At 51.1% G+C, this 141,845-nt stretch overlaps 2 protein-coding genes across 3 annotated transcripts; one reads left to right on the forward strand and one right to left on the reverse strand.

Annotated features, from left to right (window-relative positions):
* Window positions 1-6,604: 6,604 nt before the first annotated feature.
* LOC309817861 (adenylyltransferase and sulfurtransferase MOCS3-like) lies at window positions 6,605-7,963 on the reverse strand (the record flags this gene model as incomplete). Its single annotated transcript, XM_082647054.1, is given in 3 exon segments — window positions 6,605-6,887; window positions 6,889-7,558; window positions 7,561-7,963. Coding segments are annotated over 3 exon segments (1,356 nt in total).
* A 24,236-nt stretch (window positions 7,964-32,199) lies between these two features.
* Window positions 32,200-107,513, forward strand: SMAD6 (SMAD family member 6). 2 transcript variants are annotated; one of them, XM_082649152.1, is made up of 4 exons: window positions 32,200-33,975; window positions 41,644-41,700; window positions 45,578-45,655; window positions 106,386-107,513. In XM_082649152.1, the coding sequence occupies exons 1-4, from the start codon at window positions 33,168-33,170 to the stop codon at window positions 106,925-106,927; spliced, it is 1,485 nt and encodes a 494-aa protein (XP_082505278.1). In that variant the 5' UTR covers window positions 32,200-33,167; the 3' UTR covers window positions 106,928-107,513. The 2 variants fall into 2 exon arrangements, with proteins under 2 accessions (XP_082505278.1, XP_082505279.1); XM_082649153.1 differs by lacking the exon at window positions 45,578-45,655.
* The last annotated feature ends 34,332 nt before the right edge of the window (window positions 107,514-141,845 follow it).

The raw sequence follows: 141,845 nt of genomic DNA on the forward strand, positions 1-141,845 counted from the left end.
AGGTTAGAGAGAGCAGTACCTGGAGCTCTACAGGGCTCAGAATAGTGCCTGTTTCCAAAATCCAGAGTGTAAAGGATCATAAGATGCCCATAACCGGACATCAGTTAGAGTGCTGTGAAAGGTCTCATCTCAGTAGTGGGGACACTTAACCCTGGACTAAATGCTACTTTTGTCCTGCCTAATGAAGCTTAAAATCAAAACCTAGAAACTCTTCAAACTTTTACCAGGGACTTCCCTGGTGGTCCAGTGGTAAAGAATCCACCTTCCAATGCAGGGGACACGGGTTCGATCCTTGGCCAGGGAACTAAGATCCCACATGCCGTGGGGCAACTAAGCCCTCATGCCACAACTACTGAGATTGCACGCCTCAGTGAGAGAGCCCATGTGCTCTGGAGCCCGCTCTCCACAACTACAGAGCCCACGCGCCCTGGAGCCCATGCGCCACAACTAGAGAGAGAAAACTCACACACCACAACTAGAGAGAAGCCCGTGCACCACGATGAAAGATCCCACATTCCTCAATGAAAGATCCTGTGTGCTGCAACTAAGACCCGACGCAGCCAAAAAAAAAAAAATAGAGAAAAAAAAGGATCCAAGTCTTTCCAAGTAACTTAACCATGTCCCAGAACTAATCTCAAGAATAATTTTAGAAATACAAAAGGATTTTACCCCAAAAGGTAAAAGTCACAATGCTTAGCATCTCATCAAAATTACCAGGCATACAAAGAAGGAAAATCCAACACTCAACGAAGAGAGGGTCACGGGACTTCCCTGGAAGTCCAGTGGTTAAGACTGCACACTCCCAATGCAGGGGGCATGGGTTTGATCCCTGGTCGGGGAACTAAGATCCTGCATGCTGCACGGTGTGGCAAAAAAACCAACCAAACAAAGAAAAAAAAAACCCAAACAAAACAAAACCACAAAAGAACAAAGAGAGGGTCATTAATGCATAATGAAGAAAGTGTATAAAAACAGGTATTATACTGGTATACTGTAAGTTCAAGAAGCTAACAATTGAACATGTTAATTAGAGACATATAGGACAAAAAAATCCAAATCAAATTTCTAAAGATGAAAACTACAATGTGTGAGATGAGAAAAGTACTGTGTAAGATTAAGGATAGATTAGATGGATGTTATAGAAGAAAAGAATAGTGAATTTGAAGACATAGTTAAGGAAACTATCTGAAATGAAACACAGCAAGAAAAAGAATTAAGAACAATAAATGGAGCATCAGTGAACTGTGGGGGTGATTTCAAGAAGCCAAATATACATGCAACTGAAATTTCTGAAGGAGAACAGAGAAGGACACTGATAAATGATTTTAAAAAATAATGTCTGAAAATTTTCCAAATATGATGAAAACTCTAAACCTAGAGATCCAAGAAAGTCCAGCAAAAGAAACATAAAGAAAACTGAACCAAAGCACATCAGAATCAAGTTGCTTAAAACTAGTGATTAAGGGAAAAATTTATAAGCAGCCAGAGGAAAAAAAGACATATTACATACAGAGAAACAAAGCTAAGGATTACAGCAGATATTAAATTATGAACGATGCAAGGTAGAAAACAGGAACATCTTCAAAGTATCAAAAGAAAAAAGAAAAAAAACTCTACCCAGCAAAAACATCTTTCAAAAATAAAAATGAAGGAAAGACTTTTTATGACACATAAAAATAAAAAGAATTCATCACCAGTTATATCTGTCCTACAAGAATTTTTCAAGAGACGGAAAATGATGCCTGACGGATACCTAGATCTACACAAAGGATAAAGAGCACTGTAAATGGTAACTACAGTTATCACTGCTTAATATATTTAAATATAATTGAATATTAAGAGGAAAAATAATTACAACGTATTGTTGAATTTGTAACAAATTTAAACAAAATATCTGACAACAATAGCACAAAGGCTTGGACAAATGTAATTATACTATTATAAGATTTGTGTACTCTAAAGTGGTACAGTATTATTTGAAGGTAGACTGTGATAAATTAAAGAGGTACACCAAAGAAACCACTAAAACGTCACACAAAAAGAGTTACATCTAATAAGCTAGAAAAGGAGATAGAATAGAACCATAAAAAACTACACAGTTAATACAAAAAAAAAAAAAAAAAACCCAAACAGAAAAGGGGAAAAAGGGGAAGAAATAAGAGTTGGGACCATTAGAAAGCAAATAGCAAAATGATAGGTTTAAACCCAACCCTACCAATAGTCACATTGAATGTGACTAAATGTGAACACCCCAAATAAAGCCAGAGATTGTCAGATTGGATAAAAGAGAAAGACCCCCGCAAACTATGTTTGTTTCCCCAACTACTTTTATTATTTAATTTTAACATAAAATATCACTGTGTAAATTTTTAAAAAATAAGAAAAGAAAGAGCAACACCCAACCATCTGCTGCTTACAAGAAACCCACTTTAAATATAAAGAAAAAAATAGCTTAAAAGTAAAAGGGTAGGAACTTCCCTGGTGGTGCAGTGGTTAAGACTCTGCACTCCCAATGCAGGGGGCCTGGGTTCAATCCTGGATCAGGGAACTAGATCCCACATGCATGCTGCAACTAAGAGTTTGCATGCCACAACTAAGGAGCCGATAAACCACAACTAAGAAGCCTGCCTGTGGGCTGCAACCTAGGAGCCCGCCTGCTGCAACTAAGACAGCACAACCAAATAAATAAATAAATATTTTTTTAAAAAATGTAAAAGGATAGAAAAATATATACTGGGACTTCCCTGGTGGTGCAGTGGTTAAGACTCTGCACTCCCAATGCAGGGGGCCCGGGTTTGATCCCTGATCAGGGAACTAGATCTCACATGCATGCCACAACTAAGGAGCCTGCCTGCCACAACTAAGACTTGGTGCAACCAAAAAAAAACCAAAACGCGAGTTATTATTAGTATTATTTTTGTTCAGATGACTATGACATAGTTGCTGTCTTTAGGTGGTGAACAATCCAGTGGGAAGACACACTTGTGTGAGCTAACAAGTGCAAGGATGGGATGGGGAACACAAAGCAGGAGGGAAGGATCCTTTCTCTTGGGATCGGGGGTTCAGGAAAGGATAGAGGTCCACGGAGCCTTGAGCTGAGTTTCTCCATCTCACATCCACACTCCTGTTCCTTTAGTCATTCAACAAAACTTTAATGAATTCCTCTATGTTCCAGGCACTGTGCTGGGAGCGAGGGTTACAGCTGTGAATGAGACAAAGTCCTGCCTTCACACAGCAGACCTCACAATCTGATGGACAACTCAGATAACAGAGACCAAGAAAGAAATGCAGAATGTCAAGGGGACACAAATCCCATGATGAAAACCACAGAGGGTAAGCATTGGTGGGAGGTTTGCACAGAAAGCTTTTTTATACTGGATGGTGAAGGGACGGGCAAACCATTCGAATGGAATAAGAGTTGAATCCCAGAGTTTCATGTCCTAGCTCTGCCACTACCATGAGGCCTTGAACAAGCCACTTCTCTCTATGCCTCAGTTTGCTCACCTGCACAATAGGGATAAGAATAGTATCTACCTATAGGGTTGTGGAGAGGATTAAATGAGTTAATACATGTGAAGTGCCTAGAAAGTGCCTGGCACGTTAGTAAGGGCTGCAAGTGTTTGCTTCTTCTCCTTCTCCTTTTCCAGCAAAGGGAACAGCAAGGGTAAAGGCCGTGAGGTGGGAAAGGGTTTGTAATATTCCAAGAAGAGCAAGAAGGTCAGGAGAAAACAAGGGAAGTGTGGCAAGGGATGAGTTACGAAGGCAGGGGTATGGGTAGGCTGAGGCAGCTTCCTACCGCCCCTCCACGGTCGGTCATCGTCCAGGTTCAAGTTTGTCGACCCCCTTACTGCTCAGAAGCCTGCCATGGCTCCCCAGTTGGCCCTCCATTTCCATGGCACCCAGCGCTCTGCACCTAAAGGTTCCTTGGGTACCTCCTCCCGGTCCACCCGGCCTGGACCCTTGAAAGAGCACAGCCATTTGAGGTTGAAAGACAGGCTCCACATAATGGGGTCTCTTAGAGCGACCGAGTGACAGCTAGTCACTGCTGACAGAATAAGAAGACCGTGCTTTCCTGTCTGCTCAGGATTGTTCTGCCTCTGCCCGGCGTCGGCGCAGCCCTCCTAACCCCGCCCACCCAGGTCCTGCCCCCACGTAGCCCCGCCCACTGCTGGCCCCGCGGCCCCGCCTCCCCGCAGCCTCGTCATACGCGGCTGTCGCTCCGCTGGTCTGGCTGAGTCAGGCTTAGGCTGCCGCCGGTATACTGACCCAGGATGGCTGGGACTGGAGACTGCGAGGAGGAACAGGAGAGGCAGAAAGGGGTGCGGCCAGGTCGGGGAAGGAGCGCTGGACCGGAAGCCGGACAACCGGGCTCCCCATGGGGGCATAATCTTGAAGGGCACTGCTGTGTGGCCTAAGGGAACTTGCTGAACCTCTCTGGGCTGCATGCGTTCAACGAAAATTTACTACAGGCCAGGTGCCAGGTGCTGGGGATGTGGTAGTGAACAGGAGCCATGTGGTAATACAAGCCTTGGTGAAGAGTGTGATGAATCCCTGAATCGCTGCTTTCCATCCTACTGACTGGGTGACTTCGGGCAAGATACTCAGCTTCTCTATATTTCCCTATCCTCATCCGTAACTGGGGAGTAAAACACCCACCTCCTAGGGTTGTGAGGGTTAAATGACTGTATACTTAGAAAGTCCTGGAAATTGTGCCTATTAAGCAGTCTTACTAAGAGCATAACAAGCTTCATTATTAGCTGTTGTTATCTGCACCCTCTTGGAGCTTATTCACTGACTTTTTTAATTCACTTTTTTATTTAAAATTTCTTTTTCATTATGAACTATTTCAGACATATAAAAAAGAGTAGAAACAGTGTCCCCATCACCCTATTTAAGAAATAAAGCATTATAAATACATTTTCTCTTCTCGACTTTAATCATACCCTCATATCCCATGCCCTGGAAGCCTCCACCCCATCCTCTACACTGCTCACAGTTTGTGAGAGATCCAGATAATACACAAGTCAGATCCTGCCATAACCCTGCTTGAAAACCTCCACTTAAGAAAATAAAATCAAACACATCCGCTTGACATCCAGGCCCTTTGCTTCTGACCCGCCCCCACTGACCCTTCCTGTTTGAACTCTGCCGCCCAAAACCAGAATTCCCCTTAGCATTTCTTAAGTGTCCCTGCTCTTTGTATATGTCGGCCCCTCTGCTGGGGTTCCTGTGTATTCCTTCTTCTCTCTCCTTCACTCATTCCAGGAGAAGCAGCATCCTTTGGTCCCCCAAGGCTCCCTGAGTACTGTCCCACTGGGATGTATGTGCGTGTCTCCCCTAGGCTGTAAGCTCCTGGCAGCAGGTCCATGGCTGATGCATTTTCATCTGCTCCTAGTAAAGGCAAGGCATACACTGGACACCACAGTTGTAGTTGAGTGTGTTTGGGGCACTGTGCTAGGGTTCGGTTGGGGTGGTCATCCAGTGACTCCAGCCCCATGCTTTTCATGGGGAACTTACGGTCCATCAGCTTTGAAACCTCTGGGGAAGAATCCAGAGGTCCTTAAATGGGGGCCTAGTTTTGTTTTGTTTTGTTTTGTTTTAATACAGAAATTTATTTAATCTGATAGGAGGTATTTATCTACAGTAAAGCAATAACAAGTAATATTGGTCAAATATTCAAAGTTCTTCACCTGAAACTGCAAAGGAGAGAAGAATGTTCATTATTCCACTTTAATTCAATATTGTATTTGGCATTCTGGCCATACAGTAAAGACAAAAATAAAAATAACAGGTTGGACAGGGACAAAAGGACAGGGGAGGGCAGAAGGCTGGGACCTGGGACTTGAAGATTCCAAAGCAAGACAAACCATACAGTTTAGAAATTTCTGTACGTGTCCAACATAAGGTGGACCCTGAAGTTAAGTCTAAGAAAAGATCAGCAATTTATAAAAGAAACTGACATGCTACAAAGGTGGTTTCTATCTTGCTAGACTGTAAATATCTTACTTGGCTATTAATTGAAAATATTTAATAGAATGACCACTTCCCAGCTAATTTTCATTTTAATGTTTTAACAATTTACATTTTAAACACTGATTTCTCTAGGGCATGTTCCATCATTTGCATTAGAAATAACACCCAAAGAATGTCTTAGTAAACAATAAACTTATCTTAACTGTATCATCCGTGATCAATTCAGTAAGTGTATGACAGCTTTCCAAGCAATAAAATGGACAAATTTAAAGAGCTTTTTAATTGGGAGATTTAAAAAAAAAAAAAAGGCAGGACACGCAAATGACCTGCAGTTCAAAACACAAAGTCCTGTCACTTACATTCTATCCCACCTGTTCAACACACCATCCAAGTGCTGCAAACACAAGGCAGTTCAGAGGAACAGTGTTATAACCCCTTAACTGCTACATCACCCAGTAAGTTACAATTAAAAAGCTCCTTATAAAAAGAAGTCCACCTATCCGCAGATATTGGAGAATCCCAGGCTCTTCCGTACATTACTGAAAAAAATGCAAATACATTCATAAAGGCAAAAAAATTTTAGGTAACATGACAACCCACATCTTTCGCTGGTCAGACTCTACCGGCCATCTCAGTATTGCGGAAACGTTCCATCGATTTTGGCAGCCCAGGCCATGAGGCCTCCCACAACATCCCGAACTGTTAAAGAGTCTAAGTCTGTCCAGGACTGCAGGATCTTCACGGCTTTCTGGGAGTCATTGCCCAGTTTGCAGATCACATAAATGGGGAGAGATGCCCCTTCCTGTGTGCCCTGCTTCCCTTCCCGGATTGCTTCTCCCAAGAGTTTCAGGCTCTCCGCATTCCTCTGTTCCAAACGTTTCAAAGGGATGTGTAGGGAGTGAGGCAACCGACACCTCCACTAGAGGCCTGACGTCCAGCAACACGTGGGGTGACCCGGAATCCAGAAGTCGCTTATAGTCGACGACAGAAATTCGCTCCTCCGGACTCAGCAACTGTAGGGAGCGGCACTTATCGGTGGCTGAGGAGCCACAGAAGCTTTCGTAGTCCTGCAGATCAGGCACAGTGGGCCGCTCCCCGCAAGCTGCACAGTCGGGCCTGCGCCTCCGCAGCCGAATACAGCGGAAATGACCTCCGAGGGCATCAAAGAGCAACAGGCTGCCACTGTAAGAGGGGCCCAGACCTGCAGCGATCTTCAACACTTCCAGCGCCTGCAGGCAGCCCAGGACCCCGGTAACCACACCAAGCACCCCGCCATCCGCGCAGCTGGTCACCGTCTCCGCCAGACGTGATTGCGGAAACATGCAGCGATAGCAAGGCGCACCGCTGTAGTGGTAGACTGTGAGTTGGCTCTCGAAGCGCAGGCCGCTGGCCGACACGAGGGGCCGGCCGGTTAGCACACAGGCGTCGTTAACCAGGTAGCGAGTGGGCACGTTGTCGGAGCAATCAGCCACCACGTCATAGCGGCCGACCAGGTCTAGCGCCGTGGCTGACGTAAGCGCCTGGGCGTAGGGCACGCACTCCACCGCCGAATTGAGATGGCGCAGTGTAGCGGCGGCCGAAAAGACTTGGCCTGGTCGGCCAGTGCCTCGCCGTGCAGCACCTGGCGGACCAGGTTGCTCACTTCTACTACATCGTAGTCCACAAGGCCCAGGCGGCCGATGGCGGCCGCTGCCAGGTACCGCGCCAGTGGGCAGCCGAGTCCCCCGCAGCCCACGACCAGCACAGACGCGGTCGCCAGGCGCAGCTGTGCCTGCACGCCCAGCTCAGGCAGCGCGAGCTGCTGGCTGTAGCGCAGAATCTCATCTCGCGACAGGGCGGCCTTCGGCGGCAGGGGAGACACCGGAACCAACCACTCTGACTCCTGCTCGGCCAGAAGAGCCGCCGCCAGCCTCTGCTTCAGGGAACTCAGCTCCTCCTCACGCTGGGCAACTTCAGCCTCCAAAGTGAGCACCTCCTCCCTGGCCGCCATTGCAGCCTCTTTGGGAAGTTGTCCGGGGGCCTAGTTTTTTTTTTTTTTTTTTTTTTTTTTTTTTTTTTTTGCAGTACGCGGGCCTCTCACTGCTGTGGCCTCTTCCGTTGCGGAGCACAGGCTCCGGACACGCAGGCTCAGCGGCCATGGCTCACGGGCCCAGCCACTCTGCAGCATGTGGGATCTTCCCGGACCGGGGCACGAACCCGTGTCCCCTGCATCGGCAGGCGGACTCTCAACCACTGCGCCACTGCCTACTTTTAAAGAAACTGCAGCACAGTGTGATTTCCTGCAGTGCCCAACTTCCCCCTCCCAAGCCCCTTCCTACTCCTTCCCTCTTCTCCCTCAGTCCGTTTCCTCTCTCTGAGGACGAAGCGTTCCTCATGATGATTGGATCATCCCCAGGGACGAAGATGTGAACTATTCAGTGACCATGTCATGGATCCAAGAGGCTTGTGGGTTTGGGGAAACCAAGAGGATGCCAAGCCTGGCTCCAGACAACCTAGGTTCTAGGAGCAAAGAGGAGATGCTTCCAGAGTGGGGACTCCTGGCCTGTTTTCATAATGTCAGATGTATGTGCAGTGCAGATTCTCTTCACAGAGAGAGGAGAGCCGAAGTCTCCATTGGAAGTAAATTGATAAGTGCACTCTGACTCTATAGGGAGGAAGCTGTGTGCCGAGCGGGGGTGTGGGGATGGCGGGGAAAAGAGGGACACTTGCCTCTATGGACATTTTGAATTTTGTACTATGTTCACATCTGACCTATTTTTTAGTTTTTTGTTTTTTTAATGAAAACATATATTGGATGGAAATCAGAAGAGCTGGGTTCCAGTATTGCAAATACCAGTGACAAGCCCGTTCACCTTGGTCTCTCTGAGCCTCACTATTTTTTTTTTTTTTTTTTTTTTTTTTTTTTGCGGAATGCGGGCCTCTCACTGTTGTGGTCTCTCCCGTTGCAGAGCACAGGCTCCGGACGCGCAGGCTCAGCGGCCATGGCTCACCGGGCCAGCCGCTCCGCGGCATGTGGGATCCTCCCAGACCAGGGCACGAACCCGTGTCCCCTGCATCGGCAGGTGGACTCTCAACCATTGCGCCACCAGAGAAGCCCCAGAGCCTCACTATTTTTAACCACCCAGTTCTCAAGCTCAAAGAGTAGGCACAAGGGAGACCTTTGTAAACTAGATGGGGCTGAGTGTACTTAATTATGATTTCCTCTTCACTCAGTTCATCTCAATAGACAATCACTGAGGCCTTCTCTATTGGCATAGTGTGTGGATCTCTGTGTACAAGTTTGGGTGTGTATGTCTGGGCATGAGGGTCTGGGTCTGTGTCTGTGTGTCTGGACATGTCAGGGTGGGGTCTGAGGTGACTGTGAACTTGACCGTTACAGGGTCCCTGCCCCAAGGAGCTCCTGGTACAGCAGGACAGGTGGCCAAGTGAGCAACTTCCTCTGATGCTCCTGGACTCTGCTCAGGGCCAAATAAAGGGATGAAAAATGTGGGTGCACAGAAAAGGCAACATGGATTCAAACAGGGGCCTTCACCCTGGCTGTTCCCTTTGCTTGGAATGCTCTTCCTCGGAATCCTTAAGGTAGACCCCCTTACCTCCTTCAATTCTTTGAGCAAATGTCACCTTCTCAAGGGGGCCTACGTGACCACCCCATTTAAACAGCAACTCCACCCCACACTCCCCAAACCCATCCCTTTTTTTTTCTTTAACCAAAGCCCTTATTTTCAATGATAGTAAAGTTATCTATAATAAATCTTACTTAAAATGCCCTATAGTTTACTCATTTGTTTTGTTTAACTGTCTGTTTCCCTCGCTTCCTTCATTAGAGTGAAAGCTCCGTGAGGGAAGGGACCCTGTCTGTTTTGTTCACTGCTGTCCCCCCAGTGCCTGGAAGAGTACTTGGTGCAGAGAAGACACTCAGTAAGTATCCGTGGGTAAGATGGTGATAGGCTGGGTGTTCGGGGGAGGTGGCAGAGGGGCCATGACCTTGCCTGGGGCAGTAGCCGGAGGTCTGAGGCTACAGCAGTGGACTAAAGGGCCACCTTGTGATGTGGGATCTGGTGGACATGTGGGTGGTGGAGGCGGGACACTCCGGTGGGCACAGGGAGAAGACATGGCCTGGAGGAAACTTGAGACATCTGGGGAGCCATTCTGTATGTCCCAATTTCCAGCTCAGTGTCCATCCCTTTCCTCTGTCACCCTGAGAATCAGAGCCTGTTGATGTGTGGGAGGGGAGGTTCGAGGGCCCAGCTGGTTTGTGGGGAAGGTGATGGTGGACCCATTCATGAGAATCAAAGGCCACCTGGAGGTCCCTTGGCTAGGAGAGGGTACCTGTTGGGGTGCAGGGGGTGCCTTTAGAAGGGAGAAGGCAGCAGAAGTCCCTGTGATGGTGATGGTGATGGCTGGATTGTAGACTCAGTGAGAGCGGCCTTAGCCCCCAGCCCCCAGCCCCTGGGGCTCCCAGGATTCTATCCTGACTCCTTGGGCTGGGCTTGGGGCTGGTCCCAGCTGTGCCATGTCCTGACTGTGCAGCTTAGGCAAATCACTTCACCTCTCTGGGCCCTTCAGTTCCCTCCTCTGTCAAATGGGAATGATGTTCATTCCAGTATTCCCCACGTCCAGTCAGTGGAGAAACTGAGGACATAATGGGTACGACTGTCCCGGATAAAATTAGCTGTTATTATTTTAAGGGACCGGGGGTTGCCTGAACCACAAGAACGCTACTACACTGTGCCTATGCAAGGTGACTTTCTCTGAGCCCTTACCAAGCCCAGTGCTAAGTGCTTTATGTGTATTAATTCTTTGACTGGAGTGTGGATTGGAAAACATGGGGCTTGGTAACATCATCAATATGTATGGTCTGTAAAGATGACAATGATGAGGGAGGAGGAGGATAAAGCTATCTTGCAAAGCAATGTAATTAACAGAGTCAGCAGTCTTGGAGCTCCTGGGGGCTTTGCAGACTGTGTGCCCTGGCCCCTTGGCGGCTCTGGGCCTTTGCTTCCTTCCTCTGAGTGGCTAACATCCTCAGAGCACAGGCATCCAGCCCCCCAGCCCCGGGACGAGGTGTTTAGGCCCCGAGCCAGGACAGCCCCGAGATTCCTATTCTGGCACAGCTCGGCTGCAGCCCCAGGAGGGCAGCCAACAAGGGGCCCGGCGGCTTATCGCTGTGCAGTGACTCTCCAGCGGGCAGACTGTCTCCGCTGCCGCTGAGCCAGGCTGATAAAGAGGACAGACCCTTGTGTTTACAGTGGCTGGGAGAGTGGGGCCTCCTGGGGGCGGCCCCATCTCCTCTGGGAACAGACTGTCTGTTTGCTGAGATACCATCGCATTCCTACAGCCCCAGGATGGATGAGGGCGGGATGGGGTGTGGAGATGGGAGGGAGGAGGACATATGACAGCTGCCGGCCCTCTGTTCCCCTGGGGCCCACACTGAGAAGGCTGACACTGGGTCTTCCGGTGGGTCTATGGTTTCCTGGTCTGATTGTTAAGCACTTCATAAAGGTCAATGATAGCCAACTTGGGCATTTCTCTCTACAGTTTATAAAGTATTCTCAACATTTATCTTTTTTGGTCTTCCAGATAACCTTCCATTTAGGTAGTTTGGGGTCATAAAGTTTCACAGAAGAAAGATGCCTAACAAGACTGGAGCAGAGGACCAATGACGTGACCAGACATTGGAGCAGGGGCTCTGCATGACCCTCAGCTGACCAGGTCACCCCACAATAAAAGCCACCACTTACATAGCGCTTGCTGTGTGGCAGTGACTATCAAAAGCACTTGAGATATGTTAACTCTTCACAACAGCCCTTATGAGGTAGGTACTATCATTATACGTTTTACAGATGAGGAAATTGAGGCAGACACAGGTTAAGTGACTTGCATACGTCACACAGGCAGAAAGTGGGAGGGCTGGGAACCCCAGCAGGACGACTCCAGCATCTCCAATTTAACCACTGGACTACACTGCCACCTTAAAGCCAGCTAATGATATGTATATGTCTCTACCCGGCTTACAAAGGCAGCAGGCGTTTACAACTGCAAAGGTGGCCTGGCTGAGGCAGGAACTGGCTTTGGAATTAGGCCTGTGTTCAACTTCCAGAACTGCCATTAATGACTCCTGAGGCTGACCCTCGCTTCTCTGAGTCTCAGCTTCCTTCTGTGGAAAGTGGAAACAGGACCGGCCTTAGCAGTGGGTGTCAGAGATGTTGTATGTGAAGGGTCTGAGACATGGTAGATTTTCGTTAAATAACGACTCTTATTACTGTGACAGCTGAGGTGGGGAGGTGGCCTGCCGAAAGTGGAAACTTTAGCGGAGTATCATTTAAAAAGAGAGGCCCGACCACTCAGCTATGGGAACACAGAGGAGGGGATTGGGTGGCTTCATAGGACGCACAGATGGTTGGGACTCTGGCTTCAGAGTTGGACAGACTTGAGTTCAAATTCCAATATCCAGCCCTTACTTGCTGGGTAGGCTTGGGGAATTGCTTAACTTCTTTGAGTCTGTAAAATGAGACCACTAGATAGAACCTTCCTTATAGGGTTGTAAAGAGTGGATGAGATTGTTCAGATGGATGAGGGCGGGATGGGGTGTGGAGATGGCAGGGAGGGTGCACTGACAGGTACATGGTAAGTGCTCAATAAATACTGCTGCCATTATTGCTCCTGGGGGTGGGAGAGGGAGTGGTACACAGAATAATGCTCCCCTGGACCAAAGACGTCCATGTCCTAATCCCTGGAACCTGTGACTGTGTCAGGTTATGTGGCACAGGGGAATTCAGGTTGCTAATCAGCTGACCTTGAGATGGGGAGATTATCCTGGATTATCACAGTAGGGCCAATGCCATCGCAAGGGTCCTTTTTTTTTTTTTTTTTTTTTGGCGGTACACGGGCCTGTCACTGTTCTGGCCTCTCCCATTGCGAAGCACAGGCTCCAGACACGCAGGCTCAGTGGCCATGGCTCACGGGCCCAGCCACTCTGGCATGTGGGATCTTCCTGGACCGGGGCATGAACCCGTGTCCCCTGCATCGGCAGGCGGACTCTCAACCACTGCGCCACCAGGGAAGCCCAAGGGTCCTTATAAGTGGAGGAAGGAGGGAGAGAGAGTCATTGTCAGGGTGATATGAGTGACAAACTTCTTGGCTTTGAAGATGGATGAAGGGGCCATGAACCAAGGAATGTGGGCTGCCTCTAGAAGCTGGAAAAGGCAAGAAAATGGATTCTCCCTTAGAGCTTCCAGAAGGTATGCAGCCCTGCCAGTGCTCTGATTTTAGCCCAGTGACACCCGTGTGGTTCAGACATCCTGAACTATAAGGTAATAAAATTTGAGTTGTTTTAAGCCACTAAGTTTGTGGTAATTTGTTATAGCAGCAAAAGGAAACTGATACAGGATGTGAGTTGGTCCTTGAAGACTGGCAGGATATAATAGGCAGAGGTGGGGCTAGGACACACAGGAAGAGGAAACTGTACACCCAGCGGCCTTTAGGCTAGAAAGCACAAGGCATTTTTGTGTTCAGTGGGAAACCCTGTGTGGTTCTTTGCAAAAACAGACACAATTCTCCATCCTAGTCCATATCCCCTTGGAAGTGTAACTAGGCAGCTCTCCCCATCGAGAGATAGAGTCTACTTCCCCATCTCTTGAATCTGTGCTTGGCCTTATGACTTGCTTTGATCAAACATATGCAGGTTCCCAGCCTGGGCCTCAAGAAGCCTTGCACACTTCTGGACTCACCTTGCTGTCCTTGGAAGCCTGCCACCAGTTTATGACCAAGCCCAGGTGTGACAGGCAGCCCCTAAAATGGCTCCCAAGAATCTCCACCTCCTGGGATTAATGCCCTTTGTAACCCCACGGTGTTGGCTGGGCCTAGTGCCTCGCTTCTAATGAGTAGAATACAGCAAAAGAGACGGGTTGGCACTTCCTCTATTAGGTTATGAAAAGACCGTGTGACTTCCATCTTGCTCTCCTTTTCTTACTCTCCTGCTGCCTTGCTTTGAGGGAATCCAGCCACCGTGCTGTGAGTGCCCTGTGGAGGAGCCCACACGGCGTGGATATGATGTCTCTGGTCAAAAGCCAGCGAGGACCCGAGACCCGCCAAAGTCACGGGAGTGAGCTGAGAAGCAGATCCTCCCCTATTTGAGCCTTGAGATGACTGAAGTCCTAGTTGATACCTTGCCTGTAGCCTTGTGAGAGGCCCTGGGTCAAAGACACCCAGCTAAGTGGCACTTGGATTCCTGACCCACAGAAACTGAGAAAATAAAGGTTTGTTGGTTTTAGCTGTGTAATTTGTTATGCCGCAACAGATAACTAATATACCACTAGGCTTGTCTGCTGGATTGAGTGACATCAGGCCCAGTCACTTCCTTTCACCCAGCCGACAGCCATACAACCACCAGACATGTGAGCAAGGCTGTCCCAGATCAGCTAGGCCCCAGCCAACCTGTTTGCTGCTTGTAGACATGTGAGTGAGCCAAGCCAAGATCAGCCGACCCTGGCCCAGATCAGCAGAAGTTCTGCTGACCTTAGACTTGTTAGCAATAATAGACGTTGTTGTTTTAAGCTACTGAGTCTTGGGGTGATTTTTTTTTTTTTTTACCCAGCAATAGCTGACTGATGTAACCTGTATTGCCAGTGGGTTATGGATGTAGTAGGAGCTGAGGCTGAGAAGCTGGGTAGGGGCCTGAATGAGGAGGAATTTGATGTTAATTTGCAGGCAACAGGAGCAGGTTTTTGGGCAGAAGGTTAAGATGATCAGAGCTGTGGTTAAGGAAGTTTCCTGTGGCAGCAGGGAAAGGCATGAATCGGAGGCAGGGGGTCATTAGGAGGCTGCCGTCAGTGAGCAGATGAGCAGCGATAGGCCTGAAATTGGGTAGGGGTGAGGAATGGGAGACAGCAGAGGTAGAATCAATGGAACCTGCTCTGGATTAGGTTGGCGGCAGGGCAATGGGAAAGTGGGAGTCAACACCCAGGTGTTGATCCTGGGTGACTGAATGGTTGGTGGTGCTATTGACAGAGATGGGCAAGTCAGCATGGGGGGTAAAGAGATGCATGCTGTTTGGGATGAACAGAGGGTCAAGTGCTAAAAAGACCTTCTGGTAAGAGGCCCAGAGACAGTGATTCAATACTGCAAAGGGAGATTTATCCCCAGCCCAGTGAATCATCAGCTCTAGGGAAAGGTAGAGGATAGCACATTCAGACTGGGCAATCAAGAGAGATGGATAAAGGACTATTTACAAAGGCGCATGAAGGGTTTGGTATTGTGAGAGGAGTAGTGAAGTAGCCTGAGGCTAGCAATGGTGGGGAGCTGTTATCACCCCCTAGGACTGAGAAGACCCCAAGGGAGGGAGCAGGAGCCAGAACCAGGAGAGTGCCTGGTATGGAGAGGGCTGCATTGCAGGAGCTGTGGGCTTTGGTAGAAGATGCAGATGACTGAGAAAGGAGGACACAGGGGATTAAATACCCTGACTGCTCCCTCTTCCTGTTCTGGGAGCACTTTCTGGTGTCCATTATTGGCTGGGTCCAACCGGGAGTCAGAGAGCAAGGTTGCCCGTTGCTGCAGCCCAGACACATCAACCTCCCAGGACATAGAGAAGGTGGAGAAGGGGAAGGGTGAATGGAAGATATCCAGCCACCTATCAGTTGAAATTTTTTTCTTTTTAAAAAAAATTTGTTGAAGTATAGCAAATGAAATTTCTCTACTTTAAGTCAATCAGTGGCTCCGTTCTGGCAAATTAAATTTGAGGGGAATCTGCTAGGGAATTTCTGGAGAAAGGTTCTTTACTTTTAGGAAGGAGACAAGAAGAGAGCTGTTTCTCACTGTGTCTGATGTGATGCCTGGAACTGCAGCAGCTATCTTGCAACTGTGAGGGAAACCAGTCTAAGGTAAAACTGACCTACAGAGGGTAGAAGAGAAAAGAGATGGAAAGAACTGGGTCCTTGACAACATTGCAGAGCTGCTGTGAGAATCTGTTCTAGCTCTGTTTTTTTTTTAATGAAGTAAGATTCTTATCGTTTGAATCACTTTGAGTTGGCTTTCCAGTTACTTGCAGCCCAAGGCTTCCTAGTAGACACAGCTGCCATCTATCATCTCCAAGCCTGTGTGCAAGCATTCTTGGCTCCCACAGACTGCAGGCCAAACCCTCCTGTTTTCCTCTGCTGACCACAGGCTTATACTGTGTGCATCAGATTCAATAGAGTTTCAAATGCTTTTCTTTTTTTGTTAAATAAATCTTATTTATTTATTTTTGGCTGCATTGGGTCTTCATTGCTGCGTGCAGGCTTTCTCTAGTTGCAGCAAGCAGGGGCTACTCTTTGTTGTGGTGCACGGGCTTCTCATTGCGGTGTCTTCTTTTGTTGTGGAGCATGGGCTTTAGGCGTGGGCTTCAGTAGTTGTGGCACGCGGGCTCCGTAGTTGTGGCTTGCAGGCTCTAGAGTGCAGGCTCAGTAGTTGTGGTGCATGGGCTTAGTTGCTCTGTGGCATGTGGGATCTTCCCGGACCAGGGCTCAAACCTGTGTCCCCTACATTAGCAGGCGGATTCTTAACCACTGCGCCACTAGGGAAGCCCTCAAATGCTTTTCGGTCTGTGATGAAAGAAAGAGTCAGAAGTGGGGAATGGGCTGTTATCTGCTATGCTGCCCTGTAGCTACAGATGGCTCCTGGTGGTAGCAATGACCACAGTAGAGAGACTTCCATGGAGGCAGGTGGTATAGGGTAGCTGGACGGCATAGGCCTTGCAGGTTGTCAGAACTGGCTTCAGGTCTAGGTCTGCTGCTTTCTAACTGTGTGACTTTGGGCAAGTTAATTAACCTCTCTGAGACTTGGTTTTCTCACTGGATGTGTTAAGTTTGAATTAGATGAAAGGAAAACAGAAAACACTAATGCAAATCCTAGACCTGAGAGGCTGCCCTCGAAGGACTTCATCTCTCTCCCTTCCTATCCCTTTCCACCTCTGGATTGTGTGTGAGGGAGGTTGGGAAGGGTCCAAAGGGATATTGGCAAGAGAAGCAACCCAATCAAAAGAAGAATGTGAGCTCCCAGATAGCAGTGACTTGACTTGCCACATAGAGGGCATCTCCCTACCCCCCCCCCCAGTGTTTGATGTATAAATGTATGAATGAATGAAAGAGTAAATGAAAGAAAAAGAATGAGTAAGAGGGCTAAAAAAATGGGGAAATTTCAGCCACAGAGAAAAACGTTGAAGGAGGGCTTCATAAAATTCCACTGATCAATATCTATGGTGCAGATGGCAGATCAGTCAGGATAAGCTAAATAATGCTGTGCTAACAAACATCCCCCAAATTCCAGTGGCTTTACAACAGCCATGTTTAGGTACTGCATGGTGAGTTATCAGGGTGGTCTGTTCTTCAAAGTCACTCAACCATCCAGCTGTGTAGGAAGCTCCATGTTGATATGCTTCCATAATGACAGCAGCAGGGAAAAGAGAATATGGCAAACCACACACTGGCTCTTAAATCACCTGCCCAGAAGTGTTGGCCAAAGGAAGTCACATGGACACATTTGAGTTCAATTGGGTCGAGAAGTACAATCCTACTATGTTCTCAGAAATGAAAGAACTGACTGTTTATCAACAGTTTTAATACCTACCATCAATGGTATAGGCCAGAGCGGAGCTTGGGCTGAATGCAGCTCAGACATGATTTGTTTGGCCTGTTCAGTATCTTAAATAATTTTATAAGGTTTCCAACAGGTATGACATCAATCTATGCCATATACAAATCTGTATAATCTGGCTAAATTTGAAAAGTTGAACTATCTGGTGACAGTGAGCCCAGGTGTATTAATTAGGATTAAGTTGGGCAGATTATAACAGAAAATGTCAAAATAACAGTGGCTTACATAAGATACATGTTTCTTTCTCATATAGAAGGAGCCAGGAGATAAGTAGGCAGCCCAGGACTGGGTAGGTAGATTCAAAAAGCCATCAGGGGCTTTAGGCTTCTCTCTCCGCTCTGTTGTTTTCAGTGTATAGCTCCCATTTGCAAAGGTTGCTTCGTGGCCCATGGTGGCTTCCAGGGCTCCAGCCATCACATTCACACTCTAGGCCAGAGAAGGAAAAATTGAAGGCAAAAAGGGAGTCAGCTCTCTTTATACAGCCTTCCCAGAATTCCTGCACAAAGCTTCTACTTACAACTTATTGTCTAGATAGTCACATGGCTATACCAAGGGCAAGGGAGGATAGACATAGTCATGTGACTATGCTCAAGCCAAAGTAGTCTTTTTCCCCAGGATGAAATTTGCCCAGCTAAAATTAAATCATCTTTCTGCTATTAAAGAGAAAGGGGAAGAATCAAGGTTGCCATTGGCACTTAACAGCCTCTGCCAGGGGCCTGCAGTCCTGATTGTCTGGAGTGGAGTAGCAGATGCCTCACTCACACTGGGCCTGAGCTCATGTGTTTCCCACAGACCCCACCACTCCCTGATGCCTCTCCAGCACTCCATGTCAATTACTATTTATCACTGGGCTTGTGTTGACTTTTTTTTTTTTCTTAGTGGAATCAAGAGGAGAAAGAAATATTTCCTATACTATGTCTCTGTTAAAAATCAAAAGAGTAAAAACTATACCAAGAGAATCATGTGCTTCAAGAAAAATGAGAGTGGAAGCATATTTCTCTGGGGAAGAGAAAAATATTCTTAGCTGTGTATCGTGCAAACAAGGTATATTGAAAAAAATGCAACTTAATACACTCTTTTGAAACAGCTGACTTGCTTTACTCACCACTGTGGCCTGGCAGGCGTTCTACTGGTTGTATAGCTCCCTGGGAAGACAGTGGGCCTGAGATCTTTCTGGTTCTGTACAGCTCAGCCCTCTTTCTGGGAGGAGAACAGCCCCATTTTGTCCAATGTCTCTTACCCCTTATTTGGAATGATCTCGCCCTTCTTTGTATTCAGGACTTATTTTGAGCAAGTTCAAAACCGTCTTGCAAAGTTCAAGATCATTATGACAGGCAAAAATGCAGTGAAATAGCACACCACTGTCAGTTAATTACCAAAAATCCTTTAATAGCTGACATTATTATAAATTATATACCATTATGACAGGGACAGTTGGGCTCTCTGTTTTTCTTGCCCTCCATTGGAGCCCCAAACAATGCCGTCTTGTTGGGGAGAAAGACCTGGATGCACTTGGAGGCAAGTTGGGAGTTTACATGGGCTACCTACGCTGACCACAGCAGCCTGTGGGCCTCTAAGGACACCCTGTTGCTGGGTGGGGATGAGGCAGCTGCCTGAAAAGGCCTCAGAAACAACCCTTTTCCCATTCCTACCTGCCTGCCCCACTGCTGTGGCTACAAGAGTCTCTTCCCCAATGGACCTCCCAACTCCCTCTGCCCTGTTGCCTTCTCTTCTCCCTGTCTAGCCTACCTCAAAGAGGCCCTCTTCCAGGCAGCCTCCCCCGATTTTTCTTCCTAAAGCTCCAGGCACATGGTAGGTTAGTTCTCTTTTGTTTTTGTTCTTGAGTTGGGCACATAAAGTACACATCTTAAGTGTAAAACTTGGTGATTTTTGTTGTTGTTGTTGTACACGGGCCTCTCACTGTTGTGGCCTCTCCCGTTGCGGAGCACAGGCTCCGGACGCGCAGGCTCAGCGGCCATGGCTCACGGGCCCAGCTGCTCCGCGGCATGTGGGATCTTCCCGGACCGGGGCACAAACCCGTGTCCCCAGCATCGGCAGACAGACTCTCAACCACTGCGCCACCAGGGAAGCCCCCAAACTTGGTGATTTTTTACCTATGTGTGCACTGTGTAATCTTCTCCCAAATCAAGATATGGAATATAGGTCCTCTCTTAACTCAGAAACGTTCCTGTGCATGAGAATCCCCTCTGGAGAATGTGAAAAATGCAGCCTCTGGCCTAACCCAGAGATGCTGATTCAGTGGGTCTTGGGTGGCCCAGGACGGCAGATGAACAGTACTCAGGTCTTCAGGTGGAGGAGGTCTGCAGCCCACCCTTGGAGAAACGCACTCAGTGCTTGCTGGGGTAGGTCCCCTGTCTTCTTTGTTATCCCCCTGTCAGATGGGGGCATGCTCTGCTCCCTTCATCTCAGGACCCAACAAGGTTCTGGGCCGAGAGTGGCATCCACAGGGGTGGATCCAGGCTGGTGCAGCCTGAAGCTAGGCGATTTGGGAGGCTGTCCCAGAGAAAAAGAATACTCTGTTGGGTGAGGGGCCTCGGAAGTACCTCCTACAAGTGAATTTTACCCTACTTTCAATCCACCACTGGCAACCACTAAGAGTTCATGGTCTTAGATGTTGTCAGGGTGAGAAGTCTGTCTGCTGGACGGGACAGATCATTCCCCAGCTCACTCCTTCCACCCACAGAAATGGCCACGGGGATGCTCAGCCCTGCTCCGGATAAGAATCACCTGGGGATGCTTAAAAAAAAAAAAACCCAGCCCCACATCAGGTGTTCTGATTTAATTGATCTGGGGTAGGGATTGAGCTTTAGTATTTTTTAAGCTCCCAGGTGATTCTAATGCACAGTCAAGGCTGAGAATACCTGAGCAGAGGCCTGGCTCTGAATTTTAATCTTTCTTTATCTGCTCCAGACTTATACTAAGAGTACATATATACTAAGAGTATATATAAGGCCAGGTGGCTGCACCTCCTCCCACTGTCTTCCTTCTGCCTTTTCTTCTGAAGGGGCCAGGACTCCTGGCTGGGGTTGGTGGCATCCACTCCAGCCATGTCCTTGGTCCACCTCCACAGCACCCGCTCCATCCCGGGGACAAATCAGCTAATAATATTGGGCATTTATTAAGCATCTAATGTTATTTCTAATCCTCATGACAACACTGCATTTTAGCAGGAGGGAGGGAAACAGAACTCAGGAAGCCTTAGTGATTGCCTTCAGAGCCTCAGTGGGTAAGTGCTGGAGCTGGGATCACACCCAGGCCTTTAGGGCTCCAAAGCCCACGTGCATTTCCCTGGCCAGGCTGCTCCTGGAAGCAGTGCCTGTTTACTGAGCACCGGCCATGCCCAGGGCACAGGCCTGGGGCCCATTGATCCATTAGGCACAGCAGACACAGTGTCTAGGGCCCACGGTAATTTTAGGGGGCCTACAAAATGCTTTAATTTTCATTTTGTTTGAAATCAGAAGAAAAGAAATAATAATGATAAACATACAACGATGAATCCAGCCTGGATTACACTTGTCTTTATGCCAATATACTTGTAAAATATATTATTTAATATTTTTTCATGGAAGAAGGGACCCATGAAGACAAAAGTGTCTAGGGACTATGGAATTCGCAATGCAGCCCTGCACACAGTCCTGGGCCCTGGAAGGCACTGACCATTGTGTCCCCCAGCCCTCCCCAGAGCACAGCCAGTGCTAGTGGGGATTGAGGCAAGAAATGTTTATTACACACCTCTGCATGCTGAGAGCTCTGGGAAGTAAACAAGAGCAACAGGTGTGTCCTGGTCTGGCTGGGAAGAGACAATGTACACACAGGAAGCCAAGAGCAGGACAAGACAGCATGCTTTTTCCCAGTGTGGCCAGTTCTTCTATCTCTTCTTCTTATTCTTTTTGGCTGCGTTGGGTCTTGGTTGCTGCATGGCCAGTTCTTACTTCTCTCTCTTATTATTATTCTTTTTGGCTGCATTGGGTCTTCGTTGCTGTACGTGGGCTTTCTCTAGTTGTGGCGAGTGGGGGCTCCTCTTCATTGCAGTGCTCGGGCTTCTCATTGCAGTGGCTTCTCTTGTTGTGGAGCATGGGCTCTAGGCACATGGGCTTCTGTAGTTGCAGCACGTGGGCTCAGTAGTTGTGGCTCGCGGGCTCTAGAGCACAGGCTCAGTAGTTGTGGTGCACGGGCTCAGTTGCTCCGCAGCGTGTGGGATCTTCCCGTGTCCCCTGCATTGGCAGGTGGACTCCCAACCACTGCGCCACCAGGGAAGTCCCTTCTGTCTCTTCTTATTTTTGTCATTTTATTCGTCACTTAGTTATGTCCTGCTTTGCAGGTTATTGAACTGTTTCATCTATTTAATACTTCAATCAACTATTCTTTTGTGGATTTTTTCCCTTTCTTCAACAAAAAATTACTATTTTAATAATATATTTGTTATTTTAAAATATTGGATTTAATTGTCCATTTAATTGAATGGGTAATTCAGCCCATGGTGCAGAAATTCGGAAGGTACTGAAGAAGGCTGAAGGCAGGGGAGAGAGGGAGGTTTCTTTTGCTCTGAACCTTTGGTCCTGTTTAGTTTGTGCCATGTGCGAGCATTACCTATCTAATAGAACGGCTGAAAACAAACAAGCAAACAAAACCCCAAACAGGTATGTGTTGAAAAGTTAATCTCCCTCTTACCCAGTTTCCAGCTTCCCTGTCACTCCCACCACCCCAGAGACAACCAACTTTCCCAGGTTACCATGGATCCTTCCAAAGACATTTTATGCATATGCAAGCATATATGTTTTTTAAAACATTTACCCAAATTGTAGCACACTGTACACGTTGTTAGTCACTTAAGGTCGTTTTTTCCAGTTATATATATATATATATATATAAAACATATATATATGTTTTTGAGATTATTTCCCTTTATAGGTTATTATAAGATATTTAATATATTGATAGTTCTCTGTGCTATACAGTAAATCCTGTTGCTTATCTATTTTATGTACAGTAGTTTTGTATCTGTTAATCCCATACTCCTAATTTATCCCTCCCCCCTCCCTTTCCCCTTTGGTAACCATGTTTGTTTTCTATGTCTGTGAGTCTGTTTCTGTTTTGTATATAGATTCATTTGTGTTATTTTTTAGACTCCACATATAAGTGATATCATATAAAATTTGTCTTTCTCTGTCTGACCACACTTAGTATGATATTCTCTAGGTCTATCCATGTTGATATAAATGGCAATATTTCTTTCTTTTTTATGGCTGAGTAATATTCCATTGTGTGTGTTTGTGTGTGTGTGTGTGTGTGTGTGTGTGTATACATACATCACATCTTAAACCAGTCATCTGTTGATGGGCACTTGGGTTGTTCCCATGTCTTGGCTATTGTAAATAGTGTTGCTATGAACATTGGGGTGCATGTGTCTTTTTGAATTAGAGTTTTCATCTTTTCCAAATATATGCCCAGGAGTGGGATTGTTGGATCATATGGTAGTTCTATTTTTAGTTTTTTAAGGAACCTCCATACTGTCCTCCGTAGTGTCTGTACCAATTTACATTCCCACCAACAGTGCAGGAGGGCTCCCTTTTCTCCAGACCCTCTCCAGCATTTATTAGTTGTAGATTTTTTAATGAAAGTCATTTGATGATAGCCTCTTTGTGGTTTTGATTTGCATTTCTCTAATAATTTGCGACGTTGAGCATCTTTTCGTGTGCCTGTTGGCCATCTGGGTGTCTTCTTTGGAGAAATGTGTATTTAGGTCTTCTGCCCATTTTTTCACTGAGTTGTTTGTTTTTGGTCACTTAATATTTTGATCTTTTCATACTGAGGGCTGCCTCATTCTTTTTCAACAGCTGGATGATATACCATAATTGATTTAACTAGATCCTCTATTGATAAGTTTGTTTCCAATCTCTGTTATAAAGTAACCTTACGGAGCATAACTCCCCACTCTTCCAGTTGTGCGTTAAGTAACTGTATATATACTTTTTTCACTATGTGCAAGCACATCTGTATGTCTGTTTAGAATGGAATCACAGCGTCAAGAGATGTGGACATTGTGCAGGGAGGGGAAGTTGGTACAACCTCCATGGGGAGGCCAATGTGGCCATACTTATCTAAATTAAATCCCTCCTCCCCAAACAATTTCTGGACCACCTCCTGGGTGCTGGGCTAGGGGTACGGAGGTGAGGAGCACTCAGGCTTTGCTCTTCGGGGGCTCTCAGGTTGGGACAGATCACTTGCAGCCCTGGGAAGGAGGGCTGGACAGATGCCAGGGCAGTGCAAGGAAGACAGCCATGGGCCTGTCACTCGGGAGAGAGGAAGAAAATGTTTGCTGGGAGGAAAAGAAGGAAGGGCACTGCAGGTAGGTGAACCAGCATGTGCAAAGGCCAGGTGTCACAGGGGAACTTTGGGGTGTGCTGGGGAGCAGGCCTTCTCTTGTTCAGGGTCCATGTGGTGGGAGGGGAAATGAGATGGAAGCTGCACCTAACAGGGCTGGGAAGTGACTCTTTGATCTGTTGGTCATGGGGCTCCATTGAAGGGTTCTCAATGTGGTAGCCTCATGGTGAGAGAAATGCTAGAAGCCTCTCTCTGGCCGTGGTGTGGAGGAATGATTGAATGCCAATGTTTCTTCCAGTAAACTCCCAGTCTCTGAAGGACAGGCTCCCTGCACTAAAGGCCTTTAGCCCATAGCAAGTGTAAAAACAGGCAGTTGAATTATAGCCAAGAACCAAAGTGAGCCATATTCCCTGGCATTGTCTCTGAAATGAGGGCTCCTGAGGGTTGTGAGCTTCCTCCAGGAGGCCTGGGCTCAGGCCGGGGCTCATGATCTGATGCTGCTCACAATGACTGTGACATTCTTTAGAAGTCTCTCATCTCTGTTCAAAAAAACGCCTCCGGGCTTCCCCGGTGACGCAGTGGTTGAGAGTCCGCCTGCCCATGCAGGGGACGCGGGTGCATGACCCGGTCCGGGAAGATCCCACATGCCGTGGAGCGGCTGGGCCCGTGAGCCGTGACCGCTGAGCCTGCGCGTCCGGAGCCTGTGCTCCGCAACGGGAGAGGCCACAGCAGTGAGAAGCCCGCGTACCGCAAAAATAAAAAAAAAAGCCTCCATTTTGCATACTATTCCCTGATATATCTAGGTTAGCTTTAACATTAAAATGGGATGTATTACAAATATAATATAAAGTAAGTTTCTCGGGACTTCCCTGGTGGCGCAGTGGTTAAGAATCCGCTGGCCAATGCAGGGGACACGGGAAGATCCCACACGCTGCGGAGCAACTGAGCCCGTGTGCCACAACTACTGAGCCTGTGCTCTAGAGCCTGTGAGCCACAACTGCTGAGCCTGCATGCCACAACTACTGAAGCCCATGTGCTCTAGGGCCTGTGCTCCGCAACAAAGAGAAGCCACTGCAATGAGAAGCCCGTGCACTGCAACAAGGAGTAGCCCCCACTCGCCACAACTAGAGAAAGCCCGCACACAGCAACGAAGACCCAACGCAGCCAAAAATAAATAAATTAATTATTTTTAAACAAGTAAGTTTTTCTAACAGCTTTGAGTCAAATTAGCCCTCCAGAAAAATCCTTTGATTTCGAGGGGTCCGCCCAGTTTGAGAAGGATGGATGCTGGCAATCCAGTTTCACTGCAGCAAAGCTACAATCCTCACCCTGGTCTCTGTGTAACTGCCTTCAGCCCTCTTAACCACCAGGAGACTTGCTGCACTTCACTCATCCACGCCTCTGTTCATTCATTCACCTGGTATTTCTGAAACCTGATAATGTGCAGGGCGTTGCCCTCTCCTATGACATCCACAAGGAGCAGAATAACAGTAGCGGCTCTAAATGCTTTGCATGTATGATCTCAATCAATACAATGACCCTTTGAGGTACGTACTATTGTTATTAAACCTATTTTACAGACGGGGAAACTGAAACTCAGAGAGGAGTTAAAGGTAAAGTGACAGAGGCCACCCTAGAAGCAGCAGAGCCAGGATTAAGACTAGGCAGTCTGACCCCAAGGCTGCCCTTTTACCTCCTCTACTGTGTACACTGTGCAGTTGGGATGAGAAGCCTTAAGCACTGGGATAAGAGGCAAAGAGCCCTGGGAGCTGGAAAACCTCAGATCAACTTCCGGCTCCCTCCAAGCGGCACTGTGATCTTGGGCAAATCACCCTCCTTTCCTGGTTCTAGAATCTGCCCTGGCCCCCCTCCCTGCCCTATTCTGCTTTGAGCTATTTAGGCTATTTAGACAGTGGAGGGTTAAGTGCAGCCCGAGGGGTGTGACCAATAGCATTGAGAAGGGAAGTTTCTCTCGATTCTCTGGAGCTGCTGAGTCCTACAGTGTGCCAGGACCTTATTTAACTCCTACCACAGTCGAGCAGGTCCTTTTTTTTTTTTAATTTTTAAATTATTTATTTATTTATTTTTAAAATTTTGGCCGTGCAGCATGTGGGACCTTAGTTCCCAAACCAGGGATTGAACTCACACCCCCTGCACTGGAAGCGCGGAGTCTTAACCACCAGACTGCCAGGCAAGTCCCCAAGCAGGTCCATTTTATTGATGAGGAAACTGAGTCTCCCTGAGGTTAGTTGGTTGTTAGTTGAATGGCTTAACCTGGTAACAACTAACTCCTTGCTTATTTCAATAATAATAGCTCCCATTTACTGAGCATTTATTAGGTGCCAGACACTGGGCTAAGCATTTGAATCTTCAAAACAATCTCCCAATATTATTATTACCAGTTAAGTCTCAGGCTCCCCATAACCTGGGAATAATAATAGGCCCCTATTGGGGGTTGTTGTAGGAAATTAAGGAAGTTGCCCAAGGTCACACAGCTAAGAGGTAGCTGAACAGGATTTGCACCAAGGTCTGTTTGGTTCAATAAAGTGATGGTTAAGAACCATTACTCTGTGCTACCCAAGCACAGGCTGCCTGGAGTGGCAATAGTAAAATCGGCATTTGATTCATAGGGGCTATGGTAATAGGTCCCATAATTATAGACAGGACCAGGAAAAATCCTTGTCTCTGAGAGAGTGTAGGAAAAAGCAAACAAACAAAAAAGCCTAAAAGTGGGTGAGGGTAGGTATTGGTTAAACTGGTGTTCCCAACATTGCATATATCCAGGTGGATATTAGGATAATTTCAGGTGATACACAGATAAACTTTCTATTTTATGTATTTATTTAAAAGTGATAAATATAACCAGCACATCTGTGACTCCATGGCTATTACTGCTTATAACAAGGCTAAATAAAAGTGGTGAACTGGGGCTTCCCTCGTGGCGCAGTGGTTGAGAGTCCACCTGCCGATGCAGGGGACACGGGTTCGTGCCCCAGTCCGGGAAGATCCCACATGCCGCGGAGCGGCTGGGCCCGTGAGCCGTGGCCGCTGAGCCTGCTCGTCCGGAGCCTGTGCTCTGCAATGGGAGAGGCCACGACAGTGAGAGGCCCGCGTACCGCAAAAAAAAAAAAAAAAAAAAGTGGTGAACTGATTTTAAAAATTAAGTAAATAAGTGTCAATAACATGTCTACACTGTTCAGATGTTCTTTCGCACTCTCAAATATGTAATGTAAGTCATGCTGGTTCTATCTTCAATATGTCCAGGATCTGACCTCTTCTCCCACGCCAGCATGGCTTCTCCTGGGCCACTGCAACAGTCTCCCACCAGGCCCCGCTCCCCGCCCTGGCCCTGCAGTCTGTTTTCCATATGGCAACTAGGGGGAGCCAGTTAAAACAGAAGGCAGATATGTCCCTCCCCCTCTCAGAACCTCCAGGGGCTCCCAGCTCAGAGGACAAGCCAAAGACCCACCAATGGCCTGTGCGACCCTATAATCTGCATGCCCCCTCCCGCTAGTATTTCTCCCATCTCATCACCTCTTTGATGGTCTGGGACATGCCAGGCATGCTACCACCTCAGGACCCTTGCACTTGCTGTTCTCTGAGCCTGGAACATTCTTCCCCCAGATAGTGTCAGAGAGGTTCCCTTCACCATCAAGACCTTGCTCAAATGTCACCTTCCCAGAGAAGCATTCCCTGACCACTTTTTCTGAACCACATCTACCCTCTCCTGGCATTTCTGTCTCCTCTTCTCTGTTCCATTTTTAACCTTGGCATCTTTATCTTCCAAGATGCTGGATACCTGATGATTTTGTTTATGGTCTGTCTGTCCTCCCACTAGACTCCTTGAGCTCGGGAATTTTTGTTTTTGCTTGCTGCAGGATCCCTAGCACCTAGAACATGGCTTGGCACCCAATAGGAGCTCGATGAGTACATGTCATGTGGGTGAATACAAAGTTCCATTCGTGCACATGTGCATTTTTCAAGAGAGAAGGGGTCCAAAGCACTCATCAAAGTCTCAGAAGGGTTGTCTGCCACCAAAGGGTACCCCAGCTCCCCCATTTGGGACCATGTTGGCCAATTAGATTTACTTTCTAAAGGGGCAGACAATACCACTTAGCCAGTTGGGCCTATAGTATTTCTCCTGAGAGTTAATAAGTGAAGCCTTGGTTTATCCATTCGTTTTCTGTGAAGTGGGCTGGATGAGTCAGTCTCCCTGCCAGTTCATCTCACCATAGTAAGAGGTGGCCCAGACTCCCTCTGTAATGCCTCTGTTCATAAGCAGTGGCCCCTAGAGCCTGCCTCTTCCCACCACCAAGAAGCAAGTTCTGCCTTGTATTATTTCTGCTGTTTCATACCTTGTGAATTCCCAGCTAATGTGGAAACATCCCAAGGGCAAAAGACCATGTTTTCTTTTCTAGGGTCAGATATTCAGAAGATGAACATTCAACTCAAGCAGCCTGGGGTTAAAGTCCCATCTCTGCCACTTGTTGGCTGTGTGACCAAAGACAAATTACTTAACCTCTCTGTTTCCTTCTCTAAAAAAATGGATTGTTTAAGAATAAGAACTTCCTCATTATGCTGTTGGGGGGATTTGATGAGATAGTGCATATAAGTGTTTGGTATGGGATGATGATGAGCATGGAGCTTGGTGAAGTGAGGGGTTTTAATCCAATCATGTCACAAATATTAAGTGCCTGCTATGTGACAGGTGTTATGCTAAGGACTGGGGAGAAGAAATAGGGCAGGTGCTGTCTTGTGTGAATTAGCTTCTTTGATGGTACAGACAGAGTGGCATCAAATGGCCTGTTTCTGACTCGCTCAGTGGGTCTGTGGGTGGCCTGTGCCTGACAGTTTCACCATCTCTAACCACGTGGGGCTTACATTCCAGAGGCAGAGGAGAATGGACACGGGGTTGCATGGGTTTATGAACTGTGAGAAAACACAGGGTACTTTGGGGGAATATTAGAATAATGGGGAGGGGGCAGATTTAAATCTCAGGGGTTAGAGTTATTTCTTTGTGAGTTACTTTGTGAATAACCTGGCTGCAGAGACCTGAGGAGCAGCAGCTGGGACCCTACCTTTCTCCTTTCCTGCACCCTCAGGGAATTTGAGCTTGTTCTCCAGAGGGGCAGTTTAGGAGGGTGCCCTAGGCTGAAGCTCTGAGGCCCTGCCCTCTGGGCACTGCCACACATACCCTCTAGTGGTCACAACACAGGCAGGCGCTAGGCTGGATGGGCCCTGGAATCCAAGGACAGTGGGACTGACTGTCACCATCCTTCTCTTCCAGATACTATCTCCATTGAGACTTGGTCTTCCTGGAATGAGGGATGACTCCGGGACCTCATGTCATTTAACTTTGGTAACCAACTGTAGCATGATTCCTATTCCCATTTTACAGATGAGAACCCCGAGGCTTATAGAGGCGAGGGAGGTTAAGTAGGGTCAGTACTGAACTCAGGCCTACTAGACTCTGGTTTTCATGCTCTTCAGGTGTCATCCAGCTGGCACCTAATGGCACCCCACCCTCAATGCCACATCTCTGGATGAGCAGGAGCAGAAGGCAAACTTTGTCCAAATTACTGCCCAGGGAAGAAGGCAGCCCTCCCCAGGAAGTTTCCTACTTCAGTCTCTCCTCGGCCTGAGGCCCCAAGCACAGGCCTGACATCCCTCAGGGTGCTCCACCAGGAACCCTGCAGAAAGGGATGCCCTGGTACCTTAGGGAGGTATGGGGGAATGGAGGGGGAAGGAGTCACAGTTCACAGATTTGCATCCAGGGGTGCTGAGCATTTGTGGAAGCCCTGAGAGGTAATCCATCCACCTACTATCCTTTTCCTTTTGCTTCCCCTCACACATACATACCTCTTCCCCTAGCCAATGGGTTCAAATCCAACCTCTGCCACTAACTACAAGCTTGTGCAAGTTACTTAAGGTCTTTGTGCCTCAGTGTCCTTTAATGTAAATTAGTGGTGAATAACCATGCCTACCCCTAAAGTGTTGTTATATGGAGTCTGGGGCCTCAGCCCACAACACTTTGATTCAGCAGGTCCAGTGGACCACATTTTGGAAAGCAGTGTCCTGAACGGTGTGCTCCGGCAACACAGACCCACACCACTTTCTAGCTGTTGGGGTAAGAGCACATACTGGTTTATGCCTCTCTGGTTTTAGTATCTTAGCAGTTTCAAGACTATCTTCATTTCAGTGGCAAATTAAATGAGTAAGTTCCTGTTTCTCAGTTTCCTCATCTGTGAAATGGAGATAATAGTACTAATAGGATTGTTGTGAGAATGACTAAAATCTTTGTAATGCTTGCTTGGAACATAGCCTTGCCCATAGTAAGCACAAGCTATTATTGTAATCCACAGCCAAACCAGCAGATACCCTGATGAAAGAAAACACTTTACATCACATTAAGTTTCTCCTTGCATTTTAAGACGCATTCATTTCCCCAGGGGTCAGAAGTGACTGAAAAGGGGCCACAAGATCCGTTGTCCTCTAGGTGTTGCTTACACAGGTGTTTTGTTCACTTGTGAAAATTCACCCTGTTTGCTTAGGACTTGTGCACTTAAAAGGCACTGTCTCCTAGGATCCTCATGGTTCTGTGAAGAAGGCAGGGCAGGCATCATCATCTCCGTTTTTCAAACGGAGGCCAAGACAGCTATTTTGATTGGGCCAAAGAAGAAGGGGATGAGGGTTGGGAAGCTTCTCAGTCCGGCCCTCCATTCGCGAGAGTAAACGCCTCTCCCAGAGGGAGCGGAGCGAACAGTACCTGGCGCCAGGTAAAGCTCAGCAAAGGGTTCTAAGTCCTTCCTGCAAACACCGGCCTTCCCCCAGCGCACACACAACTTGGGCCCGCCCGGGGACTAGCACCGCAGCACGCTCACAAGGCCAGTCCCACACGTGGGAACTCCCGAGGGAGACCCGCGCGCCTGCAAACCCTCGGCCCCGGCGGGGGGAATGGCGTCCAGCCGCGGGCCAATGAGAGTAGCGGAATTTCTTTCATTCAGTGCTGGTCTGGTTCTTGCCCGGAAAGGGGCGGGACACCATGCCGGGGGCGGGGCCGCCGCGCGCCGGGGAGAGGGCGGTGCCCGCTCAGTGGCCCGGCCAATCGGCGCCGCGCCCGGGGTGGGAGGGGGGACCAGGCCTTTTTTCCCTCCGCGCGGGGCCAATCCCGACTTTACAAGCTTGAACTTTTGCCACCCTCGGACTAGCAGGAGCGCCCGAGGAGGTACCCCGCCGCGCCGGCTCCAGGGGCAAGAGCGGCCTTAACCCTTACCTCGCCGGGCGGCTCGCTGCTGCCGCCGCGCTCCCACCAGCTCGCCCCGGATCAGGCGGGCCCCGGCCCCCCAACCCACCCCCATTGCCATGGTGAAACGTCGCTGGGGAAATCACGAGCCCTACCCACATCCCTCTTCGTGGTGCAGAGAATAAACTGGGGAAGGGAAGGGGGTGGAGGAGTCGCCCAGCCCCGGGACGGCTGGCGGCCCGCCTAGCTCCGAGGTAAAGAGACTTGGCGACCGAGAGGAGCCCGAGAGAAGACCTTCTCCGCCTCTACCCCACCCTCTGCAACTCCCCTACCTCGAGCAAGCCTAGAATCCCGCTGCGCGAGGCATTCCACGCCCCTCGGTTGGCCGGGCGGCCAACCCCTGACTTCGCGCAGGGGGTGTGGAAACCTCGTGCTATCACGCTAGCTCCCGCTACTCCAACAAATCAGCCGCCCCCTGCTCCCAAGAGACGCAAGCCAGGAAAGCATACACGCACACCCATTTTTATTAGCCTTCCCTGGGATGGGGGTTTGTACCAATTCTAAAGTGCAATGTGTGTTTGTAAGTTTGTGCACAAGCCAGGGAGAGGCAAAGCGCCCCGTTTGTGTCCGAGTCTTAGAGAGTCCGCCGAGCCCTCGAGCAGCCCGCCCGTGGTTTGTGTAACCGCGTGTGTGTGTGTGTGTGTGTGTGTGCGAGCGCGCGCTCGCATCCGTGCCCGCGGCGCACGCGAGCCAGAGAGCAGGCCGTGGGCGCTGTCAGGCCCGAGGCGGGGGGGCTGGGGCAAGCGTGGGGCGGGGGCCGGGGCTCGGCCCGCCCCGGGAGCCGGCCCCTCGGAGCCTCGGGCCCTGCAATGGGACGTGTTCTCCTTTAAGAGTTAAGAAACTTGAAACCTTGTTTGCGCAACAATCAGCGCCGCGGAGCCGCCAAAGTGTCTAGACTGGCATATGATGGGAGGCAGCCAATGACTCCGCGGCGCTCCTCCGGGGGCCCTCAGTGTGCGTTTGAGGAGAACAAAAAAGAGAGAGCCGAGCGGGGGAGCGAGCGAGGGAGACGAGCCGAGAGAAAGAGCCGCCGGGCGCTGCCTCGCCAGACCTCGCCGGGACCACGGGGCCACCGGGAGGCACTTTTTGTGGAGGGGGGAGGGGGGCGACCTCTGCAGCCGCAGCGTCCGGGGCGTCCGAGCGCAGCGTGGGGCGGGCTACGACCTCTGCCTCGGTGGATTGCATTTTTAATTAAGGATTCCCAGCAGCTCTTTGGGATTTTTACAGTTTCCACTCATGTGTTGACACCCGCGTTCTGGAGAAATTCGCTCCAAGTGCATCTAGCGCCTGGGACCTGAGACGGAGTTGGCTTTTCGTGCATGCAATTCCAGGGATTTTGGTTTTGTTTCGGGTTTCTTTTTCTTTCTTTCCTTTTTTTCTTTTTCTTTTTTTCTTTCTGCAGGGAGTAAGAAGGAAGTCGAGGGTATCAACAAGCCTGCCTTTCGGATCCTGCAGGAAAAGCCCATGTAGTGAAGTGCTTGGGTTTTAAAGGCAGGGCTTCCCAGACACATTTGGGGGGTTCGGCGCGAGCGCTTTGTGCTCATGGACCAGCCGCGTAACTTTTGAAGGCTCTCCGGCCCATGCGGGGTCTTGCTGGCGGCGCGCAGTCTGCAGTCCCTCTGAAGCGCCGGGGCTGGAGTTGCTGAGCTGCCCGGGCGCCGGGGTCCATGTAGTCGCGGGCCGAGCGCGGACTGCGGCTCGGCGTGCGCGCGTTCCCCGCCGTCCTGCCCTGGCGAGCTCCCTCATGTTGCAGCCCTGCGGCGCCCCTTCGACGACAGGCTGTGCGCGGTCTGCACGGCGCCCGGCGGCAGAGCTTCATGTGGGGCTGCGGCTCGCGCAGCCGGCGCCTCGCTGAGGAAACGGACCCCCGGTAACCGGAGACCGCCTCCCCCCCACCCCCGGCGCCAAAGGATATCGTATGTTCAGGTCCAAACGCTCGGGGCTGGTGCGGCGACTTTGGCGAAGTCGTGTGGTCCCCGACCGGGAGGAAGGCAGCGGCGGCGGCGGCGACGAGGATGGGAGCGTGGGCAGCCGAGCTGAGCCGGCCCCGCGGGCACGAGAAGGCGGAGGCTGCGGCCGCCCCGAAGTCCGCCCGGTAGCCCTGAGGCGGCCCCGGGACGCGGTGGGACAGCGAGGCGCCCAGGGCGCTGGGAGGCGCCGGCGCGCAGGGGGCCCCCCGAGGCCCATGTCGGAGCCGGGGGCCGGCTCTGGGGGCTCCCCGCTGGACGTGGCGGAGCCGGGAGGCCGGGGCTGGCTGCCCGAAAGTGATTGCGAGACGGTGACCTGCTGTCTTTTCTCGGAGCGGGACGCCGCCGGCGCGCCACGGGACGCCGGCGACCCCCTGGCCGGGGCGGCCCTGGAGCCGACGGGCGGCGGGCGGAGTCGTGAAGCCCGCTCGCGGCTGCTGCTGCTCGAGCAGGAGCTCAAGACGGTCACGTACTCGCTGCTGAAGCGGCTCAAGGAGCGCTCGCTGGACACGCTGCTGGAGGCGGTGGAGTCCCGCGGCGGCGTGCCGGGCGGCTGCGTGCTGGTGCCGCGCGCCGACCTCCGCCTGGGCGGCCAGCCCGCGCCGCCGCAGCTGCTGCTCGGCCGCCTCTTCCGCTGGCCCGACCTGCAGCACGCCGTGGAGCTCAAGCCCCTGTGCGGCTGCCACAGCTTCGCCGCCGCCGCCGACGGCCCCACCGTGTGCTGCAACCCCTACCACTTCAGCCGGCTCTGCGGGCCAGGTGAGCGCGCCGCGCCCGGCGGGCCCTCGGGGTTTCCCTTCCCGCCCCCTTCCGCGGCCTCCTGTCTCTCCTTGACACCTCTGGCGGGCGGGCGGGCGGAGCTGAGGGTGCTCCCCCGGGTGCCCCTGGAGCTTGGGAGCTCCCAGTGGAGGCGCCTGACGCTGGCAGGAAAGCCGGGGAGTGGGGATGTGGGCGCACACGGCAACTTCGTCTTAAGGCTCCGGCAAACTCAGAAGGGTGCGCGTTGGAGTTTTCTCTTCAGCTAAAGGGACCTGAGGCAGGCTCCGGCTTTCCAGACGGTGGAAGAGGAGGGCAGGTCTAGAAGAGGCCAAAGACTTGAGCGCCCCCCTCCTCCAAGCCCATTTACCCCCAGTCCGTGCCCGGGCCTGTAGCATTTGTGTGCATATGCCTATACCTACGGTATATTATGCTTTGTCGTATCCAGGTAGATATATGTCGTGAAATTGGGTGTAGGCAGTTCATGGCTAGAGTCCAAAGTGTTTGTAAACTGTCCTACTTGTTCCTGTCTATACTGAGGAGCAAAGCTTTTGCGGGGTAACCCTCCTCAGAGTGGAGACCACCCTCTTGCTCTCTTGCCTCTTGATTGTTGCCAGCATCCCTTGGGTGTCCAATGCCAGGACCTTCTGTCATCGTCATTCTCAATCCTGTGCCCAGCTTTTCTAGAGAGCTGAGGGTCCTGGAGGTGTCTAGGTAGGGAAGGAAGCTGGATATTTTAGTACTTTTGAGAACTGCCCCCCTTCTTTGTCCTCTTCTTGGGATTTTTCTGCACACACCATCTACCCAGTCCTGCTTACCTGAGCAGGCCCTGGGTGCTTTAGCAAAGGTGAGGACAGAAGGAGACTCCAGGCAGGCCGGAAGCTTGCATCCTCACACACACCCCCCAGCGCCCCCTTCCCTTGCACTGCAGGGATCACACATTTTTAGCCTGTAGCATCTTCTGGGTGTATGCATCTTAAGTGGCACTGGGGGTTCTGCAGGGATGGGACTCTCTGAGGGTTATAGACTGTTGGGCCTGGGCAGGCTCTGAGTTCCTCTGGCCTGGCTCCTCTGGAGAGAGGCAGCACCCAGCCTGGGGGCATTTAAGAGGGTCAGATCACACAGGTCTCCTGACTCCCAGCATGGAAGGGGAGGGTGGGGCTAGAAGCATGGATTGGTCCCAGGTGTCTTGTTGGTGTCTGGGGTGGTGCCTGGAGGGGAAGGACGGTGCCTCACTGGTGGTTCCTGAAGAGAGAGCACTGATGGGGGCTGGGGTGGGGAGAGGCAGCATTGATCTGGCTGCCCTGCGCCCCGCATGGTCGACTCCAGGCCTGATTCTCAGGGGCTTTGGGCAGTCGCTGGCCCGTGGCCCTCTGCGGGCTTTCTGTGTTCCTTGTTCTTCTTCTGACAGCTTTCCCTGGAAGTGGCTTTCTCTCCTCTTCCACCCTGGCTCCTCCCTGCCTCTGAGGAGGAGGGCCCTGTTTGTGGTTGCCCTGTCCCTGGTCCCGTTTTCAGGAGGAGAGAATTGGTGGGGGCCCCTCTGCTCTTCTAGAAGGCCCCGCTGGGCATTTTCTCTCTCACCACATCAGTCTGCTAGGGAATATTTGTTGAGCACTTACTCTGTGCCAGGCAGCATGCTGGGTGCTGTAGTGGGGAGAGTGGAAATATGAGTAGGATCCATGCCCTCAGGAAACAGAATCTTCGGGTTGTGGCGGGGGTGGGGGGGAGAGTTGGGACAGAGATGGGGGGAGCAGGGCCAGGCCAGAGGGTCTGAACTCTCAGAGCACTGTGGGGTGTGCATGTAACAGGAGCACCTCTAGGAGCCTCACAGCTCTAACCTGGAGCGGGGCCTTGGAGGATGGATGGGTAAGGGGAGGTGGGTGTCGAGGGGGAGGAGGAGAGGGCCTGCTGGGAGTCAGGGTACCAGGCAGGCTCAGGTGTGAGGGTGGGAAGGGGTGGGGTAAAGAAAACTGGAGACAGGCAGGACCCACCCTGCCCATACTCCTTGGATAAGTCAGCTTGGGTCTTGGTTTGAGTTTGGTGGCCTTGAGCAGTTTTAAGTTGATGGGCAAACTGCAGTGGAATGGTTCTGACCCATAGACCTGGTCCTAGGCTCTGCCCGGCCGGTATCGACAACTTGACCTTCGAGGAGTAACCTCTCCTCTTAGTCTCTCTGTGGGTCAGTGCAGGCGGCTCTAGAAACGTTCTCCACCTCAAATTCCAGACTAAGCATTGGCACGTGACTCCTCTCCTCCTCCCAGAAGGAGGCGCTGTTGCAGGGACTGTGCCTGTTCTCCTGCTACTTCGTTTGCCGAAGCCCCGCCCCCCCACACCCCGTTCAAGCCACCCCGGGGGCCGTTGGGAGCACTGGTGGTCTGGGAAGAGTTTCCGGTAGGCACCACGCTGACCCTCTTGCTCCATCCCATGCCTGATGGCTTGGGCCGCCTGGACTGAGGACTGGGGGAGCCCTTTGCTGTCCACCCCACCGCCGCCTCCTGGCCGCCAGCCTGGCTCCCGGAGCTGGGCGGGTGCATAGCTGGAGCTCAGCCGTGCGCGTCCTGATAAGGAGACTGCTCCTTCCCGGGCTCTGGGGGAGAGGGCTGGGGCACTGGGGCAGGTACACCCATAGAGAGTACGCTGGAACACCCAGCGGGCCAACTGAGGGACACCCACCGGCCCCCCAGGCCCCCACAGGGATCCCTAGTGAGACGGCCCCTTTCTGGGCAGTGCGGCCCCCTGCTGCTCAGGGCAAACCCTGCTCCATCTTTCAACTTGCTTTGGGGCATTGGGGCCAATTCCCCTCTTTGGGCCTCTTTTCTCATCTGTAAAGCGAGGGAGTGGTGAACAGAATCTCTGAGGGTCTGCTGGGAGGATTCCAGGTGACACAGGCCTGCCCTCTCCCCCATGCTTGTCTCAGAAAGTGGGGTCCTGTGTGCCCAGCTCTGCCCTGGGCTTCCCGCTCCCGTGGGAGTCAGGCCCTAGCTTTCCCTCCCTCTGGTGTATCTTTCTGTCCCTGGAAAAGCCAGTTCGCTGAGCTTGGTGCCTATGTGGACGGAAATGTGGAGAAATACTTTAATCACAGTTCTAACCTGTGTTTATAGAGATCCTTTCTCCTGAAAGTATCCATTAACTTTGGAATAAATCTCCTGCTCTTTGCTTCACCACTTTTTTTTTTTCTGTAATTATATTCAGTAAATTACTATTATCCAAATTGCGCCAGGGAAAGAGAGACGGAGCGAGAGAGAACTTCTAAACGACTGGAGGAGGCCGCCTAGGAAAACACAGGGTTCCCAGGCCAGGACTATAGGAATTAGAATGGGCTAGAAAGTTTTCCTTTTATTTGGCCTGGCATTATCCCTTTGAAATGAGATCAATTTCAAGTTGGGCTTCCAAGCCCCCGCCCCGCCCCTCTGGCGGCCCCTCTGGCGGCCCCTGGGCCCTGCCCGCCCTGCTCCTCCGAGCTCCTCCTTGGAGGTGAGGAAGGGGTGATAATGTGCAGTGTGCCTCTTGCCGGCGCCAGCCTGCCGCGCTGTTTATCTGGCTGCCGGGGGAATCTGGGCAATTAGGCTCTGCCGGCCTTAAAGCACCAGGAGCTTCTCTTCTGTGTTTCCCACCCTGGGCCTTGGGGTTGAGCCTTCAGGTCCTGGGGCTGGAGGGGAAAGGCACCCAGGAGGGCACCCCTTGGGAGGGTGAAAGCTGGGAGGTCCAGGGAGGCGCGTGGACCTTTCCTAAAAGCAAGATGCTAGGCTGCACAGATCGGGGTGGAAGGTAATGTCTTCAACTGAAAGGTTACCAGGCAGTGGGAGAGGCTGTGAACTCTTCTGGCTTTAGAATTAGGGTCTAGATCCCGAAAGGCTAAGTACCCCCCTGGGGGCTAACCAGAGCCTGAGCTGCATTGGGCTGAGCGCTAGCCTTCTGGTACACTCGGCCCCTGGCTGACTGCTCTCACTTCTGAAGGAAGTTGGAGGAGATTCCTGAAGTTGATGCCTGAGGCTGGCTGTCTGGGGGGACTGGAGTTTCTGATCTCTCTTTCTCCCTCCCTCCCTCCCTCCCTCCTTCCCTCCTGCCTATGATCATTTCTTTCTGAGAGGCCTGCAGGGCTCTAAGGGTTCTCCCCTTAAAGTTTAGAGAACGTAAGTTATTATTTAGAAATCAACACAACTTTTCTAAGTACTGAGATAGCTTCTAAGACGGGAGTGTGGACAGAGGGCCTGGAGGCAGCCTACACTTTCTCTTCGGACCTTTTGTCCCACCTGAGTTCATGTCCTGGGGCTCCATCCTCCCAGATCTGTGGAGGGAGGGTGGATGTGTTGGAGTGAGGCCGAGGTGCCAGTTAAAGCTTCCTCAGTGTTGTTCATAGCAGCGTTATTCCTGAGAGCCAAAAGGTGGAAACAGTCCGAGTGTCCATTAGCTGACAGATGGATAAACAAAATGTGTGCTATAGTCACCCAGTGGAATACCATTCAGCCATAAACAAGAATGAAGTACGATAAAAGTGACAGCATGGAAGAGCCTGGAAACCAGTATGCTAAGTGAAAGAAGCCAGACACAAAAGGCCTTCTGTTGTAGGAATCCATTTGTGTGAAACGTCCAGAATAGGCAAACCCGCGAGGAGAGTCAGTAGATTTGTGGTTGCCTGAGGTTTGGGAGTTGGGGGAATAGGGACCGACTGTGAATGGGGCAGGGTTCCTTTTGGGGTGATGAAAATGTTCTGTAATTAGTTGGTGGTATTGGTCTCACAACTCTGAATGTACTAAGAACCACTGAATTGTATATTTTAAAAGAGTAGATCTTAAGGTATGTGAATGATAACTCTGTTGTTTTTTTTTAAAAAGTAACTTGCTGTTGGTCCTGAACTGGCCTCCCCCTTTGTTCAGCTGAAGAAGGATAACATCTCCTGCCTCCCTGTGTGGTCTTGGGTGGGCCCTTTACCTCCCTCCACCCCACTTGCCCCATCAGTTAAAATAAGGAATTGAGTTGGGGGGGACCTCTGACATTCTAAATCCCCGTGTCTTGGGGTGCAGTCTCCTTTTTACTTGCCTAGGATGGAAGTTAGTGATGTGCTTCCAATCTCTGTGCAGATCGTTTTGCTGGAACGAAGGGGGGTGTGGGTGCTGGTAGAGTCCCTCCTGAAAGCTTTGCAGTTCCTCACTGGCGGGTGTGTCTGATGTACCAAGTCTGTAGATTGGCTTTCTGTCTCACTCATGCATTAGAGCCCCCAGCCCAGGTGTGGGCATGGGTGGTGGGTGTCACTCAAGGCCCAGACGGCTCCTGTGAGGGGGATCTTCATGAGCTTCCCGCCCCCGTCCCCCCCGCCCCCCCTTTACAGGTCCCAGGTAAGCAGCCCCAGGCAGAGATGCTGGGGTTGATTACAGTGGCTTGACTCCAGCTTCCACAGCCCATTGCTGCCAGGTTTCACTTTGGGGGGCAGATCTGGGGGCAGATGTCCAGAGCTCCCTACTATGTATGGCCTGGGCCTCAGCCAATTAGATGTTTGCAAGAGGAACCTGGACACAGGAGTTGCAGACCTTCTGATTAGTTAGTGGGGTAGTGGAAAGGACATGAGGCTGGGGGTCAGGATACCTGGCCTCTGGTTCTGCCTCTACACCAGCTCCCTGTCTGGCCCTCAAGGAGTCACTTCTACTCTTCAGGCCTCAGTCTTCTCCTCTGTACAGTGGGAGCATTGGCTTCAATTCTCTTTCCCTGTGGAGTGCTAGCCCTACCTGTATTTTGCCTCTTGTCCTGAGAGTCTGGTCTGTAGCCCCTCCAAGACTGGTGGATAAGGGGGCTCCTACTGAAGGCAAATAGCCCCCCTCTTTGAGTCTTGTTTGAGGTCTCCTTTGGGTCACCCTTTTGGCCCCATAGGTCCTCTTTCTCCACACTTTCGTCCACTGATGCCCCCAACTTTACCATTATCCTTGTCACCATTGTCTTTGTCCACATCTGTTTACTGAACGCTTTCTGTGCATATGATGTACCAGACCCAGCTGGGATGAAGGGGTAGAAGATAGGGTGCCTCTTGACTGCCTGTCTCATTGGGGTGTAGAGCAGAGTCAGGCCTGGGCTCAAATCCCAGCTCCACCATGATTGGCTGGGGAACAGTGGGCAAGTCAGTCTTCTCATCTGTGAAATGGGAATGATAATGGTCATCTTATTTATTTTTAAGAAAGGAGGAAATGAAAATAGGCACCCAATGAGCATGATTAACCACTCTGTACCTAAGGTCCAAAAGAATAAAATACAATGAATGAAATTGAAAGGTCCCAGCACAGAGAGAGACACAGGGTACACATTCAGCAAATGTTTGCTTCGCTCCCAGTGGCTAATCCATGATTCATTTTCCTTCTCCCTAACTCCAGTCCACAAAAGATTCCCTGTTTTTAGACTGCAGCGCCTTCACTTTGTTGAAGTCATTTCTAGCTGGAAAAGCCGGGGTGGGGAAGAGGTGAAGCTGCCTGCTCCTGCGACTAATTGTGCCTTATTATAATTGTGCAAAACACTTATTACCCCTTGTGTCATTCCTGATACCTGCCTAATAATAGTTATTACCACTTTACTACCACTGAGAGTTTGTTTTAGTTTGTGATTTGATGGCCTTTAGTTTCTTTTAAGGAAAATGAAGGGTCATTTCATTCGTGCAAATTGTTACTTAGTTAAGCAAATTGTTACTTCCCAGAAAGCAAGAGGCCTAAGGAATTCTTCTGAAGACAAAGTATATGTTTTTAAGGACAAGTATTTTAGGCAAATGAAAGGAAACCCAAAGAAAAATACCATAGACAATAAAGAATCGCAGAGGGTCTGATCTGGAAGGCCACGGAGATTGTGTGTACCACCCCTTCTCTTTACAGAGGGGGAGACTGAGGCCAAGAGCTGGCAGTGACTGGTTTAAGGTCTCCCATCGGGGGAGCTGGATTTGGCTTCCTGGGTTCCAACCAGTCATGTCCTCCTCCTTGCCCTGAAGGTCATTTGCTCTAATGTAATTTGTTTGAAAGGGAGCTCCTCTGTCTATGTGGGCCTCTGCAGTCAGTCAGTTCTGACTAGAGTTGCCAAACTTAGCAAAGAAAATTACAGAATTCCCTGTTAAGTTTGAATTTCAGGTAAACAGCACATAATATTTTAGTATAAGTATGTCCCAGATATTGCAAGGGACATACTTATGCTAAAAGTTTATGCCATGTATATCCAAAATTCAACTTTAACCAAGCATCCTGTATTTTAACAGGCCACCTTAGCTTTGACTTTCCCTGTACCCCTGTTTCTCTCATTATAATAACAATAGTTACTGTTTGTGGAGGTATTTTTCTTCAGTACCAAGAGCTGTATTGAGCATTTTACATACATTATTTCCTTTTGCCCTCCTGGCAAACCTGGGAGGTCTCTATGATTATTGTCCCCATTTTAGAGCTGAGGAAACAGGCTCAGAGAGGCGAGGTAACTTGCCTGAGGTCACACAGCCAAAGGTGACAGAGCAGGGATTGAGCCCAGGTCTGTACCCCAAGTTTGTGGCTTTCCCTGTTGGCCAGTGCTGTTCCAGGGGACTGGGGCAGCAGAGGTGCTGGGTTCCTGGGAGCTGGGTTTATTATTTGAGGAAACCAATAATCAAAAGCAGGTAGAACCCCCATGTGTGAACTCTCCCATCCCAGCAGTGACATGTTGTCTCCTGTCTTCCAGAATCACCACCACCCCCCTACTCTCGGCTGTCTCCTCGCGACGAGTACAAGCCACTGGGTAAGTGTGTCCTCCTTCTGACCTTTGGGGAGGTGCCTCCTTCCCAGGCTCCCACAGGGCCCTGCCTCAGTGCTGAAGGGCCAGAGAAGGAGGGGAGGGAGGGATCACCAGCCTGGTTGCCTTTGAAATGGGGTGGGTGAAGTTTTACAAACACAACCCCGGTTGGGCCAGAGCCGACCCAGCCTTTGCAGTGCCTTTGCAGCGAGCTATTTACGTCTTGAAATTCCTCGCTCATCATTAACCTCTCTGTGACCTTTAACCATGGGCCTGTGGGAGACGAATGGGTTTCAGCTTCAACATCTTGTTGATGCTGGTGGGTTGATGTTTCTGTCTCTTTTCCTCTCCTTCCCTCCCAGCCTTACGTGGTTCTCCTTTGGTGTGTATTAATTAGCACTATGACAGATAGGCTGAGCACGGTCACTGTTGAGACGAGCTATATGTTTCCCACCCCCCCTTTTAAGCCAAAAAGTTCACCTGGGCAGAAACAACAGCTGGAACGTTTAGAAAGCAAGTGTCTTGGTACACCAAGCCCCTGGCATGGAGGGTACCCCTCAGTGGTAGTGTCATTGTGGGCAGGGCCCATTCAGAGGTAGAACGTGTTTTCTGTAAAGCCTTGGGGCTAAATGAGCAGCCCGTACGCTGGGGTAGATGCATGTGGTTTTAAAAGTAGAAATGGCTCATTTCCTGGCCCTCCTGGTTCCTCCAGTGGAGAATCCCAGTGGTGGGGTGAGTATGGCCTGAATAGTACCGGGAGAGTGACTTTGTGACCGTTGGGACTACCGTGGGTAGCTGCCGTGGGCCTCGAGCTTTAAATGTCAGATGGCATGGCACTGATGCTGACACATTCCACCAGTGACCACAAAAAGTGGGTTTTGTTTTGTTTTTGGTAAAGGCCTCTTCCCGGTAGCGTGTGTCAGCATCATCTGGGAGGTCACTTCTAAGTGTCATAAACTCTGAGGCATCCAGTCCAGTTTTCCTTCCAGGCCCCCCTGTGGAGACAGGAGTGCCCACCGGGTCCCTTCAGGAGTTTGTCCTTCTCAGTCTAGGAGGACAGAGGCTGTCCCATGACGGTGTATGAGTCAGTGGCTTAACGATGGCAACTTCCTCATTGTTTTTCCTGAAGTACGGTCACACCGTGGATGGAGGAGCTTCATTTAGTTCTCCGGGGAACTGGAGTGATCATCTGGTGGGACCCTGTCACTTTGTAGACAAGGAATCAGGCCGAAGGTCAGGGAGAACCGCCCAGCTGATGCGTAGTGGGGCTGAGGCGGAAACCCAGAGCAGCCCCTGTTCAGCTCAGCGGTTCCCCATCCTTCCCTCCCAGGCCCGTCTCAGCATTTTTCTTTTTTTTTTTCTTTTTTGCGGTACGCGGGCCTCTCACTGCTGTGGCCTCTCCCGTTGCGGAGCACAGGCTCCGGACGCGCAGCCTCAGCGGCCATGGCTCACGGGCCCAACCGCTCCTCGGCATGTGGGATCCTCCCGGACCGGGGCACGAACCCGTGTCCCCTGCATCGGCAGGCGGACTCTCAACCACTGCGCCACCAGGGAAGCCCAGCATTTTTTAAGTTAACATAATTGCACTAGTCGCTTAGAAGATCCCTCATTCTCGTAGAGGAAAAGGAAAACCCTCAAACATTCGTAGTAAGTGTAGCACCTGAGCTTGAATGTCAAGGATCATTGCCCCAAGGAATCGTGGGTCAGCCGGTGATAAAGCCACAGAAATCAGGACTCCATCCAGCGGGGCAAAGTGACCATTTGGAAATCAGCAGGTGTCCCCGTTATTTTACAAATGGGACAACTGCGACGGAGAAAGAGGAAGTGACACTTGCTGGTGGTCATACAGTTCAAGGGTCCAGAAACGACAGGCCACCATTTGTTTTTGTGTGGCTCTTGAGCTAAGAGTGGTTTTTACTTTTTAAAACGGTTAAGAAAAAAAAAAAACCACCAAAAGCAGAAGCATGTCTTTTGTGACATGTGAAAACTATATGAAATTCAAATTTCAGAGTCCATAACAAAGTTCTGCTGGAACCCGGCTGTATTGTCTGTGGCCGCTTCCGCAGGACAGCAGCAGAGGTGGATAGTTGCGATGGAGATTGTAGAGCTCACACAGCTGAAAATAGTCACTACGGGGCCCTTTGCAGGCAAAGCTGGTGACCCCTGATTTTGCTGAGTAAGAGTGGAAGCGGGACTCGAACCTGGGGCTCCGGCTTCCAGATGAGGTTCTTCCTTGGGGCTCGAGCAGTGACCAAGGTTGGAGTGTTCTTTTTCTACAGCAGCCTCGTAGGGCCTCACTAGAAGCACTAGACGTGAACGTTTGGAGAGTGCGTGGCAGGGACTTATAGCTGCGAAGGATGGAAAACACCCATCACCCCCACTCCTGGAACGTTCATCAAGCTGTCTGTGTTGGCTCCACAGCGGTTCACTAAGAAACAGGGTTCAGCCTGGGGTGTTGCTACTTCGGACAATAAGTGGCAGCAAGACTTGGGGCCTGAACACTTGGGGAAGATTAGGTCTGAAAAGCAAAGAGGTTCCCACTTAAGCACGGAGGTTATTATCTTCTTTTAAAGAGATTTTCCATCTGTCCCTATTTTCCTCCAAACACATTTGACCAGCAGATAACTTTTTCAGGCCCCGATAAACAGCCCGAGTTATTTTTTGTATTATTTTCTTTTCCTTGCATTGTTAGTTTTTCATAAACAAAAAGTCATTTCACTTCTAAGCCACTGTGATCACATAAAACCAAAAAAACAAAATAAAACCCGGAACACCCAGTCAGCATCTGGCAAGTGGGAGACGAGAAAGAAAGAAAAAGAAAAAGGCCAAATTGTTTAAGGTTTCATCTTCCCGCTCCCCAGGCCACGTGGTAGAAGGAAAAAATTCCTACAGGATCGAATGGAATTCTAGCTAGCTAGGGCCTAGGCTAACGGTTTTTGTGCCAGGCTTCCCCAGCTTGGAGTGGCTCTCCTGAGCCAGGTGGGACCAGCCGAGCCACATCTGGGTTGTGCTGGGTGAGAAGATGAAAGATACTACAAGCCTCACAGAAAGAACATGCCTTCCATCTCCTGGACAGACCTGTCCCTTAACGGGGACAGCACCCCGTTACTGGTAGCAGAGGCAGAGGCCCAGGAAAAACTTTCCAAGTCGGCCTGCCCCCCAAGGCATCCGCTTGTCCCGCTAATAGCTCAGCGTTCAAGAGAAAACGTGCAAAAGAATTTCCCTTCCCCATCTAAGTGCACTGCAGACAGGGGAAAACAAATAGCGCACGCCATGTGAGGTACTTAAAACTATTTAAACAACAATGAACGCCTTGAAAAAAAAAAGAAAAGAAAAAAATAGTCTAGACATTGAAAGTTGCTCTGGGAGTGGGTTTGGATGTGAGGGTGGGGGAGGGGAGAGAGAGAAAAGTTAATCTGGGAGCAAATGCTTGAGCCCTTAATTAGAGGGGTGTAAGCGGGACAGAGTGAGGATGGCTGGTAACTTGTTAAAACAGAGTTTCCCCAGCTCCAGAGGGAGGAAGGAAGGAAGGAAGGAAGCAAGAAGGAACAACTTCAAGAATTTTAATGGTTGTAATTAAGTACAGCAGCTATGAATTGTTTAGGGGCTTAATTTAACCTTACCCAAGAAGGCTCCAAGTTACTACTTGCTCGGTCCCCTGAACTTGGGTTATTTCTGTGGCCAGAGCAATTGAAACTTTTTCAGGTGCCAGGGCTGCAGCAGCCAGCATTTTCCAGAAGGGTTCCAGGGTTGGCTGGCCTGGTCTCGTGCGATCTTGGGGCGGGGAGTGGCAGAAGAAAGTTGTGGGGGACATGCTGCCTTGAGAAAGAAGAGAGGAACACCCCACAGCCAACTTAAGTTCTCTTTCTCTTTCCTCCTGTAGATCTATCTGATTCCACATTGTCTTACACTGAAACGGAGGCCACCAACTCCCTCATCACGGCTCCGGGTGAATTCTCAGGTTGGCATTTCTTTTTTCCCTGCATGTTGCCATTGTGTTGAACTTTATAGGAGGGGGACAAGTGGCAGGGGCCTGACGGAGGTCTTGTTGATGTCCCCCCTCCTTTTCTTTTCCCTGGGCCTCCCACCCCTCGAGGAGAAGACTGCCAGGGTCTTCATCACAGGTGTTCTTGGGGTTAAGAACAATCTGTATGAATGAGGACTAAGGATGAGAACTTTTCAAGTGCCTGGCAATCCATGCTCTGACCAGTTTTCTCTTGTGGACATGATAAAAACCCAGCCCAGTTCTCCATCCCGATTTTGCGAGGAATCCTCTCCCCAAGCTGGCTGAGAGGCAGCAAAATGGACGTGTTTGTTTACGTTTGTCTTCTTGGGTTTCTTCTTCTGTCCCTGCTCTGGGGAAGGACCGATGCGCAGGGTCAGAAGAGGGGGAAATGGAGTGGGTAGAACGATCATGGGGGAGAGTCTAGCAAGCGAGGAGTTTTCCAGAGGCTGGTGGTGGTTTCCGTGTCTCTCCCTGAGCACTGGGTGCTGGGCTAGGAAGCAGAGAGAACCCTGATTTGGAGCCTCCCCTACTTCCCACATTTAAGACTTGGCAATAGGGACCCTCACGTTCTGGGGAACACCTGAATCAAGCTTTCCTTGAGAAATGACATGTTGGTGGTGACCCGGGGGCTTCGAGGGCCAGGAGGGGCTCAAGTGCTGAGATCTGTGGGGTCTTTTGGGAGCATGGCGGGTAGGGTGCGCTGTGAGGACAGCTGGGGCTTGTGGCCTGGCTCTGTGCTGCGTTGGGTGACAGCCGCTCGGGCGGGAGATGCTTCCCCAGCAGCCTGTGTTGGCTGCTTTGAGAAGGCCTGTGTTTGCCTGCATCTGAGCCGTCCTCCCCGGACCCCACACCCTGTCATAATGGCAACAACAGTCATTGTAGCTATCTACTGAGTGTTTACTTTGGGCCACATCCTATACTCGGGCCCCTTGAGAAGCATCATCTCAGAAGAGCAGTAAAGTGACTTGCCCAGGGTCGCGTAGGAGCAGAGCCATTTGCCACTATGTCACTGTGCTTCTGACCACTGTTCTGTCCCCCACTTCTCTGCAAGGGCTAGATGTACCTCCAGTGAACTTATTTCGCATGAAGCTCTGTCATTCCTGCCATACTCTTCCCACGCCTCTACGGGTGTCACAGTGTTGGCTGCTCAGGGCTGCCTGTCCAGTCCCCGTGTCCAGAGCCCTTCCCCATCCGTTCCATGTTCCATCACAGCCGTGGGAGATCACAAGAGTAGGTCTGTTTCGAAGATAGAGAAACTAGAAACCAGAGCAGGAAGTGACTTGCCCAGGGGTACAGTAGAGCTTATGGCGCAGCTGGTACTGGGGTCTAGGGCTTCTGGGTCCCACTTGCCTTCTGGTCTCTGGTGGCCCCTCTCATTGGCCCACTTTGTTTTCATCCCCGCCTTTTGGCCTTACTTGTTAAAACGTCTTTCCCTGAAAGACCCAACCAGATGAACGCAAGAAGTGGACGTTTTAATCCATTCTTCTTCCTCTGTGCCTACGTGGTTGGAAGCCACATACAATTTTGAAGCAAGAGGCTTAAAAGTATTTCTGAATGCAAGATTCCATGTCCCTGCCAACCGTCAGAGTGTATTTAACTTAGACGGATTGCGCTGGCGTTGGTTGTATGGACAGATGGGTAGTTTTTCATCATCTCTTCCCCTCATTGTTAATGGCGGAAACTGCCGTGTGTGGAGGTGCCTTACGGGTTCATGGTGTGTCCTCAGATGTGATCTCTGTCATCCCAGAGCTGGCCTGGTGTGTGACACAGGCTGGAGAGAGCAGACCCCAGAGCACCTGCAGGAGGCCCCTCCCTACCTCCGGTTCCCAGGAGAGAGCACCCTCTGGAGGCTGGAAGGTCTCTGGAGACCCTGAGGCCATTAGGTTGGGCTGCCTTCGGGGCCCAGTGGGCCTGTGTTTGGGATTCCCATGCAGCTATCCCAGAGCGACCTTTGGTGCTGACTGGTGAGAAGGCCCTGTTGTGATGCTCTTTACTGTGGATGAGGATTGCGTGGCTCTCATGAGAAAATCTGGCCTCCATTGCCTTGGGATTCTAAGGGACTGAAGGAACTGGGGAGGAAGTTTGGGATTTCCTTTTGGGGGTTGATTGGTCTGGGTTGCAGGTGGTCTCGGTAGGCGTTCCCCATTGTAGTCATCCAGGCCCCTCCCAGGGATGGCGTGGGTCTCCTCCCACTCTGCGGGCTCACCGTTCAGCTTTTCTAGCTTACTTGTGCCGTGGGGATCCCAGGACCGATGGGTTGGCCCTGCCTCTGCCTCCTGGATGCGTGTAGAGCTGGGGCTGTGGGTGGCTGTCACCTTGGAGGACAGGCTCAGGGAGGGAGGCCCTGCAGGGTGAGAAGAAGGCCCAGAGGGGTCTCAGTGGATGGTGAAGCAAGACTCATCCTGCAAAGATGGGAGGCAGGGCAGGAGGTGAGGTCAGAAAGCTGAGGAGCACAGGCAGGTAGAATGCGTTGGGACAGACCAGGCGTTTGATGCTCAAGGACAGATGGTAAGGATGCTGATGCTGACGTTTATTTATTTAACGTTGACATTCACTACTTAGCACTTTGCTGACTGCTGGTCATTCTTCATCTCGCTGACTCCTTATCACAACCCAGTGAGACACATTTGATTCCCCCTGTTTCAGAGGTGAGGAAACCGAGGCTCATGGCCAGGCCAGCTGCCCAGATTCCCAAACTGTAAGTGGCAGGCTTGGGGTGGGAGACTGAGCCGTGTGACTGCGCAGCCTTCCACAGCAAGGATCCCCATCCTTCTCCCTGAGCCACACCTGGCAAGGGAGAGTGATCAAAAGGAGGCCAGGGACAGCCTGTCCTGATTGAAGTACTAGGGACAGAGCTGGGACCTGGCTAGAGGCACAGGGCCCTGTGCTTCTCCGTGTCCCCACCGGGTGAAGCTTGCCCACCACCCGGAGACCACCCGCAGCCCCCTCTGTCTCCCTGCATCCTGGGGGGTGGGGGGTGGGCAGCGCTGTCCCTGAGAGCCTGGCCTCTCTCAGCGTCTTGGGATGGGTGTTGCTGGAGCAGGGTGTCTGCAGCTCCGGGACGGAGGCTGCCCTTGTTTGTCTTGCACAATGACAATCCCAGCACCCGACCTGAGGCTGGCTATTTTTATCCAGCGCCAAGGTCTCTGCTTCACTTTCCCGTCCTGTTGCTGAGGCCACTTTAGGGGAAATGGGGGGATTTTGAGGCTTAGTCACAGCCAGGGCAGTTGAGGATGCATCGGTGGGCAGGGTGGGGGGCAGCAGGACAGGAGACTGTCTTGTTTCAGCCTTCTGATGAATGCTTGACACCCTCTCATCTGATCTCTGCGTCGGCTCCAAATGTCGATGCGTGATCCCCACTAAACAGACAAGAAAACTGAAGCTCAGGGTGGCAAGTGACTTCACCAAGACCACCCAGTAGGGGCCAGAACATGGAGCTTCCACTAAGTAAAGACCCTTACACCTGGTGTCTTCAGTGGGATTTGGAAAAATTGAAAGCCTAGAAGTCCCCTTTTGGGGTGCCTTCACTTCAGGTCCTCGACACTCTGGTTTCCTTGCCTAACTGCTGCCCCTTGACTGTCTAAGGGGCATCCTCTTCCTCTCTGCAACATCTCCACCCCCCCGCCCATTCCCTTTATTTCGATTTAGTTTGCGGAGGAAAGCAAGATTAGCTGGTTAAATTCATACTAAGGTGTGAGTGGCTGGTGGGCAACTCTTCTTGGCAAATTAAAGGCAGGATATGCGATAATTCAAAGAAATTGCAGGATCAAGGGCCCTGTGGGAACGACCTCTCTGAGGGCTGGGTTCTCTTGGCTCCAGGCTAGAACAGAATGAGCGTGACACAAGGAGCTTTTTGCCCTGGATGAGGTAGGAGGAGCTAGGCCAGGCTCAGTGCTGGGTGCTGAGTGAGCTCTGGGAGTTGACCAGGGCCCAAGGTGATGGGCTGCATTTAGAAGCCAGGCCTGCCTGACTCCAGTGCTGTGGGGCTGGAGCGTAGAGCACTGGGCAGACTTCTGAAGGAACCAGTAACTCCCCTCTAGTATCCTATTCTAGTGCCTATTGGATAACCATTCAAGTGCTTTATTAAGCACCCACTGTATGCAAGACGTGGTGTAAGCTGCCTGTCATGGGGACCAGACAGTCCCTTTGTTTGACTTTGGTTGTGTGTACCAGTATCTCAGTCCTTGGAGCAGGCTGGTTTCTTTAGAGTGTCAGTGAGGGCGAGCCCCTCACTTTGAAGAGAAGGCCCGGGAAGAAAAGGAGCTACTCAGGACAGTGTGGAGAGTTGGGGGCTCAGCTGGATGTGGGTATCTTTCCTCCACCAGCCAAACTCTAAGCTCCTCAAGGGCACAGATCATTCTCCAGGATTCGTGCATTCTGTAGATTGGCAGAGTTTGGGAACAGAGGCTCAGAGAGGTTAGGAGAGCATCTGAGGGCCGCACAGCAAGCATAGGAGGTGGAGCCAGGCCATAACCTAGATGGGTCCATGCTGCCCACCCACCCGCCACCTTTCCTCTCAGTGGTCCCTGAGGAGGTTCCCCTTTGTGGTCAGTGCTGTCTGATGTGTGTCAGTGCTCACAGAAGCCAGGAGAGGAGTGAGTTAGCGCAGTATCATTTCCTGCTGCTTCCCAATTCTAGGACCCAAGCTTGCTCGCCTCAGAGGCCCTGGTCCAGAACGACCCTAGAGCTCCTCATTCTCCGAGGTCCTCAATTCAGCTCCCTCAGTGTGTGCTGAGCCTCTCTAGCAAGGTGGGCTGAAGAGCATGGGCTGCGCACCTTTGGGCCCTGGGTTCAAGTCCCGACCCTGCCATTTCCTAGTTGTGGGGCTTTGGGGCAGCTGCTTAACCACTCCCACCCTTGGTTTTCTCACCTGTAAAATGAGGATGAAAATAACAATGTGTCACCTTATGGTGAGAGTGAAATGATGCCAAGTGAATCAGCCACGGCTTGGCACACATGTGGTAGGTGTGGCCATTATGGTGTGCCAGGCACTGTGCTTGGGCTGGAAGCGCAGAGATAAAAATTACATCATCTCTGCCCTCAAGGTACTCACAGACAGGTGAAGACACAAATAGTAATAATGAGAAGTGGAATAAGAGGCAGTAAAGAGAAAGAAGGGCTTAGTGACTGACTCTTGGTATGGTGGGGAGGTGACCCAGGAAGACTCCCTGGAGGAGGTGATATCCAATTGGGTATTATAGAATGAATAGGAATCTACCAAAGAGGCAGGTTTGGGGGGTGGGAGATGCGGTCCACGTAGAAGGAAAGCAAGTGCAGAGGCCTGAAAGTGTGAAAACAGCCTGATATTGAGAAACCAAAGGAGGGTAGAGGGGTTGGGAAGCAAGGTACCTGACATTAGTGGGAGATGAGGCATGAGGAGGCCAAGGCCTGGGTAATAAAAAACTTCCTGCTATAATATACAGAGTACACAGGTAAGTGTCCAGCTTGGTGAATTTTTACCAACTGATTGCACCTGGGTGACAGGCAGGTCCCGGATAACATTGCTGTCACGTGACTGTGCTCAGTCCCAACATGTGACAGTGCTCACAGCCTGTGGGTCTAGGGGTGCCGCGTGTTGAGTGAGTGGTTTAGAAGAGAGAGTGGGAGGGCAGGGGGATTGAGTTTTAGCTGAAAAGAGGGTTCCATTTGGCTTTGGAGAGCAGGAAGGACGTTTTACCTGGAGTTTGGGGCAGATGGTGCCCTGACACTACTCACCTTGAACCTAGGTAGGTCCCCATGGTTTAAGAGGTGGTCTTGGGTGTGACCCACTCCTGCTCTGCCTACCCACTGGGTCAGGCTCCAGCTTGGAAATTTGTGGATGGGTTGCAGGACTAACGCTGGGCTCTTGGGACCAGCTTACCATTTCCAATTCCGAAATAGCCCCAGACTCCTTGCCTCCTCTTGGGGCGGGGGTGGGGAGAGGACACACTCACCTCTGCTCTGGTTCCTTGCATCATATCTCTGCCATGTGTTTTTGTTTTTGTTTTAGCTTTGGTCAACAAAAGAAAAAAAAAAAACCTTCTTCCCTCCCTAAAACCTCCCAGGTATCTCACAGGGGGGCCTGTTCTTCCTGGGCTGGTTTTTTGGAGCTGGAGGAGAGGTGGTGAGTGGGTCAAAGGCAGCAATGACAGAGGACCAGGCATTTGTGGAGGAGGCCTGGCCAACTTGGTTTGCCAAGAAGCACGTAGGGTGGTGAGCAGTGCACCTATGTGGGTTCCAGGCTTGGCCTTGCCCTTTACCCTATAGTGTGACCTCAGGTAAGCTCCTCACTCCCTAGTCTCAGTTTGCTCAGCTGTACATTGGGGCCATTGGGCCACCGATCTCAGGGGCCCCTTGATGCTTATGTGTTCCAGGCGGAGGGTACCAGCTCCTAGGCCTTGAGGGGTTGTACAGAGAGCTGGGGCTTTTGACCTGCAGCATCTTAGCTTCTCATCATTGTCTCAGAGCCAAACTACAGCCTGGGACGAGGCCATGCAGAGGGAGGGGGGTTGGTGTAGTGCCCCCTACTCCGGCAGCCCTGGTCCCAGAGTATGAAAACTTGGGGACTAGAGTGACGGTACACTTAACCCATGACAATCCAAGGCCCAGAGAAGGCGACTGATTCACCAGAGATCACACAGCTTTTACATCCTCCAGGGTCCCTGACAAAGGATCCCAGGGCTGGTGTGTTTTCTGACCGTAGGCTTTGGGGTGACAAGTCAGTGTACTGAACATGTATTAAGAGCCTACTGCATGCCAGTGCAGCTGCTACAAAGTGAAGAAAGCCAGGACCTTCCCCTTTAGGAGCTGATAGTCTAGGAGGAGAGGTAGACAACAAGCAAAGAATGGTGAATGATTTTGCTGAGTGCTGTGGAGATGTGGGCAAGCCTTAGCACCAGCACAGAAACAAGAGCAGGGGACTCTGTTGGGGTGGGAATGAGGTGTTCAGAGAAAGCTTCAAGGAGAAAGTGATTCTGAGTTGGGTTTTGTAGGGTGACGAGGAGTTCACCAGGAGGACAACAGGATATAGATGGCCTGTTGGATAGAAGGAATGAATAGCTTGTACAGAAGCAGAGAGGTATGCAAATAGCACTGTGTGTTGTGAGTTTATTTGTGGCTAGAAGGTTAATACGTGAGAGATGGAGAATAGGGTAAGATGAATCCAGAGATGTTGTCCTAAATCTGGAGGAATGGACTTGAACCGAGAGGTAGTGGGTACTGGGCCCAGAGGACCTCTGGGATATACTTGGTACTGAAGGGGCTCTGGACCTTGCCTAGCATCCAGCACAGGGCCTAGCCAATAGCCGGAGGTCATCGTGGGATAAATAAATGAATGAATGGATTTTTGCCTGGGACAAAGAGATCTAGAAAAGAGAGAGAACACATAAAAATAAAGACAGATCATAACACATTTAATAATCAGATTTATGAATCCTCCCAACAACTCTATGAAGTCGCTACTTTTATTAGCCAAATTAAAGGAGAAGTAACTGTGGCTCAGAGAGTTTAAGTAACTTCCTAATGTCTCCCAGCTAGAAAGCGGTGAAACTGGGATCAGACCCAGGCAGTCTGGCCCCTGTTGGGTTCCCCAGGGTCTGGCGAGGTACCCTCTCTGCCCGCTGGAAGATACAGTACTCCAATGATTCTTGCTCTTCTTTTGTGGGGGCTTTTGTGTTCCTGGGTCCCCGAGATTCGGCATGAACAACTGTCACCGGGTCCTAGAGAGACCCTGCTCGTCGGATGGTTGCTGGATGAATACATGAGTAAATCAGTGAGATGGTGGGTGGATGGGCTGCTGGGCTGAGGGGGAACCCTGTGCCCATCCAGGGCCGTGTGCCTCTGAGCTGGAGGCAGATGGCCCCGACCCCTCACTCTGCCTCGGGTGGCCTGCCTCACTGGGGGAACCAGCAGGTTTTCTGAGGAGACCTGAAATTCCAGAAAATGCACTTGGTTGCATCCAGCCTAATCACAACCATCTGTCTGCCAGGCCCCATGGCTCGCCCTCCTCCTGTCCCCACTGGCACGCTTTCCCTGGGTGTCTGTAACAATTGGGAGCTGCACTCGAAAGTTTCCTTGTCAGGGTAGAGCACCTGTTGCCAAGAGCTCCTTCTTTGATGCAGAAAATATATCCCGAAGGTACTTTGTCAGATGTTTTTATATTAAACATTCTCCCTCCGTGGCCCTTGGCTGCCAAGGGAAGCGGAGATGCATCGCTTTTCCAGTTGCCTTTGTGGAAAGAATTCCTGGTGTTCACGGGCCCTTCCCCTATGCCCTCCCCTCCTCCCTCCACCCCCCCTCCCCCAGTCAGGGCCTGGCACCCCCAGCCTGAGAGGGTAAGGCCTGGGGGGCTGGCACCTCTGCAAAGCAGGGTCCGCCCTGGCCCGAGGGAGGGACGCTACCCTCACCCCGTGGTAGAAGTCTCTGGAAAAACAGAGGTCTCATGTCTGGAGCAGACATCAAAGGCACTGTCCCAGACTGCAAGGTGAATCATCACCGAGGCTTTAATTGATCTTTAAAAGGAGAGGGGGAAACTCAGAGATAGGAGCCTGGAAGCCGTTTTCATCTGAGTCGTCCAGGGTAGCGCCAGCTCTGGACAGAGCAGGGAGGAGCTGGGCTGCCAGGCCTTCTGTGCCAGGTGGGGGGAGAAGGTGGAGAGGTGGGCTCCCGTCACACAGTCACACAGCCTGAAGTCGGGAAGGGAAGGGGCAGAGCCGGGAGCTGCATGGCTCCTGAACAGCCCGGGGAAGCAGCGAAGTTGGGGGAGGAGGCTTTGCTGGGGCAGACGTGGTGAGTGGGGTGTGTTGGGAGAGGGATGGGGGCAGAGTGCAGCTTCTCTGGCTCCAGCTCCAGCCTCTTGGGGTGAAATGGGGCACCCAGCAGGCTGTTCACGTCAGGGTGTGTGTGCCCAGCAAGTCCCAGACTGTGTCCCCCGCCCCCACCACATGCTACCCACATTCCCCAGCCCTCCTGTCCACCGCCTTACGTCCGGCACTGAGGGGACACGCTCCCCAGCCCCGTGTTAGGTCCCAGCCTTCCGCTCAGCAGCTGTGTGGTCTTCCGGAAACTGCACATCTGCTCTGGTCAACTTCTGCCCTGCTGAGCCGAGGGATGTGCAGGGTCACTCCCAGAGCTACCCGCAGGGTTACAGCAAAAGAGGCGACGGTGTTTCCAAGACAAGGCTGCTCTCAGAGGGCAGACGTTGGGAATGGGGTTTGGCGGGCTTGGCTGTGAGGGCAGGGCCTGGGTCATCCCCACCTAGCACCCAGCTCAGGGCCTGGCATGCGGTAGATGCTGGGATTGTTTTGTGATTCACAGAAGGCCCGCCACCCCCCAAAGAGTTTAAAACAAAATGGAACAGATTTCACAGAGCGGCTCTGGCTTCTCCACATCCCCGGACCCTCAGCTCACGTTGTCTGTCTCGAGCCCAAGGAGACCCTATTTGGTTTGGGGGGAGCCTTGTTTCTGGGCCCTCTGCTGCTGTTTGACCTGGGAGAGGAGCCGAGGAGGGCAGGAGAGGGTCCAGGTGCTTGGGGAGACAGACCCCGTCTCCTCCAACCTGGCTGCCCAGCTGTGTCTTAGCTCCCTGCCCTCTTCTCTCTCAGGGCAAAGCCCAACAGAGCCCTGGGGGCTTCCTCTGAGTTGAAAGTTAGTGACACAGCTGGCCCAGCGGCCCAGGAGACCCGGGTCCCAGTCCTGGCTCAATCCCACATCTCTTGGTGGTCTCAACCTGCTTCCACTCGGCTTCTTTATCTGTAAAATGGGTCAGTTGGTCTCACTCATTGGTTCTCAACCCTCTTTGCACATTAGAGTCCCCTGAGGAGTTTTTACAAAGCTCAGGCCCCACTCTAGAAATGGTTGGGCAGAGACTGGGCATCAGGGTTTTAAAAATTCCCCAGGTGATTCTAATGTGCAGCCAGCCAGAACCGCAGATCCAAATGGACCTAGAAGGGATCTAGAGCATCTGGGCCATCTTCCCCTCAAGACAGGAGCCTTAGCTTGGTCACTTCTGGGATGGGCGTGTGGCATCTTAAAGCAGTTGGCTGCCCGGCTCTAGTCCCATCAGCTACCACTCGTGTTCTGGGGGTTAGTGGTGGGAGAGCACCAGTGAGGTCACGTCTGACCCTCCCTCTGAAAGTCACCAGGTGCCTACTCAGCACAGCCTGGTGAAGTGGGAGTTGTGACCTCCAGTTTTCAGGGAAGAAAACTGAGTCTGGGAGGTGGTTAAAGTGATGCTCAGAGACACTCAGCTAAAGGCAAGCGTCTGACCAGTGCCTCCATGAGAAGATTGCCGTTTTCATCTTGTGCAGGAAAGTGGGCTCTCTGTGATTGCTCAGGAAAGCGGGGGACAGCCCCACCTGAGCCCTGAGTCCCTCTCCTTGCCCAGATGCCTCCCTTGGGTCTGAACAGCTTTGCTAAAAAAATAAAATAAGCCACTTAGCCCTGCCCAGGTCTGCTTCTAGACCTTGGAGTAGGATGTGGAGTGAGGAATATGAATGACAGGGGATGCTCGTGAACTCAAGAGGGCAAGGGTGAAAAGCCCGGGCCTTGGAGCCGGACAGACCTGTGATTTCAATCTCTTAGCCTCAGGCTTCCTGGTGGCTCAGTGATTAAGAATCCACCTGCCAATGCAGGGAACACAGGTTCGAGCCCTGGTCCGGGAAGATCCCATGTGCCGCGGAGCAACTAAGCCCGTGCGCCACAACTACTGAGCCTGCGTGCCTAGAGCCCGCAAGCCGCAACTACTGACCCGTGTGCCACAGCTACTGAGCCCGCATGCCACAGCTACTGAAGACCGCACGCCTAGAGTCTGTGCTCCGCAACAAGAGAAGCCACCACAATGAGAAGCCCGCACACCGCAACGAAGAGTAGCCCCCGCTCACCGCAGCTAGAGAAAGCCTGCACACAGCAACCAAGACCCAACACAGTCAAAAATAAATAAATAAATTAAAAAAAAATTCACTCAGCCTCCCTTTTGCAGCCTTGCCTCACTCCACTTCTGACAAGTGGGCTGGGCAGCACCTCATGGATGCCATGGAGATCCCATAGGTACCATAGGTAGCACGGTAGCTGAGGAACATTTAATTTTCTGTAAGTGGTAATTAAGTGAATTGGTAACCACGTATTAGCATGAGGAATAGGATTGTGTGAAGCGGATACCGAAGGAAGGTCCTTCCCAAGAAACTTAGAATCTAACTGGGAAGATTGGGGAAAAAACCGCTTCCTAGAGAGGCAGGGAAAATGCTGTTTCCGAAGTGCATAGTGTGGGGCTGGGAGACAGCCGCTTTCCAGGGTGGCTGCAGGGCATGCTGGGAGAGGGGCTGGGTCAGGAGGCAGGGGGTATGTCACCAGGAGGGGGAAGGGCACCCCAGGGCCAGGGACATGCTGGGCAAAGGCAAGGCCATGTGATGATGCTTGCTCTGGGAAGGGGAGCAATCCTGGCAGGGCAGTAAGAAGTGAGGCCCAAGGGGAAGGCCTTGAATACCACTTCAAGGAAGCCCACACTTTTCTCTATGGTGGGCCATGGCTGTACATCCCAGAAATACTTTTGATTGCTAGGTGCTTTAGAGAATAGGTTTGCATGGCACTATCTTGACTTGGAACACTGTTGACTAGTTTTCCTCTTTCTAGAGTTGGTATAAACAGAAGCATACACTGAGGGCTCTTCCTTTTTCTGTTTTCTTTTTTTATTGAGATATAATTGGCATATAGCATAGTATTAGTTTTAGGTGTACAAGGTAATGATTTGATACATGTGTGTGTACATATTGTGAAATGATTACCATATACATTTAGTTACCATCCATCACCTCACATAGTGACAAATGTTTTTTTTCTCGTGATGAGAACTTCGAAGATTACTCTTAGGAACTTGCAAATATGTAATACTGTAATGGTAACTACAGTCACCAGGCTGTACATTACATCTCCAGGACTTGCCTATCTTAATACTGGAAGTCTGGACCTTTTGACCCCCTTCATCCACTCTTCCCCACCCCCACCTTTGGCCACCACCAATCCTGTGGGCTATTCTTCAACATAGCAGATGTTGTGAGGCTCACCCGTACTATCGTGAACATCTGTGATCACGCATTCATAGCCGGGTAATACTGTATGGGCACAGCCATGGTTCTCCTAGGCTAATGTATCCATTTTACTCCTGATGGGCACTTGGGCAGTTCCCAGTTTCTGGCTCCTACTGGTGATGTTACTAATAAATATTCTTGGACAAGCCTTTCTGTGGACAAAAGGAGATGCTTCTCTTGGGTAATGTACCTGGAAGTGGCATTGCCGGGCTCTCCAGCAAACATGTGGTCAGCTTTATTCCATGCTTTACCAGACTGTTGTCCAAGACCATGACAGTCAGAAACACTTTTAAGGGGGTTTTGGTTCATCCCACCCATTTTACAGATGAGACCAGAGAGGGACAGTGCCGGTCCTGGGCCCCACAGCTCCCAGGTGGCAGAGCCCGGTCCAGACCTGGGGTCTCCCCACTCCGTGCCCAGGCCTCTGCCCACATGGAGGTGGTGCTCAGCCCACCGCTCAGACATCTGACCTCATGTCCCATTCCCCACCTCCCCGCTTCCCCCCAGGCAGGATTCTAGGTCCATATCCTTTCTGAAGACCCTGGGCACTGCACTCTGGGAAAACAAAAAGGAGAAAAGAGTGAAAGGAAACCAAACATTGGAAAAGAAGTGTGTTTCCAATAAACTGGGCCTTTCACCAGTAGCCAAAACATTACATTCCTGTACCCCGGGAGCAGCCGGTCGGGTCTGCCTCTCCGGGCTGTAAATCTTGTGGGCGCTGGGTCGGGACTTTCGCCTCGTCCGGGGACACACAGACGGGCAGTGTCCTCGGGGGCTTTGGATCCCTGGGCTGGAGGGTTGGGGGACATGTCGCTTTTACAGTGGGCTGGCTTGGCCACTGCAGGGCCCCTGACAGCCGGGCAGCTGGGCCTTTCTGAGGGAGCAGTGTGTGAGTTACTGTAAGAGATTTTCCTCCCCTACCCGCCCCCTCCCTTACTTGGGTGCTTTGATGGGTTGGAGGTGTTTATAGGCTTGATTCATGACCGAGTTACCAGGGTTTTCCACGGAAATAACTTATTAAAGGGGCCGTGCACACAGCGACATTGAAGTCTGGAGAGGGGGCGCATCAAAGGCGCCCGTGGCCCGGAGCTCCAGACGCGCGCGGGCAAGGAGGGGCAGGGAGGGAGCGGACCTGGGCTGCGGGAAAAACACTTGGGCTAAAGCAAACACTCCCCAGACAAACCCAAATTCAGGTCCCTGGAAAGAAGTGGGGAGAAAGTGAAAGCCCCACATCCCAGAGCAGCCCTTCATCGGACCCTTTGGCCCAGATGTGGGGACACATGTGGGTGCCCGGCATGATACCCGGACTTTCTGCTGTCATGCCTGTACCTCCCCTTGGCCCAGGGCTGGTCCTTGGGAGGAAATGCCTTTTGCCAGGGATGGGTGGGGGAGAAGTTAGGGGTAGGGGGATTTTCTGGTTCTTCCCTTTCCCGATGGCGCTGGTGCCTCTCCTTTGATTTAATTATATCTGGTTTGTCCTTGTCAGTAAAATCCTTCCTTTTCCAGGAAGCCTTCAGGGATTACGTAGTCCAGAGTGGCTTCTCTCTTTTCTGAACTTTCAGTAGTTTTCATCTGTACACCACTCTCTTGCTGTGGGTTGATTTTGCACTGAGTCTGTCTGCTGTCCCCAGCCAGACTGTGAATGCCTTCTGGGCAGGGCCTGGGCCTGCCTCTGCCCCTTAGGGAAACTGGTGGTCCTGGTGCCTGGCATCGCACACCTCATGCAGGAGGACGTGGATTGAAGTCATTCCCTGCACCTCAGTCCTTGCTCTTTGACAATAATAATAACAATAACAGTAGGAGAAGTAATAATAATGGCTAAAATTTGAGTACTGCAGAACGTGTGTTTTTATTCCTTAAGCTCATTCAGTCCCAATAAGGTAGGTTCTATTATTACTTGCCCTCATTTTTCAGATGAGAAAACTGAGGCTCAGATGGGAGAAGCAATTTGCCCAGGGGCAACAAGCTAATAAATGGCAGAGCTGAGGTCTGAACACACATCCACCTGACTGCAGAGCTTGTGTCCTTGGACAAGTTAATTTACCTCTCTGAGCCAGAATTACCCTCACATTTATCTGACTGGTTGGAGAAACAAGACGAACCCTCGTGAGACTACATGCAGTTTGTTTGGTTTGGTTTTTTAAGATACCGTCTGCATACAGTAAAACTGTTTGAAAGCGGACTGTCCTGTGAATTTTGACAGTTATGTAACATTATTACATAATCAAGATACAGAACATTTCCATCACCCCCCAAAAGTTCCTTGGTGCCCCTTTGTGGTCAGCCCTTACCCCATTACCCAGCTGCTGGCAACCACCCATGTGTTTTCTCTCTCTCTAGTTTTGCCTTTTCCAGAACATCCTACAGATGTAATCATGTAGCGAGTAGCCTTTTGTACCGTTTTCTTTAACCCAGAATAATGCTTTGAGATTCATCCATGGTGTCGCATGGATGGACATTTGGGTTATTTCCAGTGTTTTTGGCTCTAAACGTTTGTGTTCAGGTTTTTGTGTGAACATAAGTTTTCAATTCACTTGAGTAAATACAGGAGTGGGATTATTGGGTGTAGGGCTGAAGGTATGTTTAACTTTATAAAAAATTGCCAAACTGTTTTCCAAAGTTTGTACCATTTAGCCATCTCACCAGCAGCGTATGAGAGTTCCAGTCACTCCACATCCTCACCAGCCCTTGGTATGGTCAGTTTGTTTTTGAGTTATTCTAATAGATGTGTAGTGGTATCTCATTGTGTTCGATTTTTTTTGAAATAAATTTATTTATTTATTTTTGGCTGCTTTGGGTCTTAGTTGCTGCACGCGGGCTTTCCCTAGTTGTGGTGACCAGGGGCTACTCTTTGTTGGTGGCTTTTCTTGTTGCGGAGCACGGGCTCTAGGCGCGCGGGCTTCAGTAGTTGTGGCACGTGGGCTCAGTAGTTGTGGCTCGCAGGCTCTAGAGCACAGGCTCAGTAGTTGTGGCACGTGGACTTCAGTAGCTGTGGCGCACAGGCTCCGCAGCATGTGGGATCTTCCCAGACCAGGGCTCGAACCTGTGTCCCCTGCATTGGCAGGCGGATTCTTAACCACTGCGCCACTAGGGAAGCCCTCTCATTGTGGTTTTAATTCACATTTCCCTAATGACTAGTGATGTTGAACTTCTTTTCATGTGCTTATTTGCCATCTGTATCTGTGGTGAAGTATCTGTTCAGATCGTTGCACATTTTTTATATTAGGTTGATTGCTTTTATATTGAGTTTTGAGAGTTCTTTATATATTGGTTATAAATCCTTTAAAAGATATGTGTTTTGTAAATGTTTTCTCCCAGTCTGTGGCTTGTCTTTTCCTTTTCATAATGGAGTCTTTTGAAGAACAGAAGTTTTTATTTTTGCTGAAGTCCAGTCAGTCATTTGTTTCTTTTCATGTTTTTGTGCCGTATGAAGAACCTGCCAGACCTAAGGTAACAAAGATTTTCTTCTATGTTTTCTTCTAAAAGTTTTATAGTTTTTGGTTTTACATTTAGGTTTATAGTCCATGTTGAGTTGATTTTTGTTCAAGGTGTGGGATAAGGGCCTAGTTTCTTTTTTCTTTCCTTTTTTTTTTTTCCACCTGTGGAGGTACAATTGTTCTAGCAACATTTGTTGAAAAGACTACCCTTTCTCTTTACCCAAATTATGTTGGCCCCTTTGTCAAAAACCAGTCGATCATTTATGTGTGTTCTCTTTCTGGACCCTGTTCTGTTTCATTGTCTGTCCTTTTACCAATACTGCACTGTCTTAACTATTGTAGCTTCATAGTAAGTTTTGAAATTGGGTAGCATGAGTCCTCCAGCTTCATTCTTTTTTTAGAGTTGTTTTGGCTGTTCCAAGCATTTGCATTTCTGTATTAATTTTAGAATTGGCTGTTGATTTCTACAAAATCCTGCTGGGGTTTTGTTTGGGATTGCATCAAATCTATAGATCAGTTTGGGCAGAATTGACATCTTGAAAATACTGTCTTCCAGTCAATGAATAGGGTGTCTCTCTCCATGTATTGGAGTATTTGATTTGTCTCCTGGTGTTTTGTAGTTTTCGGAATACGGATCATGCACGTGATTGTTAAACGTATACCAACGTAGTTCACGTTTCTTGGTGCTGTTATAAATTGTAAAACATTTTCCGGTTATTCATTACTAGTATCTAGAAATACAATTAACTCTTATATATTGACCTGGTGTGCATAGGGTTTGAATGGCCTTGGTGCTGGGTGCCATGTTTCAGAGGAAGAGTTGCAAAGGGGAGAAGTTTTTTCTCCTGGACTCTCAGCAACATCACCTCTGCCCCCGTGACATTCCCTGAGGTAGTCAAGTGTGAATTTATCCTACCAAGACAGATGTGACATTTTGGGCGAGTTGCCTGAGACTTCGGGTGTCAGCTTCCTGTCTGTAAAATGGAAGGCAGTGGAGACAGCTGGATCGGATGACCTGGTGAGATCCTTTCCAGCCCTGAGCCTGCTGTTCACAGAAACCACAGGGTGGGAGCTTGGCAAGAGTGCTGAGTCCTTACCTCAGGGAACCCTCTCCTGATTTCGCAGAACGGAGGGGGCAGGGGACTTGCCTGGGGTTGCCCGATAGCTGATGAGAGGACAGGTCTCCTCTTCCCAGACCCAGGCCCTCACCCCTGATTTGGACAGGGAGAGACAGCCCAGTGTGGTGACGGGAAGGTGACTCCACCTTCGGGAAGGAGGGAGAGGCTGGCGAGGCAGCTATCAGTGCCAGCCGCCAAGAGGCCGCTGGGAGCTGTGACCCTCAGAAGGGGCCAGTTCACGTTTGGCTGTTTTCAACGTTTAAAAGCACAGTGCTTGGAAATGCGGGTTTTGGCTGACCTCGCCCTGAGTGTGCAATTTAAAGGCCTTTGTAACTCTTTGGTTTGGAACCGGGTCCGGGCATGGCGAAGGGAAAACACTGGAGCCCGTGAGCACTCGTTCCAGTTGCCCTGCCTCTGGGAGAGGAAAGCAGCCTCCTTCCCTTCGTCACTGCACACAGCCCAGGAACCTAAAGGGTACAAGCAGAGAGGAGAGGACGATGGAGGGGAAGAGCATCCTCGGCCATAGAGGCCCTAGCCTGGCCTGGATGTAACAGTGCTGGGAGCAGCTCAGCACCTTATCCCCATCAGCTTTGATTTTCCCGGCACCTCCCTTGAGTGCTCGTCCCTTTTTAAAAAATTAATTAATTAATTTATTTTTGGCTGTGTTGGGTCTTCGTTTCTGTGCCAGGGCTTTCTCTAGTTGCGGCAAGCGGGGGCCACTCTTCATCGCGGTGCGCGGGCCTCTCACTATCACAGCCTCTCTTGTTGTGGAGCACAGGCTCCAGACGCACAGGCTCAGTAATTGTGGCTCACGGGCCTAGTTGCTCCGCGGCATGTGGGATCTTCCCAGACCAGGGCTCGAACCCGTGTCCCCTGCATTGGCAGGCAGATTCTCAACCACTGCACCACCAGGGAAGCCCCTCGTCCCATTTTTACAGATGAAGAAATTGAGGCTCAGAGAGGTTTCAGAACTTACCTGCCAGGGTCACACAGGGAGCGAGTGAAGGAGCTGTGACTTGAACCCAAGTTTTCTCTGAACTCAGAAGCTGGGGTGAGGCGAGGGGCTGCTAATGGGCACAAAGTTTCCGTTGGGGTGATGGAGAAGATCTAGAACTAGATAGTGGCATGGCTGCACAGCACTGTGAGTGTTCTTAATGCCACTGAATTGTATGTTTAAAAATGGTTAAAACGGTTAACTTTTATTATGTGTATTTTACCACAGTTAAAATAAACCCTGGTGTGCCTTTCCCCCCATCTGTGCTGCCTCCTGCATAGCAGACTCCTTGGCATGGCAGAGTGTGGACCCTTGCTGCTGTGCCTCCTGGTTGGTGGGACCGCCCAGGGTCCAGGTAGAAGGGCAGGTAGGGGCTTTGGCCAGCAGATAGCCATGGCTGGGTTGGCCTTTCCATTGCCGTCCCCTTCTTTAAGAATAGAGAGATGCTTAAACCCTGGCAGCATCCCCAAGAGGATGCTGGGACACTGTCCCAGAGCTCTCGAACCACACAAAAGAGGTGGGACCTGGGGTGACCGTGGTCTGCCGGCCACCAAATCCACGCCATAGTCCAGGGCTGGGCTGGAGCCAGAATGGCCTGGTGCCCGCCTGGTTGGCCTCTGGTCTCTGTCCCTTGGCACTGCGGGGAGTTAGGACTCCCCCACAAGGGCCTTCCCCTTTGGGAGGGAAATCAGGGAAGGAAAGTCAGAACCTTAACTGCTCACATTTTTTTAGAGATGCATAATGAAGGATGCAGGGGGAAATGATAGGAGGTACTTTAGCCAAAACAAACAAGCAAATAAGTAAAGGGGCTGAATGTAGCAACTTAATAATTGTTGAATCTGAGTGAGAGTTAGCTTAGGTTGGGGGGCTCTGAGAAACAGAGCCTGAGATGGGGATTTGGACGCATGCAGCTTATTGGGGGGCTTGTTCTCGGGAGAAGGGAGTGAGGGAAGCAAAATGGGGCAGCAAGGATGTGGGCTTAGCTGGAGTCCAGCCTTAGCCTGGTCCACGGGGAGCTCTGGAGCGGGAACTGCACCCCAGAGTTGGTCACACCTTGAGGCAAGGCATCAGCCTTTTGTTTCCGTGTCAGTTACTCATTGGCTGTGGGTGGGTGCGCGCGCGCGCGCGCACACACACACACACACACACACGCATGCACGCACACACACTGGGAGGGGGGACTATAATCGCCTGACCAGGACAGTTCTCCCAGTAAGGGGCACCTGCGAACCATTAGCAGCCCAAACCTCCCAGTAGCTGGGGACAAAGGGGACCTGGGAGGGGCATGTAACATCATCCACTCCGTGGGTATATAGGAGTTTATTACTATTCTACTTCTGTTGTATGCTTGAAATTTTTCATAATGGGAAAAGAATCTCTACTGAGACAGGGTTCTGAGAAGAAAGGAAGGAAAGGGTAACTTTCACCCAGCGAGTGCTGGGTTTATGCTCAGCGTATCACCGCTTTCTTTCACCTGGGTTATTTCCCTGGTGCAGATGGAGGAGTTGATTTGGGACATACTTAAACTAAAAGTTATTCGTGGTTTATCTGAAATTCAGATTTTAAGTGGGCACCTTGTATTGTTATTTTACCTGACAACCCTACCTAGGCACATACCTTGTAAGTGGTGAAGCTAAGATTCATACTCAAGTGGGGCAGACACCAAAGCTTACATTTTTCATCCCGGACGGGTACAGCACTAACAAAAGGTTTTTGGAGGCAGTATCTTGCTAGGGCCTCAAAAAGGTCTTGCCTGACAGCAGAGCCCAGTTAGAATCAATCAGGGCAGCTTTGAAAAATATTGATGCCTGGGCCGCACCGCTTTCATTATTCACGAATGCGGAAAGGAATACACGAGACCAAGAGGGAACCTTGGTCTGGTACCTGGAAAGTACCCAGGGTGCCTGCCCTGGCTGGGGCCCAGGAATGTGCTGGGGTGAGGCAGGGAGTCTGGGCCCCCATTCATCACCTCCCCAATTCAGCATCCTCCCACAGCTCCCTGCCACCTGCGGGCGGAAGTTCAGCCTGGCACACAGGCCCTACCCCAAACTACCAGCACGCTAGGCTCTTTCACAGCCCCCAAGCCTTCGCTGCTCCCTCCGCTTGGAATGCACTGCCAGGCTGTTTTTGTCCACTTGGCCAACTCCTCCAATTCCTTGCAAAGGTCCAACTCATGTCACTTCCTCTCTGGAGCCTGCCTTGGCCACCATGGCAGAATTGGTCATCCCATCCTTCATCGACTCATGGCACAGACTCAGTGATAGCAGTTCACGTCTTAGCAGGGATGAATGAGGGGTCTTCTGGTCCCTTTCACTGCTAGCTCGGTACTTCTCCGTGTCCGAGGGTAGTGCCGGGTATGGGGAGGAACTTGGTAAATGGGTATTGAATTGAAGGGAGAAGGAAGGATTTTGTAGAGGGAGTGGGGTTCCAACTTTCTTCCTTACCCCGTTTTCCACTTGGAGGGTCCCCCTTTCCCGCCTTTCCTCTTGGCTGGTACCTAAGTTCGTTTTCCTGGAGGCTGGGCCCCACGTAGCCCAAAGGTAAACAGGTTTAAATGACCTGAAGGAGAAAAAAAAAAAAAAAAAAGATGCAAGCGAGCCAGGAAGTTGCGCAGTGCCAGCCCTGGACCTGGGTAGGTGGAAAAAGGCCCCTATGGCAAACCTGGAGCCTTGGAGCCAGGCCCCAGCCAGCCTGGGCTGAGCCTTCGCTTCCCAGAACTCCACTCTGGATAAACACGGAAGTGAGGAGCGCAGCCTCCCCACTTTTGAGATGGGCCGTGGCCCGAAGGGGGCTAAGGAGCTGGGGAGGTGGAGGGGGAGCCAGGACCCCACTTAGGAGAGGGAGCCCTAAGGTACTTGCTCCTTTGGCATTAAAAGAATGGCTTAAAAAAAGAAATTGTTGCAAAATACACAGAATAGAAAATTTACCATTTTAACCATTCTTAAGTGTCCCATTCAGTGGCATCAAATACATTCACATTGTTATGCTACCATCCCCATCCCTTTGTCTCGCAAAAGGAGAATGGCTTTTTAAAGCCTTGTGTTAAATTCTGTTGAAAGTACACACTGAGAGGCTATTTTCACATCACTGGCTGGGGACACATATAAATAAAACAGCCACTGGCCCTTAGAGAGTGCTCTTTCTTGTGGGACAGATAGGACCAAGGGTCCAAGGGAGGTGGGCAAAAGCGAGTGGTGAGGGCACGGATGAACGTGTGTGGTAGGGCGGACCTTGCTGGTCTTAGGCTCCGGATAGGACACTGGGTGTCGGTGCCTACGGACCACTCATAAATATATCTGTTCATGTCATCCCCGTGAAAATTGGGGGTGGCGGTGCATGAAAACGAGCCTCTCGATAATCCAGGAAGTTCAGAAATAGAAAAAAAAAATCACCCTCACACAATTGCCATGCTCCGTTTCCCCTCTGTCCTTCAGTGTCTTGTCTCCCGGGTATATTTTCACGCCGTCTCGGTGCAGTGGCAAAGAAGAGAACATTTTCCTTTCTGCCCTTCTTACCTAATGTCATTTAGAACCACTTTTCCAGTGTTGCACACCCCTGCCCCCCGCCCAAGGCTTCCAAATGTTTGTGAACAGCCCTGCTTTCTCCAGGGAGCAGTTCTGCCATTTTCCCCTCCAGGGGGTAGGGTGGGGTGAGGGTGCTGGCTCCATTTGGGACCAGAGAACAGGTTCAGGTGGAGGGACTGAAACGTAGAAGGAGTAGCCCAGGCACTTCAGCAGCTTGTGGGGCACCCACTCTTTTGACAAAGCTCGTGGACGGTGCATGCCGGGACGATTGATGCAGCATCTTTGAGTCCATGCATTGCACTCGCAGGCATCTCTCTCTTGGTCCTGTATCACCTGTGGGGGGAGCCAAGGCCCTCGCCTAGCTGCAGACAGAACCCAGGTGTGGATTGCTCAACCCGGCAGCCTTTCGGACACTAGAGGTGGCCGGGGAACGTGCGGCATTATGTGTCCATCTTCCCAGGGCGCGGATCCTCACTCCCAGGGCGGGCCTCCAGGAGGAGAGAGCCTCAGCCAGGCCTGTCTGTCTCCCAGAGCAGCTCCCTCATCCTCTGCACAGAGGGATGGGGGACAGGAGGTTGGGGATCAGCAGTGGTGGTGTTTGGGTTCACTTAAAACACACCCATTGGCTTTTGTTTCTCAAAGAAGCATATGGCCCGTTAGTGGAAAATGTGGAAAGCATAGAAAAGCGCAAAGAGGTAACCCTCCCCCGCCAGAGATAACCGCTGGGAACATTTTGGCTTATTCTGTTTAAATTGTTTTTCTGTTAAAAAAATACAACTTTGTATCCTGCCTTTCCCCCCTCAGCATCAGTAAATATTTCCCTGCCTAGTTAACACTTTCCGTAAACATTGTTTCTGACGGCGGCCTTCTCCTCCAGCCTATGGATCTCCCAGGGCTGATTCACTCGATCATCAGCTGGACACCTGGCCTCCCAGGTGGGAAGATGAACCCCATGCGTGTGGAGGGCTCTTGCTGCTTACCCACCGCTTCTCTGGGTTGTGTTGCTCCCTGCTTGAGCCTGGCCCAGGGAGGTGGACACTCCGAGCGGGTGGTGCTGACCACCCCCTCCTTTGAGCTTCGGCAGCCCTGAGCACGAATAGTGTGGCTCTCCCAGGTCACCTTCTTGGAAGCCTTCTTAGGCCACCCCAGCTTGGGGTGGCCAATGGGTGTTTGCCCTCCTCTGTCAACTCCCAGGAAGGAGGACACTTTGCACATCCTGCCTAGATTGTGTGTGCTTACAGGGTGGCCATCGCCCCTGCCACGTTGGCCCTCTTTTTTTTTTTTTTTGGATGCACCATGCAGCATGTGGGATCTTAGTTCCCTGACCGGGGATTGAACCTGTGCCCCCTGCAGTGGAAGCACAGAGTTTTAACCACTGGACCACCAGGGAAGTCCCTTGGTCTCTTTTCTTGCTTGCTTTGCAAAGTACTGGCTTTAGAGGAGGCCTTAGTATTCACTAGGTGTGTACTTCGGGGCAAGTTCTTTAACCTCTCTGAGTCTTGGTTTCTTCATCTATAAACGCGAGTGGTAATAAGGTCCTGTTTGCCCTGTTGTTGTGTAAATGAAAAGAGATCACATACACCAGGGGCCTGGTATTGTCCGGGGGCCTGCTGGGTGCTTGATGGGTGGTGGGGTTGTTTTGAGTGGACACCTTGAAGTTGTACTGTCCTGCTGTCTCCCCACTAACCCGCAGGAGTGAGCAGCCCAGTGGGGAATGGTTGACCTCGACTGTGGTTGACTCAGCTACAGTTGAATGCACTACCTTTGTTCCCTATTCTTCTGCCCACACTTTGGTTGGGGAAACTGAGGCCACCCTGAAATTCCGCCTACACTCCATGACTCTTGGCAGATCCCCTGAGGGTGGCTTAGGAAACGTCTTTGAAGATTCAGGAACACACTGGATACATCCGTTGGTGAGCCAGGGAAATTAGCAGTAACGAGCTCATTTTGATAGCAATGAGCTGAGTCTCCCTCCAGCTGCCAGACATTTACAAGGCTGGCTGGGTGCCGGCGGCCAGAGGCCTCCAATGGCCCTCACCCCTCGCTCTGCCTTCCGGCTGGAAATAATTCGTATTTAAAAAATAACAAAAATTAAAAAAAAAAATCTCCATCTCTTCTGGCCTTCTGGTTCCTTTGGGTCCAGGTGGGGAGATGGTGGATGCCTTTGCCCTGTGAACTCTGTATGGGACAGTCAGACAGGAAAGGACCCTGCACAGGGTCCTCTGCAGCCCCAACATCTGTGGTCTCAGCGCCCCACGGGGTGTCCAGCCAGCCCTTTGGGCAGTAATTGGTGGTCCCAAGATTGGGACTCGGCCACGATGCTCTTGCTGGTTGACCCTTCCCCGGGGGAAGGAGTGACTGGTGGGCTCTTCGCCCCCTCCTTGATGCAGCTGGTGGTTTTCAGGTCGCGCCTGGCATTTCTGACCCTGTCCATCGTTGGTGCCCCTTCCGGAGCCCCAGCCTTACTTAAGGAAGTCCAGTGGGTCGGTGGACATGGCCTGTCCTCTGGGCTGCCCACTCGGCTCTCTGGCCTGAGACCTGGCTCTGCTTCTGGCCTCGGGTGGGTGCGTTTACTGAGTTCTTGCCTGAGTCCTCAGCGCCGAAATTCTTTTCCCTGGAGCCCCCGCACTTGGAAGTCCTGCATTCCAGAGCGGCTGCCCCTCCACGGTCAGCATGTGGTAGGCCACACCCTGACTGTGTGACTTTTCCTTCTGTGGGCCTCAGTTTCCACATCGGGACATAACCATGCCCTGCCCTTCTGTGAGTCACTCCTGCCTTGCTGTGGCAGCTGCCCAGAGAAGGCTGAGCGGGTGAATGGACGCGCCCACCAGCCAGAGACCCTGCAGGGCCTGTTCCTGTGGGATTCCGAGAGTCCCCTGCAGTGAGCAGTGAGAATGTAGCAGCTGAGAGTTTGCTCTCTTAGAAGCGTTGGTGGCTCTGTGGTGGCACAGGTTTTTCCCAGCTTCCCACCCAACCCCCCACTCCCAGCCGATCCCACAAGGTTGACGTGGGCTGCGTTCTCTTGGGGTGGCTGGTGGTGGGGCTTGGTGAGCAGAGGCCTCTGGGCCGGCATGGAGTCAGTTTCTGCATCTGTAAAGTGGGTATCTACCTGAAAGGGCTTTTGTGAGTGTGGAATGGGGAGGATGTACGACACCTGTGCAGGTATTGTCTTTCTAGCTATCAATGTCACTGATGTCCTTGTTAGATGAGCAAAGGAGGCTCCTACAGACATTACATGGCCCAAGCCCCACCCCAATAGCATTTCCTCTTTCTTCCTTTTTTAAAGTAATACATGATTAATGTAGAACATTTAGAGAACAAAAGCACTAAGGAAAAACAAATTACCCTTAACTCTACCACGCTGAAAGGAAATTATTATTTAACTAGCTTGGAATATTATTTTTCATGTCATCCTCTGTCTTAGCAAAAAATGGGAAGTAGAAATCTGCTGAATATATAGATGTACATACTGCCAAATGAAAAGAAGGGAGTTATTAAAAGTATATATAGCTGTTTGTGGTGCTCTGTTTTGCTCTTAGCAATATTGAGGACAGTTGCTTAATTCAGCACATATTCAGTGTGCTTTTTAATGTCTGCTTAGCATTCCATTTCATGGATGTACCATATTTACTTACCAGTCTCCCGGGGCCTGGACATTTAGGTTGTTGCAGTGATTGTTTTTTTAACTTCAGGAACATTGCCTCCTGGTAAGGGTCCTCGTACATACGTCTTTGTGCGCATCACTGGGTATTTCCTTAGGATAAATTCCTAGAAGTGGGACTGCTAGGTCAAAGGCCATGCACATTTAAGGTCAGAGTGCTCTCCGGAAAGGCTGTATCCGTTTTCTCTCCCAGCAGCGGTGGAGGAGAGGACCTGGATCTTGTAACTCACAACCCTTTGCTATTTCCAAACCACGAGCCCAGAAAGAGTTGAAAAAAAAAAAAACCACCGTGCTGGGAGCGACTTCCTGCCAGAGGAAGGGAGGCATTTGGTAAATAGTCCACTCCCAGTTTTTGAGTGGATGCTCTGTGGCCTGCCTCTGGCCAAGCCATTTGGGAGCAGAGCAGAGAGCCAAGACCTGGTCCATGTCTCAGGTGGCTTCCCATCCACCTGGATGGGGAAGATGATGACTACCTGAAAGGCCACAGGAGCGTGAGCGCAGGACGTGTGACAAGTTCAGGCTAAGGGTGGGGCCACAATGCCTTGGCCGCCCTTGGCGTCTGGTTCGGGGCTCACGTGGACTAGACCTACGGTGAATGTTTGTTGAATAACAAAAAGCAGCTTGTTACCAGCGGAAGCTGATATGAGCTCTTTGAAGTAGGGTTTGAGTCTTGTTCACAGCTGGCTACACCCCGAGCCTAGAACCATGTCTCTTCTCTATAAACACCGGCTGGGTGAACCAAGGCTCCAGGGGACAAGCGAATCCAAGAACATGGTGGAGGATTGGTCCAGATCTCCACAAGAAAATGGATGAGCCGTCCATCCCCCACCCCTCTCATAGGTGCTGGAAAGTGCCGGCAGGGAGTCTGGGTGCCAGTTTCATGCCCCCGATCCTGTGTGACTGGGGGCAGTTGCCTCACTGACTGAACCTCAGTTTCTTGAGGGACTAGACTTTGTTCTCGGGGCCCCTTTCTGGCTCTCAGGCCAGGAATCTGGGTGCCCGTGGTCAGGATGGGAGCGAGGAGGGTGTCAGTTGGCAAGACTCTTGCCCCACACGTCCAGCAAGATGGGGGGTCCCCAGGTGACCTCTGGATGGATGGCAGCTGCTGCCCAACCCTGGTCCCTGCCGCCGCCTCCCACCCCACCGGTCTGAGGGCCCTCGAGGTAGCTGGTGGCACTCCCCTGGGGAGGGGATATGGAAATAAGGTGACCAGGCCCTTCCCCAGTGTGCCCCTCTGTTTTGAATAAGGTTGTGGATTGTTTATTTGGAGAGGAGAGGCCCCAGCCAAACATCCTGCTTTTCAAGTCCGGAGCTCCAGCCCCAGGCCGTCCAGCCCCACCACTGACCCGGGAGGCCCCTCTTGCAGCACCCAGGCTGGCATGCCCTCTGCCCCTCAACTTGACTCCGATCTCCTCTCATCTCCCTTCCTGGGCCCCTGCAATAAAATGGCTTTTGGTGACTCCCTTTTCCCCCCTGTTCTGTTCCCCTCCGCTCCTTTCCCTAAACTTCCCCTTCACTCAGGCTGAGAGAAGGGCTTCCTACTCCAGGAGGGCACTTTTATTTCGGCAAAACACTTTCCCATCTTGGACTTGAATCTTCAAGGTCTGAGTGTTAGTGAGGACACTAAGAAAAGCGAAGCCCCTTGCTCAGGGCGCCCGGCCTGTCAGCGGCCTAGCACAGGACAGACAGTCAGGCTGGGAAAGCTGGGACTCCAGCCCAGCCTCTGCCTCCAGCTTGCTGTGTGACATTGGACAAGTCTCATTCCCTCTCTGGACCTCAGCTTGCTCATACACAGCGTGAGTGGATGGTCTCTTGAGTTCTTTTCCACCTCTGCTTCTCTGTCTCTAGGTGAGGATCATGTGACATCAGGTGGGGAGGCCCCTTGCAGTGCCTCCGGGGCCTTGTGGCACCCCTGCCCCTCCCTTGCGCCCCACTTCCTGCAGCCAGTTTGGAGCCAGAGACAAAGGCGTGCTCCAGGCGGAAGGTGCAGCCAGTGGGGATGTGGGCTGGTGCCTGGCTGGCGGGCCCTGATAAGAGGCCGAGGCTCCCGGTGAATCAGCTGGAGGTGCTGGAGGTGGGGGGAGATAGGGCAGGCTGGCACCGGTCTCGCCAGCCTCTGCCCACACCCTCTGGGGCCTCAGACAGGTGAAGGTTTCAGGGCACATGCAGAGAGACGGGGACCCCAGCAGCTGTGCAACTGGGATGACTCTTGTCCTATTATGTGTTTTCAAGCCTGGGGGTTTTCTGGCCCCAACAAACCTGGGATCTTCCAAAGGCCACGTGACCCTGGGGCTCTCTCCTGGTCGCGGGACAACGTGTGGGATGGGACGTGTGTGATTTCTGGAAGTTAAAGGTCTCCCTTTCCGGCGAGCCAGCTCTTTGTTCCACATCCTCAAGGACCCTGACTTCAGCCTATTGTTCCTGCTGCTGACACAGAGGCTCCAAGTTCCTCTCTGGACTTGTGCTGGGGTGGGGGGTTCCTGGTGTTGGCGGTGGGTAGCTGGGGGTTGGGATCTGCGCGTACCTGCTTATGAAAAGTCATCTGCTCGTTCAGGGAGAGCGTCATTTGGGGACACCCTCTGGCTGTGTGGGAGGCTGAGACAGCGACTTCCAGGCTTTTATGTCTTGAGTTTTGTCAAACTGAGGCTCGGCCACTTCTGGCTGTGGCCGATTTCATGCCCTTGGTGGGCGTGATCATTAAACTGCTCGGGTGGCCAGTCAAGGATGAGGTTCAGTTTGACGGTAGCTGACGGGAGGCAGTGCAGAGAGGGCTCACTTCCAGATGTGAACGGTTACGATGACCCGCTAGTGAATCCAGCAAGTCCCCCCACTGTGGCTTCATGGGACATTGGAGTCAGACTTCAGTGTGAGGAACTGAATTCTCCAGAGTTGGGAGGATGATCTCAGAATGCAAAGACGCTGGCTCTGTAGGGTTAATTTCATTTTAACGCGTAAGGAAGGGAAAGGGGTATTTAAGCTACTTTTGGGGAATGCTGTGCAGTTGGATGTTTATTATATCAGTTATTTGTATAACAGGCCTAATACAAAATTCCTTCTGGCCTGATTTTCCACTTACAAAGAACAACCCAATTGAACCAGTAGATCTTGCATGAGAGGATCCAGCCAGGAAGACAGAGCTTCTTAGCTCCACTTGGCAGGAGGGGAGACTGAGGCTTGGCAGGAGTTGCACAGTTTGCTGTCGGGATGTGGATGGGCCCTGCGCCTCTGGCTGCCAAGACCCGACCCTTGCCACCATACCTGCCCTTCACTTGACAGCCTCATCTGCCCCTGCTAACAACCTCGTCCTTGATTTGGGCCCCTTTGGTCAGTGGGAAGTTCTGGCCAGACTCCTCAGCGCCCCCGTGGGGAACCCAGCCTGCCGATCCCAGCTGGTCTTTGAGGGTCCCTGGCCCCATCTTCTTGGCTGTCCCTTGGGAGTAGAGAGGTTTCATGGTCGGGGGCTGGAGATGCCCCCGTTGACAGAGCCCACTGGGCCAGTGGTACCTCCTCATCTGTCCACCAGCATGGCTTCTTCACCTGAAGATTATTCACAGATACAGTAGTTCTTAATTCCAGATTAGCTTTCCCTTGCCATCATGGTTTCCCCCGTAGTCATGCATACTTAGTGAAAGTTGAAAAGTGAGCAGCGTAAATTTGATAGAGGTTGGACAAAACACCCCACCTGAGAATGCACGGCAAACAGAGGGGACCTGGGGATCCTCAGACATGGGGGATGTCTGTGGAGGTGACTTCTGCTCCAGCCACCATTTCCCCAGAGGGCAGACCGCAGCCACCTGTCCTGTGTAGGAGCCACCAACTCCCCCTTTTCACCCCTGCAGAGATGGCCTAAAGTTTCCCCCTGAGAGCCCCTTGGTTCCCCCACCTCTCCCCTCCCACAAGGCGGTGTCTGGGGGGGGGCACACACAGCTGCCCCCATATCCTAACTTGCTCCGCTGCAGCCAGCTGCCCCCTGCCCGAATCATGAATCCTGCCTGGGCTCCATAAATCACCCTAAGAGCACATTCCTTGGGGGATTTGTAAAATAATCAAAATATTTGGGGAAAAGACCTTAAGATTACTTATGGCTATTAGTGGGATCCATATATTTTGGCACCAAGCATGGCCTAATTGAAAAAATATGTGTGCTTGGTGATTTCTTTCTTTCCATCTTTTTTTTTTTTTTCTTTTCATAAGGAGTAGGCCCAGAGAGAAGAGTGGTTAGGGGAAAAAAACAGGGAGGAATTGAATATCAAAAGGGTTTGTGTGGAGGAGCTGTTTACAGAATTATGGAAAATATAATGCTAAATGGAAAGTAAGCCCTGCCTATATAGTCCGGGATTATTAATAGAACGGAGTTACCAGGCACATAATGAACCTTTTAAGAGACCTGGGACAACTTTCCCCGTTGCAAAACAAGTTTCCTTCGAATAGCACCATTCACGCAGCTAAGGGCATTGGGTTACAACAATAAATAAAAATGAACAGTGCCCTGAGAAATTCAAGGAATGCACCAACGATTCAGTGATTTAGTATGAGAAAACACTACTTAAACATTTAATTGAATCGCATACTTTCATCTTTAAAACGCAAGCGTTTTAACTGCCACCTGAACCTTTCTCTTTGCTTCATTAGATGGCAAGACTCCTTGGGGGAGGGGTCACGCTCCCACCCCCTCCCCAGGTTTTTCCGCTTCCCTGCTGCACCCTAACTCACTCTTGCTCGAGATCATCGGGGAAAAGGAGACAGGACAGGAGCTTCCTTGCAAAGCTATAGGGAGAGGACTGTGTGGGATGTGCTTTTCCAAAAGCTTTACTTGCGGGGACTTGGTCTTAGCTTTGGAGCCCTGGGTCCGTCACCGCCCCTCCCGTAGACTCAGTTTCCCCTCTGTTTAATGAGGGGCTTGGATTAGAGCCTCTGACTGGAGGTCTTTGTCACAGTCCACGCGCCTGATGGCCAGTCTGATTCAGCGGGCTCCCCGGCTGCTCACTTCGTGCCTTCCTGGTTAAAAATTCCTGGAATAGGGGCTTCCCTGGTGGCGCAGTGGTTGAGAGTCCGCCTGCTGATGCAGGGGACACGGGTTCATGCCCCGGTCCGGGAAGATCCCACAGGCCGCGGAGCAGCTGGGTCCGTGAGCCATGGCCGCTGAGCCTGCACATCCGGAGCCTGTGCTCCGCAACGGGAGAGGCCACAACAGTGAGAGGCCCGCGTACTGCAAAAAAAAAAAAAAAAATTCCTGGAATAGAAGCTCCTGAGGGCCCTTCCGGGTCTAGGAAACCAGAGGGCAGGGACGCAGTGACCACTGGGCACCTCTTGGGACCAGGCCTGCTGAACGCTGCCTCCTTCCATCCTCTTGGGTCTAGAGACTTCACAATTTTAATTGTGGGAGGTGGGCTGGGCTGATACCTGCCCCAGGAGGCCTGGCCCCAGGCCAAGTCCTGGCCCCAGGCCGAGTCCTGGAGTCCAGTCTGTGTGTGTGGACAGTGGTTCTGAGATGTCGGGACGGCAGAACCAGCCAGGGCCTGCTGACAGATTGGGTTTGGCGTCCAAGAGAGCGAGGGGAGACGATGGGTCTGCAGCACATCTTCCAGACTTGGCTGGGTGCTGTCATCCGAGGTTCGTGTGTACACATGGGACACACATACGGGTACTTCCTCAAGTGTTCACTGCGGCCGGGGAGCCTGGCTTTTCCGTAAAGATTAACCAGTGGCCCTTTACTGATTCCCTACCTCGTCCAGGGCACGCTCTGAGCTGCCGTGGCGGGGACACAGAGGGCTTCTCTCAACCCTGCCCTTGAGGAGCTTGTAATCTGTTTTCACACCTAGACAGAAGAGCCACGTGACCTTGGGTAAGTCAGCTCTCAGTAAGACTCGTGACCTTTATCTAGACACCTAGGAAACCCCCTGGTACCACACTCTTCTTTCTGTGTGAACAGCTTCACAAACTGTTTTATGTCGTATTTCCCAGCTAGACTGGGGCCTTCTCTGGACGAGGACGAGTGTTCCCTGTGATGACCCAGTGAATGAGCCATCTCACGTTCATTTCGCTCCATCTATGGGCACCTCCCCTCCCTGCAGCTTGGCCTGGGGCCTCCTGTAGGGGCACAAAGCAGAGGAGACCCAACTCTAGTTCCCACAGAACTTCCCGTCTCTCTAGGAACTTGGGCCTGGGAACAGCTACCGTAGCTACGATTTGTTTGGGGCCAAGGCAAGGTTTTCTTAGTTTGGGGGTTCCCAGAGCAGACCCTGAGACAGAAATTCAATTGCACGGTTTATTGGGGCAGGGGGTTGACCCAGGAAACGTCAGTGGAGTGTGGAGAAGGAACAGGGGGTGGGGAGGCCAGGAGTTATATGAAGCCAGTTACCTCTGTGGGTAGGAGCAGAATCCTGCTAGGGACTTTGGGAGACAATATGGAGCTCACCTCAGAGTTACCCCAGCCGAGGGGAGGGGGAGCTGGGGCACCAATCCACCGTTCCTTGGGTGTTCGTTCCTGGTGCTTCCAGCTCTCAAGCAGAGTAAGGCCCCAGCAACCTCTCAGGCACGTCCTGGGACAAGAGCAGGTGCTGGCATTTAGAAGCTGGGTCGTGCCCTGAACTGGTGCAGGCTGAGGGGACGTGGGCAGAACACCAGCAGTGTTTGTTGGACACCCTCCATGTGTCAGGCCACCGGTGGCCCCAAGACCCCGACCTTGACCGAAGTTTGTCTTCAGCAAAGGAGAGCCCGACAAGCCCCTGCCCTTTGGAGACGAAGCGCTGAGACAGGCCCTGTGTTTGAGGTTCTCTGGGTGAAAGTGCTCTGCACCTTGTTGAGTTCTGTTCTGCGGGGGGTCGGAGGAGGATGGTGGTGATCGGGTGATGGTGGTGATTGTAGCTCTGCATAGAGGGCTCAGACCATCTTACTCCAGAATCAGAAGGCAGGGCCAGTCGGTACCCTATGGCCTTGGGGAAGCCACTGAACCCACCTTGCCCACTTACCGTGAGCCCTAAATGGTAGCCAAGTACGGTGCTCAGCCTGCTGCCTGGCACAAAGATACTCAAGAAAAGGTCACTCCCGCTCGCATCCCTCACAGGCTGTTAGCACGTGCCTTTCTGCAGCCCTTCCAACACGCCGTGCAGTGGCCGGCGGGAAGGGTTCTGTCACTGCCTCTCACGATAGGCAACTGAGGCCCATAAGAATTAAGACCGAACCCGGGACTCCTGAGCCCCCTGGGCCACAGTTTTCCTGACATGACAGGTGTGTGTCGAGGTCAAAGCAAATCACAAAGCCAGCCTGGGAGCAGGGAGGAGATAGGCCGGCCACGTGCTCTGGCTGTACTCACCTGTCTCGAGCAGGTCTTGGCATCAAGACATTCAGGGCTCCCTGGGACTCGAGCCCCTGATTTGTGCGTGCTGCGTCCTCAGCGCCTTGATCGTGCTGGGCATAGAGCAGGTTATTAGTGCCAGAGGGGCTTTGGCGGTCAGCCAGCCCAAACCTTTGTTTTGTTGGGAAGAGGAAACGGTCCCAGAGACACCAGTGACTTCCCCGAGTCACAGTGACTTCTTGGCGACCAGACTGCAGCCAGGTCCCAGGTGGCTGGCATGCTTTCTTCCTCCTCCTTCCGTAGGAAGCTGCCGTGTAAGGTATGCTTTGTTATAGTTGCTTATAAACATAATAAATATCCCTTACATTTAATAGTGCCTTTAAAAAAAATGCAGCTTACAACCCAGCTTTTCACTTGCTCCTTAGGAAACCCATTGAGGGGCAAACAGGCATTGCCCCTTTTCAAGCTGCAGTAGCTGAGGCTTGGGAAGCTTACTGGGGTCTTGAGATCCCCAGGGCAGTGATCCTTCAGCCATACACAGATTTTAGTGGGTCAGGACGGCCAGGGGCAGTGTCGGAAGTCTTGACTGTGAGGTGCCCTCCCTGCCTTCTGAAAGACCATAGACACTTTGGGGCGGAGGGCTTCTGGGAGAGAACCCCAGGCTGGTGCCCGGAAGGCTGGGCTTCAGGGCCACCTCTGGCTTGGCTTGCTGTGTCACTACAGGGAGTCCCATCACCTCTGTGCTTTGAGTTCTTTCCCTAGGCTAGATGGTCACATCACCCTGCCAGCTCTAGCCTCTTCCCTTAATGCTCACAGTTTGATGGAAGCAGACACCTAATTTAAAAATTACATACAGAAATCTTTTTTATAAAGATGTGAATAGATCGCTCTGGGATCCCAGTGGGGGTTGCCTAGGCAAGTGTGTGAAGGCTTCATGGAGGAGGTGACCTTTAGCCCTGGCAGGGGACAGTGAGGGACACATTTCAGGGAGAAGGGGCAGGGGGATGACCGTAGCATTTGCCAAACGTGTACCACATGCACTGAGCTTTACATGTATTGTCTTGTTGAATTCTCACAACAGGCCGCCCTGGGAAGGTCGTTTAATTATTTTCTTTTGGCAGACGAGGTCATTGGGCGACAGAGAGGAGAGGTAGCTTATTTGGGGCCGCATGAAGCAGGTTTTAAAGCCCCTTGTCTACCTTCCACCTCTCCGAAGCCTCCCATGTCACTGCCACAAAGGCCCCGAGGCCCAATCAGACTTCCCCATCACTTTCAGGATCTGAGATCTGCAAAAGGTGCTGAGGCTGAGCGGTCCTGTAAGACAATGTGCCCAGGCTGGGAGTGGCGATGCCAGTGCCCACCTCAGTGCCAGCAGTTTCATCCTCCAGCCTGCCCATGTATCATCCCAGCTGTGGGATCTGGGCACAGTTGGGCCTTCTGTGGGTCAGGCGTCTCCAAGGAGCCCCCAGGGTTCCTCCCTGCTCCCAGACCCCTCAGCACTGCCCCTCGGGCACCATCTCTCCACTTCTGCCCTCCTGCCTCAGCTCCCTCAGGAGGCCTCCGACCTCCATCAGGGGCAAGCAAGTATGGCCACGGTGGCCTCCGCATGCCTGCCCCCCTCCCAGCTGTCTGGGTGGCCTTTTTTAAGGATCCTTCCTAATGGGTGTGAAACATCAGGGGTCCCTCACTCAAGGTTTCGTTGCGCAGATGGGGTAGCCAAGGCTCTGAGAAGGGAAGTGACTTGCTCAAAGTCACACTGCATTAGGGGCTGGGCCAGACCTCCTGGTGATCCCTGGTGGGGAGTGACTGTGGTGGACCCTGCAGCCCTCCGCCATGATAGGATGGCTAATGGGACCCAGTATGTGCTTCTCGCCTGACACAACTCAGGCCCCCCACCCCAAAGAGCCTCATGAACTTGAGAAGGAAACTTAGAATGTTTTTCTGCTCTTGCTGCAAGGGTTTCGCTAGTCTTTTGGAGGATTGTGGGGACGTGTCTCGCTGAGGGAAAGAGCCCCAGCCAGGTGATGCTGAGGCTCCGTTTCCTCACCCAGCTTCCTGGCACTGCCTGCCTTCACCATCAGAGGGCCTGGAAGGCAGCACGTGGGGTGCTTGGGGATTGAAGCTCTGGGGTCAAATGTCAGCCCCACCGCGCTCACCGTGGGTGGTCATGGGCTCATTTGTCCTCCTCTGTAAGAGTGGGGATAATGGGAGCCCCACCTCAGGGGCCTGAGTTAATAACAGGCATGTAGGAAGTGCTCCATGAATGGGCGATATTGTTATCTGGTCCTGGGAGACAAGGGGGCATTTCTCATCCCTCCTCTCTCTCCATCTGACTCTTGCGTTCTCCAGACTCGCTCAGTCACTCTTACACAGTGGCCTCTTGCTTGTGCTCTCTTTAAATCAAGGCAGGGGTCGCACTCAAACTCACACTTGCAAAAAGGTCAGAGTTTACCCGGCTCCAGGTGACACTGCCTGGGGAGTTGGCTCATTGCACTGCTGAAAGACTTGGCTGCAGTTTGCAATATGCAGGGGTTCATACTCACTTCTTCCCTATCTTCCACTGGCGCGCACACACACACACACACACACACACACACACACACACAATTCACCCAAACCCTCGTGTGAAGTACAACCGGTGGTACTTGGTATGAGCTCAATAAATGCATGTGCCCATTTTATTTTCTGTCCGTCAGTGATGATGTCACCAGGTAGGTACCTTTTGTGCTAGGCATTATAGGGTTGCGCAGAGTAAGTGCCTACTAGCTGTTCAGCACAGAGTTGGGCATTTTAATAGAGTCTCCCATAATCCTTATAACCATTGGGTGTAGGAGGAGTATAGTTCATTATAATCCCCATTTTGTAGGTGGGTTCACTGAGGCTTAGAGAAAAGGCACATGTGAACTTAAGGCAACAGCGCAGGGGTTAAAAGTCCATTTAATGATACAAATGCACTTATTTACAGAACAGCAGTAGACTCAATTTATGGTTACCAAAGGTGAAGGGGTGGAGAGGGATAAATTGGGAATTTGGGATTAACAGATACACACTACTATATGTAAAACAGATAAAACAACCACGACCTAATGTATAGCACAGGGAAGTATATTCAATATCTTGTAATAACCTATAATGGACAAGAGTCTGAAAAAGAGTATGTGTATATATATGAGTCACTTTGCTGTACACCTGAAACATTGTAAATCAACTATACTTAAATATAAAAAAAACGAAAAAAAACGCATGTTAAAAAAAGATCTCATTAAAAAAAAAAGTCCATTTAAGACAAGAGGGCGCAAAGGACAAGATGAGCTTTATGGCTGCCTTCAGAGCAGCGGTGAGGAGCTGGGGGAGGGAAGAGGGAGCTCTGTGGTTTGGGGGTGCAGTGTGTCTCACCTCATCAAAGAGGTAAGACTTCACTTGGAGCTAGGGATAGGCTGCCTTGTTCTTGTCCCGAGTCCCCCCTCTGCTGTTTGCCTGCTGTGTGACCTTAGGCAAGTCCCTTTCCCTCTCTGGGCCTATAAGGACTGCACATTCATTCAGTCTGTCTTTGGATTTTCTGGAAACTCCGGCAGCCCATCAAACGTGTTCAGAAAGGGGCTGTCTCTGTTGGTTCCAGTGCTGTCCTTACTCTTCAAAAACTCCTTAGGACTGTGGAGGTCATGGCCCAGCTCTGAGGGTGACCTTCATGTTGAGGAGTCACCACCAGGCTGGGAAGCTGTCAGAAATTTGTTTGCTCACAGGAAGGTCCCAAGCATGCCCTCGTGGATTCGTAGGCCTCGTCAGCATGCCCGCAGGGCCACGCTTCCCAGAGGCCCCACCCTCTGTGAAATAACAACCCATGGTCACTGCCTGCTGCTGAGCCTCAGTGCCCCTTTTTGTACCAGAACTAAGTAGATGATTTCTTCTGGCTCAAGTCTCTTGTGATGAGAATATTATTATGCTAAGGTCATCCTTGGATGATGTCCCAGGGCCGTGAAATTGCCACTGCAGCCTTCTGCTTACCTGTAGAAACGGCCCTACCTGGGCTCCAGGTGGAAGAGCCCATAGCATGTCCCTGGGCTTTGTGGGTTCTCTGTGCCTTACAAGGTGCTCACCACTGATCTCCCAGCACTAGCCTGGGCAGGACAGCTGCTGTTACCACCCCATTCTAGGGATGAGGAACTGAGGCTCGGGGCAGGAGGAGTCTGCCCAAGGTGAGTGGCAGGGCCATCGCAGTGGGGTCCGGGTGGTAATCTCCCCCTCCCTGGGCAGGGCTGGGCTTGGCCTCCACCTCTGCATGGGGCTCCCAGCCAGGGGAACCCACAGTGGGGTTAAACAGAAAGGCCTCCTGGAGGAAGGAAAAGATTCCCAGAGTTCTGTGCTTCAAGCCATTTTGGTAAAAAAAAAAAAACCTAATTAGAGGTGACAATGGTGACTTTGTCTGTGTGCTCACTTTTTCCTCCCTCTTCCCCACACCTCCCCCTTCTCTCTGTCCCTCATTTGTTATATCCATGGGAAAACTAGGTAATGTTATAATTACTGAAAATATTGTGGGTCCTTGGAAGCTAGGGGGAGGGGCATGCCTGGGCGTGCAGGAGGCCCTTTTTCCCAAAAAAAAAAAAAAATTTTTTTTTTAGGCTTTATTTTATTTTTTTCCTTTCGTTTGGAAATGGAGCCCTTTGCAGTCATGCTGTCACAGTTAAAATAAGGTTTAAATTACAGGCCAGCCCGTGGCTTTTCCCCTTTCTTTCAGAATTTTTGCCAACTTGCAATTTACTTAATGAAATCCTGCTATTCCGTTTAACGGGGATATTTTTTGCAGATGTTGATTTAACTTAGCTTTGCAAAATATGTGAACTGTACCGTTTCTTTTCCTATTTTTAACGGTTTCAGGATTCTAGTTCAGCAACTCCACCGGCGCTGCCATGCCAGCAGTGGTGTTTACTCCCATCCTTGAAAATATTTGTTTTCCATTGCTCTGTTTGCCCTCCCCTCCATCCCACATACCCACAAAGGGGAGGGGTCCCATACACAGCAGCTTCTTCCAGAGGAGGCTCAATCAGGTTTAGTAATGGATGGAATTGGACTGAAGGGACATCAGAGTTTCTTATAGTCCAGCCCCCTTGTTTGGAGGGAATGGAGGCTCAGAGTGGGGAAGTGACTTGCCTTAAGTCACACAGCAAATGAGGAGCATAGTGACTTGAGGCATCAGCTGGGTTCTCTGGACAGAGGTGAGAGTGGGGAGCAGGGGGTTCTTGCCTTGTGGCTATTTTGGCTGATTCTTCTCTCTAGGAAGAGACTCACCACCACCACCCCGGCCCCAGGAGCCTTGGGCTTGACCTTCATGTGCTGGGAGGGAAGTTCTGCTTCATGTCTCCCTGAGGCACTGTGGCTAGTGGAGAAAAACCCCACCAAGAGTTCTGAGACTTGGAGTTGTGGGGAAGGGCTTCTGCTGCTTGACTGTCTTCCGTGACCTGAGTAAATTGCTTCCTCTCCCCAAGCCTCAGTTTCCCCATCTGTACGGTGTCGGTGAGAGTCCTCGTCTCCTCTACTGTTGTCAGGATCTAATGGAGGAGGTCGGTGTGAGAAGGTCTGGCCTGAAGCCCAGCAGGTGTTCAGGGAATGCTTTTATAACATCCTCACACACTGCCAACTCTGGTCCCCGTGGGAAGACACGGGAGGAGAGGTGTGACATGCGAGTGAACCTGGTGTCTGTGGGTACCAGGATCCGGGTCAGACATAGCAGGACACACCCCTTCCCTTCGATGGGGGACCTCCTCCAGCCACCCTTTCTTTAATGACAGGGACTCCCATGGAGTCAGGAGAGAGCAGGCAGAGGCCCAGACTGGCATGGGACTTGCCAGGGGCAGAGTCTGAATCCGGGGCATCCCTCCTGGTGGCTCCCGAGGTACGGTCCAGCCCCCTGAGGATGGGTCTTTGCCTGAGCCCCCAGGTTGGGGGCTGGTGCATCTTGATCCCGGCCCCTTTCAGGGCTTCGCCCCCAGTCTCTTGGAGGGTTCGCCTGGCTCTAGTGTTCTGGAGTGTGCTGGAGGGGCCAAAGGAAATTCTGGAGGTGGGGCCAGCTGGGAGCACGGGGTCGGGGGTGGGGTCGGGGGGTGGGGGAGCGGTTCAGTGCTGGAGGGCGCTGGGCTGGGCCTTCCCCGATCCCTGCATTCCGCACACACGCCCTGGATGCTGGAATGGCCACTGAGCTGCGAAGGAAGTGCTGGCAGGACAACAGAGCCGAGGGCGGGCGGAATGCGATGGACCCGGGCACTGGGGATCGGGCCCTCTTCAGACGTGGAGATGACTGGGCTGGGGCCAGGGAGGGAGGGACGGCCACCTTGGCAGGCCGGGTGACCTCAAGGAGCAGTTTCCCACGACTCTGAGGGGCTGGTTTCTGGTTAAAATGACGGAGAGGGCCAGGGACCCTCCTTGAAGCCTACTCCACATTATACAGACCCCGTTTCTATAAAGTTGTTGTCTTTGTGTATGTCTGCGGGTGGAGGTGGTGGGAGGAAAGTGTGTCTGGAACTTCCGTTGCCTGAAGAATTCATCACACAGATCCTTCTATAGTCATGACCCTGGGTTCCGTAGCACTCTCCTTTTTATTACTAAATATAAAGTAACATGTCATCACACAGTCAATATAGTTATAGTCTCTTTATATAACATTCGAAATACACTGGTAAAGCAGAAGTCTCCCTTTCTTCCCCATCCCACTTTCCTCCTGAGAGTAAACTACTCTTTTTTTTTTTTTGCCGCGCTGGGTCCTCGTTGCTGCGCGCGGGCTTTCTCTAGTCCCGGCGAGCGGGGGCTACTCTTCGTTGCGGTATGCGGGCTTCTCACTGCGGTGGCTTCTCTTGTTGCGGAGCACCGGCTCTAGGCATGTGGGCTTCAGTAGTTACAGCACGCAGGCTCAGTAGGTGTGGCATGTGGGCCCCAGAGTGCGCGAGCTTCAGTAGTTGCAGTGCGTGGGCTCAGTAGTTGTGGCACGTGGGCTCTAGAGCACAGTAGTTGTGGCGCACGGGCTTAGTTGCTCCGCGGCATGTGGGATCTTCCTGGACCAGGGATCAAACCCGTGTCCCGTGCATTGGCAGGCGGATTCTTAACCACTGGACCACCAGGGAAGTCCAGTTAACTACTCTTAAGCTGAGCAGGATGAAAACAGCAACGAAACAGAGTAGATTATTTTTTAATCACGGCAGGTCCGAACGCTGGTGACAGTAAACTTCACAAAAGCTCTCAGACTGTTTTTATAAACACAGCTACATGCTGGATTTTCAGGAGAGACACATCTAAACAAAATCATATAGGCAGGTTGAAACTGAAGAGAACTGGTGGGGAAAGATACACTAAGTCAGTGCTAAACAGAGAGAAAGTAAGTGCGGCAGTATTAATATGAGGTAATATAATTCCAGACAAAAGGGCATTAGAAGGAACAAAGAGGCAAATTTTACAAAGATCAAGGGTTGGCAGACTTTTCTGTAAAGGGCCAGATAAATATTTTCGGCTTTGCAGGCTGTTCGGTCTCTGTCCCACTGCTCAACCCTGCCATTGTGACATACACAGACAGCATATAACACAATGCCTGTGATTGTGTTCCAGTAAAACTGTAGTGCCCAGAACAAGTGGCGGGCCACATCTGGCGTTTGCTGACGCCTGACATAGATCAAAGCTAAATTATTATATCTCGGGGAGATATAATAATCAAGGATCTTTATACACCTAACAACATAGCTTTGAGATCTCCAAATGAAAAGACAGATAGAAATAAAAAGGGAATTTGACAAACCCCCAGGAGAATGGGACTTTAAAACACAGTGCTTTCAGAAGCTGACAGATCCAGTAGACAGAGAATTTTATGAACAACACTGCAAATATGTTGCAGTATGTGTATTTGTGTATTTACAGGTGCTTGTCCCATTGTACCATGCCAGGTCCCTGCCTCACCCCTTGGATTTTTTAAACTAGAGTGGTCTGTCTTGTCTCTAAACGGGCTGGACAAATCAAGATGAGGTAAAAAAAAGCTCTGCATCTTCAGTATTGGGTGCTTCCTGTAGTCCTAGAGTTCCCACTTATAATGGCCACCTGTCTCTCAGTATTAATCACACCCAGCTGTAGGCGGGGTCGCCACCCTGAATGAGCTAGTAGTCTGTGGGGTGTAGGGATGTATGCCCATGAAACAGTGGAGAACCAGTCAGGCCGTGACCCTCTTTGCCCACCACCTTCCCGTGGCTACCCATGCCCACAACACACCCCAGGTGCTCAGCCCTAGCCAACCCCTATAGACTCTCTTTTCTCCATGAGCCCTTCCGTGTTCTGTGATCTGGCCTTAGGAGACTGCTTTCACCTTAACTTCTGCCCGTGTGCCTTCGCCCAGGCCGTCCCTCAGCCCTGGAGCGCCTGGCCGTCCTCCCCACCCCTTCCACCCCTCTGGGGCACCAGTCAGCATCCTCCTTCCCTAGGAGGATTTGGTGGCCCGACCTTCTTTGCCTCGCTGCCCCTCATTTATGATGTTCTTGGTGGTCCTGTCCTCTCTTCCCCTGGCTTGGAGCTCCGAGGGCAGAGGTGTGCCTGGTCCCCTGGCCCCACAGGAGACCAGCATTGTGCCCTATGGGGGCTCTGGGCAGTGCTTGTGCATGGAAGGGGGCATCTGTGGAGAGAGCGCCTCCCTGCCTGCTGCACGCCCCCCGCCCCGCAGGAGCAGAGGTTGGACTGCCTCTTTGTGAATCCCAGCACCACCCCTTACCAGTGGGTGACCTTGGATGGGTCAGGAGGCCTCAGTTTCCTCCTTGTCCATCAAATGGGCAATTAATAATATTTACACCCCAGGGTTGTTGTGAGAAATAGGTGCCTGGCACATGGTGAGCTGGCAGGACATGTCAGCTCCTAGCACAGTCGTTCCCTGTCCCACGATTCTTTGTCCTGGCTGCCCTTGATCCCATTTCACATATGGGGAACCCAAGGCCCAGAGAGACTAAGGCCATTCGTCCCTAATACACAGCTAGGAAGTGGCAGAGCTGGGATTGGAGCCGAGGCCCTTGATGCTGGATCCCGTGAGGAGGCGCACGCTGTCCCAAGGGCCTGTCCTCAGACACGCCCAGGTGCACTGAGTCAGGGCCATCCGTGGCGGCTCCAGAGTGTCGCCTTCCCTGCTGGTCTCCTGGCCCGGCACTGGGACCGCCACGTCCGTGTAATGCTAGGAAGTCAATTTGGTTTGGTCTCCTTCCTGCCCCTGTCATCCCTCCCTCGGGGAAGCCAGCTCTCTCACTACTGTGCCAGGCTTCTGAACCCTCTGCTCGTGGGATAGTGACATATCAGCCAGAAGAGAGGCCTCTTAAATCTTGTGAAAAACATAGATTCCTGGGCTCCACCCAGGACCCGTGAATCAGAATCTCCAGGGGCGGGGCCTGGGAATCTGGACATAAGGGCCCAAAGCAGGGGAAACACTGGCTCTTTTAACCCTTTTGTTTTTCGGTTGAAGAAGCCGGCCCTCGGAGAGGGGTCTGCGTTGCAGGGAGGCCCAGTGAGCCTGAAAAGCCCTCTCTGGACTCTAACCTGAGTCACAGTTGCTGCCCCTTCCCAGCACTGTCCCCCCGCCCCATCCCCCAGCCTCGAATCTCTAGGAACCCTGTACAATGGAAGTGGTTGCGAATGGGTGTGCAGAGACCTTCTGGAAACTCAGGCTCTGCTCGGAGACTTCCTGTGTCTTACAATGTTATCTTCAGAATAGGAAACTTTGCCCCATTTTTGCAACGCACATCCTTTGCCTGAGAGTCTGTGGTGGTGCCGGCCAGCCGGGGCGGGTCACTACTCAGGCAGAGGCGGGGAGTTGTTCTGACAGCCATGCGAGGAAGGACTCTCTCCCTGCAACTCACAAGAACAAACAAACAGACCCTTTTGCAAAAATAATTCATGTTGGCCAGACTCATCAGGAGTATTTGTTCCTTGTGCCCAGTGGTATTGATAGAACCAAGTCATTCCTTAGAGACAAGAGCGCTAGCTGTGAGACCCGGCTCTGCTGCTGCCTCACCTCCAGCAAGTGATTGCTGCTCTCTGAGCCTCGGTTTCCTCTTCTGTAAAGGGAGGAGGTTGGGCTGAATAAGTTCTAACGCTGACACTGAGCAGCTCCCCAAGAATCCTTTAGATACCCCTACTTCCTCCAAGTTTCTCTTTGAAATAAGCATGCTTTTGCTGTTAGACAGCATGTTCCAGAGCACCCTATAATTTTCCGAGTTTCTACCAATCCAAGACTGGTATGGCCTCCCCCACCCTCAACTCTCAGACATTCACACGACCCACCAGGGCGGTGGGTGGATTCCCCAAGTGACAGGTACCATTTTGAATTGGGAGCAGGGAAATGCCTCTCAGAACTCACAGGGAGTGGGACTTCTCCTGCAGGCTTGCAGTTAGTTACACGCCCGGGCCAGTGCGCACCTCCTGTGGGCCAGCTGCAAAGAATGTTGATGCTGTTTCTTTAATTCCCCTGAGCCTGGAGTCTTAGGGAGGGCTCTTTTGGTTTGAGGGAAAAAACATGTGTGTGTAGCCCACTAAATAGCTTGGAACTGACCAGAACGAGCGATGTTTACAGAAACAAGAGCCTCTCTGATTTCCTTTGACATCGCCGTTAGTCTCTCCTCCCTCCGGCCTCCAGCACGCCCCTTGCCGCAGAATTGATTATTCCTTCTTCCAGGGAGTCCGGGTTGGTGCACCCTCACACACAGTAGGCATTTAACGAGCGTGAGAGCGGAGCCCTGCCTCGTAAGCAAATACTGCTCTTGCCTCTCCGTGGCCCTTCTGTTGGCTGGACCCCAAACCCACAACGAGTGGTTCTTGAAAACATCCTTCCCACTCTTTCCCCTCAGGGAATTTGCTTTCAGGGTTTCAGGGTGGGGCCCTGCATGTTCCAGTGGCTGGGTGGGAGAGGTCAGGAGGGGCACCTTGGGAAGGTAGAGATGGTCAGACTGGCGTGAGTGACCTACTAGGATGTGGGTCTTTATAAGTAAGTGAGTCGGTCTGCCTGTTTTACGGTAAAGGCCATGAGGAGGGAGAGGGTTAAACCAAGTGGATGCCCAGATTCCAAACATATGGGTGAAGATCCTTCTGGTCAACCTGCGGGTCAGCTACAGAAGCCATGGTGTCTGTGGCAGGACGTCCATCTGGGGGCAGATGCATGCGTATGGTAGGTCCCAGCCTTCATATTTTTGTTGGTCTTACCTGATAGCAGTATGTGAAGCCCAAGGAGGGGGGTGCAAAGGAATTGGTAGGGAGAGGAGAAAAAGCGTCCGCCAGCACACCTGGCTTCCCTGCCCCACAAGACACAAGATGAGTCTTCCCCACAGGGCATAGCAGAGAGGCCCCTGCTAGCCTAGGGAGCACCTCTGAGGCGGGCTCCGTCACCCAGTGGGTCCCACAGGGTCTTGGTGATCCAGAAGATGTCTGGAACGCGCAGAGGGCAGGAGCCGCAGAGCGGTGGTCTCGGGGCGGGACTGGGGCTCTGCTGGGCAGCTCTGGAACTAGGAGATGGAAGGTGCAGGGAGCAGGACCATCTTCCGACCTCGAGGCTGAGCCTGAGGTCAGTGCCACTCGGAGGGGCTCTGCCTTCCCCTGGGCTCCGCAGGCGGGCGGTCTCCGGGGTAGCGCCGGGACAGGGGCACCCGGGGAGGCTGGCGGCTCCGGGTCTTCTTGGCACAGCTCCCCCCACGTGCCCAGAGACGCAGGCGGCTGCTCCTGACTCGGTGGCCTTGCGAACCCGCCTGGCCGGAATCTGCCTTTCGCCTGTCAGTGCCGCCTCCCCGACTTGGCAGGGCCACGTCCTCGGGCTGGAGCAGCCCCCGGTGTTTCCAGCTTGGCCCTCTGCCCGCCTCTCTGGGGCCTCACAGTCTGTCCTCCCGGGCCAGGACCAACACACCCTCTCAGCTTGACGGCTTCCCGGCCTTGCCCGGGCCTCTTCCTGCCACCTCAGACTCCCTGCGCTGAATCTGCGGTCCCCTCACCTTGCCTGCTTCTCAGAAAACATCAGTGACCACCACAGCCCGCCCCCGGAGGTGAAATGCGCTTCCTCCCAGGGAGAAAACATGGGGCCTGGCTCATTAGACATCACCAAGGAGGCCATAAACATCCCGAGTTCCCCTACTGCAGTTGACGCCTGAGGGGTTTCCACATGGGGTGGGGCCCCTCCCTACCCTGTCTCACGTGGAAACGCCCCAGTTGGCTGGGTCCCCTGGCCATACCCTAGGAAAGCAGCCCTAGGAAACGCTGCTTCTTTCAGATGGGCACGGAAATAACTGGGTGGCATGTTGGCCTGTGGGAGCCAAGGGCTACCTCTCCTTCCTGGACGGCCGCTGAGGGACCTGGGGGTGCTGGAGGTACAGTCGCCCAAGTGGCCTCCTTTCCAGTTGCACAGAAAGGGAACACTGACAACTCAGGGACTCATCAATTCAGGCGATTGGATGGTGGCTGATTGGAAAGGTTACTGTCTAGAAACCAAATTTTGTGATGTTTGAATACCATAGACGGTGATGCTAACCGGGGATAATGTTTTCCGTTAGAGGTCATTCGGAGATCTGCTTTAGTGCACAGATAAGAGCGATTTGTAATTGGTATGCCAGTTGTTTATACAGTGCTAGTAGGATAAACAGTTCTCCTGAACCTTATTTATATTTTGCATTTGTTTATCAAAACTTTTTTTTTTTTAACTTCAACCCAGCTGCTTTCGGAATTATTACAAACTCTGGATTTATGGGTCCTAATGAACGGTACTTGATGTATGTGCACGATCATTTATCTTGCATGCTTTAACCAAGAGCCTCAGTGCTCAGGGTAAGGGAAGCCAAAAGTGTCCCTTCCTCCCCAGAATGTCCATGTTATAGGAAGGCTTGGGGGACAAATCGTTTGTTTTATCTGATCGGAAGCAGACATGTCATGGAGTAGAAAGCATGAGATTTCAAAGAGCTTTCCTAGACTACACCCTAAGGGATTAAGTCCCCGGAGCTTGACCGGGACACACTGGGACACTGCGGGTGAGGTTGACATACTGTGGGGTGTGTGTGGGGCCAGTGGGGGATGGAGGAGAGGAGGTGACCAAAGGATACTTCCCAGCAACAGCAGATGTTTATCCCTTTTTATGACCTGAGATGTTCCCTCTATCATTTTTGTCTTTCACCGGTCGTACAGCTCACCTTTGACATTCATCCCAGTAGCGTTGACGTCAACCCTTCAGCATTACTTCTAATCAGGAATTAGTGGTCCCACTTGGCCCAAGGCTTCGGCACCGATCTCAAGAGAGCCGTGGTCTGATTTCATAATTGGACCTCACTGTCACAGGGGGCTACCTTTCACACCAAGGTTGGTCACCTTGCTCTGTTTGATCCCCACATTTCTTGGGGTGTTTGTCCATGCAAAGACCTCCCATAGACTTGACCCAGACAAGGAGAGGCTCACACTTCCATCCTCTTCCTCACGCCCAAAGTCGCCTGAACCACTTGAATAAACCTGAACTCGGCTGGAGCCTCTCCTGCCTTCTGCTCACGCAGCTGCCTATCAGTTTCCTTCATCCAGTGAGGATAAAGCGAGCAGGTGATGTCGGCGGCAGCACCTTCCCGTGCCCAGACTCTGGATTGCCTCTTAGCTTGTTTTAAGTCTTGGTGTCTCTCTTTCTGGCTAGTGAGAATTCTCAGAGGGGAGGGCTCCCCAGCCACCCACTTCCTACACACACACGCACGCACGCACGCAGCGGCTTGTGTGTTATGGGAGGAGATGTCCCATTTCACACCTGAGCAGCTGAGGCACGCTTTGCTTTTTGCACACAGGTAGTGCTGGCTCTGTGGGATGGAGTTGGGAAAGGGGACTTCTGGGTGTTTGGGTTTTCTCCTGTTATTTTTAACTCTGGTTTTAAGCGTCCTTTCTTGGCAGCTCTGGCCACAAGATAGGGCTGGGATGTTGTGAGACGCTTGATGTAACTAAAAGGGCCTGGCCTGTGAGTTCCTGACGGAGGAGGAAGTGGTTAGGTGGCCAAGAATGCAACCTGCACCTCCCAGATTAATTAATAATTGAGCGCTGGCCCCCAGCCAGGCAGAGCCAGCCGCGAGAGATACAGTGAACCCAGAGTGGTTAACTACAGTGGGGGAAGGAAGAGTTTGACTTGGCCTGTGGCTAAAAGGGAAATTCACAATGGCCATGATTTATGGGCTGAATTACTTCAGGTCCTCCTTAGTGGGCCCAACTTGGGCATGTGCTCCAGGAAAGCAGACACTGGTGGCCCGCAGAGTCATTTGTGCCCACGGGGAAGGGAGGCAGTAGAGGTGGGGGGGGCTGGGGGCGGGGCGCGGAGGGGCAGGCACCAGCGGCGGCGGAGGAGGTACAGGTCTCAAGTGGAGGAGATGGCCGGGAGAGAGACTGCACTATCTGGGGGAACCAGTGTAGGCTAGAAATTGAGTGCCCCTTGGGTCACACTCTGCAAGGAGGGATGGAAGGAAGAGTGGGTGTGGAGTCTGGCTCCCCTGGGTTCACATTCTGGCTAATTGGCTTTGTGACCTTGGGCAGGGGACTTAACCTCCATTTCCTCCTCTGTAAGATTCTGCACCTCCTAGGATTGTTCTCAGGGTTAAATGAGACGGGGTATGTGGACGGACAGTGGCCAATAGCAGCTGGATTCCCATAGGCTGACGGGAGACGAGGCCTCAGTAGTGACCCAGCGACGGCAGGATCATTACTTAGCAAAGCTCTGCTAATGTTCGCCGAGCCCGTGCATGCCAGGTGTGTGCTGCTTGCTAAGGTAGACACGATTATTCAGTTCCCTTCCCCAAGAGCCTCTTCAGGCTTCCCCATGATTCAGGAAAGGCACTCCTTCCTCCCCTTATCACACAGGTCCCTGTGGCTGCAGACAGCCCTCAGGAGCGGGAGGCAGTTCTAGAAGGCACTTGGGCATTGCCATCGGTTGGGTTCTGCCCATAGGTCTCCCCGGTCCTCTTGTCTTTCCTAGAAGACAATTAAGGATTAAGAATTGGATCATGGCAAACAAGCCTTGTGCCCCTCTTGGCTGAAAAGTTAGCCTTGGGAATAGGAGACTAAACAGAAGCACAGTTGACAGTTGTGACAATTGCGCTCACATTATCGCTGCATTGACTTGAGTCGTGCAGCGTGTGCCCATGTGTACCTGGACACAGACTAAAGCATTACTCTGAGAAACTGTTACTGAGCTGATGACTCATTTTCCCAAGATGCTTGGCCGGGGGTGAGCGGGGGTGGGGCACCGCGCAGACAGTGGAAGGAGCACCTTTGGCCTCCGAAGACGTGGATGAGCCCTGGTCCTCCTTCCTCGTTAACCCCCTGTGGGCAGTCACCCAACCTGTCTGGGCTTTATGTGCCATAACCTAAAATGGGCTTGGAGAATTGGAAAACCTTCCACGGTTAGAAACAGTATTCTACCATCACTGTCAATGGGGGTAGAGCCACCTTCTTGGCTTGGGCTACAGGGGCTGTGAGAACCAAGCTTCGCCTCCTTCTGCTTTGGAAACGGGTCCTGGACTTGGGGCTGAGGCATGGGGCGCAAGTCTGCGGGGCTGTGTCCACCCGCTGGCCTGATGTGATGGACGGACCGCCTGGCGCGCTCCCTCCTCTGCACCTCTAGCCCCATATCGAACAAGCCACCCCTCTCCAGGCAGCTTGGGGCTTGGGCACGGAAGGTGCCGAGCAGCTTCAGCGGCTTCAGTTTTACGCAGGAGCGCAACCACAGACAGGAGTCCGGCTCGCAGGCGTGAGCTTCTGCCAAGCCCTAGGTCATCTTGCAACATTTTTGCAGGGAACCTTTAAAGCTCATGTTACTGTGCTCTTTACAGCAGATATTAGTATTTAATTGGGGCTTAATGGTCTCTGCAGTCAATATTAGCTTTTTGCTTATTATAAAGCACTCTTGTGTGTTCCAGAAATGTATGTGATCCAGGCAACCCTCACTTGAAGAAACTCCAGTCTGTAGGACCCTGTGTTCACTAAAGAGGTGTGGATCACGCACCTTCGTGTTACAAAAGGATATTTTTAAGGGAAGGATTTCATGCAAGGATTTAATTTGAGTGCCCCCACCCCGGGACTTTAATTTGGGGGTGTTTATCCCAAAGTGCATCTTTAATGTAAATAAGGCAGGTGTATTTGACTTGCAAAGGTCACATGGTACTGGCTCGTTGGTAAACGACACCAGGCTGGTGTTAGACGAGGCGTATTTTTGAGAACTTTGCAAATAAGAGAACCAGCTCCCCATCCTATTCTTTGGCTCTTCCGTTGACAGCCATGCTCCCTGTTCCATTCACCCTCATAGACTTAGCGAGTCTGAGAAATTAAATCCACCCCCATTGCCAGACAACTCTAGGCTTTAGGCGTTTTTTTTTTGAGCCACTGAAACAAGTGTGGCACATAGCGAGCTCATCCGGCATTCCATTGGTGGGGCTGCATCATGAGGAAGTAGGGATGCTGCTTCTCCCTCCCCCGCTCAGTGTCCTGGCTTCTGAGCCTCAGTGGTGTCATCTGTTCAATGCGAACGGTACAGCTGCTGCATCTTTTTCAGACCTGGGGAAAACCCGATGATTTCCCAAGTGCCCTCCCAGCTCTTGGATGTGAAATTCCATTCAGCACCCATTGTTAACAGCGCCCTGGTCCGGTGGCAGGGTGCCAGGTCTCAGGGGGAGGAGGGGCAGATATGAGTGACGCCTCATGCCAGGCCAGCCAGCTTGCAGGTGGGTGCGGTGGAGACACACGCCCTCCTGACGATGGCATCAAAGAGTGTCATGGAGGAGGGGCCGTGCAGTTCAGACGCAGGGACTGAGGAAGGCTTTTCAAAAGAGGTGACATCGGGGTCTTGACGGTTGAGTAAGAGTCTGACAAACTTTGGGGAAGGGAGGAGGAAACTCATGTTCATCAAGTGCTAGTTACCGTTGTTAGGCCCGTCATGAACCTGCCCCCTGCCCTTGACCCCTTTGAGTGAGTTATTATGCTGGCTTCATGGGTGTCCAGTGAGTGCCCCACTCAGGGCCCGTGCTCAGAAGGGGCCTCAGCTCAATTTAAGGCTATGCTTTCACCACTGAAATTCTGAATACTTTTTGAACAAGGAGCCCTGCATTTTCACGTTGCACTGGGCCCCCCAAATTCTGTAGCTGGTCCCGGCCCTCAGAGACGTAGTCGCCTGCCCACAGTAACCCAGCTGTTAAGATCTGCACTAGTTCACCTCTCTGCTGCCTGTGGTCTCAGGGAATCTTCCAGATCAAGAGAGAGTGGGATGGACAAAGTACACACAGAGTGGGGTGTTCAAAGCACAGGGAACTAAGGGATCCCAGTAGCAGGGGTGCCTCCCCTGGGATGTTTCTGCACCAGGGCAGGTTCCTGCCCCGCAGAGCTGCTGAGACAGGCTCATTGAGGGCAGTTTTAAGGTACTTTGCTTTTATGGCTTTACATTGGGTCCAAGTAGAAGTTTAAGGCAGGAGGTTTGCCAATAAAACTCAAATTGTATTTGGGAAATAAAAGAGAAACGGAGCTGTCCTGAATTCCCCCAGCTCTGGTAGGCTGCAGGGCAGGAAAGTACCCCCAGATGAGCTTCCTTGAAGCACACCGCCAACTGCCACAGATCGCGCCCCCCAACGCACCTCTGACACATGCCCAGGCTGTCCCCATCTGAACCCCCAAAGGGCCGATTTTCTTCAACAGGGAAGTCAAGGTTGGGCTGAGTCAGTGAACTTTGGCACTTGAAGCCTAAGGTGTGAAAACCCAAACTCCGCCAAGACAGGAACCCAGAGAGCAGCCAGGGGCCTGGTTCTTGTGTGAATTCAGGAGTTTGGCCATCGGCAAGGCAGACCCGCAGCCAGGGAGGACTGGGGGGCCCCTTCCCTTCTCACACCCGCCTTCTCTTTCCTGGGGACTGAGGTACCCAGCTTCACTATCGTGCACACTGTGTTTTTAGAATCTTTCCAGGGGCAATATGAAAAGCCAGGCTTTCCCATCCCAGGGGGTCTCTGGCTAAGAAAACAAACAAACACACTCAGAGTCTGACTCTGTGATAAAACAAAAGAAGACCTGGAATGGGAGCAAAGTTCAGAGCCTTTTGCTGCAGAAACTGGTTCCTTCTGGAAAACGTGGGGCTGATTTTATAAACCGCTTATCGCCGGCTCTCCCCTCCCCTCAAAGACAGATGCTTTTCACCATCCTTCCTTCCAGGGCACAGGGAACCAGAATTCTCCCACCTGGACCTGGTTCCCTGTTAGAAGTCTGAGTGGTTCCCCTGCCCTGCCTCCTTGGGTGGCTTAGGGTGTTGGGCTTTCCTTTAGGAGCATGGGGCCAGGCCAGGCCGGCACACCAGTGTTTCTGGGGTAGAGTTTCTCGTCAGTGTTTCTCACTCTGATGGAGAGTGATCTGATGGCTGCCTCAGTGGGGCTCTCAGAAGCTGGAGCTGTCTGCAGAGTGGTTTTAAGAAGGGCGCTTGGACCACAGAGCACCGAGGTCTGGGGAGAAAAGCCACTGCCCACTGGGCCCAGGGAACCTGGAACAATCTTGCCAGGGAGGCAGGGCGAGAAGGATGCTGATAGAAGTCTTAGGTCCTGGTAGGTGCCAGGGAAACTACCTGTGGAGGAGACTGAGCAGGCCTGTGTGTATTAGGGCCCAGGTGAAAGCTTGTTTTATGTCAGGGTTACAAGAGGAGTTCGTCTTTTCAGGATCTGTTTTGCCTACTGCACAAGATAGATGAATGGAAACCTTCCCCACCTCAGCCCAGACCGCCACTTTGTTCAACCAGAGACCTGGGGCCGAGGAGGCTGGGGTCAGGGCACCAAGGCCAGAAGAAAGGCCTTCCTGCCGGGCCCAGCAGGCCTCTCTCTAGAGAAGGCCAGTTACGACTCAGCTGGGCGGCCACTGACTATCCTCATACTCACATCCCTCTAAACCCCTCAGGGCAGGGGTTCCATGGACTCCCCAGAAGAGCAGAGGGAGCAGATGAGGCAGCAGCGAGGGCACAGCAGAGAGGAGCTGGGCTCAGAGGCCGTCGGTCAGGGTTCCCGTGCTGTGTTGCTGTGTGGCCTCTGTCCCTGGGGTCTGTCCTCTGAGAATGGAGGTGATTCTGCTTCCTGGACTTGGTGCCGAGCACAGAGCACCCGGCAGCTCCCACACTCCAGTTACTCAGCCAGGGTCAGCAGCCCTTTCCCAAGGTCACCCTTCCTAACTGCAGTGCATTTAGAAAATGCTCGTTGTGTTGAGGAGGGGTGGTGGGAGTGCATGGGAGAAACTGTACTTAAAACCAAAAAAGTGTATGTGTTTGCAGGGCTGCATAGGGGACCATAGATAGCTGTTATATGGCATGGTTTCTGAAAAACCCCAGTCTTCCTAGAAGGTGGGCAGCGTGTGGTGGGGTCCCCACATTGCCACATCCAAGGGCCACTTTTAACATCCAGTCTTTATAGAGTCTCCACGTGCCAGCTTGGAGTGGACACGGGTGGGTTATTACAGCACAGTCCCTGTGCCATTACTCGGCAGGCCTCTGGAGGTTTGCAGCCCATAGGTTGCAACCGTGAGAGAGTAATGCAAAGCCCCCTGTCTCTAGATAGATGTGAGCTTGAATCCCAGCTTTGCAACTTCCTAGCTGAGGGCTGTGGACACACTACCTGACATTCAGGCCTCAGCTGCCTCTTAAAATGGGAATTACTGAGAGGATTGACAGTATGTTGAGATACTGCATTTAAAGTGCTTCATACTCTGCTTGGCACTTGGTAAAGGTTCATTAAATGTTGGCTGGTAAATCATCATCATTACTATTATTACTACTACTACTACTGGCTGCCTTATTTTATTGTTATTATTACTACTACTACTAGTACTCCTCTTATTTCCCCTTGGTTCTCAATTCCATTGGCACATTGCAGGTATTATTATTACCTAATATGAATACCCTTATGAACTATACAGGCTGAGTCAATCTATTAAATAATGTATGCAAGTAACATATAGAGATAAGATGGTGGTAATAATACTAGTAAAAAATAATAGCTGTTACTTATGGAGTGCTTATTTTGAACCAGGGATTATTCAATGCACTTGAAATTAATCCCAGCAGCCCGAGGCAGTAAACTCTGATTGCATCCCCATTTTACAGATTAGGAAACGGAGGCCCAGGGGGTGAAGTCACTTACCCAAGATTTCACCACTAGTGAGTGGCAGAGCTGAGATTCACATGCAGGCAGCTTTACTTCTGGGCCCTGTGCAGGAGACACCCAACTGGTCCTAGCCACTGTATTGCGAATTTTCTTTCCTTTTTAAAATTAAGGGTACTTTAATTAATTAATTAATTTTTGGCTGTGTTGGGTCTTCGTTTCTGTGCGAGGGCTTTCTCTAGTTGTGGCAAGCGGGGGCCACTCTTCATCGCGGTGCGCGGGCCTCTCACTGTCGTGGCCTCTCGTTGCGGAGCACAGGCTCCAGATGCGCAGGCTCAGTAGTTGTGGCTCACGGGCCTAGTTGCTCCGCGGCATGTGGGATCTTCCCAGACCAGGGCTCAAACCCGTGTCCCCTGCATTGGCAGGCAGATTCTCAACCACTGCGCCACCAGGGAAGCCCCTGTATTGCAAATTTTCCCTGTAACCTTGGCAAGTTCCCTTCCCTCTTTGGGCCTCAGTTTTTGCATCTGCAGAATCATGAATTTTGGCCACATGGATCACGCATTTCCTGGCCTCCCTCCTCCCCTTGCTGTCATTCTCCTTTTGCACCACACACAACACGCGCGCGCGCACACACACACAGAGCAGAGAGGCTGGTCGACTGTCTGCAAAGTGGTGGCAAAGCACAGTCCTTGGCCCCAGAGACCAGCGGCTGAAAGAGCCCCCAAGGTGGACCCCGTGCAGGCAGTGGCGGTGGCTAGACCGCCCGTGATGTAATGACCGATTAGGAACTTCCTCTTGGAAGCCTGGCTTCCTCCGGGGGCCAAAGGTGCTGGAGCTGAGGTGGGGGTGGGGAGGGGCGGGTGGGAGCGAATAAGAGGAAACTCCTGTCAGCTGGGCCCTGCTTTTGGAAAGCGTTCAGCGGAGAGGCTTGTTCTAAGCTGTTGACCATTAACATGGCCCTGTGCACATTCCTTCTCTGCTTTTACTGCCGGATCCCAGTGGATAAAGGACTGGTCTCCCCCTCCCTTAACAAAGAAAAAAAAAAAAAGAGCTTCTAATTAATGCTGTATCTCTGGACTTGTTTCAAAACCTGAAGCCATTTCTGTAGCTTAAAATGACAAAGGAAGGTTAAGTGGAAACTTCTTTTTCCCTCTTTAGTTTGATAACAAAAACTACTTATCTAATGGGCAAACAAGGCTTTTAAAGGGGTGTTAGGTTAACCAGATGCAGGGCCACATAATTACTCCCAGGCCTGGGAGCCTCAGATGAAAAAGCTGCTGGTTGGATGGGAACTTAAAGCCACAGGCATGACATGGGACAGAAGAAAGGAGTTTTCCAGGAGGGTAGGAGGCCCCAGTGGGGCCCTGTGCAAAGGGGATTGGAAAAGCCAGCCCTAGGCTCCTCTCTGGCTCTGCCACCAACTTGCTGGGTGACCCTGGGCAAGTCACTTAACTTCTCTGAGTCTCTGAGTCTCCCTTCCCAGCTCTCGATGGGATCTGCCCATGTTTCATCGCTCATTGAGGTGCGGCTGGGCCAGCCCCAGGAGAGGCAGGGAGGCTGCTAAGGCCCAAGGGGGTGTGAAGCAGCAGCGAAAGCTTTGAACATGGAGGAGCATGAGCGGCCCAGCCAGGCCCTGGAGACCTGGGGACTCAGGGTCCAGCTTCCTGCGAATGCTCTGAGCCTCCACATCCAGCTTCCTTAGAGTCTAAGGGATTGGAGACTTTAATCTGGGCATGTCTCTGGTTTGCCTCCCAGGATGGGTGAGTCCAAGGCGGTCTGGCCCAATGGAAAGGGGGGAATCACAAGGAAAACAAGCTGCATTGCGTATGCTCAGGCTTTTGGAGCGTGCGGCCCACGGGGGAGCACACAGGAACGTTCCTGCCCTTTGTTTTGACAGAAAACTGCTGATTCGAAGAAGCTAAAGGCTTGCTTGGGATTTCAGCTCTCCCCGCCTCCCCCAGACGCAGTTGGCCCCCTTGGTGCCCCGGCACCCCAACAGAACTACACGTTGGGCTCGAAGCACCCTTGCTGGGCAGAGAGGCCAAGAGGAAGGAACGCCAGCCGTCGGAGGGGCCGGCTTCAGTGCAGGGGACCTACTGTCAGGCCAGTCTCCTGCCCGCCGCAGGCATCACCACCCTCTGGTGGCAGGAATGTGGGTGCCACCGGGCGGCCAGGCCGCCCCTCTCTGGCCGGGAAACACAGGGCTTGTCCCTTGGACCACCTGGGAGCCCTGCTGGGACCACTCCAGGATGGCCACAGAGGGCTGGCCTAGCAGCACGTTTCCACGATCTTCGTTGTAATTCCTTCAAGGCACCATATGTACAATGAAATGCACTGCTCTGCAGTGCATAGGTCATGATTTTTGACAATGTCTCTACCTGAGTTCCCACTGTACCAATCAAGATATCAAACATTTCCAGCACCCAAGAAAGTTCCCTCGTCCCCTCTCCCCAGAAGTAATCCCTGTTCTGATTTCTGTCGTTGTAGGTTAGTTTTATCTACTCAAGAATTTCGTATCAGTGGAAACACACAGCACATCTTCTGTGTCTGGCTCCTTTCACTCAGCCGGGTGCATCTGAGATTCACCCACATTGTGGTGTGTTTCAGTAGTTGGTTCGTTTTTATTGGTGAGTCGTATTCCACTGTGTGGATGAGCCTTACTTTCGTCTATCCGTTATCACAGTCTGTTTGGGCTGCTATAATAACGATACCATAAATTGGTGGCTTAAATAATGCATATTTATTTCTCACAGTTTTGGAGTCTGGGAAGTCCAAGATCAAGGGGCCGGTAGATCTGGTGTCTAGTGAGAACCATTTCCTGGTTCATAAATGGCTGTATTCTTGCTATGTCCTCACACGGTGGAACGAGGGAGCTCTCTGGGGTCTCTTTTTTTTTTTTGCGGTACACGGGCCTCTTACTGTTGTGGCCTCTCCCGTTGCGGAGCACAGTCTCCGGACGTGCAGGCTCAGTGGCCATGGCTCACGGGCCCAGCTGCTCCACGGCATGTGGGATCTTCCCGGACCGGGGCACGAACCCGTGTTCCCTGCATCGGCAGGCGGACTCTCAACCACTGCGCCACCAGGGAAGCCCTGGGGTCTCTTTTAAAGAGCACTAATCCCGTTCATGACCTAATCACTTCCCAAAGACCCTACCTTCTAATGCTGTCACATTGGGGTTTAAGATTTCCAACATGAATTTGGGGCGGGGGGGGGCACACGCAAACATTTAGTCCATAACGTCCATCCTCCTGTTGATGGACATCTGAGCTGCTTTCCAAGTTTGGGTGATTACGAGTAGAGCTGCTGTGAACATGCGTGAAATCACAGAAATGTAGAGCTCATTGTTCAGAAAGGAAGACTGAGGCCAGGAGAAGGGAGATGGCCTGCCTGATCAGGGCCAGGAGGCTGGACACCGGGCTGCAGGCCTCCTGACCCCGGCCTGGTGCCGCTCCACCAGATCTGCCCCAGACATCGCGCCAGACTGCGCCTCTCCTCTCCCCCTTCCCCTGGAACCCTTCCAGCTGGGACCCAGAGTCTGGCTGGGAACTAGGCCAGGCCTTGAGCAGGGGGTAGCGAGCAGGAGTTTCGGTCAGAGCGCGGTCATCTTTGATGTTGTTCACTCGGGTCTGACTCCGCGGTATTTATTTGCAATTAAGGAGCTGGTTCCTAATTAGGCTGATGGCGGGACCACAGCCCTGGAGCCACGAAAAGCAAAAGATCTTCTGCAAGAGACTGTCCCCTCGCGGCCTGAGTGGCAGCCCAGGCCACAGACGAGGTGTGGTGGGTCGGGTGGGGCTCTGCGTCTGTGAGGAGTGGAGAGGTGACCCTGGGTTTGGGGTGCCTGCCTTCTCAAAGAGGGCGGGTCGGCCTGCTCTGAACACACGGCATGAGATCTGAATACGTGTGTGTGTGCGCGCGCATGCACGCGCACGTGCGCATGTGCGCATGTGCGTGTGTGTGTAAATAGAACCCCAGGAGCACTCATCTGTGTCTCCCACATTCAGGTATTCATTGCTTCACCCTTCATTCCTTCGCTTACTGAGCATCTCTTTGCATCTCAGGTACCGGGCTGGGAGCTAAACCTTAACATTTGTAAAGTACCTTACCGTTTGCAAAGGGCATTGCCGTCCATTGTCCTATTGTAACTTCCCGTGCTGGGGAATGACCCTGGGTCGTGACCCGTGACACCCCTAAGGAGCCCTAGCCTTGGAAGGGTTAGGCCAGCACTGGGACGGATAAACAGACAGCTGCTTCTTTCTGCTCCCGATTGGTCTGCTGCCAGAGTTGCCAGAAAATCCAAAGATGGACTGTGCAGATGAGGCGCTCAGTTATGAGTAAGTCCGTTTTACAAATGGGGAGACTGAGGCTTGGGGACATTCAGTGGCTTGTTCATGGCCACCTATCCAGTCAGTGGTGAGAGCTTAGGTCTGTCTCACTAGGAAACCTTTTGGATCATGTGAAAAGCATTAGTTTAGAATCTGAGGTCTCTAGTTCTGGTCCCACTTCTGCCACCCACTGCTGTGTGTCCTTGGGCAAGTCACCCGGTACCCCCGGAGGTGCCATCTTGGAGGCACAAGGACATTGGACTCAATTGATAGTTCCCACAGGCCAGCCTCCGGACTAAGTTCTCATTGGCCCATGGTGCAAGAAATAAGAAAGCTTCTTATAATCTAAATGTATTAATTTAAAATTTTCTGATTTACGTCCTACCTATTTTGTGAGTATCAAATTACTTTCTTTTGTGCTAGTGATAGTAGATGGTCTTGGGGTTTTTAATAAGTCTGTATGTGACAAAATAAAACCGTGGTAACCTTATGACATTCCCAACCCCTCCATTAAACAGTGTATTGGTTTGTGAAAGCCCAAAGCATCGGTGCTCCCTGGATGAGATGATGCGGGGGGAACCCTCCAGCTCTGGAGCTCAGAGACCCTCAGAGCTAGGTGGGGACGGGGATGCCCCAAGCATGGTGATGGGCTCACCTGCCGGCCTGCTCTCTCAGGATCAGACCTGAGACCCTAGTCCTTGCCCAGCACCCCCTTGGGCCTGAGGGCATCGGTCCCACCTGCTGAGCAGGATTCCTGTGGGGGGTAGGGGTGAGGGCAGTGTGCCAACACTTGGGATCTATTTTATTTCCTTCCTTCTTCCCTTGTAGGTGTTCCAAGAGCACCCTGGGGATACATGCAGACTTGGGACAGATGCAGAAAGGACTAAGACCCACCCCTTCCTCCTTGAGAGTTGAGGCCAGCCAGGGGCACAGACACCTGCTCAGGCCAAGGGAGGGACTGCATTTAAGGCTCTAGGCGCACAGGAGGGAGAGGTCAGAGAGGGCTTCTCAGAGGTGACAGTCCATCCCCTGGAATTTGGAAGACATGGCCTGGAGCCCAGGCCTGATGAGTTGTTACCCAGTCTGTTCAACCAAAGAGGCCGTGGAAAGTGAGGCCTGGCCCGGGGAGTGTCCCTGAGCGCCACGGATGGGGCAGGCTGGGCCCTAGGGCAGCTCCAGGGTGGCGGGGGGGTGGGTGAGGGGCTGGGGTTCATCCCCACTCACAGGGTCCCATTCCCCTGCGAAGAGCGCTGACTGGGGCAAGGCCGGGGACACAGGTGTCGATGAGATGGGGGTAGAGGGCGAGGGCGCATTTGACTCGGCTGGGGTGGGAGGTACTGAGAGGAGGGGGACAGGAAGGCCCACTTGGCCTTGAATTGAAAGCCTTTTAGGAGCTGGGAGGGAGGAATTACCCCACCCCCTCAATCCCATTACCCCCACCCCCTGACTGTTAAACGGCTTCTCTGCCTTTTACGACAGCGTGGCTCCCTCCGGGGGCAGAGCTGCCACTTGATGACTCGGGTGGCCTCTCTGAGCTTACCGGTGGAGGGGATGGCAGCACTCCCTCACTCAGGGGGACTGGCTGAGTCTTCAGGGAATGAAGACCTTTCGTTTCTGGGGCGGACAGTGCCTCACCGGCTTGTGGGCGAGCACCTCTAGGACTCACAGACCACGAGAGCAGTCGTGGTTACAAACGGGGTGAGGTTTCGAGAAGGGGGGCATTTGCTTGGTGCCTGGGTTTTGGGGGGTGTCTGCCCGGAGTACGGAGAAGAGCTGCCCTCGGGAGTGTGGCCTGGCACTGATGCTGGCTCACTAGCGTGTGCCCTTGTCCGGTTCTGGCACCTCCCTGGGCCTCAGTTACCACACCTGTGAACTGGGGTGATAACAGGTGCGACCAAGGCCGTTGTGAAGAAGGCGCCTGGCTCGTGCAAGGCACTCAGGGATGCCTGTTGTCTGTCTTGTCACCCGACATTCTCCAGGCGTAGCTTCTTTGCTTCCCCGCCTCTCTGTGCCTAGTGCACTAACGGAGTTCTTGTCGCTCGGTGAGAAGGTTGGCGTTGCAGTTTCACGGCCAGGCTGGGATGGTGCTGCTCTCCTGGCTCTTGGAAACTCTCAGACCAGTGCTGGATGGGTGGATGGAAAAAGGGGCAATGGCTTGGGGTGTTCCTAGCTGTTCACCTGCTGGGGCTGGCCTAGTGCCTGCAGCTGTGTTACCTACCACGGGCTAGAGCTGTCTCTCTGCACACTGGCTAAGGGGCAAGTCAGCTGAGGGCAGGGAGCAGGGCCTCTTTCCCCCATCCCGACCATCAGCTAGAACCACGAGGGGCCTGGATGGGGACTGTGAGACAGAATGATATGTCCTCAGGGGCTGGCCTGGGGACCTGCGGCTGGGATCTTAATGCCAGGCAGAAGGCAAGGGGCAGGCCCTTTGGGACTGTGCCCAGCCCCAGGCCACAGCAGAGCAGGCAGCCCACAGGAGGCCCCTCAGGTGGACATTTTCCTGCTAGGTGGGCCTCCCAGCACATAAGAGAATGTCAGGAGCCCTGTCACCGGCTGCTCTGGGGCCTCTAGGCGGGGCTGGGCTGAAGGCAGACAGAGCTGACCTCACCCAGGCTCCTGACGGAAGTTGCTGACAGTGCTTTCTCCCTCAGGTTTGATTGGACTTTTTTTTTTTTTTTTTGCGGTACGCAGGCCTCTCACTGTTGTGGCCTCTCCCGTTGCGGAGCACAGGCTCCGGATGCGCAGGCTCAGCGGCCATGGCTCACGGGCCCAGCCGCTCCGCGGCATGTGGGATCTTCCCGGACCGGGGCACGAACCCGTGTCCCCTGCATCGGCAGGCGGACTCTCAACCACTGCGCCACCAGGGAAGCCCCTGATTGGACTTTAATCTGTTTCTTTTGGAGAAGCCGAGCCATAAAGGGCCTCAGTGCGTCCTCATCAGGCCTCCAGCAGACCTTCGCCCTCTGCAAAAGCCCCAGCCAGGGGCCTGTGTGGGAACACATAACCCCACCGGGCAGTCATGGGTGCCCACCTGCTTGTCAGAGCCCTGAGCTCAAAGGAGAGACCAGATGTCAAAACGCTTCAGAATCTGAGAAGCCGGCCACACCCGAGAGCAGTGAGGAGGGGGCTGCCCTTCAAGATGGGCCCCTTGCCTATACCTGGTATTACGCCTGGTCTCAGAAAATTGTTAAATTCATGCAGACATGTAGAGATGCCCCAAGCTGGAGTGCGGAGGGATCCCAGTCATCATGCAGGCCACCCCTTTGCCGTCTATGGGGAAACTGAGGCCCGGAGAGGAGCCGCTGGCAAACTGGAGCCCTCGAGGAGCGATTTCCTTTTGCACTTAGAGACCCTCTGCTTCTCTGTCTCACAGAGGCGGCTACAGTTCTGGTGAAAAGCTGCACTTCCTGCCCAGAGAGCCAACTTGAGGGGCCGGGGGTGGGGGTTACTGGGAGACCCTGCGTAACGCTCCAGGCTGAGGCTGGGCGCCGTCGGGCAGCCGCGATTCCCATTCTGGGCCGGAAGAGGTCCTGGGGGCCACATTCCCCACCGCACCGTGCCTTCCTATGCCTGAGTCCCCTCTGAGGGGCGGTTTACGCCCTCTGATAGCTTCACCCCGCTCTGTTCAGGTTGAGGCCTGGACTGACCGGGTTCAAATCCCGGTGGTGCCACTCGCCGGCTGAGTGGCCTTGGGCAGGCTGCTTGGTGGCTGCCAAGTCCCGGAAGCTCGTCTGTAAAGTGAGAAGGTGGCCTCCGCACAGTTATGGGAGGACCCAGTGAGTCACGTGCGGAGTGAGGAGTGCAGAGCACAGCACCCGGAACAATGTAGGTGCTCGCCAGTCAGTCCCTCCCTTGGGTGTGTGGGTGTGTGTCCCTCTCCTGCTGGCTTGTAAAATTCTACAGGCAGGAGCCGGGTGTGGTTCGTGTTTGGGTACCCACAGGCACCTGGCACGGTAGGTGCCTTGCCTTCGTGTGTGTCTGGGGGTGGGGTGGGCGGTGGGGTCCTGCTGTGGGTTAAATCTGAGGACGGCCTGGCCCACAGTAGTGCTCCCCATGTCTGTTGGGCGCCAGAGACCCCCCTCAAAGCCCACCGGCCAGGCGGCAGTGCCGCTTCCGCTGCCCTGGAATAACACCCGCGTGCCCTGTGCTTGCCCTGCAGACGCCAGCATGTCTCCGGATGCCACCAAGCCGAGCCACTGGTGCAGCGTGGCCTACTGGGAGCACCGGACACGGGTGGGCCGCCTCTACGCGGTGTATGACCAGGCCGTCAGCATCTTCTACGACCTACCTCAGGGCAGCGGCTTCTGCCTGGGCCAGCTCAACCTGGAGCAGCGCAGTGAGTCGGTGCGGCGCACGCGCAGCAAGATCGGCTTCGGCATCCTGCTCAGCAAGGAGCCGGACGGCGTGTGGGCCTACAACCGCGGCGAGCACCCCATCTTCGTCAACTCCCCCACGCTGGACGCGCCCGGCGGCCGCGCCCTGGTGGTCCGCAAGGTGCCCCCCGGCTACTCCATCAAGGTGTTTGACTTCGAGCGCTCCGGCCTGCTCCAGCACGGGCCCGAGCCCGACGCCGCCGACGGCCCCTACGACCCCAACAGCGTCCGCATCAGCTTCGCCAAGGGCTGGGGTCCCTGCTACTCCCGGCAGTTCATCACCTCCTGCCCCTGCTGGCTTGAGATCCTCCTCAACAACCACAGATAGCGGCCCGCCACCCGCTCCGCCAACGGGGGCCCCGTGCCCAGAGACACAGCCCCCACGGACGACCCCCCCCAGATATCATCTACCTAGATTTAATATAAAGTTTTATATATTATATGGAAATATATATTATACTTGTAATTATGGAGTCATTTTTACAATGTAATTATTTATGTATGGTGCAATGTGTGTATATGGACAAAACAAGAAAGACGCACTTTGGCTTATAATACAGATATATTTTCTTTCTTCTCCTCCTTCCTCTTCTTTATGGTTTTTTTTGTTGTTGTTGTTTGTTTTTTTTTTTTAAAGAAAATGATACAGCAGAGCTAGGTGGAAGAGCCTGGGTTTGGTGTATGGTTTTTGAAATATTAATGCCCAGACAAAAAGCTAATACCAGTCACTCGTTGATAATAAAGTATTCGCATTATAGTTTTTTTTTTTTTTTTAAACTGTCTTCTTTTTAACAAAGAGGAACATGCAGGGCTTCTGTGGGTTTCTGACCCATCTGGCATCCCGAAACTTGATTTCAATCTTTTACCAGTTAAAGAGTAGAGGGAATTACATTGAAAAGGGAGGAAGGGGGCTTCCCTGGTGGCGCAGTGGTTGAGAGTTTGCCTGCCAATGCAGGGGATACGGGTTCGAGCCCTGGTCTGGGAAGATCCCACATGCCGCGGAGCAACTGGGCCCGTCAGCCACAACTACTGAGCCTGCGCATCTGGAGCCTGTGCTCTGCAACGAGAGACCGCAACAGTGAGAGGCCCGCTCACCGCGATGAAGAGTGGCCCCCGCTTGCCACAACTAGAGAAAGCCCTCGCACAGAAACGAAGACCCAACACAGCCATAAATAAATAAATAAATTTATTTTAAAAAAAAAAAAGGGAGGAAGGTCGTATGTTTGCTCTTAAGGCCAGAGAAGGTTCTGTTGTTCCTTCCCACCCATGGCTGTAGTGTGTCCACAGGATTCAGGGGGAAGAGGGAGAGTACATGGGCCATCCATCCTAGGTAAACTCTTCCAGTCTGATGGGGGAGGCTCATGCTCTGGCCTAGAGGAACTCTCAGCCTGATGGGGAAGACTTGGGTCCATGCCTCTCATCTCTGAGCTGTCTGCAAGCTAGAAAACATTAATTCTCACCACTTTGGGGAAATGGCCTGTGGAAGAAAGACTGAGATGGTGGGTCTTGAACCCACCTACCACCTCACAGAAGCCACCTGAGCCCCAGGGTGAAACTCCTTTTAGGACCTAGATAAGCTACCCTCCCATCCCCCCACCAAGTAGCTCAGAACCTGCCCATCTGGAACTGTAGTCATGATTGATGCAAAGGCAGGTGGTTTCTTTCTACTCTATAAAAGGGAAAAGTTAAGGTTCTGGAAGGGTAGATGACAAGCTCATGAGACAGATCAAGGTTAGAAGTTAACCAGAGCCATATCAATTAAATCAGTTTCCTCTCGAGAAAACTCAAAAAAGAAGGCCTTCTTGGCCAGATAACTAAGGGGAATGTTACATTGTATATCTTCTTTCTTGGAGATTTACATTAGCCTATTAAATGCTCTGAGAAGTCCTGTGTGTTATCTATTGCTGCGTAATAAATGATCCGAAAACTTGGCAGCTTGAAACAACTCACATTTATTATCACAGTTTCCGTGTTCAGGAATGCAGGAGCAGCTTAGCTGGGTGGATCTGGTTCAGGGTCTCGTGAGGCTGCAGTCAAGCTGTCTGCCAGGGCTGTAGTCATCTGAGGCTTAACTGGGGCTGGAGGACCCACTTCCAAGCTCGCTCACGTGGCTGTTGGCTGGAGGCCTCAGCTCCTTGCCACGTAGGCCTCTCCATTGGACGACTCATGACGTGGCAACTGATCCAAAAGAGAGAGACCAAGTGTGAAGCTGCTGTCTTTCCTAACCTTATCTCAAAAGCGTCCTGCCATCACTTCTGCCATATTCTGTTGATCACACAAACCATTCTTGCTGCAGTGTGTGTGGGGGGGGGTAGGGGTGGGGTGACCACACAAGAGTGTGACTGCCAGGAGGTGGGAATCACGGCCGCCACCTTCTCCAAGAACTACACTCTTTCACTTGGTTTCCCAAAGTTATATGCCAGTGGACTCCTTCCCCACCCCTGCTAATTCTGTCCCCATACCCAGGCCGGCCAGCCCAGACCCTTTCACTCTACTCTGCCACCCTCAGACCCGAGCTTCCCGGGAGGCCCTCCTCCTTCTGCTGTCCCCGCTATCCAGGCCTTGGTCCTCCTGGGGCGCAGTGAGCAGAGCTGGTCTGTGCTGTGTGAGGATGGGCAAGGAGTCACTGTATCTGTCTTCTTTTCAAGTCAGTGACAACTGACACTAACTCACTGTTTGTGGGTCCTTCCTACTCGTGAAGTGATTCTGATGCACCCTGTCTTCGCAGAAATCTCTGCGGGGGTGTTCTCTGCCATTCTCCTCCTCCAGATGGAGGAATGGATGCTTACACAAATGCTGTCATTTGCCCAAGCTCCCTGGGGGGGAAAGGAGCAAACCTCTGTCTCAGATGTTGGCTGGGTGTCCTCTTATGTGCTGGTTGTGATCGGCTTTGCTGGAGTGGGCCTGCCCCTTGGGGACGGTCCGTGAGCGTGAAGGGCTGAACTCTGGGGGCCCAGGGGCCTCAACCTTGCAGCAATCTTGGTCCGAGGGCTGCTCCGTCCTGAGTCTGAGGCCCTCCCTAAGGTGCTTGGGTGGCCTCGAGTGTTAAGAAAGAAGGCCCGGTGGCTGCCTTTCTTTGTGGGGGTCTGAGACTCCAGTTCTAGCCCCTCAGTTCACACAGGGAAACCAAGTCCCAGACAGAACAGGCTGAGTTGCTGAGGGCACAAGTGGCGCTGGGACCTGCTGTCCTCCCCCTTTCCCGGTTGTGGTGCTGGCAGAAACTCTGTGGTTTCCCCCAGACCACCCAGGGATCCAGTGACTCAGGCTCCAAAGAAGACACTTTCTAAACAAGGCCCCGTCTCTGGAGAGCGTCGTGGGAGCCTGGTCCCTGCAGGCCCTGGGAAGCGAGGTGGGTGGGGCTTACTGCCCCCAAACCCAAGCCCAGGCCTGGGGTGAGGGCGGAGAGGGAATGGATTTCCTTCTGTTGACTAGGTTCTTTGAGAGGCCTTAGTCCCTCCATTGCTCCTTCCTCTCAGCTTCACAGCCCACCCCCATGTCCAGTCCCTTCCCTGCTTAGTCTCTGGGAATGTCTGTGGGTAGGGGCTGTGGACGGATGGATCTACGAGTGAGGGAAGCACAGCTGGGAGAGGGGGTGCCTGGAGATCTTGTGTTCATGCTTCAGGTGAGAAAACCCAAGGCTCAGAGAGGACCATGAGGAGCCCGAGGTCACACAGCAAGTACAGGGCAGCGCTGAGCCTAACACCCATGTCTTGAGACTCCTGGTCTGGCTGTTTCCTCTGTGTCTGGGCATGGATTCCCCCAGTGCTCTGGAGGGCATGCACACACCTCTGTTCACCTCTGTGAACTCCCCCCATCCCCCCGCCACCTGTCCTGGGAGCTCCCGTCCCACACACACATTTCAGGGGACTTTGTTGTTCCGGCTGCCTCTGGCTGCAGCTGCCTGTTCTAATCTAGACTCTGCTACTTACCAGATAGGTGATCTGAGGCAAGTTATATACTTAACCTCTCTGGGCCTGAGTTGCCTCATTGGAATAACAGGAAGAGTATTTGGGACTTCCCTGGTGGTCCAGTGGTTAAGACTTTGCCTTGCAAAGGCAGGGAGTGCAGTTTGATCCCTGGTCAGGGAGCTAAGATCCCACATGCCTTGCGGCCAAAAAAACAAAACATAAAAAACAGAAGCAATATTGTAACGAGGTCGATAAAGACTTTTAAATGGTCCACATCAAAAAAAAAAAAAAATCTTAAAAAAAACCAAAACACAATAAGAGTGTTTACATCCTAGGGTTGTCAGGAGGATTAACTGAATTAATGCCTGTTAAGATGTCAGCAAGTACCCCCTGGTATTACCTTGGGGCCTGGAAGGTAGCCCAGGTTGGTGAAGAAAACCTGGGTTAGGGGCTCAGTGTATGAGGACTCAAATCCAGATCTCCTAAGTCGCTGTTGCCTTGGGCCATCAGCTGACCTGTGTGAACCTCAGTTTCCCCAGCAGGCATAGTCGGTGACCCACTGGGACATCCCTTGTTGGGGATGCCAGGGCCTCCCCCTGACAGCTGCTGTGGCCTCTTACTGGGCTTCCATCCCTCTCCCACCCCCTCCAATCCACTGTTCACCCAGAGTCATGGTCTGCACCCACATCTGACAGTGTGGGTGTCACTGTCAAATCTGTCAGTCCTCCGAGTGACAGTGACCTCTCTGGTGACTGCCTGTGCTCTCAGGATACAGAGAGCCTGCCCACGCTCCCTCCTGCCCAATCCAAGATCTGCCCACGCCGCTGTCCCCTCTCTCCTCCCTGGGAGTCTCCTAGAAGCCAGGGATGTCTTATGTCCCTTTGGCCCCCCTGGCCCTGGTCCAGCCCAGTGCCGGGCACAGAGGATAGGCTCCCTGGATGTTTGTGGAATGAAAGGGTCATGGAGGTAATAGATGTGGGTGTGTTTTATAAACTCTAAAGGAACGAGCGGTCATCCAGAGGGGGGTGTGTTTATTAGGATCCTGTGTCTCCATGACAACCCCATCTGGCTTCTCCTTACAGGCCCCTAAGAACCCTCATCTCCTCCCCTAGCCTCAGGCCCCAGGTCCTATCGTCTTATTCTACCCTCCTGGGGATGTGGTAGCAAGAATTCCTGATGGCGTGTTCCTTTGATGATTTAGAACACAGACTCAGAGAATGGCTAAGCTGCGAGGGCCCTTAGAGGACATCTAGTTCCATCCCTGTCATAGAACTGAGGCTCAGAGAGGTCAGGGTGGTGACCAGGGTCACACACCAAGGCAGTGGCCAATGGGGGCCAAACCCTTGACTTGGGGCTCCTTCCAGAGCTGATTTCTCAGAGATGCTGCAAAGGCTTCTGTGAAGACAGGATCAGCCTAAGCAAAGCAGTCAAGAGGCAAGGGTAGGGGCACAGATCATTTTTCGGTTTTGTTTGTTTTTAATTGTGGTTAAAAATATATATATATATATATATTTATATATATATATATATATAAATAAATATATATATATATAGCATAAAATTGACCAGTTTAATCATTTTTAAGGGTGGCATTAAGTGGCATTAAGTACATTTGCATTGTTGTACACCTGTCACCACCATCCATCCCTAGAACTTTTTCATCTTCCCTATGCTTTTGTTGGTGGTGGTGTTATTGTGGTAAAATACACGTAACATAAAATTTGTCATTTTAACCATCTTTCAGTGTGCAGATCTGTGGCATTAAGTGCATTCTCATTGTTGTGTTCCCTATGCTTTTTTTTTTTTTTTTTTTTTTGCGGTACACAGGCCTCTCACTGTTGTGGCCTCTCCCGCTGCGGAGCACAGGCTCCGGATGCGCAGGCTCAGTGGCCATGGCTCACGGGCCCAGCCGCTCCGCGGCATGTGGGATCTTCCCGGACCAGGGCACAAACCTGTGTCCCCTGCATCGGCAGGCGGACTCTCAACCACTGCGCCACCAGGGAAGCCCTTCCCTATGCTTTTTAATAAAAGGCATATGGAGGCAAAGTTTTACAATTCTTCACCCCGGGATCGTGAGGCCTTTGCTGACTTCAGGCAACCTGGATAACCCAGGGCAAGTTGTGTGTCACCTTGGCCTGGTCGGGGGTTTGGTGGAGAATGCTGGGGAAGGGGGTGTCCAGTCTAGGCTGACTGTCACCCGGAATAAAGGCTAGAACAGCCTCTCAGCCTTGCTGTTTTCAACGCAGGTCACAGCGAGGCTAGTGGAGTATAGATGAAATGCCTAGAATTTCTGAGGGTGAGACTGGGAGCTTATGTGATGAGTAGAGGACACGGATGGTTTTTAATGTGACCTCCTTGGACTTCCTAGGGGCACCGTGGGAGACCTGGCTGAGTGATGCTGGGAGAGACCCCTCTTACTGGGCTTTAACTTCCCTTCAAAACTGAAAGGTCTAAACCAGATGGCTTGATGGTGCCTTTTGGGGGAGCCCAGGGGCTCTAGAGAGCCCCTGATGCTCACTCCAGAATCTAGGGTGGGCTTTCCTATTAGATCTGCTGAGAGGAGCTGAGACAATTGCTAGTAACGGAACCCTTACTTTGTTTAGCAATAATTATAACAGTTATCATTTACTGAGGGACTTGTTATGTAGTAGGCACTTTGTATCATCTCATTTAATCCTTATTTCTGTTTTATAGATGAGGCTCAGTGGAGTTAAGTAAGTTGCCCAAGGTCACACAGCGAGGAAGTATCAGATGGAGGATTCCCACTCAGATCTCTCTGGTTCCAGAGCTGGTGTTCCTACCCACCCTCACCCCCAATCCCCCAATGAATGGCAGCAGTTCTGACCTTGACTTTCCATGGCTGCTGAGCACACAAGCTTTGGAGGCAACTCCCAGGGCTCCAGGCCCAGCTCTGCCTCCAGCTAAGTGACCTTGGGTAAGTTACCTAAGGTCTCTGAGCCTCAGTTTCCTTATTTGTTAGAACGGACACCTCCTAGGATAGTTAGGAAGATGAAATTAAATGGGTTTATATTTGTAAAGCAGTTAGAATAGGGCCTGCTTGTAGTCACATTTAGCATTTGTTGAATTTTTAAAATACTGTGTTTATTGCCAGCTTTCTGAGGTCAGTTTTGTTTGAACCAGCAAATTAATTGGAAATGTTTATTTGTAATAGTTTCACTTTCTATTTCTCATCTTTGAGCAGTGAACAAAATGGAGCTTTAGGAATGCCTAGAAAAACACACACATAAACAACACTGTGTCCACGCACGCAGTCTAAGATGTCCTTTCCTTAACATTCCAACAGAAACACATCTATTCATAAGTTTTTGTAGAGAAGGGGAAAAAAATCTTCTCCATAGGCCATAGAATGTTGGCCAAGTTCCTTAAATTGTCTAAAATGGGCAGCATATCGGTGCTTTCTAAGTGTGTGTATTGGAAGCAGACCCTTTGGCAATGGTGACCCCACTCCCACCCCTGCTCCCTCTTCCCTTTCCTCGTCCACCCATGGAGGGAGGATGGTTGCTGTTCCTGGACCTGACGACAACTATTTTGACTCTTTAAGAATCCCCTGCTTTGTGTTGCCCAACATATAATGTCAATACATGTCAAAAACCACATCAGATCCCCAGAAAGCCGAGTGGCGCCTCGGTGACAGGCCTTGGCTGGCTCCTAGGCTCTCCTCACTCTGGGGCTCCAGGGGGTTGAGGTCTGACCCTCGGGGCCACTCGGCCCCATCCGGGCCCACAGCCAGGATCTCTGCCAGGCCCTGGCTGTGCTGAGGGGTGTCCCTGCCACGACTCACAGGGAAGAAGAACCAGCTTGAGCCACGCAAGGTTTTAAATTGAGGAATTGTCAGTTTGTATATTTGGGATCCCATTCTGTCTGATTCTGAGCCTGGAGATTCCAGGGGTGCCCCACTAGGGAGCAGGCAATGTCATCGAACACCTTCTGTGACAGTTTCTAGGCTTCAGGGGTGGGCTCCCAAGCGACCAGGAGAAGCCAAAGGCCTTTGAGGTGAGTCTCTTCTGGAATGTGCCATGGCTGGGGAGAGAGGGGACACAGAGCCGCTGAAAATCATCTTTGAACACGAGATTTTGCCACCTTCTCCATCAAGCCTTATGCCCGAGCTGCTGCTGCTGAAGATGCAGGGCCAGCTTTGGAGAAAAGTGAAAGCGTGTGGATGTTTGAATCTTGGCTCCACCATTTTCCAGTCTCTGTGAACCTGGTCTTTTCATGTGTTTCCTCTGGGCTGTGATTCTCTCATACGTAAAATGCAGATGATATCCTCTACCACATAGGGACCAGATGAGAACGTTTGTAGTGTTGGGCGACAGCTCTCCATGGGTCTCTCTGAGAATCTTGCAAGCAGAGGCACTGACTGCCTTCTAGACTCTCTTCAAGGATATATGATAGCCAACAGACTTAGAAGATAGAGATCGTGTCTCCCTCTTGTGCAAAGCACCATCATTTTACTGCCCATTATAAAAGATTTGGGTTCCCTAAGCTCGGAATTCCTCTCCTATAAAGCACCCCACTGAGTGTGAAGACGTCGCTTGTCTCTCTTTGCACCACAAGAAAACCAGTACTGCTTACGTTGCCAGTGGTGCTGTGAGTAATAAAAGTCTGTTTTCTCTGGCCCAGGAGTCTCATGTCTTCCACCAGCGTTCAGGAAACAGGGCAAGCTAACTTATTGTCTTACAAATAGGCTAAAATCTCACATCCTTCATAGATCTTGACAGTGATGAGGATGGGATGCTGAGAGAGACATGGCTCTCTGAAAGAGGAAAAAGGAGGGGCTTGCAAGCCAATTAATGGGATTTTGAGGGAAGTCCATGGAAATCACTAGCAAATAGGTTGCCCAAGTTGTATGGCCAAGTGGGCAATAGATGGCCCTCTATTTTATGGCCTTTTAATGGGGAGGTGGTTGCAGCCTGAGTACTAGGAAGGAGGTTTGAAGACAGCTGCCAAAACACTGCCCTGGTCGTGGCTAACTCTCCGGGTGGTGGGACTTCCTCGTCAGTCTAGTGTTCCGCCTCCATTCCTCCCCCATGAAAACAACCACCACTAGGATTTCTCCTGTGTGGACCGAGGTCACTCTTTCCTTTCAGATACCAGTTAGGGAGACAGGCACTTATGCCAAGAAAGGAGGGAAATTCACCACTGCTATGGGGAGAAACCAGCAGGATTCTTAGAACTTTGGCTCGTTCACTTGGAGACAAGAGGGTGGGACAGGTCACACTCGCTAGGGAAGGATGATGACTCAGCCCCTCATTGCAGTCTGTCAGACCAACTTTAGATCCAGGCCGAGATGACAGTCAAAGGTCTGTGAGTCCTAGCTGCTCTAAGGAAGTTTTGACCTTCTTGGGGAAATTTCCCCGAGACAGACAAACTCCCAGAGGAAACCATAGGTGGAGGATGGACAGGTATCAGGGCTCTTACTGCTGCAGGTTGGGTTTGTCCCAATGTGTCTACTGGGCAGCTGCAGCTGCTCTGCCTCAGTGGGCAGATCTCAAGGCTGTTCTCACAGCTCCAGCCAACACTGCTCGTGATGGAGCTTCCTATAGTTTTACTGTCTCTGAGATTTAGCCAATGACCTAGCTGTTTCATCTACTGCTTGGAAAACTATAAGCTGTCAGATTAAAGACACCTCTCCGTAGGGTCACAAACTGTCACGACAAATTGAGCCTACTGATTGAACTTTGTGGGTCACTCCTGCAGACGCCTACGGGAAAGGTCTGTTCTCTGATGAGACCGACTGGCATGCCTGCCCTACCCAGGTTGCCCCCACTGCTGCCTGGACCTATCATCCCACGACTACCCTCAGAGCGCTGAGCAAGTAAAGGATGCCGTGTTCCTACACTGCACACCGACCTGTGACTGCCGTCCAAAGTTGACCTGGCTGTCTTGCAGTGGGCACGGGTCCTGACTGCTTTGGGGAGATTGACTGCCCTGGACCTTTGACCCCGTCTTGGGGCTGTGGGTGGGTGCCTCCCTGCTGCTGACACATTTTCAGGTTATGGTGTTGCTGTTCCAGTCTGATCAGCCAATTCAGGCCGCAACGTCGTGGCACCTGAAACTGATCTGGGTCATGTTTTCAGCTTTCGGGACCATTTACACGTTAATAATGGTGCAACTGTATTGCAGAAGGCACTTGACCGTGGGCTGTCGGTCAAGGTGTTCATGACTGTCCCTGCTCCCTGCCATCCATAGGATGGTCTTGTCAAGTCAACATTCCCAACTTTATCTCCCTCCCCTCCACTGGGTCCATACACCTGAGTAAGGCAGTTTGGTCTTTGATTGTGGCTGCCCGCAGAAAGGGATCATCCGCTCTGGGCCACCTCCCGGGTGATAACCAGGATGAAAAGGGTGGGGGTTTACATGGAGATTCTGCCCTAACCATTCCTGGGCTGGCTACTTCTTACTTTCCCTGAAAGGCCAGCCTAGTTAATGCAACCTATGCTTGGTAGTCCGACCAAAGGGGATTCAAATGGAATTCGGGTTAAATTGTATTAAAATGCCCTGTCACTAGCGTACCTGGCCCTTATGGGAGAAAGGTCTGGGTACAAGTAGGGGATGAGTGGGGAAAAGATGAAAGTATAGACACTGGGAGAGAACACGCAGCTTTTCTGGCAGTGGAGGAAGAGCAGCAACCCAGCACCTGGGAAGGGAACACCTTGGACACCAGGATCTTCCTCACGATGGACAGCACCCCGTACAACCCTCCCACACTGATGCGCATGCCTTAAATTTACTGCTTGGTTAGCCATCTGCCGCCAGATAGCTCTGACCATAATTTGATGGCCATTTCCCTTAACCTTCCCAAACCAAGAAGTTATAAGAAACAGCATGAGATAGCCCCAACTGCTGCACCTCCCGTGCAGAACACCTGTCAGCACCTCTGAATATCTGCTCCCATCACTCAGGCATCTGGTCAGGCTGATAAATGCCATCTAACTGGTGGTGTTGACAAACGGGACAGGTTGGACTGACTAGTTCGGGGAGATAGTCTCTCTAAAAACAAGGCAATTTGTTACACAGCAGTAAATAACTAATACACCACCAGTTCTCTCATTTCATGCCCATGGCAGTGCTTCAGCATCTGTGGGATGACGCCTGCTTTATAGATGAGAACCAGAAGCTCTGAGAGGTCAAGCGATCACCTAAAGGTCACACAGCCAACTGGTGGTGCTGGGTTGTTACTGGGTCTGTCTGATTCTTGTTCCAGTGCTCGCTAGCTTTCCCTCAGCCAAGGCACTGGGATTCTTTCATGTGCCTCACAGACCCTGGCTCATAGCATTTCATGACTCTTAGCCTGTGCCCTGGCTGTGGACACCATACTTGGGAGGCTAAGAAGACTAGGGGAGCATGGAGTAGCCAAGGGGCTCACTAACACCTCCTCCCCATATGGGGATGGTCTCAGTTTCTTCATCTGTGACATGGGTCTAAGGCCTGCTTTGACAGCATGGTTGCAAGGAACCAATGAACTCAGGAGCAGGAAAGTGCTTTGGAAAACTAGAGGTACTGATGGGAGCATTGATGTGGTCTGAGACGTGACTTAGGAGAGAGTAAGGGCTCGACAGAGGGCTGGGATGGAAAGAAAGCAGAGTGGAAAGGGCTAGTCAGACACAGAAACTGGGCCAGTGTTCTTTTATAAGCTGTAGTTTGTCGGCTGTGATGCCACCTGCCTTCCTGTGCCTGAAATCCTGGACATTCCTTTGGGTTAAGCAGGGCCTTTGCTAAGCTCTCGTTTTAAAACACTTGTCTTCTTTAGGGCGGTGGTGTTGTACTGACATAAACTGAGCCTCTCCCACAGGCGAGGACCTTACATACACGGTCTAATGGAATACTCACACTGGACTCTCACACTACCGCTTTTTATAGGTACGGCTGTCCCATTTTACATATATGGAAGAGTGAGGCTAGGAAGAGCTCAGTACTTTGCCTAAGGTCTCGCGGGAGGTGAGGGATAGAGCTAGGGTTCGACTGAGATTGCTCTTGCTTCAGACTCTGGTTGCCTTTGGGCTCCGTGGTTTTTATATCCTTGACCTTCACCCGCAGAGAAGCCAAGCACGCTGAGTCTGGGGCCTGGGCCGAGGGGGCTCAGAACCCTCCCTCATGGGTGGGATCTCATAGTGACTGAAGGCCAGGTGTGCACAGGCTGAACTTGTTCACGGACAGACTCCCAGGCTGGAAGGGGCAGCCCCAGACCACCATGGCTCTGGCCCATCGTAATCTTTCTGTGACATAGCCACAGCCGCCCTATAATGGGTCCCTCCACAGGCCTCCAGGAGCTCCTTTTTTCCCCTCGCTACACTGCGGCCAGAGGGACCTTCCTAGAATGCAGCTTGGCAAGTCATTCCTCTGCCTAAAGCCATCCATGGGCTGCCCATCAAAGTCCAAGCCCCTTATGGGATGTGTCGGGCCCTTTTTGGTCCCCTCACGCTCCTGAGGCTGAACCAACAGTGGTCCCTAAATAGGCCAAACTGATTTGTGACTCCAAGCCTTTGCTTAAGCTCTTCCCTCTTCCTAGATACCCTTCTCCTGCTCCAGTGCTTAATTGTCAAACTCCTTTCCTGTCATTTAGAGTAGTCACCTTATGAGTGTTTAATGTATGTATTAGGAGATACACACATATGTTACAAATGGATGGTGGGAATCATCTTCTCCCACCCAGGCCCCCTTGGGTCACCTGTTTGTTGGGTGCTTTTATGTCCTTTAATATGTTCACTTCTCAATGCTTCAGCTCACTGTCAGTTCCTCTGGGACCCATCCCTTAACAGCCATCCCTTCACCTGGCCCAGGTAAACCTGCCTGCGGAGACTCACACAGCACCCAGATGTCCGTCCTTGTCTGTTGATTGGCCTGTTTTCTCTCTACTTGTGAGCTGCTTGAGGGTGGTAATGGTGCTCTGGTGGTTTCTGTGTCCCCAGTGGGGGACAGAGAGCCCTGGTGCCTGATGTATATACGTTAAAGGTATTGCTGGAGGACTGGGGGTGTCTTCAGGTGGTGACAGCCCAGTGCCTAGGGCTGCTACACTTCATAGAGTCCCCTAGAAAGGAAGGTTTGCTTCACGAGTGGTGCAGGGGAAAACAAGGAGATAGAGGAGGGGGGAGGGGAGGAGAGTGAATAGCTCCATTTTCACCTCACCCTATAGAGCAGAATAAATTCCAGATGGATGAGACTGCAAAATGTGAAAACAATGAAACTATGAAATAGCTAGAATAAAATGTTCATGATTTTGATCTCTGGATGGGAAGGGTCTCTCTTTTTTTTTTTGGAAGGGTCTCTTTAAGCACAGCAGTAATGGAAGAAATAATAAAGAAAAAGACGTATATATTTGTGTGCTTAAAATTGGAAACTTCTGTACATCAAAACATCCCATAAATGTAATTAAAATAACAACACATATGTAAAGAGCACTTGCAAATCAAAAAGAAAAAAATTTAAGAACCTCAGTAGAAAAAAAAAATGGGCAACAGACACAAAAAAAAATTAACAAAAGGAAAAACAGTGACTAAGTTGATGTTTATGTTTAAAAGTAAGTGACTAAGAATATGTTTAAACTCGTTAGAAAACAAAACCTCAATTAAAACTGCGAGATGTTATTTTTCACTTATCACCTTGGCAGGACTATAAAAAACAAATAGTGCTCAACGGGGCTGAGATGAAGTGTGATGAATAAGATGAATGTTCTCTTTCTATGCTGAAGGGCTTGCAAACAGCGGCAGTTTTCAGGAAATCAGTTTCTCAATATGGATCAAAAGGCTTAAAAATGTTTATGCCCTCTGTTCCAGCAGTTCTGCCTCTGGGGACCTTTCCTGAGAAATACTCATTTTTTATGGCAGCAAAATTTCTAAAACAGTCTAACTGTCCAAAAATAAGGAATGACAGAAATGATGGTACATCTATGTGACAAAATGTTATGCAGCCTTTAAAAATCATGTTTAATTGTCAATGGCGCTTGTGCCTGAGAAAATGGGAGGGGAGATCAAAGTGCACTTGGAGAGTTTTTTCTTTCCACCTTCTATTTTTCTGAATTATTTACCCTACCGTAAGCATGTGTTATTTTTATAAAGAAAAATTATCATGTTTTAGAATATTTCCAATTATTTGGAAAAGTTATGATATAATGCCAAATGGAAAAAAGCAGGTGATATATCTACATATATGTAAAATACTTCATTTACATATATATACACATAAATAATGCAGTAAGCACTGAATTCGGTCCCTGGCACATATAAAGTGCTGACTATATACATACATATCAATATTGTGATATTAATGCATATACATGTATATAAAATGTAACCAGTGACTATTTCTGGGTTGTGGACTTAGGGGTGGTTTCTGCATTCTTTTTTTTTTTAAATACATTCTCACATTTTTCAAATTTTCTACAATAAGCATGCATTATCTTTATTATATTAAACTTTATTATAAATTATAATTATAAAAAAGACTCTCCACCATAAATGTTGAACCAAAGGGATTTGGTGTTGTCTTAATTAAACATTTCTATCTGCCAGTGTTCTGCTTAATTGAAGTTTGACTGTATTAAATGACAATAAATGACGCTTACATTTGTATAGTGTACTTCCACTGGCTCACCTGGCTCCCTTGACCCCTGTAGCACCTCTGCAAGGTCCTGAGATTAAGGGAACTCGACAAGACATAATGGGAAATGTGGACACACATACACACACACGCACACAATCTGCTGTGACCTTGGGTGAGTCACAGTCTCAAGGGCTCCAATCTCGTATAAGCCTCATGCTGTGGCTTTAGATGACCAGGCCACAGCATGGCTTTCTAACTGGGCTTCCTGGCCTCGCTGCCATCTGGCAGGCACAGGTGGGAGCTGGCAGGACAGGAGGGGAGGAGAGGAGCATGCCCACAGTTCCCAGAGAGGTGATGGGGTGCATCTCCCCTTTCATTTGACTTTCAGAGAAGAACTCCTGGCTACTGTTCCTGGGAGACCCCACCCTGACGAACAAGGCTCCTATCCCTCCGGATGGCCCACAGACCCACCCTTCTCAGCCCAACAGTGGGTTTGGCAAAAAGAGGACATTTCCTTGGAAGAACAGAAGACCATGTCCTGCAGATGCTTCCAGGGTAACTGCTTTCCATTCTTTCAGTCATTGGATTCATGTGTGATTTGTTTCTGGTGTGCTCAGGATACAGAGGGTTCTCAGAGCCTCAGTGCAGAAACCCTAGTTCACAGATAGACTAAGAAGTCTTTGAGGGAAAGGGGACACAGCTCAAGCAAGATTATGGGGCAGCATTGCACTAGACTTGTTGTTGCTACACGCTGGAGGCCATGCCATAGAAGAGAGTTTAGGAAGAGAATAATGATGATGGTGATGAAATAACTATCGTTTATTGAGCACCATCTATTATCTCATTTAATTATCCCATCATCCTGTGAAACAGGTAATGTTGTGTCCACTTTACAGGTGGTGAAACTGAGACTCAGGGAGGTGAAATAACCTGTCCAGATACTCAGCAAGTAAATGGCAGAGTTGGAATTCAAAGCTAGGTGGTTCTCCCTCCTAAACTAATTTCCAAAACGTACCTGGCGTATGGTATTCTCAGTGGGAATTGTTTGAAATAGTTGGATTTAAGGAGTATCTGCTGAACGCCAAGCCCTGGCTTAGGTGATTTTTATATGGTATCTCATTTAATCTCCAGAACAGTGTTTGTGGGGTATGTGTAATTATTCCCATTTTACAAATGAGAAAACTGAGGCTCAGATGTTTGTCCAAGGTCACACCGAGCCAAATAAAGGTCTTTTTAGGGAAGCAGTCCCGGGGAGAATGAATCAGGAGCAACCTGGACCTAGGATCAGAGCCCAGGAGCCAGAAAGGAGTAGGGAATTGGGGTGATGGTGCAGCTAATTGGATGCTGTCTCCACCCGCAGAAGGCAGCAGAGGGTCCAGGGGTAACTGTGATTTTGGACAAGCCACCCCAGCCTCAATCTCCTCATTTGAAAAATGGGGCCACCAATACCTTGCTGTACAGGGTTGTCAAGAGGATTAAATGAGATAATGCACAGGACATGCTCAGAGCAATGCCGAGCTGACGAACGTGAGATCCCGCTACTTCTACCCGCTTTCCCTTCTCTACTGGTTTCTGTCAGTTGGTCAACATTCCTGGCATCTGTAAGACCGGCCCGGCATCCCACCCTACCCGTCCCCGTCCCGGACCCAGCACCAGTGTGTCATAAGGGTTTATGGAACGAGAGCCAGCTGAGCTGCTCCCTGGCTATTTGAGCTTATGCAGCTCACTTATCCTCTCTGGGCTGCAAGGGTGGGCTGGGGGCAGGGGGTGCTGACTGGATCATCTCTAGGGGCCCCACCGTACCCAAGTAAGCCCGTTATCCCCTGGCTCTCCCTCCCCTTCACCCCGACCCTGCACACGAAGGCTCTGGGGGCCGAGCCAGCTACCCACTCCCCAGGGACCATTCCTGAAGTGATGCACGTGCCAGGTGACAGACATGTCACCTACACGTGCCAGGGGACAGGCCCATCCTTCTTTCTCCCACAGCTCCTGGTGGGGCCCTGCCACTCCAGCAGGGGACAGGAAAGTAACTCAGCCTTCACAACCCCTCCTCAGACTCACACACTCGCAGCCTTGCTTTGGGAAAAGGGTGGTTTTTATTTCTTTCCCTTTTTTTTTTTTTTTTGGTCTTCAAGCACTCTTACTCGTCTGTCCCTGGGCTGTCTCTCCCACAGGCCTCTGTGGTCTGGACCAGGAGTCTGTGGCCAGCCCTTCTCCATCCTCTCTCGGCGGAAGGTCCCGCCATCAGGGCGGGCTGTGTGGCCCTACTGTGCGTGGTGGGAAAGAGGCTGGCCTCTGGAGGCCCCAGCTGGCCCCTTATTATATTGGCTTCTATTAAATTGAAACACATAGCACATCTATTACACAATAAACCACAGCTATTTCATGGATCAAATTAAGTTTTATTTGGGCAAATTACAACCTTTCCTACAGTCGTGCCTTTGTGAGGCCATTCCTTTTTAATAAAAGCAAGCATTTCTGGGGCTGGCCCTCCTGGACCAAAGCTCCATGGTGGGTTGGGGGCTCAGGCCAGGGCCGGCAAGAGTGTGTGTGTGTGTGTGTGTGTGTGTGTGAGAGAGAGAGAGATGGGAATTCTTGGGGCCCCTCTTGGGAATGGATTTATCCACCTTCTCCCCCTGCCTCCCCATCCTGAGGTTGCCATGGAAGTGTGCAGAGAACTTCTCATTAAGCAAGAAAAAGGCAGCAGCAGCAACAGGAGGAAAGCATTTCCCGGAATCTGGGAGGAAGCGTGAGTCACTGGGGCTGCTAAGTGAGCCCTGCGTGGCCACTGCAGCGCCTGCCCAGGAGGCCTGGAGCGCGGGGCCAGCCGTCAGGACTGTGCCAGGCCTGCCCGCATAGACATGCCCGCTTCCCTGGCTGACGCAGGCTCCAGGAATGCAAACAGAGCCAGGTGGAGGGGCCTTCGGAGGGCCGGGGTGCTGGGCCAGGCAGGAGGGAACGGGCCTGGAGGAGAGGCCTGCGCAGGGGCCTTGGGCCTCAGATGAGCCCCTCTCTGGTGTCCTCGGAGCCCAGGCTGCCGGGAGGGCTCCTACCTCTCGGCCTGACCTGCCCTGGCACCGCCAGCTCTGGCCTGGCCTCTAGGCTTCCCGTCATGGGGCAGGGGCAGGAGTTTCCCCTAGATCAGAGGATCTCAAAATTGGCGCCTGGATCAGCATCACCTGAGGACTGGTCAGAAATGCAGGCTCTCAGCCCCCACCCCCCAGCCCTACTAAATCAGAAACTCTGGGGGGTGGAGTCCAGAGATCTGTGGTTGAACAAGCCCTCCAGGTGATTCTGATGCACACTCAAGTTTGAGGACCGCTGCACTTCACTATCGGTAAGTCAACTTCAAACCCACATTTGCTGGTTATCTATTGACAAAATTCAGAGGTAATGCTTAAGGAGTGCCGCCTGTGCGCCAGATTCCAGGCTAACCGCTTCCCACGTGCTAACTCATTTAATCCCCACATCAACCCTGTGAGCTCAGGCTGTCATCACCTCTCCATCTTACAGGTGACATAAGTGCTGCTTTTCAGCCAGAAGCCAGTGTTCTCGGACCTCAGAGGTGATGGGAGATGCTGGGCCCAACTCACGTTTGGCCCATGTTGATGAACTAGTTTACGGGGCTGACCTTTCCCTGGGTAGCTTTTTCATAAATGCCCTTCAGAGGCTGCCCTGCCTCATAGGAGGTGGCGGTGGGGAGAACTCTCACTCCAGAGCTGGGAGTACAGGGGGAATCAGGCAGGTGGAGTGTGAGAAATAAGAATGATGAAAGAAGATGGGCCTGAGATGCAGGGTCCTATAGAATCTCATTTCTTCAGATGTGGTCCCTGGAACAGCAGGATCTAACTTCCCCAGGAGACAGTTAGAAATTCAGAATCTAGGATCCTGCCCCAGACCTGCTGAACCCAAATCTGCATTTTAATAAGATCCCTCTGGGTTTGTGTGCACATTCAGGTTGAAGAAGCACGGGGTGGGGCACACAGGCATGTGCCCCAGCCTCTTCCTGCCACACAGAGGGACAGGAGAACAGGATCTGGGATCTGCACCAGCCTCAGCCCAGCTCCTGTGGGGCTCCAGCCCCCGTGTTAGCACAAGCATCCCCTGAGGACCCTGGAGGGAGCCTCCAGCCCTTAAAACCCACAGCCAAGGTATCAGTAATACAGTGGGAGGGACTCTCCCTCTGAGGAGCTCTCTTCTCAGGTTCCAGGATCTTCACTCCTTTCCCCTCTCTTCCTAGAATGTGCACTGCGGGTTCAAACCCAGGCTCCGCCACTTACTGGGATTACTGTTGTAAACTTCTCAGCGCCTTGATTTTCCTTTTCCGTAAAGTAGGGTAACAATATTTCCTAGATCATACAATTTTGTGTGTGCAGATTAAATCTGTGAATACACATAAAGTACTAGGAACAGTGCCTGGTACGTAACTCCATGAACAGTAGCTACTTGCTTTCAGCCTGCCTTCTTTCCCTCCTCTGGCTGGCCCTTGGGCTGGAATGGGATGGAGGAAAGGTGGGGCTGACCTGTGAGGTGTCAGTGCCAAGGCAGGGCTACTGGATTGGCTTCTGAAGGTGACAGGGGCTCCTGTGGGGGGAAGAAGGAAATGTGTTTGTATGATACCTGTGATATGCCAGGCTCAGTGTCAGGCATTTCCCTCCTCTCCACGGTTGTACCAGGGAGGTACGGTTATTAGCTTACAGAAGGGATTGAGGCCCCAGAAGTGCAGTGACCAACCCAAGGTCACACTTAGTGAAGGATAGAGCTAGTGCTTGATGGGTCTGCCTGGCCAGCCTGACCTCAGTCCCATACCCACTTCACATGACCCCATGCTTCCACCTCCACTACAGCTCAAGCTGGTCCCTCAAGGAGATAGGGGGATCCAGAAGGTCAGAGTTGGCAGAGGGATGAGGAGGCAGATGCGTCTTGGGGATGTGGTTCACGACTCTTTCCCCAGAACCTCAGTTTCCCCTGGTGTTACCTCGCTCTTGCAAGGAACAGGGAGGGTCTTCTGAGTGGACCTGTAGTGAGGTTAGCTGCTCCAGGCTTTGCCCCCCACTGCCCCCAAAACAGTCTGCCCTTCCTTCTGTTCCATGACTGGAAGGCAGGCTTTTGGCAAATCTGTTAAGAGCCCAGGAGGGGGCACTTCTGGTTTCAGCGCCCACGTATAAAGCACTTGGAAGTTGTCCCTCCCATCCTCACAACAAGAAAAAGCTGAACAAACTGGAAGTCAACAACTTTTAGATCCATCAGAGAATGAAGGTCCCAGGGCAGACTGCCACTCTGAAATCTGGAAAAGCAGGTGGATTCAGAGAATCACAGCCAAGATCAGCTTACCGGCAGCAAAAGCTACCAAAGCTAGTAACTGTTAGGAACACTTAAATTGTAATTTTTTTAATTAAAAAAAAATTTTAATTGACGTATAGTTGATTTACAGTGTTGTGTTAGTTGCTGGTATATAGCAAAGTGATTCAGTTGTATCCATACATATATATGTATATATATTCTTTTTCATATTCTTTTTCTTAGTTTTTTTAATTTTTAAAATTTTATTGAAATACAGTTGATTTACAATGTTAAGTTCTGCTGTACAGCAAAGTGATTCAGTTATACATATATATACATATGCTCTTTTTAATATTCTTTTCTTCTATGGTTTATCACAGGATATTGAATGTATTGTAGTTCCCTGTGCTACACAGTAGGACCTGGTTGTTTATCCATTCTATACGGATAGTGTGCGTCTGCCAGCCCCAACATTCTGCTCCACCCCTCTCCCAAACCCCTCCCCCTTGGCAACCACAAGTCTGTTCCCCATGTTTGTGAGTCTGTTTCTGTTTTGTAGATAAGTTCATTTGTGTTACATTTTAGATTCCGCATTAAGTGATATTATCTGGTATTTGTTTTTCTTTGACTTACTTCACTTAGTGTGGTAATCTCTAGGTCCATCCATGTTGCTGTAGATGGCATTATTTTGTTCTTTTTTTTTTTTTAATTTATTTATTTATGGCCGCCTTGGGTCTTCGTTGCTGCACATGGGCTTTTCTGTAGTTGTGGAGAGCGGGGGCTACTCTTTGTTGCGGTGCGTGGCTTCTCATTGCGGTGGCTTCTCTTGTTGTGGAGCATGGGCTCTAGGCGCGCAGGCTTCAGTAGTTGTGGCACGCGGGCTCAGTAGTTGTGGCTTGCGGGCTCTGGAGCACAGGCTCAGTAGTTGTGGCGCACGGGCTTAGTTGCTCCAAGGCATGTGGGATCTTCCCAGACCAGGGCTCGAACCCATGTCCCCTGCATTGTCAGGCGGATTCTTAACCACTGCGCCACCAGGGAAGTCCCTATTTCATTCTTTTTTATGGCTGAGTAATATTCCATTGTACCACATCTTCTTTATCCCTTCCTCTGCTGATGGACATTTAGGTGGCTTCCATGTCCTGGCTATTGTAAATAGTGCTGCAGTGAACATCAGCATGCATGCCCCCTTTCAACTTATGGTTTTCTCCAGATATATCCCTAGGAGTGGGATTGCTGGGTCATATGGTAGTTCTATTTTTAGTTTTTTAAGGAACCTCCATACTGTTCTCCACAGTGGCTGTACCAACTTACATTCCCACCAACAGTGTAGGAGGATTCCCTTTTCTCCATACCCTCTCCAGCATTTATTGTTTGTAGATTTTTTTAGATGGGCATTCTGACCGGTGTGAGGTGATACCTCTTTGTAGTTTTGATTTGCCTTTCTTTAATAATTAGTGATGTCAAGCATCTTTTCATGTGTTTGTTGGCCATCTGTATGTCTTCTCTGGAGAAATGTCCATTTAGATCTTCTGCCAATTTTTTGATTGGGTTGTTTGGTTTTTTGTTGTTGAGTTGTATCAGCTGTTTGTATATTTTGGAGATTAAGTCCTTGTCGGTTACATTAAATGGTAATTTTTAAAACTGCTCTTTTGAGGTATGATTGACATACAAAAAGCTGTACATATTTAATGTATACAACTTGATGAGTTTGTATATACATATACATCCATGAAAACATCACCACAATCTATGCCGTAAACATATCCATCACCTCCCAAAGTTTCCTCCCTCCCTCTTTATTTTTTTATTATTTTTTAATTTTATTATCTTTATTTTTTAATTTTTCTTTATTTTTTAATTATTATTAAACAGTAATTTTGATGAACTGCTGGAAGCTGAGTGTGGACTAGCTTGAAATTTAAAAACTTAAAATAGTTTTTAGGGGGGACCTCCCTGGTGGTCCAGTGGTTAAGAATCCGTCTTCCAATGCAGGGGACGTGGGTTCGATCCCTGGTCAGGGAACTAAGATCCCATATGCTGCGGGGCAACTAAGCCCGCACACGACAACTACTGAGCATGTGAGCCACAACTACGGAGCCCACTTGCTCTGGAGCCCATACGCTGCAACTACTTAGCCTGTGCACCACAACTAGAGAGAAGCCCATGCACCGCAATGAAGGGCCCGTGTACCACAACTAAGACCCGACGCAGCCAAAAATGAAAATAAATAAATATTAAAGACAAAACAAAAACAAACAAACAAAAAAACAAATAGAGGCCCAGTCTTAGGCCTACCATACATTCAGGAGTTTTACCCCCAGGAACCCTACCAGGTTCACATGGTAAAGATCAGAGAAAAATCCCCTCTCTTTTGGGCAGGAGAAATAGACCTTTGAAATACGCCCAGAACTTTTTCCATAACAAAGGCCTATCCCTCTGAGAAACTACTTTACCAGAGCCTTGTCTGACCTGGAGGAAGGGCAGTTAAACAACTGCAGCCCTCTTTAGCCATACTGTCTCATTTAAGGGGAGAAAAAAATAAGGGCTAAGATATGCTTCTAAAGGTCACAGCCCAGGGACTCAGACCAACTAAAAAATCTGAGATTTAATAATAAGAATATAGAATGTTTTCCCTCCCCAACATCTTACTGCTAATACAGCAGGTCTTCAGTATAATAACAGTGGATTACAGCTGAAAGAGCTGCAGACACAGGCTCTTTCTAAGAAAGAGTTCTTACGGAAACCCAAAGATAACAGGGGAGGAAAAAACAAACAAACAAGGAAATTCTAGGGAACTGAAGCCTCTGATACCTACAGCTACAGCAAACCTTAAACACAGATCAACTCCTAGCCAGATTAACATAAAGCCTCACACTAAAAGTCTCATTACCTCAGTACCCATAACCTGATATATCATGTCTGGCTTTCAACAAAAAATTAAATGGCATGCTAAAAGACAAGAAAAAACTGTCTGAAGAGACAAAGCAAGTGTTAGAACCAGACTCAGATATCACAAAGATTTATGGAATTAAACAGATAGAGGATTTAAAATAACTTTGGTTAGTATTCCAATAGAAAAAGTAAATAGCATGCAAGAATACATGGGGAATGTAAATAAAGGGATGGAAACTCTAAGAAAAGATCTAAAGGAAATGTGAGAAATCAAAAACATTGTACCAAAATGAAGAATGTCTTTTTTTTTTTTTTTTTTGCGGTACGCGGGCCTCTCACTGTTGTGGCCTCTCCCATCGCGGAGCACAGGCTCCGGACGCGCAGGCCCAGTGGCCACGGCCCACGGGCCCAGCCGCTTCACGGCATGCAGGATCCTCCCGGACCGGGGCACAAACCTGCGTCCCCTGCACCAGCAGGCGGACCCTCAACCACTGCGCCACCAGGGAAGCCCAAAGAATGTCTTTAATGGGCTCATCAGTAGACTGGACATGGCCAAAGCAAGAATCACTGAACATGAAGATATGTCACTAGAAACTTCCCGAACTGAAATGCAAAGAGAAAAAAGAATGGAAAAAAACAAAAAGAACTGTGGGACAATTACAAAAGGTGTAACATATGCATAATGGGAATACCAGAAGGAGAAGAAAGAGAAGAAGAAGAAGAAGAAATATTTGAAGTAATAATGGTTGGTAATTTTCCAAAATTAAGGACAGACACCAAACTATAGATCTAGGAAGCTTAGAGAATACCAAGTAGGCAAAAATATAAAAATATCTACACCTAAGCATATCCTGTTCAAAAACCAAAGACAGAGAAATCCTGCAGAAAACCAAAGACAAAGAGAAAATCCTGAAAGAAGCCAGAGGAAAAATACACTTTACCCACAGAGGGATATATCGGGCTTCTCTTCAGAAGCCATGCAAACAAGAGGAGAATAAAGTGAAGATTTTAAAGTATTGAAAGAAAATAAAACCCCATCAACCTAGAATTCTGTATCCAGGAAAATTATACTTCAAAAGTGAAAGAGAAGTAAAAATTTCTCAAACAAAAACTGAGGGAATTTGTTACCAGTGGGCCTGCCCTCCAAGGTATATTAAAAGAAGTTCTTCAAAGAGAAGGAAAATTATGTAGGTCAGGAACTGAGATCTACATAAGCAAAGGAAGAATATCAGAGAAGGAGTAATGAAGATAAAATAAAATCTTTTATTTTTCTTATTCTTAATTGATCTAATAGACAACTGTTCAAAGTAAAAATAGCAAAAATAATAGCAAAAAACCGGCAACGTAAGTATTGGGTGACTATAGTATATGGATAGGTGAAATGAATACCAGCTATGTTATAAGGGATGGGAAGAAAAATTGGGAATACTCTGCTATAAGGTACCATGAAGCGATATAGTTATTGAAAGTGGACTTAGATTAGTTGTAAATGTTTATTGTAAACTCTAGGGCAACAACTAAAAAAATTTTTAAAGAAATTTAATTGTTGTGCTAAAAGCAGGGAGAAAATGGAATCATATAAAACCAGATAAGACAGGAGAGGAAGGGAAGATTAAAAAAAAGAAACAAATGCAACAAGTAGAAAACAATTATAAACATGGTAAATATTAATCCAACTATATTAGTAATTACCTTAAATATGAATGGTATAAATATACCAGTTAAAAAACAGAGACTATCAGGCATAACAGAACAGGACTCAATTATCTTTTGTCTACAAGTAGCCCACTTTAAAAATAAACAGATGAAAAGTAAAGGGATTAAAAAAAAAAAAGTAAAGGGATAGGGAAAGATAGACCATGCTAACACTAGTCAGAGAAAGCTGTAATTTCAGACAAAGCAGACTTCAAAACAAGAAAAGTGATCAGGGTTAAAGTGGAGCAACACATAACGATAAAAGGATGAATTCTCCAAGAAGATATAACAATCCTTAATGTATATGCACCTAACAAGAGAACATCAAAGTACATGAGGCCAAAAACTGATAGAACTGCAAGGAGAAACAGACAAAACCATTATTATATTTGGAGACTTCAACACCCCTCTATCATTCATGGACAGATCCAGTAGGCAGAAAATCAGTAAGGATGTAGTTGAACTAAACAGCACCAACCGGATCTAATTTATAGAATACATCATCCGACAACAGCAGACTACACAGTCTTCTCAAGTTTACATGGAACATTCACCAAGATAGACCACATACTGGGCCACATAACCCACCTTAACAAATTGAAAAGAATGATATCTGGGGGATGGGCATTTGGTTCTGTTTCCCAAGAGACCAAGTTTGTTTAGGGAACAGGGCCTCTGAAGCCTGACAGACGTGGGGAACCATCCTAGGTCCATCACTTACCTGCTATGTGACCTTGGGTCAGTCATTTAATCTCTTCATCTGTAGAGTGAGGACAATAATAGTAACTACTTCATGGGTAGAAGCATGAAATAAGACACCCCATGAAAAGTGATTTAAACCCTCCCTGGCCCAAGGTAAGACCTCAATAAACTTTCCCCGCTCACTCATGGTGTTAGTAAGGGAGAAGGAACACAGTCTGAGCCCCTGTGCACAATCTGTGCAGCACCCCCTGCTGGTCATGGGAGACTCAGACCTCAAACTTGGGCTCCCCTTTAGTCCTGGAGGTACGTCACCTTACCACCCTCAGGGAGCAGGTGCCACCAGCTCCTGGCAGGTGGGAGTACAATGTGAGGCAGGCTTAGCTCAACTGAATTCAGGGGCACAGGGTGGGGAGGGTTCCTGAGATGGAGCGTTTGAGGAAGGTCTCAAAGATGGGAGTCCATTCCAAACTGAGGACACAGCCTGAGCGAGGCTTGGAGGGTGGCTAAAGCCCAGTGCGTTCCAGGCCTGATGAACAGGCTGGAGTGGATCATGGACCCCAGAGATGGTCAGGGTGCAGAGGTCACTTGGCCCAGCCATCTTGCCTTGGAGATGAGGAAACTGAGGCCCAGAGAGGGAAGAAGAGTCCTCCCAGTTGTCACACTACTAGATTTTCTTCCATCCTGGGACCTCACTGAACTTGGAGAATGCAAATTTTGATTAGAAAGAATGGTAATTTAGCAATGATGAGGGAATGATATTTATTGACTGGTGAATATGTGTCAGGCACTGCTGTAAGGGCTTTATAGGGGATATGTGATTTTATCCTCACAAGTAACCCTATGAGGTAGGAACCACTATTTCCATTTTATAGTTGAGGAAACTGAGGCACAGAGAGGTAAATAATGCCTCCTCAGCGCTTTTAGGATTTTAGCAGACACCACTCGCTGCCTCGTCCACATCCACCCCGGCATTTCTCCCTTGCTGGCAGAGCAACCACACTGTTCCTCTGTCCCCGTATCCCACAGCTGCAGCTTCAGGAGAGGCCTGCTCCAGGGGAGGCTCTTCACTGGCCTCAGCCACTGACGATGGTCCACTCCTCCTGCAAGAGATTGATTCAGGGACAGGCATGGGATGCTTTCTGTCCTGTTAGAAGTGGAGGGAAGTTAGGGGAATTCTGGAAGGAGATTCTTTTTTTTTTTTTTGCAGTACGCGGGCCTCTCACTGTTGTGGCCTCTCCCGTTGCGGAGCACAGGCTCCAGACGCGCAGGCTCAGCGGCCATGGCTCACGGGCCCAGCCGCTCCGCGGCATGTGGGATCTTCCCGGACCGGGGCACGAACCCGTGTCCCCTGCATCAGCAGGCAGTCTCTAAACCACTGCGCCACCAGGGAAGCCCTGGAAGGAGATTCTTGATTGTAAAAGGGAGAGAGAGAGAGACCCATGGAACATATAATGGCCCCTCTTCCATCTCTGGACATTGTGGTGTCTACATGTGATGTTGGAACTATGGCAGCCACATTAGGTCCATAAGGGGACAAGTCTGAGAACAGTCTGACACACTGAAGATGGCAGAGTAGAGGCAGGTGTTAATGGGGTTCTTGAAGATGTGGATGAGCTGCTGAGTTAACTAACCCAGGATGCCCTTCCTCTCATCTCCTTGACACATGAGCACTTACGTCTCTTATTTGCTAAGCTGGTTGCATCAGTGTTTTCTGCTCCTTGCAGCTGAAAGCATTTTTGTTGGTGCAAGGATGAACCCCAGCCCTCTTCAAATGTCACTCAAGACTCAGAATCCCGGCAGCTTTGTTTCTCATCAGCATTTGCTGTTCTAGCCAGAGTCGAAGACTGGCTAATCCCAGGATGGGCCATGTTCTCCGGGGCCTCCAGGTCTTTGCCTTTGCTGTTTCCTCTGCTGGAGGTGCCCTACCATGTGTCGGGCACACCCCCCTCTCCTCTGCTGAACCGGTGGCTCTGTCACCTTCTGTGCAGCTCCACAGCACCGGTCTGTGTGGCCACCATCACTCTCGTCACCCAAGTTCTCCCCTGTCAGTTTATATATCTTCCCCCTTTCCTGGACTGAGCTCTGGACCAAGGGCAGACCCTGGTCACATTCATTTCTGTGCCCTTGTCACCCAGTACAGCACACACACCCTCTAAGGGGCTACGGAATAAATAAAGGTGTGGGAGCTCTCTGGGTCCACTGGAGCTCCCGAGGGAGACTGGGGAGGCAGAGCCCAGGACACCAGCAATAGTAACAGCCATGATCAGTGAGCCAATGAGTCTCCTGTGCTCTCCACAAGATCACCAGTCTTCTTGTTTTATCGATGAGGAAACCGAGGCGCAGAGGGCTAAAGTGACGTGCCCAGAGCTGGGATTTAAATGCGAGTCTGTTGGTCTTCAGCAAAGTGAAAAAAGATATATATTGAATTGTACATATATGATTGTGTATGGGAGCGTGTGTATATGTGTGTATAATGTGTGTTTAATTGCCTTATAGTAGGAATATTGGCAATTGACTTTCCAATTTTCTCAATATTTCTCATTTTGTTTCAGAAGCGTAATGGGGAAAATTTTTAAATATACAGCCAAAGGTTTAGAGAATTAATGTTAGGTTGGGCTATGTGCCCTGAGGACTTCATTTTCTTAAAGATTCTGTGGTGGAACAGGAAACCCACATCAGTTTGTGTTCCCCAGATGCTATCTGAACCGTGTAATGTCAAGATTTCCTGATCCCCTATTCTCTAATCTGTGCACTCATGAATCTGGGGGCATTTTCATTTGTTTTTTCTTCCCTCCTTCCTTCTTCCTTTCTCTTTCTTCCTTCCTCTTCCTCTTTCTTTTCTTTCTTTCTTTTTTTTGGCCAGAAAGTGAGGATAAAGAATAAACACTGGGCTTCCCTGGTGGTGCAGTGGTTAAGAACCCGCCTGCCAATGCAGGGGACACGGGTTTGAGCCCTGGTCCTGGAAAGTCCCACATACCGCGGAGCAACTAAGCCCATGCGCCACAACTAGAGAAAGTCTGCGCGCAGCAATGAAGACCCAATACAGCCAAAAATAAATAAATAAGTTTATATTAAAAAAAAAGAATAAGCGTTGTTGACATTTTTCTAGCACAACTTAAATTTTTTGCACTTAGAAAAGGTTAAATCATTAGGTTGTTGGCATGTGGATGGGGAGGTAGGAGAAAACTCATCTCCAAAAATACACCTCTTTTCTTTCTTATTTATATGAAACTTTGTTCTGAAGGCTTCTCAGGGGCCAAAGAACAAGCACACAAACAAAATCAGGTCATCACCATTCTGCTCTCTGCCCTTCGCCCAGCTGGACCGTGGGTGGAACCCCAGGACAAAGTTCTGGGGGGCACCAGGAAGCAGAGCCAGTGTACCCCAGGAGGGAGGCCCCGCGTGCCCTGCTCAGCCTCAGAAGTGGAGATAAGCAGTTGGAATGAGCAGCCAGGCCCCCAATCCCAGCAGAGGGTCCGTGCTGAGAGAGGGGAGGCCCCAGTTCCCGCCTCTGTGAGATGCGACTGTTGTGAGAACCCAGTGGGATGACACAGGCGCCCGGTGGGAGGGAGGACCAGGCTGGGCCGGGAGCTCAGGCAGTGTGGGCGGAACCCAGTCTGTGAAGATGGCCTGGGTGGAGGGAGTTTTTGCAAGTCGAAAAGCATGTGTTTTGAGAACCCCTTGTTCTGTTCTCCGCTTGGGGATCCCATGCTCCTGTGAATCACTTCTTCTTGCGGCACTGGTGTTTTCCTCATCTCGCATCAAAGTCACATGAATCCTTAGCGCCCCTTTCTGCTTCCCCCTGGGCTGGCCGCCAGTGGCTGCCTGTCTTTGTCGTCTTGAGGCCGCGTGAGGGTCAGACAAGGAGGCTGCGGGGCAATGTTCCCGTCCCGGGAGAAGGCCTTGCCCTGGACTTGCCAGGTGGTAAGCATCTAGCGTGGGGCAGTGGAAAGAACTCTTGATTTAATCAGAAGCCCCGAATCCCTCTCGGTCCCGCCATGAAGCTGCCTGTGCTGCCTCAGACCTCAGCTGCCACCCTCCGAAGTGGGACGTCTGGCCTCCGCGTCGGGAAGGGAGCTGAGCCGTTTCTTGTGGGCCCCCCGCTCCAGCCGGCCCTGGTCCCCGGCAGAGCTTGGGGCAGCAGCAGCTACCGGGTAACGCAGATCAGATGCAGCCCCTTCCTGGGCCGTGCTCGGCGGCCTTCCTCCTCCAAGGCCTTGGGGATATTTGAAACTCCGTGGAGTTTGGCTTCAGAGCCTGGAGTGGAAACCACAGCTCCATTACGTGAGCACATGTGATCTCCCTGGGAGAAGAGAGGCAACCGGCCTCAGAAAATGAGAGACGAGCTGGAGGTCTCTGGCTCCAGAGGACACTTAGGACGGTGTCTGGGAGCCCCGGGGAGGGCAAGTCCAGCGCACTTGGCCAGGCCACCCTGGTGTGACCTTGGAGTTGGTGGGCTCCCTGATACCAGAGGATGGAGCAAAGGCCAGGGCCCCTTAGAGGGGAGACTTGAACCCTGAATGAGAGCTGGACGTGCACCAAGGAATCATTCTATCTCCCCCACCCCAATGTGATCGCATATTTTGAAAGCTTTATGTTTGCCAGACAAATTGTTGAGGAGGAAAAATTCCTTTGAAAGGGAATGACCTCCCCTCCCCCTCCCCCTCGTCCAGGGCAGACCAAGCAACTAAGTTTACACAAATGAGTGGGAAATGATTCCAAAGTCACTGCCAGTTAAGATACCCCAGCTTCTACCACTGCCTGGTTGGGGTAACTTTGGGCCAATAATTTTTTTTCTTTTCTTTCTGGCTGTGCAGCACGCAGGGATCTTAACTCCCCAACCAGGGGTCAAACCTGCGCCCCCTGCAGTGGAATCGTGGCATCTTAACCACTGGATCGCCAGGGATGTCCCTGGGCCAATAATTTAATACCTCCAGCCTCAGATTCTCATCTGCCCAGTAGAAATACTGAGCCTCACCTCAGGGGTGCGCTAAGATGTGCACGAAGGGTCCAAGCAGAGGCTCACAGAGACAGGTGGGTGTTACTCCCAAATGACATCGATTAACCCTCACTTCCCATTTCTAAGTAATCCGAGACCATTCATAACTGCTCATCAGCACTGTGGTTGGCAAAAATAACTGAGACACCCCTTGATGGTGGTGGTGGTCCAGGCTGAGGCGGCCAGTTGGTGGCCTGAGACTAGCACCTCCTGGCTGGAGTGATGGTCGGGGATGGGCACTTTGAACACTGCTGATGCTTGGCCGTCATGACTCTTAAGGGCAGAAACCAGGGCTGAGACCATCTCTGCCGACCCTTCCAGCCTGAGGTTCTTTCTCTCCAGGGGTGGAAGCTCAGGCAGGGTACTGGGACCCCAGGCTTTAGTTCTGCTTAGCATCCACTCACCTGGGGTGCTCTGGGCTGGTTACTTGGCTTTTTCTGTGTGATACAGAACTGACCTGCTAGGTCACTTAGCAACCTCAGTTTCCTCCTCTATGAAATGGGAACAGCAGTCATGACAGCTCCCTGGCAGGGTATTGTGAGGGGTAGGGAGAGCGGTCAGTGGGTTTGGTTGTGTGATCCTTTCCACCGTGCAGGGGAGACCTCCCGCTTCAGGGCACCAAGGAACCAGAATGCAGAGTGGGTGGCTCCTCTCAGGGATCAACTCCTAGGAGAAGGTATACTCTTGGCACAGGGTCCGGGAGTGGGTGGGGCAGGTTCTCAGTAAATCGAAGATTTGTGGAAGGAAAGAGATTGGACTTGGTAATGGACTTTGAAACAGGCCACTCAGGCCTGATAATGCAGGCTTTTCTAGCCCTGCCAAACCGTGCTTTTCCTCATCCATCTCTTCAGTCATGCAGCTACTCATTCCACAGATACTCCCAAGGCACTCTCTCTGTGTCCTGCACTGGGATACAGCACTGAGCATGGTGCCTGCCCTCATGGAGCTCCCACTCCACATGGGGAAGAAAGACCTTAAACAAATAGCTGCATACATCAGTACAAGGTTACAACACTTAACAGGAGCTAGCAAGGAAGAGAGGGGATATTGCAAGTGCATAGCAAAGACCAACTCCTCCTGAAGGCTAGTACTTGCTACCTGCCTGGCAGGGCCCTAATCCCTTGACATTGACTCACTGAATCCTCGCCACGTCCCTGTGGGGTGAGAGCCATCATTACCTCCATTTACAGAAGCGGAAACTGGGCAGAGCCCAGATCTCAATTGTTCCCCCAATTCTGTGCCCTAGGAGGGCAGGCTTCCGTCTTCCTTTTTCCACAAATGAGGAAACTGAGACTTTGGCCGGAGTCAAATATTTTTCTCAAGGTCACAGATAGGAATAGCTGAGTTCCCTGGTCCTTCTCCTCCTACCAAAGTCCAATCAACCTAGGACAGAATTTTTAGCCCAGTGAAGAGAAATCCTCCCTCGAGGAATGAACGCATGGTCTAGTAGGAAAGATGGACATTGTGGAAGATCAATTGTATTCATAGTCCCATAATTCTTCACCCCTCCCTGTATCTACATCCTTCACCCAGTAACTCCACAATGCCCTCCAACCCGGGATAGAATGTTCTGCCTAATCTTTGATGCTGGGCTCAGCTCTGTGACTTGCTTTGGCCAGTAGGATGTTAGCCCACTTGGTGTAGAGGCTTGACAAAGCACTCGCAAGTTTCCTCTTTTGCTCTTTCTCTTCTGCTGTGGTCACGAGAACATAACAGCTAACTTGCTGAGTGACTAAGACACGTGGCCCTGGGCCGAGTCACCCCATCGTCCCAGCCGAGGCCATTGTAGGTCAGCAGCTGACCCCAGCTAGGATCAGCTGAGCTAAATGAATGAACCATGAGCTGAGAGAATGTTTGCCACTGAGGTTCTGGGTTGTTTGTTATGCAGCATTACCGTGGCAATCAATGACAGATGCAGACGTGTATGCGACCAGTTCGACTGTAGATGCAGGTGCTAAGGGCTCTGCACAAAGCAGGGGAGGAACAATACATTCTGAGCTGAGAGGTCAGAAATGAGTCATAGAAGCGCAACACAAAGCTGAATCTTGAAGAAGTAAGAAAGTGTCGCAGGCAAATAAAGCAGGCTCAGGCATGAGGTGTACAACTACAAGGCGTGTTTGGGGAAGGGCTGTTTGTGGCTGGTACACGTAGGGCAATGTGGGAAGTAAGCCTGGGCTGCCCCATCGAGGAGCCCGATGGTGGCAAACCCCGAATGCCAACGTGGCAATGCTAAGTGGGCAACAGAGAGCTGTGGAAGGTTGACAAGCTGCGAGGGAGTGCAATGGACTGAATGTTTGTGTCCCCTCAAAATCCATACGTTGAAATCATATTAGGAGGTGGAGCCTTGGGAAGGTGATTAGGTCATGACGGATAAACCCTCATGTATGGGATTAGTGCCTCCTAAAAGAGGCCCTGGAGAACTCTCGCTCTCTTTCTGCCATATGGGGACACAACGAGAACTAGGCCGCCTGCAACCCTGAAGGAGGCTGTCTGTCACCAGAACCCAGTCATGCCAGCACCCTGATCTTCCACCGTCCAGAACTGTGAGACGTAAACTTCTGTTGTTTTTAAGTCACCCCGTCTATGATACTTTTTTGTTTTTAAATAAATGTATTTATTTATTTTTATTTTTTGGCTGCGTTGGGTCTTCGTTGCTGTGCGCGGGCTTTCTCTAGTTGCGGTGAGCAGGGGCTACTCTGCATTGAGGTGCGCGGGCTTCTCATTGCGGTGGCTTCTCTTGTTGCGGAGCACGGGCTCTAGACACGCGGTCTCAGTAGTTGTGGCACGTGGGCTCAGTAGTTGTGGCTCACAGGCTCTAGAGCGCAGGCTCGGTAGTTGTGGCGTACGGGCTTAGTTGCTCCGCGGCATGTGGGATCTTCCCGGACCAGGGCTTGAACCCGTGTCCCCTGCATTGGCAGGCGGATTCTTAACCACTGCACCACCAGGGAAGCCCTGTGATCCTTTGTTATAGCAGCTCTGACTCAGACAGGGAGGTTGATGCTTGTTTTGTTTTGCCCCTCTATTCAGGTGCCAAGCCTTGCACGTTTGGTCCGTGCTGGTGCCCCACTCCCACCTCTCTGGCCTGATTCTGACCTTCTCATTGGGGCTTTTGCTCATCCTCTGTATGGAATCCCAGACCAACCCCAACAGTCCTTCCCTAGAAAAAGGTTAATTAGAACTTCCATCTCACAAGAGCCTTTTCTAGCATTAAAGTCAAGAGATTCATTTTGAAGCTCCTCTAGGACAGGCCTTTGCAGCTGGGAAGGCCGTGACCTTTGGAGTCTGAGATGACCTGGGTTCCAAGGCTATGTCGCCATGTACTGAGGGCATGACCCTGGGGAGTCCCATCCCCTCTCAGAGCTCTCCTAGCCCTCACTGCCTTGAATCCTCACTATGCCCTGGAAGGCCAGTATCCCTGAAACTGAGAGGCTCAGAGAGGTGGGGTGGTCTTCCCAGGGTCACATAGCTAGAATGCAGCCCAGGCAGGATGGGACCTAGTCTTTGTGTCCAGGTGCCATTGGGACTTGGCACCTTCTGGGACTCCTTCCTGAAATCCTGTGAGGTAGGATGGTACATTTTCTCCAAAGGCAGTTGCCGAGAATTTCTCCCTACCTGAACACGTAGGATGCTCCTCCCGGAAAGAGGAAGGCCTGTTCCCCCAACTCCCTCCCCCACCGCCCCTCGCCCACCCCACCCCACCCCACCCCCGCCTTGAATCTCGACTGGCCCTGTGACTTTGACAAAGAGAATATGGCGGAAGTGACTCTGCCAGTTCCAGGCCTAGCCTTAAATGGCCTAGACCTTCTGCTTTCTCTCTCTCCTTTGGAGGCCAGCGGCCATGCACAGCGGCCTGGGCAGACTAGAGTGATGGGAGCCATGTGGAGAGAAAGGCCATGCGGAGGGGAGCTGAGGCACCCCAGCACAGGCATATGAGGGAGGCCTTGTAGACGTTTCAGCCCAGCCACACTCCCAGCTGGACCCAGCCATGCTGACTCCACGTGGAGCAGGGGATCCTCCCAGCTGGCCCACGGACTGTGAGAAGTAGTAAATCACCATTATTTCAAGCCACTAAGCTATGGGGTGGTTTGTTACACAGCAGAGATAACTGAAACAGGTGGCCCCGTGGATGCCTGGGTTCTATAAGTCCCCGGGGACCTCTAACCCCCTCCAGAGCCCTGAACCCTGGTTGCCATGGTTCCCAGGCAGATGGTGAGTGTTTCCACCTGTTTTACTCTTTCTAAGGAAGGTGAGGGGAGTTGTGTGGTTCCCCCCACATCCCATGTGAAGTCGTGCCTATGACAAGCTAATGGAGCTCCTATGACAGAAATGACAAGCTAAGAACTTGAAGTCTGTGGTCAGACTCCTGAGATTTAAGTCCCAGATCTGCCACTTTCTAGCTGTGTGACCTCGGGCAATTTACTTACCCTCTCTGTGTCTTGGTTTTCTCATCTGGAAAATGAGGTTAATGTTCATGCCTATCTCATAGAGTTCCTATGAGGATTAAATGCAGTAATATACACAAACTCAAAATAGTGCCTGACTCATTGTAAACCCTCAATAAATATTATCTGTTGTTTCACTACTACTAGTATTACCAGGCTCCAGGGATTCTGAGCTGGATATTTCAGTATTCTGGAGAAGTATAGCTGACACCTAAACAGGTAAGTTGTAATACAGAGGGATAAAAATAAAAATAGGAACATGGTCAAGTCTAGGAGGGATTTCTCCTACCTGGGAATTAGGAAGTCTTCCTGAGGGAAGTGACAATTGAGCTGGGTTTTAAAGACTGACAAGGAGTTTGCTGGCTTTATCAGTTAGGTTTACACTTGGCTCTGAAGGAAAACATAAACACAAAATAACAGTGGCTTAAACAAGATAGAAGCTTATGTCTGACTCAAGTAGAAATCTGGTGGTGGGAGGCCCAGGTCTCATAGGATGCTCCACGGTGACAGGTACCCAGGTTCCTCCTATCTTCTTGTTCCATGTGCTTGGGCTCTAGCCCAGGCTCTCCTCCTGGTGCAAGGTGGCTGCTGGAGCTCCAGCAACCATGTCTCTTTAAGGACACTCCTGAAAGTTGTACACTGCACTTGGAAGCCATTGTCTAGGCTCTGTCCCATGGCCAATCTAACTGCAAGGGAGACTGAGAAACATATTCTTTATTTTGGGTGGCCATGTGCCCAGCTAGCTAAGACTTGGGGGTTCCATTG

Source organism: Grampus griseus (assembly GCF_964374135.1).
Source record: "Grampus griseus genome assembly, chromosome: 2".
Lineage (NCBI taxonomy): Eukaryota > Metazoa > Chordata > Mammalia > Artiodactyla > Delphinidae > Grampus > Grampus griseus.

What these genes read in the sequence shown, in the direction of transcription:
- SMAD6 (XM_082649152.1), top strand. Translation starts at nt 33,168, where the DNA reads ATGTTCAGGTCCAAACGCTCGGGGCTGGTGCGGCGACTTTGGCGAAGT. An exon ending in CGACGAGTACAAGCCACTGG is followed by an intron (nt 41,701 to 45,577) that starts GTAAGTGTGTCC and finishes TTCCTCCTGTAG; the next exon opens with ATCTATCTGATTCCACATTG. An exon ending in GGCTCCGGGTGAATTCTCAG is followed by an intron (nt 45,656 to 106,385) that starts GTTGGCATTTCT and finishes CTTGCCCTGCAG; the next exon opens with ACGCCAGCATGTCTCCGGAT.